Here is a 143,856-nt window from a genome sequence, read left to right as displayed (position 1 = left end):
GCAACACGTCAAGTTGAGAGGTGGTAGGGGGAGTTCAAACATTCAGATGGCAATTAGGAGATTAGCTGATCTCTCTGTTGCACAGAAAACCTGTTATAAAATAAACAATAGAAGAAATACAGATCATTCATTTTGCTTGATCAGGCGGCCAAACAGGACAGGTTCATTTAGAGAAGAAATGAATGGGGGAAAAATTCGCCCCTAACCCTGCCTGATCAAATAGTAGGTCGATAACATTTTGATTTCCATTTTAAAACTGGAGAGAAAAATAAGACTGGGACACCCTGGCTTCCAGCAGCTATCTGTCAGTATTTGAATTTAGTGAATTGATGAGATCGGCTCCTGCTCCCATGACCCACCAGGACAAGTCGAAGCTTGCGTTCCGATCTTACGTCAAAATGACGTAACAAATCAAGATGGCAGTCAAGTCGGTGAAAACAAACTCTGCGCTCATTGAAAAGCCTTGAACTTTGGGCCATTGTCATTTGATTTGTGCGGATTATTTTGATTTCAAAATGTCATCTGAATACAATAACTAATAAATCTGCCAGCAGAGGCTAAAGTGTAATTTTAACACACTTGAGAACACTCAAAAATTGCTCACAACAAAGCACTGCGGTCTTGGTTAGCTTTCATTCCGAACCGTCCAATCCCACTCTCTTAACTACTTTCTCCGACGTTCACAGTCCATACAGTAATTTTGGTGTAACCTGGTTTAAGTACTGTGCATCATGTTTTATTGTGAAAGACCTAGCCAGAAGTGCCCAAGTGGCTATGTGGTAGCTTGTGAGAAATGAAGAGAAGCAAAAAAAGACTCTATGGCTAATTGCTCTAAAACGTGTTGCTTGAATCCCTACACCCAATATTACGCCCAATATTTGTACAAGCTTTGTATGTTGTCACAGGCAAAAGAATTACAATACGGTGGGTTGTTTTCACAGACTAAGGCGCGTTGCATCGTGGGTATTACCAGAAATACCCGGATATTCGGAATTGGATGGATGGCTGTGCTTGGGGGAAGAGTGCTTTTTAGGCTGGGTTTACAGTACACTGCAGGTCCAAGTGCCCAATTCCAATTTTATACCTACGTTTACAGTGTAACTTTACATTAACGGTATATTTATTTATACATGTAGTCTGCATTTCAAGTTGCACATATCCGGAACATCTGCATTTACTCTGATAACCCATGAACCAACTCGCATGAAAAGATGCCTAAATTGCATACAAGTAACACTTCAAGTGTCAACACAAAGTAGACATAATATGGAAGTTAACATCCATCTTTCCCATCCATTATCCAAACCGCTTATCCTCAATAATACATTAATATGGTAATAAAAAATATTAGACGTTACATAATTTATTTGGCCTGGGATGACTCTTCCTCACATTAATTTAAATGAGGGTGCTCTCCGCATTCATTGGCTACCAGCTGCAGTTAATTTCCTTTTTAAAATCTTTGACACACTAATGCACCATAATTATTATGTGTCTATGCTTTCCCTGCAGTTTATATTTACAGTGGGTGCTTTTAAATATGTATTTTGTTAATATATGTGACCGATCTGTGTATTTTGATGACGACAAGCTGGCATTGACCGGCCATATCCGATCTGTGCATTTTCGCTGGACTTGCATCTGCAGACTACTCGGGGTTTTATTCACATTTGGAAGAGGTTTGATTCTGATCTGAAGATATCAGATTCCAACCCTTTTATTTCCTGCAAACTCTGCCATGAGACATATTCTAATTGTGCCACTTGAGAAAAAAAAACACACACAACTGTGTCACTTGGACCATACATTGTATGGTTTGTGTAATATGCACAGTTTGGGCCTTGTACTGTCTCTCGCTGTGACTGAAAATGACATCACAGTGTCTAAGAGCTCAGGTAACAACTAATCATGGCTGACCTATTTTCTGTGTTTGGTCATGTGACATTTGCAAGCTGAGCCTTTAGGCACTGTGATGTCATTTTCAGTGGACAGATAGTGGTAAAATGGATTTAGCTGTTTAATTCATTTTCCACAAACGTAACATTTATGAAAATACCGTGTTTAGACTAGTGGAGGTGCATATAACATATTGTGGGAAATAAATTGTTTGACTTGATGTCCACTTTAATGTTCTTGCATCCATTTTGTTTGTGATTTATGTTTATTGAATTGTTTTCTGAATCTTCAACAAAAGTTATTTATGTATATTTTACGTTATTTTGTGCATCACATTGTACATGTATATGTATTGCTTTTATTTTGCCTTGTTTGACTCTGCTGTAGCAAGGTCGGAAAAGAAAATTATTTCTTCTCAATAACCTTGCCTTTGTAAATAAAGGATGCATATGAAAAACAAATTAAAAATGAGTGTTGGTTAGTGACTGACTACTGCACGTTTCGCTTTATGTACACATTCAAAACAAAAATGGTCACTTACTGAGCCTCAGCTTGAGTCCGAGCCAGCTCCGCGGAGGCGACTTGTGCAGGACTGAATTCATGGTCCACTTGTTCGGAACCATGGAGGCATACGGTCCTTCCTTTTGGTGATCCTGTGGTGATTTGGTGGAGCCAACACCGATTCCCAGCAGGTTCGCGTGCCGCCGACTGTGTGCTCCGATGCTAATTGCTAATCACCCGTTTAAGTTTGGCTTAGCGGTCCGGTCAAACGCGCTCCCACATTGTCCTGCACACTGTGGCTGAAGCTCGGCTTGATTCGGGTTTCACATCACGCCAAGCGCGTGGAAGGCAAAATGTGACAAAAAGTGTTTGTTTTTCTTAAAGCTAGCCTACGTCTTCACGTCAACGACAATACGCGCATCCTAACCAGATGTCGTGGTTTAACATTTAAAAATTAAATGCTCCTCGGTGAAAACACCGTTCGTTGAACTCGGCGTGCAAGTTTGTTGTCCGCGGGGAAAATAGAAATCACTGACCTCGATGGTGTTTTACAGTAAGCGTAATTACTCCGAGAACTTTTAAACAAAGTGCTGCTCCTTTTTTTGCTTCGTGTCTCCCCCTCCAAACACTCGCCGACCGCCTTCCATTCATCCACTGGAGTTCTTTGCTCTGCAGTAGCAAGTAAGTTCCCCAAGGGGCGCCAATGCCCAGTTTAAGATAATGTATCATTCGTTGATACACAGAAGGGATAAATTCAGGTGTTAGACCAAGCTAAATAGAAATAAATACACACATACATACATACTTACATACATGCATGCATGCATATAATTTATTCCCTTGTGTCAAAGCACACTCCTAAAAATATACTTACAAAAATATCCTGAATACTACCAAATAAAATCAACACTACTGTGTGTTTGTGTGTTTCTTATTGCTTGTCAACATCAATAGTGAAAAAGTGATTGCAAAAAAAATGTGTGGCAAGTGGAAATTACATTGTTATGTCTAGTACTGTCATCTGGAGGACTGGAGTGGAACAGTAGAAATGTTCTTGAATTTTCACTGCATTATCTCAGTCTTTTTTCTCTTTTTATAATGACCTTCATACTAATTAGTAATGCATCCTATATATCTGAAAATATTAGGTTAGAGTTCATCAAGCATTCTCCATTTCACTCAATTACTACAAAATCTAAATGATGCTAGATTTCTTGATTCATAAACTATAGAATAAAATAGACAATAAATAGAAATAAAACAAATAGTACAAAAAGTAGACTAAAAGAATGACCTTCAGACTAGTATCTGTCATACATTATCACTGTCCAATATAAAAGCATGTACTGTATGTTTAAATGCATTTTTTTATTTGAAACATGAATGTTTGTTGGAAGATGAAAAAAAAAAGTTAAACAATAATATATAATATGCAGTATTCTACAAAGAGGTAGGACTTTTGTCAGGGACCATCTGCCTCTGAGAAACAAACGATCAGTAGTTTATATTGTGGTGTTGTTTTTACAAGCATATTATCTGGTATGGCTTAACGATATTAAAAACGTATTTGAAATGTATTTATGTTAACCATTTGCGACATTCACTTTCATTAACACTTTTATGACGCTGTAAGTCACATGGAGATACATTGCGTGGCATTTAGAAACCATCCAAAGAAACATTGGTGTAGCTCTTGACCAAATGCCAATGGGCAATAAAACTGAGAGTCAACTTGATGAGAATGAGTGCCAAAAGGCCACTTCTTTGCTGAAGCACACAACAGACATTGCTGTAGTTTTTCAGAACATTCGAGAAACCTGTTGGCATTGTCAAAGTGTTGTTAATGATCCAGGCCGAAGCTGATATTCTTTCCCTTCCCAAGGTCTCTCGGTACAAAGTGATTAAGATTTGAAATGTGTTTTAATAGCTTTGAAAACTAGTAGTTTATTGTATTCTTTGCTTACAATATGGGACATCATATTCAAACTATATATCAAAAGAGGCCAATTGACTCACTACACTCGCCAGGAGTTATTACAGGACCTGGGTGGGCTGTGCACACCCAGATTGAGAGACCCACCCAGTGAGATTCATGAAAAAGTATACACTTTTACATTTTTAATTATGAAATTATTTGTGTGTTTTTTAATTGAATATTAAGTATGGCATAATTGTGGTTGTCTAAGGAAGATCTGAACTTCATATTATTCGGGTTGTCATTTTATTTGAACGTATGATGCGTCGGGACAGGAGGATTGTGCGAAGTGAGAGAAATATTCAGGATTTCTCAGCATTAAATTTAGTCAGAATTCACTGTTCAGTTTTTTTTGCTGCTACTCCATCTCCTTCCGCAACAAGACATTTCTCCAACAATATATGCAGTCATTGCAGCTGAAAGAATTGATCTGTGAATCTTTCACAAGGTAAATACATGCGTAATACAAACTGAGAATTATAACATCTAGCTAATCCTTACTGTTCTTTTATTGACTCAAGTCATGCTGATTTTGGAGGAGCATCTCAGCAACCACAAGTGTACCCATTATACATTGCACATCCTTACTGTTGGTTGATTTTTGCATCATTTGCTCTTGCTGTTTGTTGTGTAGCCCTTTGCCATTCCACCTGGCAGTTTTACCTGAATGAAAGATGCACCAAAGTAAATTTGATGCTGTACTTGAACCATTTGAAGTATCGGCATAGTTTTGGTCTCTTTTTGAAGATAACACTTTGAATTCTTCTCCTTACCTGTCAGAATCTTTTTAAGTGCTACTGGCACTGAATTGAATACATAGAAGGCCACGGGTCGGCCTTCTTTTATGCATTCAAACTTCCATAATTCAGTGCCAGTAGCACTTAAAAAGATTCTGACAGTTGAGGAGAAAAATTCAAAGTTTTATCTTGCTGGACTTGAATCATCCCTTCAGGTAACCCAGATGACAGACTGAACTGAGACTGATTTGATGACCGAGTCGAGTGTATACAATATCATTCAAGGCTTTGCATTCATATTATATTATTCCATATCTTGAAATCATGTGAATATGTATCAATGTGAAAATGGGGATGCTTGTGGATTTTGTCATTACCAATTTTTATTAAAAAAAAAACATTTCTCCAATGTCTTAAAATTCAGTCTGTTACGTTTCTTGCATGCAATTTCTCCTGCGGTGGTGAACACACGCTCACATGGTACAGATGACGCCGGTGTACACAGGAACTCTTTAGCCAATAAAAAGAAGTTGCGGTCAGAGGTATGTTGATTTCGCCAGTATTCTAGTGGATCCTGATGTCGTCCAATATTCCCCTCTGAAATGTATCGTTGTACCTCTGAGATAGCGTTCTGCGGTTTCCCCACTTCGTCATCCAAGTGATGCCACAGGTTATCTAAAGAAAAATGAATGCATTTTAGTACATTAAAAACACATGATGAATAACATGCCAGATGTGGCTGCAGTGGGCTGTGATGATTGTCCAGGCTGGTCCTCGTTTGTGCGCCCGATGAAGCGCACACATTCAGACCGCAGTCTGGTTATGGCCTCAGTGCACCTGGAGGAACTACGGAACCCAAGTGATTTGAATTTGGGGTCTATAAGTGTTGCTAAGGTTAACACACTCAAGGACCTGAATCAGTTCATTGAACCCTTCACTCTCCACAATGCTGAGGGGCTGGCAGTACTTGAGAATGAAGTTCAGCAGTGCTTCATCAAGTAACTGCTTCCTGGAAGGTTAGTTGTTAAACATGAAGTGGAGAATAAATCAATAATTACTGATTCCCAAGTAATTATCAACAAAACAACTGTGAGAAAATATGAGAATGGCTGTATACCTGATCTTATCTTGGGTGTATCGGGAACTTCATTCTCGTGCTTGGCCCGATAGTGCCTCAGCATTGTGGAGGTGCTCTTGTTGGCGTATGACAGCTCAGAGTCACAAATGTGGAGTCACAGTTCGTGCGCACAAACCAGTTTTTTTTTTCCAAATGTAATGTCCTGGAATGTTTTGGCAAGTGCATCGTGTTGACCGACGCGCTTTCAAATTTTCTATGCGGAAAATGCACAAATTCTTTATGATTCAGCGATTAGATTTGTCTTTGGCACATCAGAGCATATTGAAAAAATGTTGATCATTCTTATTTAAGCAAAAGCAAATGTTTGCAAATGTCTTATTTTTGAAGAAGCAAAAAAAATAGGTGCTTTCATCAAAGGCTACATAGACCTAAGAATATTTACTGTTGAGCGGGTGAAAATTGAGGGATTTGGAACATTTTAAACCAAGTATGAAAATATAAATGATCATAAAAGCTTAATTTGATAGCCAATTAGTAGATTAATCTTTGAACCTACACTCTGATTTATTTTTTCTTTTATGACTCACATGGTTTGCAATTTGTACTTATCTTCTTTCTATACAAGGGTATTTTAAAAGCTGAACTAATTAAATTTGGACTTGACAGAATTGAACTTCTCTGACGAGATGTCTACGCAGCAATCACCTGCCTCCACTATATGCCGTGCTGCACCAACTGGAGGAAGATGATCTGAACCTGTCCAGCAGCGTCCACCTTTTCTGCTGTCAATGTCTTTGTTCCCCGCTTACAAGCCCAACAATGTTTTCAAAGATGGCTGGGACAATCATCCAATGAGCACTAAGTGAAATGGTACCAATATGTTCAATATGTTCTATGCAAGCCCACTAGTTTAAACAAGGCATTCTGATAAATATTGTGTTTGTGGAATAAGATTTAATCCACTCGTTGACTGAAAATTACATCGATGTTGCTCAGGACCAATCACGGCTGACCTGTTTACTGAAGCTGAGCCGTGATTGGTTGTTACCTGAGCCCCAAAGAGTTGTGATGTCATTTTCAGTCGACAGAAGTGACAAAATGGCCGCCTCCGGAGATGGCTAAAAAGGGGTGGGTTTTGCTGCTTAACTCATATTCCACAAATGCAATATTAATCAGAATGGCATGGTTCAACTAGTGAGCCTGCACAGAATATATTTTTGAGGAAAAAAAAACGTTTGGGTTGTTTGGGTCTATCACAAAATTCTGTATAATTTCTGTAATGGCCAGGCAATATTAAATTCCAGAAGCACATTGCTGAAGTGGGATGTTCCACTCTCACCACCGTCCACTTTCATATCGGGCATGGGTCATCTCCCATCCCACCCAAAACTTGAGCTGTTTAAGATGCTCTTGGTTGACTGAAAGTTTAAAAAAAAACAAATAAACACTGATGAAAAAAAAAAGTGCATGCAACACAGTAAGAAGTACTGTAACTATTTACATTACTCATATTTCCTATAATACAGTACATCTTTACATAGTGCACAATGAACTGTTTGTACTGACAAAATAAAATTGAGTAAACTCAAGACCAGTGTAGTGGTTATACTGTACTGCAAATTTTCCACAATGCAAATCATAATAATAACTGGTTTTATGTAGTTTTTGTAGAAATGATGTCTGCCAATAATGCAGGACTACAGGACTACATTCTCTGTTGGCATTTCCCCCTCAAGATTTTAGAACGTGACGGTTTTTTTTTTTTTCAATTTTAGGATAAGTGGTTTGGATAATGGATGTCTGTTTGTGGCATGGGCCCAATCATTTTTAATTTGCTCCCTTGAAACTCCAGGTGACGGGCCACTCTGCTCCTAGTTAAAAAAAACCCACCCCAGGTACAATTTTGTTTTCAAGATACAAAATTACTTCACGCTCCTTTAAATTGTTTTCTCTACGAATATTTTTTTCTTACCATTTCCTTGTTACAAGTACAAATTTCCTTAATACAAGTACAATTACTTTGGCACCAAATTTACCTCCATACACTACAGTCCGTTTCAGTTGGCCGCTGCTGTTTTGAAGCCAAACAAACTCAAACGCCGCTCTGACCGTTGCACCAACAAGAGCCACTTTCCTTCCCAGCAGCGTCCATGAACATTACGGCATGCACAGGTGTTGCGCATAGGTTCATTTAAGGGCACAGGAGAGCGAGGGCGGCGAGACGATGGTGATACGTTCACCGTCACTCGGAAAACTGAATGTCCCAATTAACCACCTGGTTACACAAGTAAAATTGTTCTAATAAACAGTACTTTATCGTCACACAAATAAATACAATGTATGCAGATTTTACACCATATCCGAAAGTAACGTGAATTCTCTAACCGATAGCGAAGGCAGTGGACTCTGAATGGCTTTAATGATCGTTTTATGTTTAACAGAACACGGAACATTATACTTATCGCAAAATTCCTCATACTGTAACATATTCCCAATACTGTCAAGGAAATGCAAAACCACCCAGAGTTCATATGAGCATGTTATGACTATATTTTAATACAATTGCATTGCGTTTGATGGGATTGTCGCCCCACCCTACATGGCCGCCAGGTCGGCACGTCAGTCCGCCGGACTACAGCTGTTATGTACGTCATTTCCGCCCCCAAAAGCAACTGCGTACTACAGTGAGCGAGACGTCCGTTGGAATGTGAGGTGACTACCATTTTGGCGCGCACCGCGCATTCGGTCTGCTTCAGCATCACTCTGTGGCTCAAACCTGGACACAAGGATCACCGCTCCAACAAATAAGCCGGTCCGAAGCCACAGCGTGACGTCAAGTATGATTTTTGTGGACATCAAGTGCTTTAACGCGCTGCTAAGTGGCTAACATTAGCTCTTTCAGAGCACCCGCTCGAGGAAGCTGTTACGGTTAGCTGCTCTTTCGTGTTTACATACATGGTTCACATTGACAGAAATTTGTCAATTTAACCGTGTGTTTAATAGGGATTGCATGACTTCATCCCGCCCAAAAAATGTTTATGGTTCACATTACTGTGTTGACAAGTTGACATCTACTGATTGCTGAGGATAGTTATTTCGGCAAAATTCACAGAAGTAGGGAATAATTTGCAGTAATCTGTGCTAATTGACAGTTTATACTGGGAATTCATGGACAACAGTTACGTCAACAGCAAGCTGTTTTTGCAAAAACTCAGTTGTTGCATTTTGCATTAAGGGGGTCCAAGCCTCGGCATCCTCACAGTCCTGCTCAGTCACAGTTTCTATTTTTCGATCTGGCTCATGTACAAGAATACAAGAGCATGGAAGTGTGCTGCGTGAGTTCTCGCCCGCTGTCGCACGATGTGTTTCCACCGAGAGGAAGAAAACCCTCTCGCTCGATGTGCTTATTGCTGGCACAGCCAGGTAACGTTTGTCAAACCTGGAAACCTGTTCTCGTTCTGCATGCTTTTCAAATAGTCATGGATCTCTTGTGCACGGTGGAATCGTTGCCTGCTGTCAAATTTGAAAGGACTATAGATTTGAAAGAAACGTTTTAATTAATTTACTGGTTCTCCCTCACTATCATCCACGTCCTCATATTAGATATCCTCACCTAAAATGTTTAAGTGTACCATGTGAGTAGCGACAAGTGGATATCAAGCTCTAAACATCATTGCGGAGTGATAAAGTTGACAAATTGACCCCACGTGTATAAAGATTGAGTAGAGAGAGTAATAAATGCAAACTACTAATGTAGACCAAACCTTCTGTCTTACTGATTTCTTTATGAAATTAGACAGACAAAAATACTTGGTAGGTTTTCTTTACCATCGTTGGATTACACATATACACAAATTCCCACAAGTGAATCGATGCTAAACTTGAACTATACAAATCTGATTTGCTGTTTCTGTGCTTAGCTTTTATACAGTATCTCATTCCCGCACACATACAGACTGATCGATGGAGCGTCTCAGACGCCCGCCCGCCAACGAGCAAGCCCCCCAACAAGATGGCACCGCACGTCACAACAGCGGGGACCAAGAGCGGCGCAATGAGGGGTCCAACTTAGCCTCGACGGATGGACGGGAAGGCAACGAAAGAGGCGTGAGGAGGGAAATAAGGAGCAAGTACAGAGACCTCATCGATTCAGTCCATCGTGAGTTAGTGACTTCAGAAGAGGTGGCTTGCTTTGTTTGTTTGTTTTTTTTTTGTTATGCGTGCACCTTTTTATTTCAGGAAATAGAGAAGATTTACTGAGTCCTACAAACAACAAACTTACAGAGGTTTTGGAAGAGGCAGACCAGCTTTTTGTAAATGGTACGTCTCATTTTTACTTTGCTTTTCATATCGTCGGAGCAGAACTTTTAAAGTACGCATAGTATTCTTTTTTTTTTTTTCACAATTTGAAAGTTTTCAGGCTTCTCTTTAATGCATTATGCTTGTGACATTCCTTTGTCCAAGTACGCCCGATGATTAAAAAAAAACCAAAAAAAAAAACACCCTATTTCTATCCATCAATCCAAAATCTGAACCGCTTAGCCTAGTCTGTCTGAAAGTAGCCCTGTTTGTCTCACACAATTGGGTGACTGCAAACACCGCGGCATGTTCTATTGGGCCAAAGGCAAAAGTCTGGCTTTTGTTACCGTGAAGACTGGATGCAGCAGCTGAGCATTTGACTAGAGTGGCTTAGATTTACATGAGCAGAGCCCTAAGTGGGGAGAGAAAAAGTTAGCACCCGTAAAGACAATATCAATATCCTACGCCGCCGACAACTCACCGAGCGAGTACTGTATGTTCCGCTTATCAGAAGCGAATGCTGGAAGCTAACGCTAATATTTGCGTTTGGCAAAACTCAATGCAGTTCTGCTTACCTTTTGGCTTTGACAGGATAGCAGGGTCGGTGCAGCCGTGGGGGTTGTGGGTGTTTTTGCATAATGCTTTTTCACAAATATTTTACAAGGTGGCACTTAAAAGTAACTCTGGATCTTCACCCTGCCTAGCTGATCATGGATGTGGGCGGAGAAAGTCAGTGTGGGAGCGGTTGTTTTTGAATGAATCCCTTTGTTATGTCACAGTAGGATGGAAGTGTAGTACATGCTTCCGGACATTTTTCACAAAAATGTTGCATGAATTTCAAACTGGGCCTGCTCGAAGTTATATCTAACCAATCAAAAGTGGCCTTTCAGTGTGAGCCTAGCAACAAGGATCTTTTGTTTACACTGCGAGGGATTGTACTACAGCTTCTTGCTGATCCATACTTGTAATGATGTAGATTTAATCATGCATGATCCCCCCCCAAAAAAAGTGCAATTTTTTGAGCATGTAGTAAGTGATCCTTAACATAGTGGGCAACACTGTAGCGTGTTGTGGAAATTTCGGTTCGTGTGAGATGAAGCAATAAAGTATCTGATTCAGACAAGTCTGCAAGATTATTTATCTAGCAACCAAGAGAGAAACAATGTGAACAGTGTGTGGGGAAACATAGGATCTCTCTTCCTCATCTCTTTTCTGCCTTGTTTTCACGTAAGAGACAGACGAGACTCCTCCCTGTTCAAAATACCAAGAAAAGCAAACAGATTATACGCAGACAACTGATGAGACAACCCAACTAAACTAAGCACCTTGCCATGTTGATACGAGGAAAGTTTTGCTGAACAACCTCCGGCATCTGCTTCAGTTTTACTGCATGCTGATAGTGGGGTAGTTTACTGAGATGGTTCATTTAATTGAAAGCCCTTTGGCTAGTCCTCGGCGAACACCTAAATCCCCGCAACGTCTACGAGAGGTTGCAGTTGTCATATCTGAAAGACAAGTGGTCGACGTTTTCCATTACACAATTGCCTCATTGCCAAAACATGAAATTGGTTGTATTTGAACATTTTTTCCATGACAACTGTCAAACCTCGCTTAGTCACGATTTATCATTTGATTATTTTGTGTGAATGACATCACAGTGCTACGGTTTTATCAGCAAATCGAAAATGCACAGTTGCCCTGAAGTGCAAAACACAACATGTTACTAAACACAAAAGCAAATGGAATAAAAATGAAAGTGTTGACGTGTATGGCTCGCAGCACTTAGCAAAAAATCGACCAAGCAGCATCTTGTCATTTGAATGTACTCATGGACCTTCGCTATTTGTGTCGACAGTTACTTGCGTATTTTTGTTGTTGCTGTCAGGGCTTGGTCCCTTCACTGTGCGAGCCGTTAAAAAGTCAATGTTTCCAAATTTTACTATTGAAGTGTACAAAGTCATTTCCAATCGAAATTGGTGGCGCAGAGAACCCTCTTACATCAATGTTGTCGTTTGACAGTGCGAGAGACGAGTGAAGCGGTGCTGGATTCCAAGTTCGTTGCTGTGGCCACTGACCTGAACGACGAGAAAGCCCGCCAGATGCGAGATGAGGACAGTGCTTTTGACCTCACTGCTTTTGCTGAGCACCTTGTAAGTGATTCCATTTTATATGAGAACAATATAGCAGGTTCACCTGGTCTGACTGCTGCTGTGAACTGCTGCACCGTTTTGTCATCTTCAATAACAAACAACAAGAAATTTGGTGCATCTGTGCCAACTACTATTACCTCCTCCTCATTCACCATTGAAGTCAAGAGTTGTATTGTCTTTAATGTGATCACATTTGACTGGTTAACTTTTGTTTACACCAAAAAAATTGTATGACAATGACTATGGCTACGTTTACATGGACACATTTATTCGGATTAAATGCCTGATCGGAATAAAACCGCTTCATGTACACACCTAATTCGGAATATTCTGATCCGATCAAGCCCATTCCGATCCAGATTTTATTCCGAATGAGAGAAGTAGGTTATGTCGATATCAATGCACATGAAAACACTTACTCCGACATTTCGGAACAAACCGTCTTTACTGCGCGTGTCTGTGACATCATTATAGGCGTTTCTGTTATTCTCGGAAGCTAGAAGCAGGGCGAGTGTGATATTGTTTGTTGTTTGATTCGATAAAGTTTGGAGGGAAAAAAAAACAGGAGCGCGAGCAAAAGATGTGGCGCGCGCAAGACTGAATTGGTACATTTGCAGCTCCACTAGGAAGTGTTAATTTCTACGTAACAGTGCAAATGGGAAAAATATCCGAAATAATGCTAATGTTTATAGTAGAGATGGACAGAGCAATGTTTTGTTTACACGGAAGTCGCTACGGCTTCTTCTACTACTACTTCAGGTATATTTGGTCAATCTGCACATTTTTAAATAATTTGTTCCGCTCGAAAGTGTGATGCATGAACACGTAAGTCCTATTTGGATTGTGTCCATGAAAGCTGTGCATTCTGATCGGATTAAAGAAATTTTTAACATAGCCTCTGTTAAACCCTAATTTAAAATGTGGTCTGGACCAGGGGTGGGCAATTCCAGCCCTTGAGGGCCAGTATCCTGCATGTTTTCTATGTCACCCTGGTGCAACCCACCTGATTCAAATGATCAGGATCCTTATCCAGCTTCTGCAGACCATGCTGATTATATGATCATTTGAATCAGGTGTGTTCCAGCAGGGAGAGGATACTGGCCCTCGAGGGCCGTAATTGCCCACCAATCACGGCTCGGATTCAGAATACAGGTCAGCCGTGATTGGTCATTGTGAACAGTTGTGATGTCATTTTCAGTCGAAAGAAGACAAAATGTGGCTAAAATGGCTAAAAACGAGTGCATTTTGCTGTTTAATTTATATTCCACAAACGCAAAATTAATCAAAATGCCATGTTCCTCATTATAATCTCATGGGTTTACACTGAAAAAAATAATGGTTGAATTTACTCAATTATATTTTGTCAGGTGGTTGCACAAAATAAAATAATCTGGAGCCAGATACATTTTTTAAGTAGATGTATAGTAATTCAAATGATACTTCGTGCAAACACGTTGGAAGACAAAAAAAATGGAGTAAATTCAACAGAAACGTTTTTCAGTGATACTGTGCATAATGGACTTCTCATATACTGACTCCGATTTTTTTTTTTTTTTTTTTATAATGACAGACATCAGAACGCTATGCCAAAACTTGCCTGTGCGAATTGAAGGAATGAGGAAGTGAAAAAGTGCGCGTGGCTCTCAAAGAGGGCGGAGACAGAGAGAAACTTGAGGATCATTGAGTTAAAACTGGTCCCGGCCAGGTTAGGTTCAGAGGGTCTGTTACTGCGGTAACTGACCGAGACCTTAAATTACCTCTCTCTCCGGCTAGAGTTACCTCTCTTTCTCTGGTTTGAGTTACCTCCCTTTTTGAAACGGAAAAGTCAGTTTCCCTCATTTGAGATTTAGCAGACTTAGTTTTCACTAAGCCTGCTTTGTGAAACGGACCCCAGGTACAAAAGGGATTATTTTTCCTCTTTCACGGTAGGCCCAAAAGAGAAAACGAGGTAAACAAACCATCATGACATTTCCTCCGTCCTACACTTTAAGTCAAAACTTTGAGTCATGAACAATGGGTTGATCCCTCCCATAAATTTTGACTCGTTAAATTAACCACATTTTAGTGGAAAGTCATTGATGCAGTGATCCGTACCCTGTACCCTGAGGTTGCTTTTATCCCTTTGACAGCTCACCTTCATGGGTCTCAACCGGTTGGAAAGTGGGGGGGAGGAGCAGAGCGGAGATCAAATCGACGGTTACCTGCCCAGCGACGCCTGGCATAGACTAGCCCGGAGAGCTGAGGACTGTTTTAGGACAGCGCCGGCCTTCCATTACATGTGCGTGTGCAGTCATTAATCACCTCACTGGATTCATTTATGGAAGAATTCACTGGTTAATTCAGGTTAACATAATACACGCCAGGAGTGTCCATACAAAATACACACTCTATAAACACGTTGTAACATAATTGAAGAAAAAAAAAAATGTGACCGCAGTATTGGGAAGTGTGGGGGTGTGTGTATATGTGTATATATATGTATTGATTTATTGTTATATTAGATTTATTTTTTATAATACTACATTTTTTAAAAATAATATATTAGATTTATTTTTATAATTACTATATTAGATTTGTTTTTAATAATATATTAGAGTTATTTTTTATATTATATTAGATTTATTTTTTATATTATATTAGATTTATTTTTTATAATATGTTAGATTTTTTTTTTTATAATATATTTATTTATTATATTATATAACATTTATAATGTAAAAAAATATTCAAAATATTGTTTGTTTGTTGCAGGTGTAAAATGTTTGCAAACCACTTGTTTAATGCATCTGTTGCACTCCACGTCACAAACCTCCGTTTCTCATCAGGTTGGGTTCCTTCCATGCTGAGCCACCCCCTCCAAAGCAAAAGATAGAGCGACAAAGGAAACCCCCCAGCAAGGAAGCAAAAAGGGTCATGCCCACTCAGGTGGCTATACCCATTTACAATTCCTACAGCACATACTTTACATTAGAAATTCTGTATCTCACCACATACCATGAACAAATATAGCATAGAATTAATTACCTCCTGCCAGCTAGTGGATGAGCATTCATTTGTTCTGTTCATCTCACATTGTGCATCAATCAGCTGAAAAAGATGGAAGAAGCCGAACAAGAAGCCACCGAGAAAGAGGTGGAGAGGATCCTCGCCTGCCTAAAGCGTTATCATCAAGATGACCGTGAGTTTATAGTTGACCGCCTTACTGCTGTGCCAAAATGACCATTTAACGCAGCTCTGCTTACGTCACAGCGTCGTCGCCGATACCGTATTACGAGTTTGTCGTTGACCCCGACTCCTTTTCGCGCACCATCGAGAACATGTTCCACACGTCCTTCCTAGTCAGGGTGAGTTTTCTTTGCTGGCAAGCATCCAAATGGATGCTGATCTGCACTCTTGTGACTCCATGGTTATCTTTTCAGGATGGTTTGGCACAAATATGTTTGGATCAAGACAAGTTGCCTTATATAGGTAAAGGACCTTGCATTGGTTTGTCACTTAACCCCCCTAACTAAAAAAAAAGAAAAAGAAAAAAGAAAAGGATCGTCCATCACAGTGCTAAGCTGTTTTTGTTGTTGTTGTTGTTGTTGTTGCTTCTTTCAGCTCCGGTGGAGGAAGTGGGGATGGAAATTGATGCTGGAGGATCAGACAACCGTAATGCATCTATTGTTTCAGTCAGTCCAAAGATCTGGAAGGTGAACATGTTGTTTTCAGATCGTTTCCTCTTAAAGGTCAGGGTGCAAACATTTTTCAGAGTCTGTTAAGATTCATATTGTCATTGGTAATAGGTTTTATAATACATACAAGTCACTTCCTGCAAGTTGTCAACCACAGATCGATTAGAAAATAGGTTTCACTTACTCGTTCCGAGTGTTTCCGAACCTACGTATCGTTATCAGGCTTCTGAAAAGCTTGCTGATGAGCTGATCATTTCAATCAGGTGTGTTGCAGCAGGGAGAGATGGAAAACATGCAGGATAGGTGCCCTTGAGGACCGGACTTGGTGACCCCTGCCATAGACTGTACAATTTCCATGCGCTACAAACAAAGCACATTCAATGGCGAGCGATGTTTTGGAATGAGAGGATTTTGAAACACACGAGCCGACAAGAGGGGGCGTTAATAGACCGTTCATGATTAGTAGTCACTGAATCCTCCGGCTACTGTGACGTCACAGCTCCAGAAAAAAAAAAGATTCAAATGGCAGATGACACATTCTGAATTGTATTTAGTGATTAAACTGCTGTCTACCAACGACCTAATCACATTTTAATGACAGTTATGCATTGTAAAAGGGGTTCTAGAGGGCTACAGAAAAGTTTTCAAATGTTTGCACCCGGACCTTTAAAAGGTTGCTGGTTAAACTCTGAAATGCAATTGAAATTTTTTTCCCTTTTTTCGAAATGGTAAATGGGCTGTCATGTAGAGCACTTTTCTACCTTCGGTACTCAAAAGCACTTCACACCGTACCTCATTTACCGACTGATGACGCAGCAACTGGGGGTTCAGTATCTTGCTCAAGGATACTTCGACAAGGTCACAATGGCCGGGAATTGAACCCACAACCTCTGGGTTTGGAGACGACCACTCTACCTACTGATCCATACCGCCTCCAAAAATGCCCAAAAAATGCAAACCAACAAGCAACCCGCTCTGAAAAATTAAAACTAAATTTTTAGAAAAAACTAGAAACGAAATAAAATAAATTCCCCAACTATAAAAACCTGTTCCCGACACACTTATAGTAAGATATGTACCATAATGTTATTTTTCCCTCTCATCTTCCCAGGAGCTCATCGATGCTTTTGACATCAGGGACGCCATGATTCCGCCTCTAAAGAACCAGTAATGGAACAAACATTGAGTTACCAGGGACTCAATCACTTTTGTTTTTCAATTTTTTTTTTAAATTGTCAAGTTATATTGGTAATGATATTGTTAGTTTTTATTTTAGTAATAAAGACAGAAAATGACGGTGGCTCAGTTCTCATTTGTTTTATAAAGATTTACTATTCTATATGCTGGAATTTTTGCCTAAATTACAAAATTGTTTTTAAACGTTCTTTTTTCCCTTATTTTTTTCTTTTTTGCAGTGGCCTGTATTTAAAATGTTTGGAAATCTATAAAAGAGTAAAATTTTATTATGTACACGCTATAATGATAACTACTACTCAGAAGTGGTTAGTCCGTCATTTGTCATCTGTCAGCCGCCTGGGTACCCGGGTGTCATCAGTCAATCTTTCAAGCCGAACCAAACTGTGATCGTCTGTCGGTCAGTCCGTCATGTTATTTTAACCGCGCTTCCGTCAGTAAACATCAGAGTTCCGCCAGTCGGTCAATCAATCGGGGGGGGGAAAAAAAAGTCCAGCAGATGAAAAATCCATCGATTATCTGAACCAATTTGATTAAAATGGGAGATGGAGTGCATCATGCTGCTCAAACAGCTTTGCACTCACATCTGACATTTCACAAAGCTTACTTATTTGCAAGGATGTTTTAAATTTTTAAGTTTGCTTACCTTAACCAGAATCCTGCGTCACGTTGTTGCCAAGGGTACGAAATAAAGTTGCCATTACAATAAATGGAATGGGTTTTTTTTCTTTCTTCAAATTCATCTTGTCTTTTAGTAGTTGGCAAACAACTTTTGGTGCATCACTGCCACCTTCTGAAATGGAGTGTGGGCTTGCAAAATACTGTTTCATAACCTCCTAACCCTGCTCTTTCCAAAAATAGAAACTTAATTCACAAGAACCTCTCTGTAAACACTCTCTGTATTCAAAGCTACTTTATTACCTTTTAGCTCATTAGGCTGCCTGACAAACTCATAATTCTCTCTTTAGTGCATACCACCACCTGCTGTACATATACAGTCAATGCAGTCTAAGCCACATTTCCGTCTCTCGTCAGCAAAACGGGCGTCAGTCAATGATGGACTGTAACGTCTGTTCGGACTTGACCATGTTAGCTATGATTACACCGACGGATAAAAATCCACTTCCGTCCGTGCTTAGTCTGTCATCCTTTTTTTTTTTTAAGTTTTCCATCTAACGTCAGCAAAACGTGCGTCCATCAGTGACAGACAGATGGACCGGTCCGTCGGTCAGACGAAATGCCCACCCCTACTACTACCAACGACAAATGCTGCCACAATGCTTGTCTTTGCAAAAAAAGTAAAAACTACTAATCTGAAGACATTTTCTCCTTTTAATATGACACCAGAACTCAGTTGCAGTTTTGGAATGGCAGCAGTACAAAACAACCAAACATGTTTTGAGAGATTTATCTCCTGAAGAGTCCATTTCAGACTATGTTGTGAGGAAAAAAAAAAAAAAGGCAGAACATCAGTGTGTTTGACTTGATCTCTGCAGGCCCTTAAAGAATCGCAGCTTTCCAGCACCGGTCAGGTCGAAGCTGTAGTCCGACGTGATGTAAGGCAGCTCTCCCTGGAAACCGCCCTGCCGCACAAATTTTCCATTAGCATGTAGTTGTAAAGAAATTTCAGGCAAATTGTCAACTTTCTGTGAATCTGGGCGACCAAGCTAATGTCCGACCTGCGCCGTCAGGATGCAGGAGGGCAACGACGTGGCTCCGAGAAGGAGACAGTTGACCTTGCGTAGGACGGCGGGATCTACCGGCGTCAGCACAAAGTAGAGGCCTCGCGCCATGTCGATCCCCCGCAGCACACCTGCAAAATGCTAAGTGAATGGCTTCGAAGACGAAAAATCAGGAGAGCAAAAACCCAAAACACAACAATTAAAAAAAAACAAAAAACTAAGTATAACTATAGTACAATTATGACAAAGTACAGATCTAATATTTTGTCACGGATAAAATGAATGTACGACGATGATGATGATGATGATATAATTTTACACTTATCATGTGAACCCAATGAATGAAAGGATTATTCCATACCCAGACCCACGCAGGGGCAGATGGGGGCTCGGGACAGCAGGACCGGGCCTCCTTTGCCGGTCACCTTCTCCGCCAGGCAGCAGAGTCCCACCAGGCCGGAGTTGACGGCATAGAACATGTCGCTGGGCGCCACTTCCGAATGGACCACACCCAAAGCCACGTCTGTGTGGGGCACCTGTGGGAGGCAAAATGACACCTATTACTTTATTCTGTTTATTTATTTATATAGTTCTTAAGAAGTGCAGTCCACATGTTTACATATCGTCACTGTCCTGTGAAAAACTGTCCAATTTTGGAATTTTTTTAAATGTTCACATTAATGCGATGTCTGTAACGTGGAAACACCATTCACAAAATAAAAAAAAAATGGACATAAGTATTTTTCACAGAACAGCGACGATATAATTATTTCACTAAAGGTGACATGTTGAAGTGATATCATCATGTGAAGCCACAGATTTGTTTGCATTATTGTTGTAATCTGACTTAAGTTAACACCACACTTGTTTCATAAAGTTTTAAAAGCCTGCAAGTCAAAATATTTTTAGTAAGTTAACATCTGTAATTGAAGTAGATAATTGAAGTTGTCTTTATTTTAGGGGAAGCCTAACCTGCAACACCAAAACATTTATCTGATATTAGGGATTTAAGGATTCATTCAAGACCTGATTCGATTTTCAGTTCCCGATTTTCGATACAATTTTTTTTTTTTTTTTTTTTTTTTTTTTTTTTTTAAATCGCTGCTATGCTTCATTACATCCATATCTGATATTGTTAATTGTAATACATATTAATTTATAAAAATACCTGTACATGGCAAAGGGACCTTGGAAAAATAATTACTGAAATGCAATTGCAATTTTTTAGGGTTGTATTTGCGTGGGGGCATCTGATTATATTTATTAAATTCAAAATACTTCAGCCATAGTGGCCACTTTATGCTTTAACCACATCTTCATTCAAGTCTAACATTTAATTTTAAAAATAAATAAATAAATAATATATAATTTCTTATTTAAAATAATAAATAAATAATAAATAATAAAAGGTTCTAATGAGGAACATGATGTTTTAGGGCTGGGAAAAAATATCGTATCCCGATGTATTGTGATACTTTTTATGCCAAAACCAAGTATCGATATATTGATGAAGTATCGATACTTTCAATACATTATGCTATGTTTTGCATGTTCTATAATGTGCTTTTGGAACATTTGATGTCCTTAAAGTTGAGCTTTGTGAATGGAGTTTTATTTGTTGCACTCCTGTGTATCAGGAACCGTTACTGGAACAGTTTATGCACTTTTCAATCGTGACACTTCAATAAATGTCAAATGGCTCTTAAGTTAGAACTTTGGAAACACACGCCTCAGTTTTTTTAAATATATATTAGTATCACAATACGTATCGGATATGCAACGAAAGTATCGGGATCCGAATCAGATTGGGACAAAAGCGTATCGTCCCAGCTCTACTATGTATTGTAAGTTCATCAAAATGTCATCAATAATAGAGCAGCTTGTTAAATAAAAAAAAAAATAAAAATAAAAAGTAAAAAAATAAAAAGTGTACCTGGTATGGTGTGAGGGAATTTAGAGGCCTAACGGGTCCGGGATCAGCCGACTGCAGCTGACTGAGATAGGCCAGCAGTGAAAGTTCTCGCAGCTCATTGCTGCGTTGGTGTTTCCTGTGCAACACAGCAAATGCACACGTGAGTCGCCGCCGACACGCCACGACGACAGTGAAAACGCAAATGCAAGAAAGACGGCCGCTTACGCCGTCCCTTGGCAGCCCGCGCCTTCGAAGTCGCACTGGACGCTCATGTGAACGTAGGTGAGGGGCGGGCTTTGTGTGCTCTCTGTGAACTCGTCCAGCGCCGTCTGAGCGGGCGGGTGCGTTTGGAAGCCATGGGCTGTCCTCATAAACTCGGGGGTGAGGGCGGGGCATTGAGCCGCGCTGTTGGTGTGAGCCAGTTGGATGACGTGCGAGACCGGGAAGAAGCGGAGCATGTCCACAAGCAACTGCAGTCCAAAACCTAGAGATTGCTCCCATCGAGAAAAACGCCAATTAGCATTAAATCGATTAAAAAAGAAATAAATGATTAAGAAAAAACATTTTCACTGACCTTTAACCCAACCCATGGTATTGATGACAACGGGCGTCTCTCTGCTTGGGGAGCGTCTACGCCACAAGGACTTGAGGCTTTCCAGGTAGCGGCTTAAATCAGACTCGCATGACGACTCGCCGTAGTAGACCATGTGGTCGGGGTCACGCTGATGTGTGAAAGGGGGGCCTGAGAATGGGTCATGCAGCAATTGCAACAAATAAGTGCCGGCATGGCTCGTCTACCTATTAAATTGTAAAATGAGCAACGTACAAGCAGGTTACAACTTGATACAGTGGATCCTCCAAAGTCAAACATAATCGGTTAGAAAAACGACATCATTTGCCTAATTGAAAGGCAGCACGGCTATCGATTGTTGTCGAGATGTGCCCTGTGATTGGCTGGCGACCAGTCCGGGGTGTGCTATGCCTATTGCCCAAAGTCAACCGGGATAGGCTCCGGTTTCTAAGAATTTGGCCTTTGGAACAGGCGGCTAACCACAGACAACAATAATTGCAATACGTAACCCTAAATATTTATGGCCGAACTCCAAATGTTTCAAGTTGTAAGGCGCTTGTGAATGAAGGTTCCACCGTAACACGATTCTAAGGAAGAAGCAATGAAACATACCCAGCAGAGGTTCTCTAACGGTCAACAAAGACAAGCAACCAGCCGGGGTGAACTCAGTTTGACCGAGGTCCGCTTCCAAATAGTCCACACTTGTAGTGCTACATACACACAGACGCACGCGGGCAGATTCAATTGACGGTCCAGCATCATTCAAGCATCTCAGCGTGGTGACAATGCCACTTACTGATTTAGCAGAGTATTGACCACCATGCGGATGTATGTGGACTTGCCAACGTTTTTGGCTCCGTAAACGAGGACAACAGCACAACCGTCCAAGTCCCCTGTGAGAGACAGAGACAGACAGCATTGCTGGACAATAACGTCAGACAGTTGTAGACAAGACACTCTTGAATTCACACGCTTTATCATCGGTTATTATTAACACTATTTTTTAAACGTTGTATAGACTTAAATTTGAGTGTTATAGAATTGTATATTATTTACTCAGTAGTTGTTAGTATGATTTGAAAAAATGAAATGACCATTTTCGCAGTTGCTCAATAATGCCGTTCAGGTCCATATTTGATTTATCGGGGACAATGTCTGAGGAAAAAGTGACTTGGCTACAAGCAGCACTGACTGCATAGCCATCAAGTGTGAAATTAAATGACCAAGAAAATCTTTTGTCATCTGTCCATTTCTGAAGATGTGTCTGTTAGTGAGCCATTTTGCACTTGTAATGTATGTATATAATAAAAGACACCACACATGGAGTTCCTTTGCCGATAAAGCAAAAGAATAATAAATGAATGCTAGAATATGTGGTTTTACCTCTGCAGGCACTGACCACCGTATCCAGGGACTCCCGGCAGCTGGGCGACACCTTCAGGCCCTCAATACTGCCGACCAGAGGAATCATCCCTAGACCGTTAAGAGGCGTGTCCAGGACGGCAGACATTAGTTCTCCCTGCAAACATGGGTTGGAGAAAAGTTTACAGTCAACACACAGTATTAAATCTGTTAAGACCGCACTTCGGTTTGATTTTTAGAGTTGAGCCTCTGCATTTTCGCAGTTTGGCATTTGGTGCAGATGAGACCTCTGCTTAATACGATATAGGCATCGAAACAGGAATGTGGGCAGATGTTGTCGGACGTCACATTAAAAGTAAGACATTCTTTTTAAGACGACAAATGATATATTTATTGCTAATTTTAGTCAATCATGGAATGAACATGAGAGTGAGGATCCACAGAAGGCGGCGGTTATGTAATTTCCTGCATATGTCGACCAGTTTGTATTGTGCAATGCTGTCGACGAAAGGTGTGGAAGGGAGTAAAAATGATCGATTGCAACTTAAGAAGTCTGCTCCCATTTATATTTGATGTGGCGTTGGATAAAGATTTGGGGAATGTCAGCTACTTTGTTTGGTAGCTGTCAACCATACTGACGTTTACGGAACTGGAGTGGGGTATGTTCTGTTCAAATATAGGGGGTCCTAAATTTACACGGACTTGCTGGGTTTTGCGGTTGTAAACGGCAGGCCGTTATCTGGTTTGCGTAGCGGTGTTATAATATGTCGTCACGCAGCGCAAGAATGCATGTTCAGTTGTCATAATTGGTTGTGTATGTATGTGTTTTTCACACATGTAACTTACCACAGCGTTAGAATAGTGTTTCTGAAGACTGCTATGCATTCTGACTTCCGAATTCCGGTTATGTTGCCGCCGTCGGAACGAAACTCTGCCGTAACCAGAGGACCCCCTGTATTCACATCCGAGTTTCTTTATGAAGAGCAACGCTTTTGGCTGAACTTTTCTTCTATGACAAATGCGTTCATCGTAATGATTGAATTCAAAACGTAGATCTCTGATCGTGCACATTCATGATTTGGTGGTGATTCAGAAATGTAAAACGTGTTCCTAGCAAATCACCTTCACAAAGAATTCCGCTATATTCCATGTAGGTCGCTTCTCTTTAACGCCAATCTAGGATGGAGGACCCTGCCACAGTTTGGCAGTTCCACCACATCTACACTCAAATGCTCCTGTTTTCATCCTTAATCCCTTCACCCTTCTTGCGGCTTCAATTCCAAGAGGAAATGCTGACAAAGCAAGCAGGGAGCCATGGAGCCATCTTACCACAGTGGGGTCAAACAGGCTACCGAGATTGGCGAAGCTTGATAGGAAGCGTGTCAAGGGGGTGTCCATGGGCTCCAGCAGGATGATGGAGGAGTTGGAAACAAGCTTTTTAAGCAGCTTCTTCTGTGACGCTGCAAAACAGGTGAGAGAAATATTTGCTGCACTGACACTCAGTAGAATCCAACAAGAGTGTTTCAATTATTTGTAGACATCCACAATCAGGAAAAGTTCAAATGTAGCTATTTACAAATGCCTGTATGATGGCATCAATTATAAACGGGAACAAACTGTTTCTTCTTCCAAATGTTTCCTTTGGGCGAGACTATTCCATGGATTATTGATTATTGACCTAACTGGCTTGTTGAAGCCAGCTCTGCTTTGTTGTAGAGTCATTGCACTGTTTTAATGAAGTGTGAAATGATACTAAATATTGGACATTTGCTATTCCCTTTACTGGCTCGGCTCCATCATCGTCGTACATTCATTTTACCCGTGACAACCTTCGCAACACAAGAGCGCCAATTGTCCAGATCATTTACCGGGTGGGAGGTAATTGCACAGGATGTCTGTAGCCGCACTTCTGTGGTCTCGGCTGTCATCGCAGCCCTCCGTGGCTCTGATGGTCAGCGGACAATGTGAGGCGGGAGAGAAGAGCGGATATGACTGCTGGCCCTCCTCAATGGTAAAGCCCATCACTTCCACGCGCCCATACAAGCAGGTCAAAAAACACTTCCCGCGGAAACACAGGCTCTGAAAAAAGGAGAAAGACAGGGTTTGAAATGGACTTGAGGTTCAAATTTCCAAAAGCGTACCTGTCCTTTCTGCATGACAAGCACTGCATGCTTCTTCTGGTCATCCCTCTCCGCGCACTGATGGAGAGACTTCCCATCCAGTCGACATGCACGCTTATCCTCGATGGCACCTTGCGTCTTTAGTCCATTCACTTTGACTGATTGGGAGTATTCCTTCCAGTCCTGAAACTCGTCAGAATCCAGGCCCATGTCACCATTAGTGAAGGACTTTGTCAGAGGAGCACTTTTCCCAGACACAGGCTTTGCCTTGTTCTTCAGTCTCTTCACAGCTGGCTTCTTCTTCATGGCCTCCTGGTGATCTTTGATCATCCCGACCACGACAGGACTGGAGTTGAGGTCAGAGGGGCCGATAGAAGGCCTGCACCTTTTACCCCTCACGTCCTTCCACTTCTGAGATGTGGCGCTGCCCTTCGAATGACTGACTCTCTTGGCCTTCATTATGCCAATGTTATGCGGACGAGTGGCTGGTGGTAAACACAAAGGCAACAATGAAGCATACAATTCTTTGAATGGAATGCAACTGAACAAACATCACAGATTCGCGTTTTCATAACAAAGACATGAGATCAATTTACCTTCAAACAGGAACCATAGGCGAAGTGGGCTCGCTAGCGTTACCTCGCTAACTCTGCATCGCCGCCTGCTGTTCTTCACCTGACGTAAAGGCAAACTGCAACTACGTCAAAAAGAAAACTCACGATTGTCGAGGTTGTTCAGAACTATCTGGTGACTACTAAACCCCTTCAAATCATTAATTACGAGTCGCCAGTTACCAAAGTTGTGGTTAGCCAGCTAGCTAACATGTGTACCAGGGAGCCACAACAGTCGACTGAATGTAGATGGCCAACAATGATTTTCCCGTGATGTTTGCCTCGTTCGTATCGTGGTGGGAATATGTCGAAACACAATTCAGATACAAGCGCTCGCTTTGTTCAAAATGATTTTTTTCGTTGCAATCGGAATACTGGTGTGCAACATGACCCCTGACCAATCGATTCCGGAATGCGGAGACCCGAAATTACGTCACATCCGCTTTGTTTGTAAGCGGCCTACAAGAAGCAAAACAAGGTAAACGAAGCTAGTTTTTTACTCGAAACACATCATAGGCTGTCTCCTACGCAACATCAACGGGAAAGGAATTTTGGCGAATTTTTTACAGTTCAACGTTAAAGTTTCATCATTCTTGTGGTAAGTCTTTAAACGCAACTGCCGCTTACCGGCCGAGCTAAGGGAGCGTCTGGAAAAATATGCTAGGACATAAACGTCGACGTGCTAAGGATTTGCACTTCACTGTCTCACTCAATTAAAAGTTGATATGCTACTTGTTATTTTTCACCATATATATTGTAATTTACTTAGTTTTAGATGTTTCTTTTTTTTTGCCTGAAAGTGGTCATACTTAGCCGTAGCGTATCCCAATGGTTACAAACTGAGCATTTGTCTACATTTACATCATTACGAGTCTTGCAATATTTGTTACATTCATTTGGATCTTTACCCCCTAAAATTAATGTTTATTGATTGTTTTAAATTCATTTATCTTGTTAAAAATAACTGTTTAATTATATATTTTTTTAGCAAAATACCAATTTGTGGAATAATTGTTTCATTCATTTAATATTGTTCATACTTTTTCATAAATAATACAATTCAAGTGAGCATTAATTAATATCATTTTTACACTTTTACATATCAGACTTACACACTTTAACTTTCATTGAAATGACATCTACAAATAACCTGGCATCTACAAATAACTTGGTCGGTTTGTTCATTTTAAAAGATAAAACCGGTCCTTAGGCCCAAAAGTTGGCCGATTCCTTTGAATGGCATTGACACAAAATGGAAACTGTCATAAGAACATTGAAGAGAGATGTCATGTTGATATCAAGACTCATTTTCACAGACAGTTTGAATGTGATCCAAATATATCAGTTTTGGCAACAATACACAAACAATTGTTGGGATGAAAAAAAAAATCAAAACATAAATATGCATCTATTGAACAAGCAAAAAGAGCAGAGAGACAGAAAATGTGCACTTTCTGATACATTCAATATGAATAAATATACAGTTAATTTCTATGCTATTAAAATGCCAAATGTGGGCATACATTTTTGTTCCAGTGGAGATGCGTGCTGCTGACCATGCACGGCGTGTCCTGTCCACCTTAAACCAACAGAGAGCAGCCGGGAGCTTCTGTGACGCTTTGTTGAAAGTGACTGACGGGGTGGTCTACACTGCCCATCGTAGTGTCCTTGCCTGCTTCAGTCAAGTCTTTCAGGGAGGCAACATGGCTGCTGCCTCACCCAGCGTGGAGTTGTACCTCCAAGAGTGCTCCAGCGAGGGCCTAGAGTTGCTGCTAGACTTTGTCTACACCGGGGAACTGAAGCTGGATGCGGGCATCCTGGACAAGGTGCAGACTGCAGCGTCCAGCTTGTGTATCCCTGAAGCGCTCGAAATGTGTCAGCGCTTCAGGGACAAGCCCGTAGACGCCGTCCCTCTTCTCAAGCGAGGACGAGGCAGACCAAGAAAGACAAAGGCTGAGGTCTTCGCCGTCTCAGGTGAAGACACAAAAAAACTGACAGTAACCAAAGAGCAGTCTGTCTTTGGGGGGGTCCAGGATGATGTGAAGCCCGCCGTCACCGCCACCACCCGCTCGGGCCGAATTGTCAGAGAGCCCAGACGGATGATAGCTGAAAAGGACGCCATCACTGCTGTCCCGGCCAGCGAGGGTGCTTCACTTTCTTTTTCAGACCGAGAATGTGCTGATGACGAGGATCAGAAGACCACTGAGCAGCAAATCGGTCAAACCAGGGTAAAAAAATAAAATAAAAAATGCATGCAACACCAAATGCATGAAAAATGTGATACAAACAAATGTTTATCATTAAATATGTCTGTAGGTTAAATGTTTTGGGTATTTCTATATTCTTATATATAATTGCTTCAGTTCAGGCATAATGATTCGGATCAGTGGAACAGATCACACGGCCACTTTTTGCTCAACAGAATTTGTGTGGACCAATTATTCAGAGAAAGGACAAGAAAAATGGTCGGTGTACATGCAAACACTCCAAAAAAGTGCTTGCTTATTCTTGTACATTTATGTCGTCGTTGACATATCTGTTTTAAATACAACACTGCCATATGCTGGCACTGTATAGGATGTTTTTGTGGCTCACCGATATCCTGACAAATACCGGTTACAAAAAAATAAACTGAACTAAGCAAAAATTTCTAAGAACTTAACTAAAACTGAGCATTTTCAAAAAATGATAAAAGATACAAAATTAATGAAAAATCCCAAACTGTTATAACCTAAATTTCAATGACGAGGAATAAAAGTCTTTCTTTTGTCCACTTGCAGATTAACGAACTGCCGGGCCACATGAATGATGCAGTGACGGTTGAGGATGAAAGCGATCATTTTGAGATGAGCGTCCACAACTCTGATGAAGAGTACGTCCCCACCCATGAGTCCAGTCCCGCTGAAGTGTCTGCGTCGAGAGCTCGACAACGCCGCTCCAGTTCCAGCAAGAGCGGTGATGGCAAAACGGCAGGGGGCGAATCCGAGAACTCTGTGCGCTGCCCTGTGTGTTACAACGTCTTCAAGAGCAAATATTATCTCAAAGTGCACAACAGGTATGCACTGGTTCCCAAATCGTCTCATGTGAGTGTTGAAAGCAATTCTTGTTTATTGCTCTTTTTGTGCTTTGAAGACGTCATACTGGAGAGAAACCATTTGGTTGCAATAAATGCGGGAAGCACTACTTCAGAAAAGAGAATCTTTTAATCCATGAGCTCAGGCACTGTGCTGCAACACAGGTGAGGACAACATCTGCTCTAATGGTGTAATCATTAACACGTTCACCATCCTTTATGCAGAGTCATCCACAAGCCCTCTGCAAAGGCTTGACAATACTAAACACATGCACCCATCATACAGTACTTACAGAAAGGTATGGATATTTGGCTTTTGGGTGAATTATCAGGATAAACCTAAAATTCACCTCAACATTTTAAGTTGAATTTAATTTGATTGAATTGAACCAGGAAATGCAATGGTGCATTCGCGGATCAAAGACCTGTTGTAGATGTCGCTTTTCAGTGCCAAGTTAGGGAGCAGCAAGATGCTAAAAAGCAATGAATCACTGGACATTTAAACATTTGCAGTCAAAAGTGTGCCATGTATTTTTCTGTTGAATTGGAGAATCGTATAACATTTCCGCCTCTCGCTCCAGACGTTCACGTGTCAGACGTGTTCGTCGTCATTTAAAGGGAAAGAAGAACTGCGTGCACACGTCGTCTCCCACGCGGAGCGGATGCCCTACAAGGTATGGCCAACAACAGATTGACATGGAATGGTGAAGCGAAAGCTCATCCTGGATTTTTATTCCTCAGTGCTCTCCGTGTGCTGAACTATTCATGTACAAGAAACACCTGATGTGCCACATGATGAAGGTCCATGGCTACCCCAAACCACACGCTGTGAGTTGGTCCATCACTGGTTGCTTCATAATAAATTGCATTCAAATGAAATACTTTGTGATACTTTAAAAAAAAAAAAAAGAGTGACAGTGAACCACTTCATAATTGCAGGGGATGGGGATCGAGCAAGGAATTGTTGCCCACCTATAAATGTTTGTTATTGCAAAGCACTTTTTTTTCTATTAGACAAGGCTATGACCAAAGGAAGCTCCTCCCTTCAATTCAAGAGACTGTAGTTGCTTAGCAACACAATGCCACCAGATTGCACCAAAACAATGGCGTATCGTGACAGGCATTCCATCTTTTCCCCTAGATGGCAGAACGTACATAATTTGCCTGTTAACCCACTTTTAGTGACTTTTCTTCAGGGGGTGTGTTATGAGTTTTTTTTCCGTATACAAAATAGGTGCCTTGGTTCAATAAAAGTTGGGAAACACTGCGATTAATGTACAGACCTCCGCCACGGCCAAGCAATCTTAATTTGGATCACCACCAAATTGCAACACCAGACACCTTCATAGCTTCTCACATCCTGCATACTGTTTGCTCTTCATTTTTAATCATTATGGATTACACACTGAAAAATTAAGGGGGGGGTAGAAAGAAGAAAATATGAATAAATTACAGTATTAAGTATCTGCCAATGTGACGACAGTGTGCCCAGTAATTGAGTATTTTTCAGTGTAGAAAAAGAACAAGATTTCTCTGTCAGTGTCCGCAGTGCCCGAAAACCTTCTGGACTCGCTACGAGCTGCGAGTGCACGAAGCCTCTAAGCACCGGGGGGAAAAGCCGTTTGTGTGCGAGGAGTGTGGCCATCGAGCCTCCAGCCGCAACGGCCTGCAGATGCACATCAAGGCTATCCACAGGTAAGGACTCACTTTTTTTCAATTTTTTCGGTTGATTGGACACGTACATTGGTAGGTGGCACACAAGGTGGTCCACTCTACAAAAAACAACAACAGCATAGCATTTTGTGCACTCAAACACATGGATAAAAGATGAGTAATCTGACCAATAAACGGATCTTTGTTCTTATTGTGTCTCTCTCACAGAAATGAGCGGCCCTTCCTTTGTAGCATCTGCGGCCACGCCTTCTCCCAGAAAAACAACCTCACCATGCACCTTCGCGTGCATAGCGGCGAAAGACCCTACCAGTGTCACCTGTGCGGCAAAACATTCCGCACGCAAGGTAACGGCTGTCCGACCGCGGCGGTCGCCGTCGTTGGCTTTGCGCCAATAACGCTTGCTTTACTTCAATGGCAGCGAGCCTGGAAAAACACCACCGGACGCACACGGGCGAGCGGCCCTTCCCCTGCGACGTGTGCGAGCAGCGCTTCACCGAGAAGGGCGCCCTCCTTCGCCACAAGGCCAGCAAGCACGAGGAGGGACGCCCCCACTGCTGCCACATATGTAGCAAGACCTTTAAAGGTAAGAACGCCGCTTGTGTCCTGAAAGATGAGCAAGTTTGACCTCCTCTGATGTTCTTCGCTAGCCAAAGAACAACTGCGGGTCCACCTGTGTCGCCATAAGGGGATGAGGAAATTCGAGTGTACCGACTGTGGCTACAAGTTCACCCGACAGGTATGCTACAGGATGTGGTTATCGGCAGGGTGGTAATGGGTCTATAGGCCGGTCCACTTCTTTTAAACGACCGTCCGTTTGGACGTTCTGGATGTGAATTCCCTCAAATTAAAGCTGAAAGTGTGCAGTGGGTGCACATCTTTTTTTTTTTCATTTCATATTGGTGGTGTTTAAAGCCAAAAAGGTAGGATTGTGTCCATGTCTCAATATTTATGGACCTGACTGTACCTTAAATAAAAATCATGCAACATAAGTCCTCAGAACACTTTGTTTTGGGCAACCACAAAAGGAAGCTCATGTCAACTTCGAAACATCCAACGCAAATGTAAGGACACACACTTGTCTTAAAGTCAACACAACATTCGCTAGCTTAAGATAGTGACTAGCTAGCAACACGTTTTTTGGCAGCAGTAGAATAAAACTGCATGTGTGCGTCAAGGGAATTTAGACAGGAAGAGGTAGAAAAAAAATGGAGACGGGTGAAGCGGAAAAATGTAACGTTGCGTTACTTCGGAATAATTATTGGTGACAGTTATTTTCTCTCAAAATCTAATTGTTGTGGTCTGTTTTAAATGGTTAAAAAATATAAAGACCGCTACGGTTAATAGCAAATGATGACCACATCTACAACAATAATACATTTGTTTAATACACTATACACTTTTAGGTTGTAAAACACAATTTCAGTTCTAAATGAAGTTTATACAGTTTTTTGTTTTCGGTCCCAGGCACACCTGCGTCGTCACGTTCAGATCCATAAGCGGACTGAGAACTACAACCCGCGACAGAGGAAACTGAGGAACGTGGTTGTGGATGAGCACGACGGAGGTCCGGGTGATTTTGACGCCACCAAACCAGCAGAGGCCTCGTCAGTCGCTACTGAAGCGGTTGACTCCGCGCCCGCCGACACGGAATCCACTTCTGTGGTCACAGTTGTGATCCAATAGAACGCTTCTTTGTGATGCAAACGCAACTTTGGACATGGAAGGGAATAGAATTGTGAGATGCTCGAATATGTGACACTGAAATCTTGGCAGGTGCCTCCTCATCAAAGTGCAGACTACAGATGCATAATGATCAACATTCCTGTAAATATTGGCTGCACCAAAGTATTTATGGTCTCATTGGAAGGATGAAATGAAACCTCCGGTATATACGGCAGATGGGCACGTCAGGAAATGTTGCCAGTCCATCATTCATCATTTGCCATCAGGCGAGCCCCTTGTCCTTTATTGTCAGTCGGTCATTTTTCAAGCCAAAGCAAAACTGCAGAACCCAAATTGTAATTGTCAGTCGTCACTACGTCATCGTTATTTTAAAGACACTTCCGTCATTGCTAAATTAACAGTTTGTCACAACTATTTTTGGACTGTCAGTAAATTTGACCAGATTGCCAGATTGTCATCATTATTTTAATCACGCTTCTCTCTCCTGCTCATGTCCCTGCTAAATCTTTAATGATGCGGTCAGACCAAACACAAGCTTTCTCTTTAGTGTTTGACAGCTGTTGTGCACCAGGGTGCCACACTAAGAGGGGAAACAAGAAAGGGCAAGCATACCTGTTAACCCCGGGTGTCCTGAGTCTTAAAATTGTAATTTGCTCATACATATCTGTATATAATCTTACACGTTATTTTCAAATGGCTGCTGTCACGTATTCGGAAATCAGCTTTAGCAGACGGAATCAAAGTCACGCGAGAACATCACGAGGAATGAGAAAGTCACGAGAGCAAGCAGATGACAGTTTGCAAATGGCAGTAGCAAAGAAGTACCAACTCCATTAAAAAAATATGGTGGAATTAAAAAAAAAAAAAGTAAACATGATCAAATTGACATTGGCCGTACAGATTTACGATGTACGGCGTACATGTTTGAAAAGGAAATTACGCCGAAAGCGTACAACTTGATAGGTGTGGGCGAGTACCCACTATCAAAAGAAGAACTAAGGCGTTCAATTGGCTTCCAGCTGTGGCTGTTAGGGCAATGTCAATTGTGCATTTCTTGTCTACAGGTTTGTCACGAGCTACATGGAAATTGTTCAGCTGCTTATCTGTTCAATTCTTCATTAAACACGTGTAACAAAACAGCAATTTCTTGCAGCCAGTCGGGAGTTGTAAGCGAGACGTTTTCACTCGACGTCAGTGTTCTACGGTTAAGGGTAAGGTTCAGCATTTTTTTGTGAAACGCCGTAGCTATAAACTACAACACATGGTAAAATCTGTATTGCACAAGCTTTTATAGGTCAAACATAAACAAATGAAAATATCTCAAAAACCTGATGTACTACGAAAAAAAATGTTTGTTTTTTTTAATCAGCGTCAAAACTATGTTTGGGGACACAAAGCCATCTCTGATTAAAATTTGATGTTGACCAGTGTAATTAATTAATGAACTATTCTCCCGGTGCTCCTGCTCCAGGGTGTGCATCACTTCCATGATGATTTAAATACCAAGGATGAATTTCATGTACATGCATGTAAAACAAATTCGTGGTAGTTTTTTTTCTTCTTACACATATAGACTATGTAGTCTTTAATCAACCTAACATACGTTTTGGAATGCATGAGAACTCCGAGCAAATGCACTCAAACGTGAGGCAAACATGATAACCACTACATTGCTTTTATTGTTTTGCATTTATCCTGTTTTTTAAAATTGTCTTTAATATGCCCAACAAAATTTAAAAAAATATGAACATTTCTTCTTTACATCATACTGAGCCTACGGCTGATTTTGCATCTTTACTTGCGTTCTGCTATGCGTAACAATGACTTTGCTTATTGTGGCGAGAAGGCGTAGACAACATGAGGCAATGAGAGAATGGATCTGTTCCACTTGTGTAACAGTTTTGAGATGCCAGAAACAAAAATTGAAGATATCTGTTAGCAAAGCAACTGAGGAGGTTCTGAATGATCAAAGGGTTGACTTGGAACTAGTCACAAAAAGGAGTCATGCCATATGACCGATGAAAAAAAAAAAAATCCCTTTCAACTATGCTTTTTTTTTTTGTGCAACCACAAGAGCAAACCCCTCATTAATCTCCACTAAAGGATAATCACCACTTTTACACCTGTAAACTGCTCAGCAATCTTAGTGGGCAACGCCCACCAACAGCATGCACCTTCTGTTGGATTCACCATGCAATTTAGATTTTTAATAATTTTATGATGTAATCACAAATGCAATTATTCGTCCATCCCTAGTCCTGGGTTGTCACTTCACAAGAAAATGACTGCATGCAGGTGATGTTTTTCCTCATGCATGTTCATAGATGGCAACAGTTTCAGGTCCAGTTACCAAACATCAGGTGACACATTCATGTTTCAGCATAGTGATGAGGTAAAGTCACAGTAAACGGACAGCGTGGGGATGGGCGGATCCAAAGTCAGCGGGCCACGTTCACGTCCTGGATGACATTGTTGTTCAGGTTGTGTATGGCTTGGTGACGCTGGTGCCGGTGCAGGTGGATGGCGTTGGCGTCCGGGACGCCGGCCGGCTCAAAGGCGTTCGACACCAGAGGCATGAACTGGCGGAATATGCTGACGCTGCCGTGCCAGAAGGTGGGCTGAGGCAGCCGGCCCGCGACGCTCCAAGTGCGAGTGGCCGGGTCGTACGCTTCCACTACGTCCGACAGCTCAAAAGTGTTGTCGTAACCGCCGGAAACAAACAGCTTGCCGCCCAGCGCCGCCACGCTGCCTCCGACGTGGACCTGAACGGAGAAAGATGTACAGGCACTGTTAAGTGAGAAAGAGCTTAAGCAGTAATAGAGGAGACTTGGGAAGAAACATTTTATGGTAGAAGTTCTTGAACTTTTTACACTAAGTACCAAAAAATACTTCAATCTCCAATTGCCACCTTAAAGACTTAAAGACAATGCAGTAACGTAGTAGACCTAAATGTTTGCAATGTAACATTATGCACTGTTTTAATATTGGGACTGCACCTAAATATAGGAAAACAAAATGTACCTAAGGATTTAATTAAAATGCAATGCATATAAAAGTCAAATTGTGTACTTAAATGTTTAAAAACAAACCAAGATTAGAGCAAATGTAATGAACTGAATTTGAAAGTTGAAAACAACTGAAATTTACATTTAAAAAATGTGCTTAAAAGTATGACATAGTTGCTGTATGGATAGCTCCAAGCTCTGTTCTATCATGCTCAATTGCCTTTTATGTTTTAAATGTTGTAAATTGTATTTAATTCATTATTTGTTTTCCCCACATACTACTAGTTAGTGCTCACGCATCAATAGTGGTACTTGTAGGACACTGAGAATCACTGGCTTACGATACAGTGATAAACCACACCCAACCGAGCGCCCTTAAACAAAGTACAAGTATTAATTCTAATTTTACTCGTAAAGGCAAAGCTTCATTCCCAAGTTGCCAAAGTACACTTGTCAATTAGTGTGCGGATCCTTTACACGTGGAACACGCAGTGGACACATCACCAAAAAGAAATAGTAACAACCAATTAAGAAGTATACAAACCTGGTTCATAGGACTAATCTTATCCCACTCGTTCTTTGGGGGGTTGTAAACGTCGACCTCCGCCGAGTCATCCCTAGAAGAAACGCATAAGTAAAATGTGGTCCGTCCAAACAAGTACTACTGCTGCAGTGCTATGAAAAAGCGGAAACAGTCAGTTTACACGAGGGCTGTCAGTCGATTAAAAATTTTAATCGCAATTAATTGCATGATTTCCACAGTGAACCCACGATTAATCACAAATCACACATTTTATATCTGTTCTAAATGTACAATAAAAAAGTTTTTCACACTCTTATTAACATAAAGGTGGCCAAATATGTTTAGCTCATACAAATATTATTGTATCTTTTAGTTAATTGACACAGTAATTCTTAAGTAATTCAACAAGTTATTTGTTGAAAAGAGTCAGATTTGTCAAGGTAACTATGCACACAATTTTTCTCCATTAGGTGGCATTAGCGTTTCACATTGAGCATTGGTGACACTAGAAACTTACTTTTTTTCTTTTCAAATCAAGAGTAAATTAATTACAACATGAAGCAACTAGTGGATTACATCTACTACCCAGTCACCATAAATTTCTTATTATTATTATCATTATATTTATTGTTGCAAAACTGTGTTATAGTGACACCTTTGTGATTAAGTGATAAAGAGCTACGCCTTCAATTTGTTGAGTTTAATACTGATGCGCAATGTTAGTGACGCGGCTTTCCAGAAAACAAGCCACAAATAAAACCACATGTTAGACGAGCTATCTTCTGGAGTTGCTGAAGAAAATATGCCTCACGTCTAAAGCGCAAATGACTTGGGAGTCAATCCAAGTGACAAGACTTGGCTCTTGGCTCTCAAAGGGGTCTGGGAGTGCCTGTGCAGATGACTTTGAGAGCTATCGCAACCTAGCTCGGTACTACTAAGAGGTGGTGGTGGTGGTGGTGGTGCTCCATAGTCCAAATGGCTCATCCATTGTAGTGTTTTCCCCTTCAAACACTGTGTATATATTGGCTGCAGTGCAGAGGTATCCGATGCGTTACAGGGCTTTTAAAATATAAGGGTATGCGTTCATCAGCGCTAATTAGTTGCATTAGTTAAAATTAGTTGCGTTGAAATGACTTTATGTTAACTCGTTATTTAACGCGCAAAATTTTGACACCCTTAGCATTCATGCACCTATCGTCGCTGTCCTGTGAAAAAGACTTATGTCCAGTTTTGGAAACTGTTTTAATTTTCACTTTAATGTGACGTCTGTAACGCGGATTCATGTAAAAATAAGAAAATGAAAAAAAAAAAAAAACGAAGATGTGCTTTTCACATGACAGCGACGATATACAGTAAAATGTGTTTTTCCCTCCATACCTCACAAAGAAAATGAGGCCATTGAGGGTCACTGTTTTAGGCGTGAAGGCCCACGGCGGCAGCTGTCCGCAGTTGACAATGGACCACCGTTTGCTGTCTGGGTCATAGCTCTGGACGGCCATGGTGTCTTCGTCTGCGAGACAGCCGATGGCGTACAGTCGCCCGTTGCACGTGGTGGTGGAGCAGTTGTCCATGGCGTGCAGCATCGGCGGCAAGGCCTCCCAGCAGTCCAGTGTGTGGTCGTAGCGCTCGGTGCTGTCCGAGGCCACCACGTACAGCTGACCTTTCAGCACGCATGAGCTGTGGTACTCGCGCGCTTTCAGCATGGGCGACACCTCCGTCCATTCGTTGACGCTGGACTTGTAGCGCCACACGCCGTCGTAGAGGCGGGAGCCGTCAGAGCCACCTGCCGGAGGACAAAAGAGTGGATGGCATGTGATTATGAAGCTGGAAATTTTGCTTTCAATGTTGACCAAATCAAACCTTACCACAGTTTGGCATTCAGAAATGATCCTTGATTAATGATTGGATATTTGCAATGAATTAACAATGAATTTCTAGTTATGTTGATTAACAGAAATGACAAGAATTCACCATTGACATTGCTAAACCCGACTGATATCGGTTTTTGGAGGCAGATATCGATTGCGTTATTTGGCAAAATAAAATCTCCTAGTTGATTTACTTTAAAACATTTTTTTGGGGTCCTTTGATGATTACAATAATAAATACATAAATGCTTTACCGAAAGTTACGTCTGTAAATACGGTTTTATGAATCCAGAATGACCGCCAGGGGGCGGTGCTTAAAGCTCTGAATATTCCCTAAGCACCGCCCCCTGGCGGTCAGTAGGGATGAAATAGAACAACGCTTTGTCCACTTTGTTTAACTTTTAAAAAAATATTCAACATTCGGCAGATTGTGTTACGATTTGTATCGGTGAGGCCCTAGTTACTGCAAAAGAAAATTACATTCAAAAAGAACCTTGACCTAAACATTAGTTACCTAACCGAAAACATTTAGAAGCAAAAGAAACAAGCTGAAAGAAAGCCAGAGAAGAAAGGCCGGAGGTGTCCTCACATTCAACTCAACCTGTGCAAGATTGATTTGAACATACGAAACACAAAAAGTGAAAGCAGTTGAGTCAAGTTGAATGCCGCAGATGAAAACAAACACTAGCAAGGTAGAAAGGTTATTGCCGCGCTAACTTGCCCAACCTGTGGAACCACGTAACACCATTCTGTTTCATAAGATTTATACATTGTTGGTGCTCTCTTCCCATTCATGCTTTGCTTTTTCTATGGGAACCTGTTTAGAGGCGAGCCTTTCCTGGTTGCTACGTTCGTTTTAAGTTCCTCAAGGTGCACAATCACCAAACGTCATTGTCTCATCTCCGTTTCTAATTCGCCATGAAATGGCTGGTACGCTCTTATCGTGTGTGGCTGTTATCTTAGTGAGTGCTTGGAGCAAGCCGACGCTGATAAAGTTACGAGTGTCCTGCACGCGCATTGCGAAAGCTTTAGAGGTTTTCTCAGAAGGGAACGCCGTGCCTGGTATTGATGAAGTCCTGGCAGCACAACATGTTCGGCTTTACGCTGATGTAATCATTTTGCAGTTTATTTAAAGCCAATGGAATTTTACGTGAACCATCGCTGTAGCTTGCCTTATGTTGCTTAAGCACCTCACTGTCGCCTTTCTTGCTTGGTTCAATTTCCTCTCCAATGACAAACGAGAGTAAAGTCTTCTTTATCCCGTTTTGCATGTCTAACACTCCAAAGGTTGTACAATTTGGAAAGCGACCACAATTTGCAGGTAAAATACGTTTCAAGCGTACCTGCAGCTCAGATTCTATTTTTGTTGTGTTTATTGATGTGCACCAAAGTCGTAGCAGTTCAGTACAATATGGTTAGAGCAAAGAGAAGTCAAAAATGAATAAAGATGAACGGAATGTACATGGGAAAGTTGGTTTTGTCTAGTCACCTCTGTACTACACACGGTTATCACACTCGATGCATTAGTCATATCAGGGTCAGTCTGCTTGTTCTTAAAAGGATTCATGATGGAGAAAGTTTGACCGAACAGGAAATGATTGCGTATTGGAACAGCTATTTAATATTTGCACAAATCTGAGGTCGACTAGCATCCCAGATCAAATTGTACTTGATTTCAGAGGTTCTACTGCGCTCAGATACCTAAATGTGGTATACCTTCGGTTTGGTTTAAATTGCATCATCTAGCAATATTTAGAAAAAGTGCTTCAAATACTCTGTCGATGGAAAACACTAACGTGGTGCACCAACACTTACCAGTGACATACATATCATTCCCGAGGGCAGCTATGCTGTAGCCCCCTCCGAGGTGGTCCGGGAACTCGGCCAGATAGCGCCACTGGCCCGTCTGCGGGTTGAAACAGTCGACGGTGACCAGCTCGTCACAGTCCTGGTCGCAACCTCCCACCACCACCAGGATCTCGGCCAGTCCGGTGGACGGCCGCGGTCGCATGCGGCGGCAGGGTCTGTCGTGGCGGTCATACTCGCTGGACTGGAAGCTGCGGGCCTCGTTCACCATGCGGAGGCAGGTGGGCGAAAGGTAGACAAGGGGGTCGCTCTCGACATGGGCCAAAAGGAAGAACCTCCTGACAAAAGGAAGTCGGACCTGCTGGAGGAGCTCTGGCCAGTAGTGAAGTCTCCGCTGGAGGTCTGCCTTTACCCAGCGCACTGCGATCTGATATACGGTTTCCTCTTTGTCCACGCACAGATCATCATCAGACACAAACTCAAGGAGGCGCTTCCAAGACAACCGTTCAAAGTCTGTCCCTTTAGCAAGATCCATTAAGTTTTTAAGGACAAAGCGGCGTGCGCTGGCCGCCAGCTCTCGGCAAGCGTAGGCCTCTGCAAAGTCTTGGATTTCTAAGCAGTTTGAAACATCCAGACGCTGTTCCAGGAAAGCGCAGCAGGCCTCTTTGACTGACGGGAACTGAAAGAGATCGGCCGTTTTCAGCAGAAGATCCACATTGTCCTGCGTGACGGTGACCCGCCCTGTGTAGCAGAAGTCCACCAGCAGTCCCAGAAGCTCGGCCGAAACCTCGTGTAAAACCACTCGGTCCATGATGCTCTCCCGTAGCGTACCGGCGAACATAGCTCGGAAGTAGGTGCTGGCGGCGGCCAACACCGTGCGGTGGCAGTGAAACTCGCGGCCCTCTGCGCACAAAGTCACATCGAAAAACTTGCGCTCCGCGCGGAGCTCATGGATTCCCCGAAGCAGGTTGAAGGCGTGGGCCGTGTCGAAAAACGGCAGGGTGGACGGTTGCGTCTGCAAGACGGGATTCTCCATCTCGTCTCAAACGGTTGCACTCTGGAAGACGTTTACTTCTACAAAGCAAAGCATGAAATCACATCAATTTGATTGCTGGACACGCAATGGCTCAAGTTGTAGTCAACGTTACACCGTGGTCATTTCAAGACACTCACCTGTCAACATAGTCTACATCTACAACTCATTTGTAGAGCCCACGAGCCCTTCACAGCAAGACTCAAGAGTCAGAACCCAACAGTCCAGAACATTCGCCAGCTTGGACTGATATGAATAGTTTCTTCCTATGAAAGACAGGCAGCTCACTTGTGTGCTGAGGCTATAAATACACCAGCAGAGTCCATTTCCCCTGAAAGGGGGGTGTGGATGAGGAGAACACCTAGCTTGTTGTGAAAACTGAAAATTAGCCCTCCTTGTGTCTGTGTTGTTTGTCTGCGTTAGTTTATACACACCGCACAGCCCAAATCAGCAACTTCCGGTTACATCAACGTCAATGAGCATGCGGTCATATTATTAATGATGGAATCACCCTGACAGCTGCAATGACATTTAATACACAAGGATGGTACGCATGGACGCTACTTACTATTTCAGTGCTTTTATGTTCCCATCTTTGTTTATTTTGATTTGGGCGTCTCTGTTGGTCTGCAGCTTAAATAGTTCAGGAGCTATCCACCATCTCGCAGGCAATATTCAGTCGCAGACCAATGCAAATGACTAAACATTTATGATTGAACATTTATGTATGGTTCATAATGCTTCGTTAAATGAAAACAGGTCGAGTATTAAGCCAAAACAAGAAATGTCACGTGGACGCTCGGAACAAGGGATGGGCAATTGACTATATTTGGGAAAATTGACTATTGGTAAAAAAAGTCACTGGTTCAATTCCAACAAAGTGATGGTCCCACCGCCACTGGCAACGGGTTGTGGTTTGACTTTTTGGGGACCACTGTTTATCAAATTTGAACCAGTCGGTAGTGCAGGCATTCAGCTTTAAAATAACTACTTGACTTTTAGACAGTCAGGATCAAACTTCTGATATTCTCTTCCAGGATCATCAATCTTTTTTTAAACACATTGCTGAAGAATCATTAATCACATATTCAAAGTCCTTGTTAACATTTGGAGATCATTTCCTCTTAAAATAAGAAGGGGATCTGCTTACACAGGTTTGCTTTAAGGTCATAATAAAGCCGCTGATCTCTGGCCAAGAGACTTAGCACACATTCCACTCTGGGCTTCAACAATACAGCCACACATGGAGCTCTGCGAAGATTAAAATGCTCTCCACAAGGGCGAACTATACCTCCATACAACCAAACCTACACTGCAACGTCTATTTCGTGGGACCTGTGTAAAAGAGGATAATATATTGATGAACTGGTGTGACCTAAACGCCAAATCCCTAAAATATAAAATGGCATTTGTGCAACACAATTGGCAAAATCTGAAACAAGAAATGTATGAATAATGAGCTACATACAGCCGGTAAGTTTCCCAGAGGTTCAGACAGAAATTCATATCCTCCGATTTGCTGGCGGCAAGGTGGGAAGTAGTGTATGAAGAACGTCCAACCATTGTAAGAACGTTGGGACATGTTGCTGAAATGATCTTTTGAGACACTAATACACCACGCTGAAGAAAACACATGTTCCTCTCCTGTACCTGAGAATAGCTCATGACAGGGTTTTTTTTCTGCTTTTTCAAGCTATGACACCAGTGTAACACCAGCAGTCAGAAAATTCAGACAGCTGTAAATAGAAATCCTGCCATCTGACACCAAATTTGATGGATGTCACAATCATGCAAATGCAGGACTTGATTTCACTTTTGGACAGTAAGGTACAGTGACTAACATCTCGGAGGTCATACGAGTTGGCATTTGATCCAATGCTTTGGGCCAGAATTCATCACTCACTTGTTAGTCATATTTCCGCATACGCTTATTTGATTTGTTATTCTCGTTTATTTATTCATTATTATTCTATATTCATTCAGACACATGCAGGCGGTGTATTATTTGGTGCTGATTAATATTCCGAATAATGAATGTCTACGTTCTACTGCGTATCCTAGTTCATTTTGCATTGACCGGTGAGTGTTTTGCCATCCAGGTAAAAGCAGTTTTCTTCCAAGAACTTCGGGAGAGTTGATAATTCCACAATATTAGAACGACTGCGCATTGATGAGTATGAGAAGGGCATAACCTGGAAGTCAGATGACCATCAACACGGGGACAAACAAAGGATGTCAGACGGGGTGGAACTAAGCTCCATGCTGCACTGGCGGTTGGCCACTCATGCAACAGCTGCAGTCAGTCGCTCCCCATCGGAGTGCGGCAACGTAATGCCTGAGCCTCCAGAGCTGAGCCTGACCAGGCCATAAAAAGCCACATGCACATTCAGCTCTTTACTTACTGAAAGCAGACCAACACAAGGTTGCTCAGTTCATGTGGAATTTTGTATTATAAATATCATCCATCCATTCATCCATTTTTTTTTATACTGCTAGTCCTCACGAGGCATGCTCAAACCTCCATTATCAAGATATGAACAAAAGTAACTGATGCTGCTTTTTGTGTTTCACGTTTTTATAAAAAACATCACTAATATGTGGCTTTGTGGCATCAAGGTTAAGGAAACTGATATTAAAACAAAAGTTTGATGGTTTGAAATGGGGTGTGTTACCAAGCCCGGCTAAATTATTACATAAACTCAACGCTTAATGGTTCCATTAACGGTCTTGGAGAAATTACTCTAATTGATTTTTCCAGAATACAAGAGCAGGTTGAAGGTTGTCCCCCTATAGTGTGATGGTATTTCCAGCCAGAGGGGAAAAAAACAACTTTTTGCTTGCAATGCTTGCTACTGGGGCAGTGTGGTAGTATAGGCCAAACAGAGAACCTTGTCCTCATTCTGGGCATACCACTGAAGTGGGTTCTGCATGGTGGACATTTGCAGTGTTGGCAAATAATCACAGAGCTTTTCATGTGCAGTGGGATAATTTCCCGCTGTCCTTCACTTTGATAGGGTGAGCCAAGAAGTAGGGATGCACCCATACCATTATGAGTAAATAAAAATAAAGCAAAAAGCCATGTCCACACGGAAACAAGTTTCATTGTACTTTGATAGCTTCTACATTTCTTCCACACAGAACCAGCGTATTAGAAGCCTGAATACAATAAGTTTTTTGAACCATGTATAAGTGTGAATAAATTGGAAAATGCCAACCTCTGAGACTATGATGTGATAGTCCAAGTTTTCACATCGCCAACAACAAAAACCCCCTGTGATACACGCCAATTTCGGCCTGGAATGGACTGGCCGTTTGGAAACCTCCCACAATTCCCAATGGCCACCACAGGCCTGCATTGAAACGGTATTCCGACATTTTACACAAAAAGTAAAAACGCAGAGATGTAACAACGGCCTGACTTCACCTTTCAAGCGAAAATGGTTTCATCTTGCTACCCTTGCCAGTTCCAAGATGAGGATTTGTAAAGAGTTTTTAAATCATTTGTATGATATCTAATATATTTCTATTTTGATCAAGAAAGAGGGTCATTCCAAAAGACTAACTTTTTTTTTTGCTTGTTTCAGGCATGCTGTTACATACCAAGGAGCTGTACTTCTTACATTCTTGACATTCCTCCTCGTGCAGCAGTTAAGACTTTCAGTTAAACAGTCAGTCGCCTTGCATCGTTCCTTCCCTTCAAGCCGTGCAACCATACATGTCCATCCCAATGAGCAAACTGTGGCTGGAGGCTCAAATTACTGTTGAAACACTTGTATGCCAAAACTTTCCCCCATAAAGCACAGAAATAAGAACAGACCGAAAACAGTACTAAAGCGGACTCTGACGCCTAAGCACAAAGTAGAGTTAATCCAAAAAGAACAAGAGCGACATCGATCTCTGCATTGTTGAGCATATTTATGATGAAACCGATGAAAGGGCTTGATCACAAATTCGGTGGTTGGCGAACAGCTATTCAACTTATTGCGTTAATTTGACCGACAGACTGTTTATGACGATATGGCGTTTGTGACGTGACATGGAAAAACACTAGATATTTTTAGTCACCATTAAAAGTTGAACGCTGTTAAACGGTGAGTGTCGCGTGAGTGCGAATGTAAAGACGTCATAATTCTATCCGACGCCCCCCCCATCAAACAAAAAAAAGGTTGCAGTCGTGCTTACACTTCGCCGTATGGAGATAGTGTCAACAACGACCTTAAAAGCCATCTTACCCGTGTTTGTCCTCGCCTCGCCCTCATAAATATTTATGAACCCGCGAATAAAAGCCTTCACAAATGGATCGGCGATGAAACTTTGATGTCGCAGATGTGTTCGGTCTCCTCCGGCGCCATGATAGTGTGAACTGTGAACTACCGCACGCTGCCTTCAAGTGATGCAGGAAAAAAGACTACTTCGATGGCCACGCAGGCAGTATATAGATAAAACTTTGATATTTACCGGGTTTTTTTCTTTCTCTTGCTTCTTTTCCACTCGGGGTCTGCTTTTATGATCTCAATAAATATATTTTTCTGGCCAAGAAATAGGACTATTCGCTTAGGCTGTTGCTTTGAAAAGTTGGAATAGCAGCACTCGAAAGGAACCAAAACACACCACTAACTAAAACTACGCTAGTAACATTTTTATTTCTTTGATTTTGCGTGATAATGAACATTACTTCATAATAACACTGTCGTATAATATAATCGACAGCACTCGAAAGGAACCAAAACACACCACTGACTAAAACTACGCTAGTAACATTTTTATTTCTTTGATTTTGCGTGACAATGAACATTACTTCATAATAACACTGTCGTATAATATAATCGACAGCACTCGAAAGGAACCAAAACACACCACTGACTAAAACTACGCTAGTAACATTTTTATTTCTTTGATTTTGCGTGACAATGAACATTACTTCATAATAAGTCGTATATCCTTTAACGAAGTCTGAATTTAGATATATAGTTCCTAAAAGTGGGAACTGTGATGTGGACGGCCGCGTGGCCTAATGGATAAGGCGTCTGACTTCGGATCAGAAGATTGAGGGTTCGAGTCCCTTCGTGGTCATCTTTTGTATCTGAACACCAGATTGTAGCGGCCGTGAAATACGCTGTATAAATAAAATTGTATCGTATTGTATTGTATTTCGCCCACACAACATAAAGGATAAAAACGTGTGGATTTGGCTGCTTAATCCATATCTAAAAACGCAATGCTGTGTTTAGACTAGTGGGGGCGCATGGAACACATTATTGTAAAGACATTTTTGACTTGATTTCCTCTTAAAAAGGGGGCATATCGTGGAAAATTGGCGTTTTGATTACTTCTTTACTAATTGGATTGGCAGGAGTCACCAACCTTTTTGAAAGTGAGAGCTAATTTTACTGATTAATGTGAAGGGCTACCAGTTTGATAAACACTTCTGAAACAACAAATTTGCCAGAATTACCTTTAATAATGTTATTAATGCTATTCTTAACAATTAATGTTGCTTGACTGTCATCTTGTGAAGATCTGATCATGTTAATGACATCTCAATTAGGAAACATAAATATTAAAATGCAACACTTGATTTCAATAAATCTTGGCCAATGCTTACACTCACTTCAACAACATTCCAAGAAAATCACAATGTCACACTGGTGAGCTATTTTTAGAACAGACTACTCGTGGTGTCTACCTAGTGCCTGCGGGCACCATGTTTTTTTTTTTTTTTTTTTTTTTTTTTTTTTTTACCACTGGTCTATGGGGTGCCTGCCCACACATCAAGTGTGAAATCAAACAACTAGTACCGGTAAATCTTTTGTTAGCTGTGTATTTCCAAAAAGGTGTGCTTGAGTAAGCCATGCAAAATTTCTGACCCACTGTTACATAATAACCTCCCCTATACCGAGTTCCTCTACCAGTGACTGGAAAGCTAGGCCGTGTGAAGATCAGTCATTTTATGTTGTCTATACACGGAAGCACTATCACGTTAAAGCCGAAAGACAAGCACCGCTACAGTGTTGGCACACTTTCTGCTTTTTCTACCATTTCATCAGACTCTGGTCTCTTTGAGAACATGTTGCTGCCTACCTAGTCGCAACACCCTGGCTTAGCTCATGTCGGCGGGTAGACATCAGACACCAGCCAAAGTACATTCATGCACATATCCTCTCAGCCACGGTGTAGGCTTTTTACCCAGCCCCCATAGGAAACATCCAAACACACTCAGCACAATGTAAATTGCAGGGTTCCAAGAGGATAACAGTGAGAGGAGAGATGAAAGTGTTGGAAATACAATGATGGCTTAAAATGCTATTCAACTGCTTTTTGTGCCATGGTGTCTTAGCCCTGAAGCCAATATAGAACGCCTACAGTAGTGTGTGATACAACCGGGGCCGTCCACTAATAGCAAACATCTGCAAATAATGAAAGATATACCGCTAGTAAGAATTTTGCATAAAAAAATGGAGTGTTGGACTGTTTGCACAGTGCCTTAATCTTCTCTACCTGTTGTAGATATTGTCAATATAGCATAGACATTTTTTCGCACAAAGAAGTGGATTTTGCATGTCTTGCTCAATTAATTCACCTTCAAATTGACAAGGTCATCCATGAGCCCCTCCTCGTGTTCTCGTGGTTACTTAGGGCCTCAAAGTGAAGGTAAGCCTGTTGTACCTTTTCCCTGTTTGGAAAGGGCACTTTCTCCCTTATTTCTATAGTATCCCTCATTTAACTGATAGCTGTATCAGTGATAAAAATGATGAGAAACAATAGTATTCAAATGTTATAATATATATATAAATATATGTTATTTCCAAATAAAAGTAATATATTTTTACAAAGTTGTTTTTACAAAGTCTTCAATCATTTATTTTACTGTAATGGTTTGTAATGAATAAATTACAATAAAAAGATAAGCATGGATGATTATATACAGATAGATAGAATTTTTTGTTCTTACGTAAATGCAATATATGCAACCTACTAATGGATAATACCATAAAACTATACTACACTATACTATACTATAATCTGTGATGTACCAATCTTGCAAGTCAGGATCTTGCCTTTTGAAGTTCTCACTTTTGTACTTCTGTGTATTCATATTTTGATCAGACATTTGATTTTAAAAATATACAGATGGGCCAGGTCCTTCATAGATTAGGTTAGGAAATATTCAAATTTGTATGTAAAATGTGAAATAACCTTAATATTTTCACAATTAATTAAATTGTAATGAAGCACTAATATTTTTATGCCTCCCGTAAATAGAAAAAGACGAAAAAGAAAACAAAAATGCCAGTAAAGTATTAACTGTAATTATCTTCACATGTAATCCTCTTTTGTTTACACACAAACATTCAATAGATAAATACTGAGATTCATAGAACGCCATACTAACCAAAACAACAGAAGCATAAAGAAAAGAGTATTTTCTTCTTTTAAGAAAACATGCAGAGAGTGAAATCCAGAATGGTTTCTGTCTAAACAAAAGTTGAAATTAATAAGTTGCTTTTCTTTTACAGTTTGTTTGTCAGACAGACAGATGAAGCATATATATATATGTTCATTCATCTTAAAGTAATTCATTGGAAAATTGATTTGACAACACGATAGTTACACTGAAGACGTGTGTATGTGTGCATTATTGTGATGCTCCGTTTGCGCAGTCACCATGTGAATTATTGATATGACAGACCGCAGCTTTCAATGTCAATACATCTCCCTGGATACGGAGATAGAACAAAACCCTGACCAAGATCAATAGATGGGGGGACAGAAGCGAGGTGGGAAAAGCGAGATGCCGCTGATGACAGGTGTGCTGATGAAGCCAAAAAAAGTTGCGGAATTCAGAACAAAACAATGGAAGAAATTGGCATCTGTTTCAAATGTTTGAAAGAAATATGTAATCACAAGCGACTTTCACACCCGCCATCTAATCCGGCATTTTTCTGACTTGCTGCCCCACGTATACTGGGCAGATGGGATTCTGAAGTTTAACACATGGGACTAACTTTACTTGCCCCTTTGTTTTGAGAGCCATAATGATAACCCTAACCCTTTAAAACATGATGCATTGTGTAATGTGCATCGTCAATAGATGCTAGAGTGTTTCAATGTTTACATACCTGTCACTTTTAAATTGGCAATATTTTCTTGTTACACATGTGTGGCAGGAGATAATGTTAAAATGTTAACTGAAACATCGCTGTCCAGTCAATACGTTGTTTATTATCGAGACCGTTAGATGCTATAACAGATTCTTTCTCTTTCCATGCTTCCCAATAGGGAGAAGTCATTTTAAAATATGAGTGGTCTCGGAACAAACAGTGTTCCCCTTAAAGCTTCTACTGGAGGCAAGCATGCACAGTCCTCTTCAGCTTGGCCACGTTTACTGTATATAGGGCAGCATAACAACCTACTTATGTGGCGTGGTGAAATAACACGAAAGGTCAAGATGTGCCTTGCCTAATTGAATTCCAAATATATTGTCGTGCAGGCTGACTTTTCCTCAAGGCGACAGCTTTCGAGAGGCTAGTAATCCCACGCTCCGGGCTCGCTGAGTGAGTGGGTGTATTATTTGTGCAATGGCTAAACATCAGTTTACGTCAAACAACATCAAGCAACATCTTTATTTTATTGTCTTTGTGTGCTTCCAAAAAAAATAGGGCATAGGCTTGGTTGGCAAAGCGCTGCATTGGAAAAGGGAAAAGACAATTTGTTGTATTAATTTATTTAGTAATTTGCATTCGTTGTTATTCATGCATTCAAATGGTGTCATTATTTATTATTTTTACATGCAGGGTTATTTATGAGCTACACAATACACTCGAGGGCAGCGTGTGCAGCTGTGCTTGGAGAGGTTGCTTCAGTGCAAGTCTTGTTTACCAATAACATGTTTAGCTACTTGGTGGAAACAATGCAATGAATAGAAATGAGGGCGGGTGTGGAGATTGGGTTGTCTATAACAAATCATTCACAGCTAAAAATAGCATACTGCGCATCCATTCAAAGTGAATGAAAAAGATTTTCTCAGTTGTTCACCTACATTATATGTCATAAAACGTAACATCCTTTCAATTAATAGGCTGCATACTTTAATAACCATAGGCCAAATATTTTGAAATCAGAGATGAGCACTTTACCCTTTTTTGCCGGTCTGTCCTCCGTCCGCGACCTGGGTAGTCTTCCGTCCTTATTCATAAAAATGATCATCCTCCGACCCCGTCTGTCCTCGCCCTTTTAAAGCGCTTCCGTCCTTACATTGCGTCGCAATGATGTGCACGCTTTGGCCACCTGGGAGCAGTACAATATAAACATGCGAATATCCAGTACATGGAGACGGTAACAACTTTGTGCTCTGTAAGCCGCAGTAATATTAGTTGTTCTTTCCTTGGATAAAGAATAAAAGTATTGTTCTATTATCTGTCTACATGTGTTACTCCACCATGTGTGTTCAAATGTCCATTGCTTAAAGGGTTATGACACGATGCTATTTGTTAGCCTGCCTATGGCATTTTGCATTGTTTGTAGCATTAGGTGACTTTTTAAAAGCAAAGTTATGTAGTTTTACAATGTGCAATTTTTTTTTTATTTGACAGTAAAATCCAACTGGAAGAGGCAAAAAAAGAGTTTGAAGCCTCTTTTTTTGAAGAATTGTTCAGTCCCTGCCAAACTGCTGCTTTTTGGGAAGTGAGTTGAATTCCTTGCCACCATACACACAGCACTTGTATCTCAAATTTTTGCTTGGTAGTCAAAGCAAAAAGAAAAAGTTGGCTGCACGGCTCGTATCTCAAAAAACACAAAGCCTGGTCACTTGTATCTCAAGGCGGCACTGTAATACTATCAATAAATAATACCTTCAATCAAAGTAATTAAAGTTTCTTTTTTAAGACGGCAAACAAGTTAAGACTGAGTCAAGCCGAGCTGAGTTGGGCACTCCATTTTGCCTCAGTGGCCTCAACACATGATCCATCAACAATCACTTCCCCACAGAAGTGTTTTAATGAATTGACTAATCATCCCTAATTTTGATACAACAGTGAAAAAATTTTCCTATCGCTCAGTGTTTTGCCCGTTTTTGGACTGCACAGGACTTGACACGAGGCAGTCACTTTGCCTCCAAACAAATTACGCTACGTTAGTCACGCTTGTCACACACTTGCGCGCGCTTGAAAGCCCAAGGTGGCTGGACAAAACTGACACAGTGTGACAAAATAAGACAACATAAAGGACCGTGTTAACTACTGGCTTGTGTTTTTCACCCTCACCGCACACGTCACACTCCGAATGTGGACCTAAAAATTCGTCTTAATTTCTACACTTTCTAAAAATCATTTTCTATAGTTTTCTGGCTTCATTCTCATCTACACTTTAAAAGTCTTTGAACGACAGTGTGAACTGTTCTTCCTTTACATTAAGCTTTTTTCTTATCTCAATCAGTCCTGAATCTGTTTGCGCAAAAATTAGACAGCTGGTCTCAAAAAACATAAGATTGGGGTGTGAGCTGAAGAGGCCATGAAATTTTGTCGAAGATCTAGATAAAGGCACAGTTTATTCTCATTTTTATCAGTAACAGTCCGCTAGCATTAGGGCCAAGTGGAGCAGTGACCCCCCCAGATCCAGCAAATTGACCTGTGGTGCAAAAAGACTTTCTGTGTGCGGGAGCTGACAGACACTTTGTAAGCAAGTCGCAGGCATATGATTAATTGTTGTTGACAGAGCTCTACTGAGTGACACATTTACATCTTAATGATTATAGCGCCATGTGCTGATTTGGCCAACGCTTGACAGTACTCATCTCATGACATACTCATTTAGACAAAATTGGCCCACATATCAGTGAGGTTGAAGCTTTTAAGTATGTTTCAGTCGTCCACACTGTTGAACAATGTGATAGCAAGAAAAACGAAATACTATTTACGGTAATAAAAGGTCAAGGTCATTGTTCTTGGGTTGTTGTTGTTGTTGTTTTTTTTCACTTTTCTCTTTTTTTTCTTTTTCTTTTTAAATAAGAAAAGCATTTGTTCTTCCCTTTATATTTAATGTTATGAAAGCCCAGATTATAAAATTACCTAGGTGTCTGGTATCATAAATGCCTCATTGGCTAAAAAAAAATGTCTGATGTTTCAAAGAAACAAGTCAGTATCAGAATCAGTAAAAAAAATTGACAGAGAAAGGCCAGCAGGGGGCGGGTGGCAATGCCTCACTTGCCTACGATGACCACACGTTCTTGCGATATACATACATTCCAAAATAAAAGTTTAAGTCTACAATGTAAGTGTGAAGATGTAATAAACTTGTTTTTTTAAAACACATATATGTCTGACACAGGTTTTAAACATCGTGGACTGGGTCAATATCATGCTTCACGAATAGAATTGATTTCCTGGAAGAAGATAATTTGAGACCTGTAACAGAAAGGGCTAAATAATGTCCTTTGACCTCAGCTAGCTATCTTGAGTCAGATATCACTCAAAGATCAACATGGCTCTTGCATTGGACAAGCTCAAAAGTTGAACGTGGATCAGTTAAAAGAAAATGCAACTAGTAGAGCGTGTTCAAGTAGTTGAGAAGAAAAGTTAAAGATAATATAAATAAATGCAAGAAAAAGACAAGTGAAAGGCCGCAGAATGCTGTGATGAATATAAAACATGACTTGAGCTTGCCACCTGTCAACACAATCTAACACTTACGAGAGATGTAGGAGCAAAGTGTGAGACAGAACTCTACACTGTTGACATTTAAAGCAACAGTATGGAATGATGTGCCTTTTACAAATCTGTGTTCAAATTAGATGGAGGCAACAATGGATTGTCATTTGGACTTTAGCAGTTTATAATCCTGGTCTAGCAGCCAAGACAACTCATGCTAATCTTACTGTACTGTTTCTTTCTGCCTCACAGTCAGGTGATCTGGGTGGTTTTGCATGTTCTCCCCTTGCTGCCATGGGGTTTTACTTGAACATCCCCCAAACATTATTCTTTAGTAGGTTGAAGACTCTAAATTGCAGTTAACAGTAGACTATGGATGAAGTTTTTTTCCCAACCTGATTTTCACTTATCTGTGAAAACAAATAAATATTTGGGAGGGAATACAGCACTAATGCCACTTTTAAATAAAATATGTATTTACTTATTTTTAAATCAAAGTTAAGTTGGACTTAACTAGTTAGCTTCTTTTTACATGAATGAGATGTGCTTATGTAACTCCAAATCCAATTAAGACTGCTTTACTTTTTATTCATTTTTACAAAGTTAAAAACGTGAAAATGTTACATCTCGTAAAATCCTGTGAGCAGTTGTGATGTAATTTTCAGTCGACAGAAGTGACAAAATGGCCTCGCCCTGAGATGGCTAAAAAGGGGTGGATTAACTCTTATTCCACAAACACAAGCTTTATCAGAATGCTTTGTTTCCACTAGTGGGCTTGCATAGAACATCCATCCAGCCATCCATTATCTATACCGCTTATCCTCACAAGGGTCGCGGGCGTGCTGGAGCCTATCCAGGCGGTCTTCGGGCAGTAGGCGGGGGACACCCTGAATTGGTTACCAGCCAATCGCAGGGCACACAGAGACAAACATCCGCACTCACAATCACACCTAGGGGCAATTTAGAGTGGCCAATCAACCTACCATGCATGTTTTTGGAATGTGGGAGGAAACCGGAGTACCCGGTGAAAACCCACGCAGGCACGGGGAGAACATGCAAACTCCAACCAGGGAAGCCGGAGCCGGGATCGAACCCACGACCTCTGAACGGTGAGGCGGACGTGCTAACCAGCCGCGCCTGCATAGAACATATTCTTGAAAAAAATATGTTTGGGTTGACTTCCTCTTAAGTCTAATTTGAATGTATAGCATGAGTTAGTAAAATGGAGGGATGGTGGCATTGGACAAACAGTAGATTTCTAACACTGCTTCCCAGACTTAAACTTCCTATTTGACAGAATATGCCAAAGAGATATGTAAAATATGCAAAAACGATTTGTGAGTGATGTTGGGCTGTGTGCACAGTTGACTTTGTTTTGCTGACTCCATCGCTTAGGCCTCGGTAGCATCCATGCCAATAATCCTGCCATCATTAAAGTAGTAGTCGGATGAAGATGATGAAGAAAAAGCGCGAAGTTTACTCTCTATCCTCATTTTCACGCCTGTCCCAGTGTGCACGCAGGAGGTGACGCTTGGACAGAAGAGTGGTTCGACTCCATTCTCCAACCAGACAGTAAATCCTGAGAGGGCTGCAGCCTTTCCCCTCAAGAGCCGATTTGCCGCCCCTACTCCCCAAAGGCGCTTAGATGTCTGTGGGCGTCCTGTCACAGTCGTTTGGCAGCGGTGTTATTAAGGAGGAGGACTGCTGAGAAGACGGTGGATTATTCCAGAAGTATGTCATCTCTTTGGTAGCCCACTGGGTGGCTACTTGAACAAACTAGTCGACCCCTGCACATTTTTTCATGTTTTCCATATTTTATTCCCATATTCCCCCCCTATTTTCCATGGAACACATATTGTACATTGAATGTTGAATGGGGGGGCTAAAAAAACTAATACACAATATAAAAAAATATATTTTTTAAAAATGGGGGGAGGATTTTTTTTAACATGCCATGATGCATATCTGAATTGGTAGGCATAATACACACAATTTAAAAAAGAAAAAGAAATCCTCCATGTCTGTGAAACTCAGTTGAAACGCTTGCCCGGGCAATAATGCTTATGCAGGCACATTTTTTCATCATACAATACTTACAATGAAAAAAGACTCCAGTTGAGTATTAGATGGAGATTGGGACTTGCTAATGCTGACATTCTTCTTGTGATGAGATCCAGGATGGTTTCCAGCAAATGTCAGCGCTATCCATCCAGTAGCTGTTTCTTCCAAGAGCACATGACTTTTCTCTTTGCGGGCGGTGACAGTGAAAAGCTAGACATTGTCCTAGGGGCACAGCTCAAGTTTTGCTGTAAATCTGATGTCAACTTGTGTTATTTCATTGTGGACAAAAACAGTAGATCAACTGTCCAACGGGCACGTTCCTCAAGGAGAGACAACTCTTCATTGCTGCATTCATCCATGAGAGACAATGGAAGATATATTTACTGTCATTGCAATACACGACTGGACAGTGAAACAGATTATGGTTTGCTGATCTGTGAATAGGATTAAAAATTATATGAATACACAACGAAAATATCATCAATGATTAATATTTCAACTTTATATCCATCACTATCAGCATCACTGTAATATCATTCATTGTTCAATATCTTTAAAATGGTGATGCTGTGGTACCATGTTGGCCTAGTGATTAGCATGTCTGCCTCAAAGATCTGAGGTTTGGGGTTTCAATTTCATCTCAGGACTTCCGGTGAGAAGTTTGCATGTTTTCCCCATGCTTGTAGGTCTTTCCTATGTTTAATGCGACTTCCTCATAGGTAGGCATTTTACTCAATTTTGCTGGACCGTCATTCATCATCCGTCATTTGTCTGTCCATTTTTCGTGACAAACTGATTTGTAATCGTCAGTCCGCCAGGAAAGTCTGTCAGTTAGTCCGTCAGAAGTCCGTTGGTCCATCAGTCGGTCAGAAAAACGTCAAAAAACGTCAGAAAAACGGGCGTCCACCAGTGATGAACTAATGGTCTGTCAGTGACAGATTGACGGACCATCACTGATGAACACGGTTAGTGACGATTACACTGACGGATGAAAACCCAATTCTTGTTATTCGTCAGCCCATCATTTTTAAAAGGTGTCCCGTCATTTGTCAATGGTCAGCAAAATGGGCGTCCGTCAGTGACGGGCTGGTCCGTCACTCTGATGGCATGCACACCTCTGAAAAGTAGTGTAGACAATGGATAGATTTGATCATTCTTAAAGCGGAAGTCAACGCAAACATATTTTTTCAAGAATATGTTTTATGCAAGCCCACTAGTTGAAACGGCATTCTGATAAATATTGCGTTTGTGGAATAAGTGTTTATCTACTCGTTTTTAGGCATCTCTGGGGGCGGCCATTTTGTCTTCTGTCGACTGAAAATGACATCACAACTACTCACAACGACCAATCACGGCTCAGTTCACAGAACAGGTCAGCTGTGATTGGTCGTTGTAAGCAGTTGTGATGTCATATTCAGTCGACAGAAGACAAAATGGCCGCCCCCTGAGATGGCTAAAAACGAGTGCCTTTTGCTACTTAATTTATATTCCACAAACGCAAAATTAATCAGAATGCTGTGTTTCAACTAGTGGGCCTGCTGGGAACATATTCTTGAAAAAAATATGCTTGGGTTGACTTCTGCTTTAAAGGAGATGTATCATGCTGAATCAAGTTTTTTTTTTTTAGCATTTTGCTATGTTAAAAAGCCCTTTCCTCACCAAAAACACCCCCAATGTGGTATTTTCCTCCATTCATCCATCTTCGAGCATTCCTGCTCTTTCCTCCTCTCACGCACACCCACTTTCTCCAGAAACTACAGTGGTTGGCCAAACGCGTATATTTTTGCACCGGAGTCGGGGTCTTTGTGGTGCTTCGTTCACTTCAAATTCATGGTCGGACTCCGGATCGAGAACGTAAGGCTCCACAAGCCGTTCTTCCATCGTCTTTTTACTGTTGACTGTTTGGTGGTCTGCTGGACCGGTCCGTCAGTCTGACGGAGTGCCCACCTCTGCCAAACACATGCACATTAGGTTAATGGTAGAACAAAATGGATGGATTGATGATGCTGTGACAAACACGCCAAAGGTGACAACTGAGTAGCTGATAACTTGGCATGTGAGAGTCTTCACGTAAAGATTAAAAACAGGTCATTCTTTTATCACTACTATTGACTTAGTGTCTCTTTAGTCAGAGTACAAAGTATGAGCAACTCGTACAGAGGTTTCACTCGTCTAAAACCTTAAATTCTGTTGGGATTATGTGCTGCCTTAAGAACTGTAACTATGAACAACATATGTCAAGTATGTGGATGCACTAATTTACAAAGTACAAATGAGTGAGCACACCTGTCCCTTCTCCGTACTTTAAGCATACGCGTGAATGTGTGTGTGTCTTTTTTCTTTTTCTGTACATCACATTTCCGTGGCACGATATGCCTTAAGAAATCAGGACAGCAGAACCAGTGACCTCTTTCATATCCACTCTAATAACAATCTTTCATGGGAGTGATTTTCACGTTTTTTACACTTTAAAGGACACTTGGATGATCTTAACATTGGCACTTATATAATAGGTTTGCATGTAAAAATGACATCAGTACTAAAATGCCCACCTCAAAAGACTTTGTAGTGATTTAAGGGCTTTTTTTGTGATTAGGTTTATGACAAATTGCCCCGCCCCTTTGTCAGTTCTGTTGTCTAAAACAAATGCAAATGCACATTACTACTCTTGTCCACTTCAATCTGTGAAAGTATAAAAGTGTTCTTCACAATAGTTTAGATTTATTGATATAAAACGTGATCTCATCATGATCACCTCCACAAAATCAAAAATACTGTGGCGATCGCTTCTCCACTTACACAAGCTGAAGCAGACAAGAGCAGGAATGTGCACACGAACCCCGACTGGTTATATTTCGGACATTTAGCGACGCTAAACTCGTGTCAGCTCTCGGGAGGCAGACAGCGACTGGCAGTGGGCAAGCAATCAGGCAAGCATGGACCTTTATCCCCGTCTTCCCTCCCCTCCCCAGCTAACAGTAGGATAACAGTACAGCTAATAGAAACAACTAGCTTCAGGCCGTTAAAACAAAAGGCGTTAGCACAACAACATTAGCTCCTTACTGTCCGCCCAGCCTGAGTCTTCATGTCGCGGGGTTGCCTCCCAAGCAGCCGCGTGCGTTGTCCGACACCGCTTGCAGCCGCCAGCTTTGGTGTGAGTGAAGCGGCGTGAGAGTGAGGTAAGACCTCATCGAACAAGCGTCAATGTTCAGCAAACAAAAAGTTCCAGCGAGGAGGCTGACTGCACAGCCGAGTGTATTGGAACGTACTGTTTCGGCTGTTACGTTCCATTGAACGGTGTGTTGTCGGTCGAAAAACTGTGGCCATTCCTCATCCAAATAAATGTGCACGTCCACTCATTCCCACTTCAGTCTCTGGAAATATCTTGACCGGTGTTAAATGCCTCGCCCGTCCTAACTGTGATCAGCAAAGAAGCAGTGTTTTTTTTTTCTCCTGCAAAGAAGCAGTGTGCGCTCACTTCCACATTTCCTCATTCTCATATAAATCAGCCATGGAGAGGTTAATCCTGTTGATATGTTGAAGTGGTCATTAGAAGAGATGTCCACATAAATTTTGGTGCCAATTGATTGCCGTTTTTGGACATTATAAGCAATGAAAGCACAATGATTTCCAATGGAGAATTTGGAATTGGTCCCTCACGTGACTCCGGCCGTACAAGGATAGAACGGTAGGGGGCGCGGCCATTCTCCACATTAACAAGGGGCGTTATTCATGGAGTCACTTATTTCCTAATTTCTCCCAAATTTATTGATAAAATAGAAAATGACAACTCTTTCCATTTTCCTGATACAAAAATATATAAAATGAACTTGTTGGTTAAAACATGGCCATCCCAGCCCAGCCGTCTCTTTAATGAACTCAATGCTCCCGGAAGACAATGTAGTCGAGAGTTACATTTTTGACCTTCATAAATTCATGTCTGCAGAAAAAAAAGTGAACGTGTACTAAAGTTGTACTTGTAGTTCATAATATTGTCTCTCTGTCATAAATTCCTTGTGTATTTTAACACATCTTAAAAAGCTCATTAATCTGTTTTAAATACATCCCAACACAAATGCAAATTTCCAGACGAAAAAATAATCAGAACAGCAGAGGGACAGCTCATGAACCAAAACATCGTGTTTGACACATGACATGGAGTCTGGATACTTTGTCTTACATGTACCATACAAATACATGTTTTTTGGCCCTGCTTTAATGATGCGCAATATTAGCATTAGCATAATCATGTACGGTAATTCGACATGTGACCTGCCAGTGACTAGATTCCATTGTTGCTTAGTGCAGTGTTGTATGTACTCAGCTTTTCATTCCTAGGACTCGACTACTTGATGTTTTACTACTTTAATATAATCCTGACAATTGCTTTGTTATTAATTTGCTCTTTGTGCTTGTATATATTTCCAGACTGTAGAATAACTGAGAACGGTCTAGTCTTACCTGAATGTATTTGTTTGGGTTACGGTTAGGTATTGTACTATTATGCTCACCTGAATTTTGGCACTCTAGGATTCATGCGTCATTGCCCAAAAATAAATAAATAAATAGATGTAGATGACAGATGTATGGCTCGATAGAGTGAAGGAAAATCCAAATTTAATGCAATGCTCTGCAAAAGAAACTCGGGCTCTCTTTTCGTGCTTAGTGAAAGTCAAGCAAATGGGTGGGGTTTTCTTTCTCTTGGTATTTTCGCAGACGAACGCAGTTAGAAACGTTTGCGACGTTGAAGGCGTGAAAACAGCTGACAAGCTTCCCGGCCAATGGAAGTGTCACTTCTCATTTCCTTTGAAGGTGGCTTGCTAGAAGCGCACAGTCTTTTAACATTGCGGAAGCAGAATTTGACTCGCTGGGCCCCATGCAAAAGACTGAAGTACGCAAAGTACATTTCTAAGGAACTGCGCGCAGAACTCCACGGGAGGAAGACGTAAAGTTAGCCAGGGCGATCATAGATAACCACTGTGAAGTCGACACTTGCCACTTGGAGACCGCTTTCCAACCCGATCGTTTGTGTCCGTGTGTGCCCCCCCCCCCCCGAATACCTGTACCGCTGCCAAGGATGGCAATTTTAAAAATAATTAAATAATTTTGAGATGATGATAATAATGTGTCACACTGTTGTCATATTTATGACTGGAATATGTGGACATACGCGGTGGCCCTTGGGAGCCAGCAAGGAAGCATGAGGAAGGATTAGCATAGCTTTGAGTGACCGAGCTTTTGTCCGACAACATCTGCAGCTCAAAGATTTGTCTCGCGCCACTTCGATTTGCACATCAAAACAACCTCTTGGTTGAAACGCTGCACCTGCTTCAAAATCCCTTAGCATCCTTGTTTATGTCTCTTCTCCAGGATGAATCCCAAATGGCAGCTGGAAAACGTCTCTTAAATGCGTTATTAGTTAGCGTGGCTATCCAGTTAAGCTCTCTCAGCAGTTGTCTTTATGATCTCATTAATTTGCCATTAGCATACGGAAGCTAGTTTCCCTTCAAGTGCTCGTGGAGCTGCAGACCTTTCAATTATTTAAAGCTGGCTGAGCACTTCTACGAGAGACTGTTTTCGTGTTCTTGCTAACCGCACCTCATGAATTATTAATCCAGATGATAAGAGGAGAGGCCTGTTGAATGTCAGCAGTTTAATCAATGTTTTAACCCAATTAACACTGAAACGAGACAAGAGTGATTGTGGCCCTTTTTCTTTATACTTGATGATTTCTGGGGGTATATACTGCTGAAATTTTTTTTTAAAATAACATTTTTGGCTCACATATTTCTTTCCATGGAAATTAAAGTATGGGGAATATCTTGTCAATGAATTTGCCAAAAGGAAGGAAAATACATGAATTATTTGTAAGTATAACAATTAAGTACACAGTACATTACAGTGGTAAATTGTCGGAGGTACCTCCTGGACACAGAAGTTAACACACGTAATGTATTTTTTTCTGCCAAGGCATTCTGACAGTTTATTGGTACCAAGTGTTTTTCAATCTGATACTTTTTAAGGGCTCTTAATTCCATAGGTATGTTAGCGTGTCACGACGTGGTCACGACAGCTATATTTCAGCACTCATAATACAATCACACACAAATGACAGAACAAATCTTCGTAAAATTGTTTATTTTATCTCTTCAGTATGTTTGCAATATTGTCAGATGTGAAATACGGTGATTAATTGTAAAGGGAAAAAATATTGACTCGCGTAGTGAGTAAGTGTTTGAATATTCTGCTGGACCTTTCTGAGAACCACTCCATTATTAAATTTGGGTATGTCACACAAAAAAATGTTACCCTAAAAACATTTTTCAGAAGGAGTACAAGTACAAATAATCAGATTCCAATGATTACTTTGGCAAAAATGTAATGAAAAAGCCCAAAAAACAATGTAGAAAACTCAATATTATTGTGAGCTGGGTTTGCCCACTGGCCGTTTGGCCCATTGCGTGCGTGACATCACTGGCCCAGCGTCGTCATCTTTAGACTCTGAAAATGGCGATAACAAGCTGTTGGTAAGTATTGGTCGCTCGTTTTTATTGGTCAATTAAAGAAGAAACTAAATGAATCAGAAGAAAAACCACAATGAGCACACTTCACAGCCGGCAAGTCAGAGACGTGGCTCGATTACGTCGGATCCGCCTTGTTCACGATTTCGCCCCGCCCGGAAAATTTTCAATGCGTAATGCTAAAGCAAAGGAATACTCGGTTAATGTGTATCAATTCGAGAAACCGTTCATTGCGACCTGGATATTTTATTGTTTAATACAACATATTAAAACTTTAAAAAATGGTGTCCCATACACTTTAATTAAGTGAAAACAACACAATCGCAACCATGTCAATTTGCTTCCCAAGATCCAGTTTACATGGGCCTACCGTATTCAGAACTAGATTAACTTTTGCCACCCTGCAAGGGCTCCTGTTCAGATCTACAAATTCAGGGAAATTGTGGCAACACTTAGACTAGCCAATAAAACTAAGAAACCCGCTCTGAAAACGAATTAAAACTAACTAGATTTAAAAAACAAAATTCAAAGCGAAATGAAAACTAACTATATTGGAAAAATTCAAAAGTATTATAACCCTGCAAATCTGCAGATAGGAAGACGAGTTGACTTTAATTGTCCACAGCTCAAATCGGGAGCTAGTTATTCGGAGAGCCAGTTGAACCGTAACACCGGCAGCCGCGGTCTATTTCCCGTAACTGATAATGCTTCCACATAGGTGATCTTATTAGGTTGTGGGGTTAGCTCATAGTTGTAGTTAGTTACAAGCTCAAATGAAGTCGGTATCCGCTGCAGCAGATGCATAGGAGTAATGGACTCCTTTGAAAGGCCTCAGCTGGAAACAATTTGTTATTTGCCTGCTAATTTGGTTGGCCCTCATGGAGTAGATGCAATCTTCAAGAACAGGAAGCGTGGCAGACCCTGGGCCCATCCTTTGAGGGAGACAGCAGGACGAGGAAAGACTAAGATAAGCTCTTAATGATCTATCCTGGAACAATAACCCCCACGCTTCCCTACAAAGGTAGACTGTGTCATCTTTTGGCCCTGCTTTAATTAAGTTAAAGACTGGAGTCAACCAGAAGCTGGTTAACCTCAACCTAATCCGATTTGATTCGATTTAATTTGTCCCTTGGTGTATTAAATTACTTTGGTTAAAGGTTATGTTTGGAACATAATTAGCAAAAAAAAAGGGCAGGAGAGTTCAAACACAGTTCACCAGAATGCAGTGACAAAGTCAAATCAATTATAAATCTACTATCCAACTTAGCTTTTTTGGGGGGGTTCTGCAATGAGTTGTCTTATGGTACATGAAGAAACAATTGAAGCAGAATTTTCAGAGAATACAGAACAGCTGCATCTATTGTAGCTTTCTATTGAAATAGTAATAATGTCCTTTCCACATGCAGGTATTGGAATAGGTCCCCGTATGTGCAGATGGCAGGAGATACAGATACAAGTGAATTACATTTTAAAATTGTATTGTAGTAGATTGCATTTGCTATCCAAAGCTTGACTCTACATTTTGGTTTTAGATTAAAAAACAAAAACAAAAGATGGATGCATGTTTTGGCGAGCACAGGGAAACACACAGTAAAAGTACAAAATCCTTTATAGGCCATACCCATTCATTTTTTACAGCGCTTTGCTCATCGGGATCCTGGCTGATCTGGAGCCTATCCCAACTTTTTACATCATGGACTGGTCGCCATTTAATCGCAAGGCACATTCACACCTATGATACATTTAAAGTAGTCAAAGAACGTAACATGCATGTTTTTGGACTATGGGAGTAAAATGGAATACCTGGAGAAAATCTAAGAAAGCGGGAAGCTAAAGAGCAGAGTGTGCCAGGTAGCACTGTTATAGGATCTATGTTTACTAAAGTCAGACCCATTCTCAGACCACAGACTCAAGGGGGGCACATGAAATGCATCGGGGGGCCCTATTATTATTATTAATGTCCTAGAGACAGTACTTACTTTGATGTCACCGTACCCTATATGCACAACTGCCGCTCCGAGTCAATAGTCTTGAATGGCGCCCGTTGCGACAACTGCTGGCAAGTATTACCAAAGACATTTACAGTACATATTCATAGACGCCATCAATAAGTACGTAGCAAAGTGAAATCATTTGAAAAGATGCATCGTTCACTTGCTCCTTGGAGATGCATCATCCAACCAGAACACATTGGATCAATCAAAAATGTATCGCTTCAAACGGGCCACCCGGTTCAGCGGTAATGTGCAGCACAAATAACAAGAAAAAAAAGGAAAAGAAAATGTCTCTTCATTTTAGCCGTCCAAAGGGTTTGTGGCTCCCGTGGTTTCTTGTATTAAACGCGTTAATTTGCCATTGTATGCCACTGTTTGCTAGCATTAAGCTAATGGACGCTAATGATCATGGCAGTGATGCTGTGTTGGAAGTGCTTTGAATGAACATAAGTGGTGACAAATAAACTGCTTGAAGAAAGAACACTTTGCATCTCATTTGGAGAACTGTTAGCTATGTGCCTAATTAAATGGGAAAACAAAAACTTCCAACCATAGGAAATGAAGCAACACAAAATAATATTGAAGTGAAAATATTGCTAGTTCCTACTCCGAGTAGAGTAGATCTAAATACTGTAACACAGTAGTTCTCAAACTTCTTTTGCAGCGCCCCCCTTTTGGAGATGAAATTATTTTTAGTTTTAACAATAGTTATTAGGTTTGTTGGTCCTTGAAGACATGTTCATTTTTTGTTGATTTCTACAACAACATATTGTCTCATTGTGAATGTAATGCCCTGAATGATCATCATCATCATCATCATCATCATAGGCTGTAAACACTTGGTGGCTTTGGTGAAAGGGGTGTGTAGAACCTCCCCATCACAGATGCTTTACCTCGGGGGAAGCATGCCCCATGAGACTTTGTGACCTGAGGGAGGCATTATGATCGTTGACTTGAGAAAAATAAGCCCAGTGGTCCTTATAGACGTCACACTTGCATCAAATGGGTCACCTCGTCAAAATCACACAAGTAGAGGCTTAAAACACAGCTGGAGTGGTTGTGGCGGCGTTGGGGTTGTTTGCATTTGTATTCGAGACATTTGACATGTGTTATATTGTGTTTTTTTTGTACACGTGTGAGGCAGTGAAGTCGTTGTGTCACCAGGGATAATGTGTTTCATTAAGTCAACAAATAAGGATTTGATTTGTCAACACACACAGAATATACACGTACACATATGAAAAGTATTGCACGCTTACTTTGGGATAAACTTGCGCAGGGTGTAGGACATACCAAAGTAAAATATTTTGTCACTGTACTTATGTACATTCTTCCAGTGTCTGTACTTAACATATCGTGACTTTCTGTCGACTGAAAATGACATCACAGTGGCTAAGGGCTCAGGTAACGACCATTCACGGCTCACCTGTTTTCTGGGTGAGCTCTTCGGCACTGTGGTGTCATTTTCTGACTTCTGTTTTTAGACTTGTGGGGGCGCATACAACATATTATTGTTAAGACAATTTTTGACTTTACTTAACCTTAAATACGCAACAGATTTGAAGAAACAAGATATTCCCCGCCGGTGTTATTAAATTGTCTGTTTTTTTTATTAGTCAGTTCACAACATTAGCATTTTTTTTCTTTTTGCCAAGTAATCAAAACAGGTATTGTATATACTTGACAGTAAAAATTCAAGTTCATTTCAGAGTCCTTTATTAAAGTAGAGGAGTTAAATCAGTTTTTCAGCTTTTACCAGTCTTTTCTTTACATATGTGTACAGTACATGTGAGTACTTTAAACATCTGTGCTTGAAAATAAACAAGCACACAGACACACGCACACCAGTTGCATTCATCTTCTGCATGGTAGACTGGGGTGTGTGCGCGTGTGTTTGAATGCTTGCGTGCGCGCGCACTCGTCGGTGCCCTCCGATGAGCGCACTCCACGGCTGACGATGCAGCTGGGAGCAGCATGAGTTCGAAGCGAGCGGAGTATGACATGGTGTGTCAGAGAGCCGTGACCCTCATCGTCGACCTCTGCCTGCACAACAGCACGCTGTTGGAGCAGGACACGTGTCAGGACTTCCTCTTCCTGTTGTCCAGCCACGGCGCCAAACACACGGCTCAAGGTAAGGAACAACTACATTCTGATGATGATGTGAAAGGCAGACCGTTGAATTTCATTGGGCTTGTTTTCCATCCTTTTCTCATCATGCCATTAAGATATGACTCCAGTGTGTTCTGCTTGGGTTCTGATTGTGCAGTGTCATTGTAGAAAACATGGTAGTGTGACTCCCTACTTTGCTAAAGCAAAGAAATGTTGCTCACTTTTGAAACTGTCACGTAAGTTTGTATGAAGTTTTTTGGACTAGTTCACGGGCAGCACAGTGAAGTAATGGCCATGAGAACTTGGGTTTGAATTGCGTTTGTATGTTCTCCTCGTGCTCGTGTTTGGTTTCTTTCTCTCTCATTCCAAAACATCCATCCATCCATCTGCGGTAGATGTCAAAGTCGGCTGCAGGTCACCTGTGACCATAATGATGACACGCACTATAAAGAATGACATTGAATGTCACCACGCTGCTGCTGGAACCATAAACCTGTGAAACGAGTTAGAATGTCGTTGTTAATATTCAGAAGAACCTCTAAAGTTGAACACAAGACCTCCAATGTTCTCAGTTTGCAAACAATTTGGGAAAATAACAGAAACAAGTTCCATTCAAAGTGTGAGCACATTTTTTAAAATGTATTTTCTATTTTTTTTATTAACAGCACTAACAATGTTTAAAGTCAATTTATGCATGGTCTGTGACATAGACGGAATGCCCTGCTCTGGTGATAACATGAATGCTGACACTGGAGTCTTTGGGCTTTGTGAATCACCTATGACTACCTTTACACATTATTTTTCTTCTCCTCTGACATTTGTCTCTGAACACTCCTTGTTGAGACTGCTCATTCTTTTGGAAAAAGTGTCACTATAAGACCACAAAAGCAAAACACGGCAAGAGTTTACCGCTTGACGCTTGCTAAAGGTTGGCCTCTTGAGGTACGCTGAAGTGATGACTGACTTCGGAAACCTTTTTTTTCCCCGAAAATCATGGTCAAATTTAAGACCTCAGGGGCATTGATGCGTTTTTTCCATTACAATCCTTATATTTATTATTCAGTTTTTTCTAAATTGCTGAGATAAAAGCAGCAACAACATAATGAAATAACTCGATTAGTAATCAAGATTTCGTATGAACAGGACAACAGTTTGACAGCTATTTTAACGCATATGCTTATTAAGAATAAAATAATGAGAGAAATCATTTAAGTGATTGGTCAGGTAACAATGTTAAAGCGTAAGTCAACGCAAACATTTTTTTTTTCAAGGATATGTTCTATGTAAGCCCACTAGTTGAAACAGGGCATTCTGATAAATATTGCATTTGTGGAATAAATCCACTCGTTTTTAGCCATCTCTGGGGGCGGCCATTTTGTCTTCTGTCGACTGAAAATGACATCACAACTGCTCATGACGACCAATCACGGCTCAGATTCAGAAAACAGGTCAGCCGTGATTGATCGTTGTGAGCAGTGGTGATGTCATTTGTCAGTGTCAGAAGACAAAATGGCCGCCCCCGGAGATGGCTAAAAACGAGTGCATTTTGCTGCTTAACTTATATTCCCCAAACGCAAAATTAATCAGAATGCAGAATGTTTCAACTAGTGGGCCTGCTGGGAACATATTCTTGAAAAAAATATGTTTGGGTTGACTTTCACTTAATGAACAAATAACTAATATGAAGATGTAAATGTAGTAATATTCAAGAAAAACATTTTCAAGTTGGTGGTCGTCTGATGTCCAAAAGTGTAACAGATGTTGCCTTTGTTGTTCAGGATGTGAAATTGGAAAATGATCTGCTGTCAGGTGCAACGCAAGATGCTTTACCGCTTCAGTGGGCTGCCTTTTGGTGCTGGCGCATGCCAATTGCCGCTCCTGGTTGTCTACGCTGTCATCCTGCATCATTCTCAGCGCAGGGTTTTATCATACGTCGCGGCAGTCCACTACACCAAGCTGCTGTTTCACATGATGTCTTCCTACTGATGTAAATGATTTCTGCCACATGGATCTTCAAGACGAGATACCTGCGGTGATGTTGTGGTGTAGTTTTTTTTGGTGACAGTAGACGCCGCCTCGTATATTTTATAACAGACTAAAACAAAGGACAACTAGTCGGCTAGTTTTTCATGCTGGTTCTTTTATTAAAAAAGAAAGAACATGATAGGAATGAGACATTTGGGAATTTTTTCCTCCAAATTTTGTGTAAAGGAAAAGCTCCAAAATATTGATTATAACTATAATATTGCAACTCCTATAGTACAATATCAATGCACAACAAGCCAGAGTACTTGTTTGCTCATTTTTCTTTTTCAGTTTGTCAGTTTTAACAAGTCAAGTGTTGACAACCTTGTATAATAGGTAATGTTCTGAGCAGATAATTGATAATAGAAATGTAATTTCACTTACACAAGTCTGGAAAAAAAAGCAGCTGGCATAATTAACAATTATGAATTATGCTGATGGCATTGTCAAATATATGCAGTGCTTAGATGACATCTTGAGCTTTCTTTGTTATTTACGGTTAAAAGCTGAGTCAAGTATAATGCAGGATGCTTGTAGCTTGAGACACACACCACGTAGGGATAGCTACTGTATGAGGAGATAGATTGACATTTTTGGAGCCAAATTCATCCGATAACTGTCATTGTGTCATATTACCTATTCAATTTTGTTCAATTCCCGGTGTTATGTACTAGGGGTGTAACGGTACGCTAAATCACGTTTCGGTTCGGTTCGTTTTTTTAGAAACTTCGGTTCGGTATATTTTCGGTACAAAAAAAATAATATAAAAAAATTTATATTTTTATTTTGAAAAGATGTCAAGTAAACTGTACTTAAAAAAATAAAAATAAATAAAAGCGAACCATTCGGGTGATATTCTAAGAAATTACACCAGAATAAAAATTACACTAACAATAAAGATCTCTTAATTTTGTGACACTGTAGACTGTGACACAGAAGACTTTCAACACTCTGCAGCAACAGCCTATCACACATCTAAGTATTCAAGTTAAAGCCAAGTTGTCATTACAGTACATATATACACTTTTTGTGATGAAAAAAATACGTACAATAACAGTTACAATTATTGCTAATTATATTAAAACTATTTCTATAATGGAAAAAAAAGGCAGTAACTATAAAAAGTCTTTATGAAATTGTATACACTTTTTGGGCATTGAAATCTTTGAATGTTCAACAGCATACTGTAACCAATTGGGTTATCTGTGTCGTGGTCGGATTTGTGTGTTGCTGAGTTGTGATGTTTCCGAGGTTCATGAATGCATCGTACGGAAAGCGAGTGGAGCAGCGGAGAAAGAAAAGCACGAGCAGTTATACTTGGATAAATAAGAACGTGATGATTAAACTACGTCTGGCGTGTTCCTGGAAGATGCTACAATATGATAAATCTTGCTATTTAAGTTTGACGTTTTTGCTCCCTCGTCTAAGAAACATTCACAATCGGATGAGGCCGTGCATGTTAGACGTGCTACCTGCCGCCCATCTCATGTAGCAATGTCGGCACACAACTTTGGGATTTCCACACGTACCTTTCCCCATCGGCGATTTTAACAGGACAGCCAGAATGTTCCCTAACAGGAGACTGCAGTGTACTGGGGACTTTCTGGCTCTTTTCTGGCTCTCACTGTTGTGCCGCCACTCTCCTCTCCCGCATGCAACAGTCAATAGCGCCCCTGCGTATGCTCGCCCTAAGTATAAGTGGACTGAACCGAACGCAAGTGGACCGAACATGTCATACCGAAACGTGTTAATACGCCCCCGTGTACCGTTACACCCCTATTATATACTGTAGATTAGCATGTATTTGTATAGCTGTATTATTGTTCAAGTTTTTATAAATATTGTGATAATACTTTACCATAACATGAGGAACCCTCCAATTCACACCTCTTTACCTAGGCCAAGGAAGTATCAAAAGTATAGTTTTAATTCAACTTTATGGAAGGCTTTGGTGGAGGTGTCTGCGCTGTAGTCACGACCTATTATTGCAGTTTCCATAGCTCATTGTGGTTCAGCTTGATTTTTCTGACTTGCTGAAGGAAAATGTTGGCCAACGCACATCTACATCTCATTTGGCGAAGGGTCACGTGGTTGGGAGCTGCCGATTAGTCTCATTACTGCGGGGCCTGAAGCCAACTTGAATGTCAAACCTCATTTGGCTCATCAGGCCCTCTTCAGTGTTGAAATCCTGTTTCTTTGCTTCATGTTCACGTCTCTGACATAGATTCATGTTGAACTGTCACGGCCAGTCCAGTCTAGTCCAGTTGTCGTTGATCTGTTCTGACCGCATTTTGATCAGCTATGTCATCATGAAGTAGTCAAGTGGTCTGATCTTATCATCATCTTCAGTCCAAAAACTGCACAGAATTCTACACAGAATCTTGAAAGGGGGAATTCTATGGAGAATTGACTTTATAATTGTTTCTATACAAATACCGTAGTTGGTTCTATGGAGTGCCTGCGCACCCATAAGGTGTACTGTGAACTTAAACAACCAAGGAAATCTTTTGTCACCTATTTCCAGAGAGTTGGCATTCCGGTCCAAGAACAAAATGGTTTGTCCGTCTGTCCGAGACAGACGCCCATTTTGGGGACGGAGGACCAGAAGTTTTTTTGAAAAAAAGGAAGGATTAAGCAAGGATGGATGTGGGTTTTCATCCATCCCTGTTATTGTCCCTAACCGGGTCAAGTACGGACTGACGTGTTGTGTTGGGTTCTTTTAAAAAGAAAGACCACTGTTCTTTTCAGCGATACCGCGGAGCCGCCTTTAACTACCTGCACAACACAGTAAAGTTTTTTTTTTTCTTTTTCATGTGCTTTCCCTGCAGTAGCAATGTATCCACAGGCATAGTCTGCCCACTAGTGGTTCAACACATGTAACACCATGGATTTCACCACAGGACACACATTTTATTGACGAGGAAGAAGGTGGATATCAATTTTGTTTTGTTAACATTTAGTACACAACTTATCCCTTTGCATGCAAAGTCTGTCCTTGTCTGGGACATCTCAAGAGGTTTAAAAATCTCTCCAAACCGTCATTCATGTTCATGCCAGGACAATGAATTAACATAAAACACTATGTACAAATGACACCGGAAAAGAGCCGAAAATTTCAGGTCTGATCAAAAGCCAGAGAAAAGAAATGTATCTTCAACCACGTTTTAAAATATTGTGTTATAACGCAAGCTTAAATATTCTTGTGATCCTGGCGTGCTCCATAGTCTGGTGACCGACAATGGATGTGTTGGCAGCTAAATGCTATATTGGTTAAACAGTTGTAAACAATTCAATCCACTCACAATACTCCCAGCCGCTGAGTGGATGTGAACAAGAAATTTGCAATAACAAAAGTTATTGAGCTTCAAATAATGTTCATGAATTATGAAACCTCTGCCGTTAGCATCTCTCCCACAGCATCGTGCACTGACATTTTTTTTTATTTTTTTTTTAAATAAAAAAAAGTTGCTAGAGTGGTTTGGTAAAGTCGCTAAATATTCCAACAAGTTGTTCACTTGGCAATAATGAATTGCCACTCGCTTTGCCACATGGCCTAACATTGACCCCGGTCGTTATGGCAGCTGAAGCGGTACTCAGCATGAGACAGAAAGATTGGTCCCAGTCTCAAAATTTGCTGAAGTAAGAACCCTGAATGAATTTAATTATCAGATTTGCGTAAACACAATTTCAACTCATCTTCAAATTCTCAGGGATCATACGTACATGCCAGGGCAAGAACAATATTGTTTTTGAATGTATGAAAATTGATCCAGAATGTTTGGGGTACCTGGAGTGGCGTTATAAACTCAGTCGCGCTGCCGTTTGGCTGTGTAGTGTGAATTACTCACGGGTCTACATTCACACTTAACACTCACGCGCGTATTGTCGCGTATTGTTTATAGAGACAACCACTTTCAGTATCACAGCTAACCTCTTCCCCGAGTTGCCCATTTGGGCTTAATTGACTACAATAAAATGACTAATTAGAGATTCTCAAACATTGCACACTCCCATCTCCATTTTTCCAGTGTGGTTGACAGGAAACAAGATATCTTATTTATTGACCAATTAGTTCAGTCCTTATTGTACTTCATCTGTCACATGACCTGCCCGAACACACCCACCTGCTGCTGCTTGCAAAAGCTAATCAACTACTAATCTGCAATATTGATATTTACACAAGAGAGCATCTGAAGTCTACAAATCCTTAAATCAAGCCTACAGAGCTCCTGAATGAGTGGGCGAAAAGGGTGGTGAGCACACGCACACACACACACACACACACCCACACACACAAACGCAGATAAAAAACACCCAACCTCATTAAAAATTCCACCTCCATTATCAGATGCGTGGACTTGAATTGAGCGGCCTTATTTTTGATCACATTTATTCCCCCCCTTGAGCTTTATTAGGCAGGACCTTGGTTGGAAGACGACATTTGCATCAGCCGTCATTCAGCATTGCACCTTCATAACATAACAAAACAAAGACACAAACAAACAAAATGAAATAGAGAGCAAGGATGTGATCTGGAGCATGCGCAATACTAGAGTCCTCCTGAGAGATCTGCTGTCTTGTAAAGCGGAGTCCTCAACAGCCATTATCGTCACGTCAATGCTTTTATTTTTTTTTCTTGTAGTCGGAACCGCTAACGGAAGCCCGTTTAAAATAATAGTCAGACCGGTCTATAGACGATTACTATTTGGTCCAGCCGGACAAAATGGCGGATAAACGGACGGCAGAAGGGTACCCCGGCTATAAGGTGGAAGGCGATAAACGGACTGCAATTTTTTTGTGAAATGCACAGCACTGAGAATTACAATAATAACTTTGATGCATACATTCCCTTCAAGTTAACAATAACTCAGGGGGGGTGTACATACTTTATACAGATTTGGTGGGAAATTAAGAGTCCACTACAATATCATCAGTTTCTTTGAATGAGCTTTTGGTAAGTACAATGTGAGTGTGTAAAATGAACATTGTTGTTTTATTCTATAAAGCATTGACAACATAAATCTCAAATTCCAAGCACAAATGTTATAATTTACAACATTTATTTTCAAATAAAAAGGCAAAGCTCTGGCGAACTCCATTACTTCAGCCATTACTGAATGTGCATTGAATTATTTTGAGGGGACATATATATATATAATATATATATATATATATATATATATATATATATATATATATATATATATATATATATATATATATATATAATGATTATGGCAAGGAGGCAGTGAGTGATGGAAATGTTTTAAATGTGAAAGAAGGCTGATTTGGGGATGGATTTGATCAGTAGGAGGGTTATTGTGGCCATAACCTCATCCAATCTGTTACATGCCCTTTGACACGCATGTACGATTGCGTCATTCACAGATGCTCAAAATTGGATCCGTGTCAGAGTCGGGAGAGGTCAGGCAGCTCTTGTGGGACCAGGAAGTAAGACAGTTTCTAGCCACATGGATTTGCTTCAGACATAAGTCCAACAGTGGTTTGAATACCAAAGAAGTACTAGTGGTAACACCATTACAAATGTTCATCTGTTGGTCTCTCCATGAGCACCTTTTGATTCACCTCACGCTTGTCTTTAACATTCAGACGTGACGCGCAGGATGTCCTGCAGATGCACATTTTAGGTTATCTCCTCCGTGAAGTCTCGAGGATAGGATCAGTCGCTATGAATAACTATGCTATGCCTAGCTCTGAATATAAAAAGGTTCACTCGACTGCACATAATGTATATCACATAAGTGGGTTCACTCCTTAATTTTTTGTCATATTGCCATAATTTCTGGACTATTAAGAGCACCTAAACATAAACCTCACCCGCTAAATTTTAGAGCATTTTTTTTCTCCTTTTTCATTTTTGAAAAATATATAATGCCGTAAAAATATTTTTCGCCTTCTGTGCCCATATACGGTATTATATGGATACGGTCCCTTGATTTGCCCGTATGCACGGTCAAAAAAAAAAAGTCTGTCTATCTATCCATCCATCTATCTATCTATCTATCTATCTATCTATCTATCTATCTATCTATCTATCTATCTATCTATCTATCTATCTATCTATCTATCTATCTATCTATCTAATAAACACAAAGTTTTGAAATCATTGAATAATTGTAGCAATCACGATTTCCACCAGCTCTACCAGGAATCAGTTTTTCTTTTTATGGGACAACATTGAAGAAATGTCACTTTGCGACAATACAGGTAAAGTCAGCATACAGCTTGTATAAGAGAGTAAATTTACTCACCCATTAATATATCGTAACATGCATCGTTAATGTCTAAACCACTGGCAATAAAAGTGAGTGCACCCCTAATGTGAAATGTCCAAGATGGGCCTAATTAGCTATTTTCTTCCCAAGTGCAAGGTGACTTGTTATTGTTACAAGATATCAGGTGTGAATGGCGACCAGGTGTGTTCCACTCAGAACACGACCTACCAAAGAGCTTAAGTGCACGTGGCCAAACATCATTCTCAGAGGTGCTCTTTTTAAAATGTATTTATGAGTGCCGCAGAGGTTGAAGGGGTGCAGGTTCAGCCTGTCGGTGCTCAGACCATATGCCACACATCCCAGAAGGAAGCCTATTCTAAAGATAACACGATGCGACATGGATTACTGGAACCATGTCTTGTGGTCTGATGAAATCAAGTGTGTGTGAGGAGTACAAAGACAAGTGCATTTTGCCTACATTCAAGCGTAGGAGTGTCATTGTCTTGGGCTGCGAGAGTGCTGCCGCCACTGGGGAACTACAGTTCAGAGAGGGAACCATGAGTGCCAATTAGTAATGTGACAAAATGAAGCAGAGCATGATCTCCTCCCTGTGGAAACTGTGCCTGTAGGGCAGTATTCCAACATGATAATGACCCGAAACACACCCCAAAGATAGCCGCTGCCTTACTAAATAAGTTGAGGGTAAAGGTGTTGAACTGGTCAACCATGTCTCCAGAGCTAAACACTATTTAGCATCTGCGGGGCATTCTCAAAGCATAAGACAAGGTCTCTCACATCAATCCAGCTCCGCAATGTCAGCATTGTTAGATTAGGACCCTTTGGCACAAATAAGAAGAAACGTTGTATCTCTTGCTTGGCCTTCCTTATCTATGGCACTCTTTGGCATACACTAGTTCAGGAGTAGGGAACTCCAGTTCCTCGAGAGCCATATCCCACCAGTTTTGGATCCCTCCCGACTATCCTGATCATTTGAGTCAGGTGTGTTGTAGTAGGGAGAGCTCCAAAACAGGCAGGATATGGCTCTCGAGGAGCCATAGTTCCCTATCACTGCACTAGTTGAATCCAGTTAAAACCGTGGGGTCACGCTTTGACATGTGGGCTAGGCAGATTCGAGCAAAGGGGAATATAGGTAAAGGAATCATGTCCAACGGGGGAGATCTTCTTCCTCATCTGACAGAAAAAGCTCCATGGCTGTCTCTCAATCTTTTTTGGCATCCATTAGTTCAACGGGAAATATATAGACCTTTGGGCATTATGGGACTGCTGCGCAGCTTTCTCTTGCTTTCGTATTATTACCTTATTCTCATTTAGTCCTCCGTTTTTCCTGCAAGAATCCAGCCCATACTGTTAAACACATCCACACAAATGAACCCAATTTTCACTGAAGGACATACTCCCTTTTGTTGCCAGTGGTTTAGAGATTTATGGCTGTGGGTTGAGTTATTTCAAGGGGACAGAAAATTTACACCACTATACAAGCTGCATAGTGACTACTTTGCATTGTAGAAAAGTGTCATTTCATCAGTGCTGTGCCATGAAAAGAAATAATAAAAACATGAGGGGTGTCGTCACTTCTCAAATACTGTTTTGTTTGTACATGTTCCCAAATAATGACTATATCCGTGTTATGGTTACCATTTTAGATCCAAACAAGAATTCTAGTGATTTCACATTCATGTATATTGTAAACTATTTTATGTAAGCATAAATATGACGATCTAAAAAGCTCAAAGTTTTAGTTCTTTTCCTAATCTTTGATGTTTTGCAACTGGAATGATGTAATGACCAAAGTGTGAGGAGAACAACACTGCATAAGCCAAGTCATCGCACTGAACCAATGGTCAGAACCATGCTTGTTTTTAATTGACTGAGGACTCTTCAGGCTTGAATTGTGCACAGCTGAAAGCAAATGACTAGTAAACACAACAGAGCGTGAGATGTCCTTTCCTGTACCAGTGTGCATCACCAGAGCAGAACAGTACAACGAGGAGCTGACCCGAGGAGCTAAGATTAAAAAACAAACAAACATTGGTCATTGTGATACTGCTGGTGGATGTGTAACTAGATAAGCCTTCTAATATGTATTTTCAATTTCATTTTCTTTCCCTATAATTTTTCTTCAAATAGTAGCCTCCAAATAAAAAAATGGATGGGTCGGCAAGGGCATCCAGCCTAAAAATCATACGCAGCAACTCTAATGGAGATCAGAGAGAGGAACGTTTATTATTGCTAATACAACAATGTAATGTGTGGCCCAAGACCTTTGCACAGCAGTCTACAGTATATTTAACTGGTTTAACTTGATTACCTGCCTTCGCTTCCTTTCTTTGGGGGGTCTGGGAGAAGTCACAAGGTGTAATTGCCTCAGCATTTTGACTCGAGTTACCAGATATGGTTCTTACTTATGACACAGTTATACAGATAATTGACTCTGCCCATCAAAGGACGGTTTATTTAAAGCATTTGCCTGTGGGGGCTTCATTAAAATGCTTCATTTCTGTACTGTGGACCTCCTCAGTCGTAACATTCATTTGAAAAGGCTTATTCCTGAATATACATGGACAAGTATACCTGCTATGCAGAAGAACAAAATCTTTGCAACAGTGTGTTTTCTTAATGAGCTGCTTGTTCATTAAACTGGAAAGGCTTTTATAGGTGAGCACGCCTCCGTCAAACTGACTCAATGATGTGGTGTAAAACATAACCGGCTTGATGTGAAGAAGTGAGTTGCTGACAGCTTGGGGATAATGAGGACGAAGTCTGTTGCCAAAAACGTTATTTAAGATAAGATAAGGAGGCCTTTATTGATCCCACAGTGGAGAAATTTTCAGCGTTACAGCAACAAAGATATAGGTCACACAGAGACGGCGGCATAATGTAGCCGTTAATGTATAACATTAACAGCAAACATTCAGAATCAAACCTATGTAAATATACGCAGTAACCATGTGTATATACACATGTATATACACACCAACATACATCTACATATAAAACATTCATTTTAGCCTGTACATAGTACAGAGGAAAAATACTCTAAGTAAGTGACAGTGCTGCAGTGCTGCAGTGAAATATAAGGAACAGTATTGAATAAAAATACAAATATAGTAGTGGGGAATGTTGAGTATTGCACAATATAAGCTCAGGTGCAGGTCTGCACGATTGCACTAATGTCCGCCAGTTTGTCGAGACTACCCAATGCTCTTGTTAAACTGTCTGACAGCAGCAGGCAAGAAGGAGCAGCGGAATCTCTCCTTTGTACAGCGAGGGTGTAACAGTTTGTCGCTGAAGGAGCTGTGGAGTGCTGTTAGAGTGCCCTGGAGGGGGTGGGCCGAGTTGTCCAGCATTGATGACAGTTTATAGCCATCATCTTCCTGTCCCCCACTGAGTCCACCGAGTCCAGGAAGCAGCCCAGGACACCCTCTTGACCGGTTTGTTAATTAGACAGTAGAATCACACAAAGTGAGCCATAATATGTCCGCAGACCACAGCTCCACTGGAACACACCGACTCTCACCAACTTCTCTCTCACTCTAGTACAACTTGAAAAGATGATGGTGTCCTCTGGTTCGCCGGCTCCATAAGGAGCTCATCAAAGACTAAAAGAAAAAGTACACAGCACTATGCTCAATGTGCTTTCAATTGAATAGCGCTTTTCTACCTAAATGGCACTCAGAGTACTTCACACACTGACTCCTCATTCACCTACTGATGACACAGCATCAGGAGCAACAGGGGAATCAGGATCTTGCTCAAGGATACTTCAACATGGTCACAAGGGCATTGAACTCACAACCTCTGGGTTTGGCCGCCTGACTTCTATGCAGGTGTGGTGTGGTGGGTTCATTTCCTACTGAGAGTATCAATGGGGGTCTTTCTCTACAGTATACTGTAGGTGCCCTGTTATTGACAGCCACCAGCTTCAGCTCCCGTCCGCGAACTTAATAAGTTGTATAAAAGAATGTATGGATAAACTAACCTTCATTTGCAATTTTATTATTATGGCTTGTTGTATCTGAAAAATCAATTTATCCATCATCGTTGGTAAACATTCACTGTTTGAATGGCATCTTTTATCTTCGAGTTGGACTCTCGAACCGCCACTTCTTGGTTCCCTTGAACATGAGGCGCCTATGGCGCTTCATCACTTTGGACCTTTACTATTTCCTGGAATCTTTGGCCGCTTCCAATAGTTTTCACTTGTCTTGCCATTAACAGTCCCCTGAGGAAACATGACCCATAAGATGCATGAACTGGAGCCAAGGGGCGGGGGGACAAATTGAATAAGGGCTTCATGACAAAAGACCGGAGGGCTGAACAAAGTTAGCGCTCGTGTAGATTTACAAGCTCAAGTTGGTCAACAGGGTGGCATGCAAGTGATCACGTTTCATTAAGACGTACAAAGACACAACTGCCCCCCGCCAGCCCTCCGCACGACTGGAAAACAAAAGTTGTTGGCTTGATGTGACATTTGGCCCTCTGACTGCCCAAAAATATGTCACCTGAGCTTACGAAAACTGATGGCTTGACCTTACATATTGTCTAGTAGAAAGGTGCTGCCTGACCCACTTCATCATCTTAAAAATTGTCCTCAAAGGCCCTTCTCACAAAATGTCAACAACTAACAAAATTAATGCTACCTATGCAGTTTCACTTCAAAACTTAAACGCCCCGCGGTTCTGTAATTCAAAATTAAACCAATATTTTCAGGAAATTCATTTATTCAGAATAATAGCAGTGTGTATTATAGGGTAATGTATTTTTACATATTAATAAAGCATAATGCTATTTTTAAAATGTTTGTACAGTTAGTAGTGTAGAATTAGTGTAGGTTGGTGATGGACTACCGTACGGTGCTATGAGAGGATAGAGTTGCTATTGTCCGAACTGCTATATGCTTTGTGATAAAAAGTTTAGTTATAAAAAAATAAACTGCCTCCATGAGATGGAGCTACAGTACTTGCATGATTTAGCATATAACAGTTTGGACATCCTTGGGCTGGTTTAAGAGTGTGTTTAGTGACAATGTTTCAAGTTCAATAGCCTTCAAATTATATGACATGAGGGGGCGGAAAATTATATGTGAGGTGGAAACATCCAGTTAAAAAAAACATATTACTTTTACTCTTAAAGTTCATTTCATTCAGTTCGTACTTTTTTTTTAACTTGAATAAATAATTGAATGATATATTTTCTTCTAAAAAACAATAGATTTTTACACAAGTAATTGTACTCAAGTACAGAATGTGACTTCCAAAACATTCCCAAAACATGCATGTTATGTTCATTAAAGACACTAAATTGCTCATAGATGCGAATGCGAGTGTAAATGGTTGTTTATATTAGGGTGCCTTGTGACGAGTCCGGTCCAAAGTCAGCTAGGATAGGCTCCACTTGAATGAACGAACTGTTTCGAAAAAATAAATGGACGGATGGGTTACTTCTTGGACAAATTGCTTAGCTCAATTTGCTGATCTATATATAAAAAAAAAATCAATTACAAAGAGATGCAGAAGCCATCTTTTTGAATAGCCAAAATAATAATGTCAACCTATCCCTAGTCCAACCTTACATCCATTAACTTCACCCCTTAAGTCTAATTTTATTTTATTTTTTTAAATGGCATCATACTGGACGATACAGTACTTGTTATTTTTTCAAACAACAAGTATGAATTATCACAATTTGCACACTCGGCCATGCAGGGAGCCTTGATACATTAATCAACGCAAGTCGCACACAATTTAATTTACATATCTCATTTATCCTTCCGATGCAAGATAAATATTCTGTTCTAGAGCAAATAAAAATTACTTAATCTAAATTAGTGCCCGGCAGATTTTTCTTGGTGAGGTTTTTCTCTATTCATTGCACCTCGTACCAACAATTTTCAAACTACAAAGTTCAACCACAAATGAAATAAGAATAATGAATCAATAAAATATGACATAATTTATCCCAATGTATAATCTGTCGCCATAATAAGTCCTTCATTCACTATACAGCATATACTCTTCACTTTGTGCTCCTTCTCATCAAACATCACAAATGAATGGACTCAAATGCATCATTAACACAACATCCAAATCAAAGTCCAAAGACAAAGTATTTTCTTTTTCTTTCTTATCTTGTCACTTTTTTCTGCTCTTTCCTTTTCCTTTCAGAAAAACTCAAAACTCAAATGAAAAAGGAAAATACACAAAGAGAGTTCACCCTTTCATGCTGGCTGAAATGAGGTCAAGTGAGTTGTGCTGATGGCGTACGTTTTGACAGGTTGATAACCAATTTCTTTTTTAAGGCATTGTCCTGAAAATGTTGCTTAAACTTTAAATGTAGGAGGGTGTTTGAACGTTAAGGTACCATTGTATTCAGTAATGTGCTTAAAACTAAATGTGATTTCACAAAAGTCTCAGTCGGATCTTCCTATCTGATATAAGTAATCCTGATATCAGCAGGATACGACACATATTGCATGGTTAGCAGAAATATAAAGTAAATCCTACATGAAAAGTGGTGTTAAACTCATTTTCACTGAGGGCCAGTGATATGTTATTGGCGGTTTCCAGAGATGGGCACTTTACCCTATTTTGTCGGTCCTTCCTCCATTCGCGAGCTGGGTACCCTTTTGACATCACCCCTCCGTGCTTATTCATAAAAATAACCGTCCTCCGTCCCCCTCCGTCCTCATCCTTTAAAACGGCTTCCGTCCTTACATTTTTGTACAGAAAGGAAAGGAATGAAAGAAATCCATTTAGCAAAAAACATGAAGTAGACACACTTGATTTGCTCTAGCGAACCACAAAAAAAATGGACTGGGGCAGACATTGCATTGAGTTTGACAACCTATGTAGTAATTGGTCAATCATTGATTTCAGAGTTGAGAGCCTTGGCGGAGGTATGCGCTCTGTCCATGCTTGTGTGGTTTAATGTCTGCTAACGCGTTAGCAGCCAAGAATGTTAGCAGGTATGAAATGTGTCAAGATCGTCAGGGGAGTGTTGCACTAATTTACATGTTATCGGCGGTGACCCTTGGGGGTCACATATGGAAATCACAATATGTAAATGATTTTCACATCCGGTAACTCATCCCCTGCGACATCATTGCTCGGTCTTTGACGAGCAAATTCCCAGCCAAGCGTGTAATTGCGAGCAGAGGTGGCTACGGCGGCAGTTCACGCAGCGGCCTGTGCCAGCAGAGTGGTAACGAATCACCTGTCATCGATGTCGGTGGCCGAGTGCAGGCGCTAATACTTTCGATCTGCCAGTTTGTAATGAAGACAAATAAGAGAAGCGTTGCTAAGTGATTAATCGAACTGTTCAAAGCATCATTACTTAACTCTAACACCCCCCCACACACACACACAGCACATCTGCACAATTCTCACATGCAGTACATTTAAATGGAGTTACTGTGTAAAGTCTAACAAAACCCAAACAAGTCTTGTTGTTTGAATGGCCCTGTTCACAGTTCAATCAGAAGCCATTCAATTTTGGTGAGGATCTGGTTTCATTTTTGCCATTCCTCTTGGCCTGTCTGCTTGTTCTCAAATAGCTCACAGTGTCATCAGCATTACATTGATATTTTGCATTGAAATCAGCATATTTAATAAATTCATGGATGATTCGGCCACCCCGTATTATTTAATGCGGAAGTCAACCCAAACGTATTTTTTTCAAGAATATGTTCTATGCAAGCCCGTTAGTTGAAACAAGGCATTCTGATTAATATTGCATTTGTGGAATAAGAGTTAATCCACTTGTTTTTAGCTATCTCTGGTGGCGGCCATTTTGTCACTTCTGACAACTGAAAATGACATCATAACTGCTCAGCGCTCAGGTAACGACCAATCACGGCTCACCTGTTTTCTGAAGCTGAGCTGTGATTGGTCGTTACCTGAGCCCTGAGCAGTTGTGGTGTCATTTTCATTCAACAGAGGTGACAAAATGACCGCCCCTGAGATGGCTAAAAAGTGGTGTATTTTGCTGCTTAACTCCATCCATTATCTGTACCGCTTCTCCTCACAAGGGTCGCGGGGCGTGCTGGAGCCTATCCCAGCTGTCTTTGGGCAGTAGGCGGGGGACACCCTGAACTGGTTGCCAGCCAATCGCAGGGCACACAGAGACAAACATCCGCACTCACAATCACACCTAGGGGCAATTTAGAGTATCCAATCAACTTACCATGCATGTTTTTGGAATGTGGGAGGAAACCGGAGTGCCCGGAGAAAACGCTGCTTAACTCATATTCCACAAATGCAATATTAATCAGAATGCAGTGTTTCAATTAGTGGGGAACATATTCTTAAAAAAAATATGGTTGGGTTGATTTCTACTTTAAGGTTGTTGTCACCTGATGGGAATTTTGCTAAAAAGTTTAGGGAAGGTTAAATTTTATTCACCTGCAAAGGTTGTAGTGCATTTTAGGTTCATCCTGAAATTTCGCCTGAAATCAAATAATGTGGCAGTACTGTACATTGAAAGAGACCCAACAGAGCTTCATAAGTGCAATTTGTCACACAGGTTGATTGCTGCACAAAATCATTCAAACTAATGTAGATTTTACTTACATGTGTATTGTCAGGCTAATAACATAACTGCCCAACTCATCGTTTTCTTTGTCCATTTTGAAGTCAGGTAAAATTGCCCAATTGCTATGGGAAGTCAAACATTGGACTGTGGAGTCCACTAATATCCTGTTACCATCACTGACCACAAATTACTAGCCTAGAATGCTCACGAGATTTTCATGAGTTTTTAAATGTCTTTGAATAGAAGAACCACCCATCCATATTCTGAGTTGCACCTCCTGTTCATTGATGCGGGTGAGCTGAAGTCTGTCCCAGGTGGACTACATCCTGGACTGATGCAAGATGCCTGAAAGTGTGTCTACCGTTACACTACTTACAACATGCCAGACCTTCAGTTGGTTTTATAGCTGGTAGTTACTGTGTTTCCCAGGGAACATTTTTTTTCTCAGTTTTAAGACCATAAAAAGAATGATAGCTCAAAAATGTGCTTAGAAATGTATAACGATCATGCATTCTGTCAAACGGAGTGCATTTTTGCTTGTGAATAAATATTTTTTTCCACTACGCAGTACTCTTCTCTTGAAGCCATTCAAAAGCAACTTGAACCCCAGGTCAGGTTCTCTTTATTTCCTGTGATGGAGATCTGTGTGGAATGACATAATAGATATATTAATCTTCCTTGATTGAAGCAGCCGTAGACATGACGACTTTCCCCAAAAAACGCTCTCCTGCACATTATTTCTCTGCTCAGCTGATTCGGGTCGCTGCTTCTCCATCTTTTCCAAGTTAGCTCCACGATCCGTGAAAGGATTTTAGGAGGTCTATATTAAATCTCCTCCGGTGAATACCTGAGTGGATTCTGATTTGTATTCTCGTGCAAGAAAACCTCGTAGAGCGCTGTTTCACAGCATGAGTCCACTTTCCCTCTGAACAGAACGTTGATATTTCTGCCTCAGGCCATCAGCTGCAAGCTGATTCGATAGGGCCTGAGAGCGCAGGAAGGTCCTGATGTGCCATTCATTAGAAAGATGAATGTTACTGTGTGACTCCCCAGAGAGGACTATTTCATTCTAGGTACACTCAAACTTATTGATTTCTCCACAGCTCTCCAAAAAGACTTAAAATGTCTTCAATAATAAATTTGAGAATGTAATAATATTGTTTCGTTGTACGAGGATGTAGTGCCTACTACTGCAAATATACTAAATATTGTATGACAAAGCAAGGCAAGGCAGCTTTATTTCATACACAAGGCAACTCAATGTGCTTCACACAAGCAAAGACAGAGCACCGAATAACAAACACAAAAGTTAACAAAATTCAGAAGCAAAGCAGAGAAAACACAAGTAGCTTACAATTTTTTTTTTTTTAAATGCACACCGACAACATTAAAACACATTAACGGAAATGTTTAAAAGTATTTACAAATAAAGAAAAAAGGTTTCTAAAATCAAAGAAAAAACAAACAAAAAAATATTTAGAAGACCTTCATCAAAGATGTGGGAAAACATCAAGGTTTTTAACCTGGATTTAAAGTGGAAATCAACCCAAACATATTTTTTTCAAGAATATCTTCCCAGCAGGCCCACTAGTTGAAACACGGCATTCTGATTAATACTGCATTTGTGCAATATGAGTTAAGCAGCCAAATCCACCCATTTTTTGCCATCTCAGGGGGCGGCCGTTTTGTCATTTCTGTCGACTGAAAATTACATCACAACCACCCAGGGCTCAGGGAACGACCAATCACAGCTCGCCTGTTTTCTAAAGCTGAGCCGTGATTGGCCGTTACCTGAGCCATGGGTGGTTGTGATGTCATTTTCAGTCGACAGAAGTGACAAAATGGCCGCTCCCTGAGATGGCTAAAAACGAGTGGATTAACTCTTATGTCACCTCTGTCGACTGAAAATGACATCACAACTGCTCAGGGATCAGGTAACGACCAATCACAGGTCAGCTTCAAAAAACAGGTCAGCCGCAATTGGTCGTTACCTGAGTAATTTTCAGTTGACAGAAGTGACAAAATGGCTGCCCCCAGAGATGGCTAAAATCTGGTTGATTAACTCTTATTCCACAAATGAAACATGTATCAGAATGCCTTGTTTCAACTAGTGGGCTTACATAGAACATATTCTTGAATAAAATATGTTTGTTTTGACTTCTGCATTAAAGTAGACCAATTTAGGTTACTTGAGCATGGGCAGTGACCGGCTGTAAGTAAAGGTTTGTACCTTAGTTGATAGCCGGGTAGCGTGTGTACTAGACTGTAAATTTTGTTCGGCTGTCTGCGGCAATGGCAAAGTGAGTTGGCACACACAAGTATACTGCAAGTGCCTTGTTTAATATCTGTTTGTTGTTGCACCACAGCAGTGTTTTACGTGATGTTAATTACCACCTATCTCGCACATGCACACTCACGCACACACCCCGGCACACACTTGAAGTGTAAAACCGCAGTATACAGTGTATTTTCTTCTTTCATGTGGTTATTTGTGTTTGTTTTTTAAAAGAAAAAAAACTCTTAACCCCTCTGGATGCTTGCTTTGAATTCATGACAGGCATCATGTTTTGTTTTATTCAACTGTTATTTTTAATGCATATCAAAAAGGAAATTACATATTATTTCAGATATGTTCATTTTTGTTGTTTGGAATAAAAAGGACATTCTGGTGTGTTAATAAATACTTAAATTTGACTGATTGAAAAAAATATTTGAAGCCCTTTAGGCTATATTACTGTATATATATATATATATATACTGTATTTTAGAAATGCTGCTGTATAAGACTCAGAATCAGCCTTTTCTGCGCTACATATCACACAGTTGTTATTCACAAGTTTTGTGACGACAAATAACAATAAAGTATATTGTGTTTACATATTAAAGGCGTATAATGCATTTCTATTTTACCATTGAAAACATTTCCTCATCTTAACAACACGGGGAAAAATATAGTTCCATAATTAGAGACATAGCTTCAAAGCATATTTCTTGTCATAGTGAAATTAGCATGTTTTAAGGGTGGATCTGTCTCATGCAATCAACAAGCCCTCATCCCTAGCCGGTTCAACTCCCAGAAGTCACTACTGGCGAATTTAACATTAACATCCAGCGTTTCCGTTTTCTGGACTTCAGCGCGAGTTGTAGCCTCTGGCAAGTAACTTGAAAATGAATAGCTGGACACATGCACTGGCGACAGTAAGCCACCCTCTGAGGCTGCTCGCTTTCATGGCCTGTCCCGGCAGCATCTTGCCTTCTTGGTTCATTGAAGACTTTTTATTTCTCTTGTCGAGACCCCGGAGGGAATGATCTAGCCTGCCTGCTGCTTAATCACTGCTAATCCTTTCAAGACAGAAAGCCATGGTTGCTCAGGTTACTCTTCCAGAAGGATTAGCTTCGGTTATTTATCCATCCGGAGAGGTTAATTATGGTGGCCGGCTCCCGCCTGCTTGGAACCTTCTTGTTTGTGCACTTGAAAAATCTCTGCTTTGAGGGCTCCGTAGCTCAAACACTTGTCTTTACCCACACAATTGTGTCAAGCTTATTCTCCAAAAAATGAAAGCTGATTTTATCCCTTCTAGAGTTGAAAGCGTTGTCAACATCCAGTACAACTTGTAAGTAACATGATGACATTTGTAATGGTCATGCAGGTATAAAATTAAGTTAACCACTTTATAATAAAACAACACACACGATCACACACACATAAACAAATTGCGGAGTCAAGGTCAAGCTCTGAAATCTTCGACTTCAAAATCTTTTGACTTCCCAAGTTCGACTATATGTTGAACGGGTACATTTGTTTTTAAATTTTGATTTTTTTGTTAATGTCCTTTCCACGTTGGAATCACAAAAGAACTTATGATATTTTGCCAATGATAACCATAGTACCACAATGTATTGGATAAAATCATATGAGAGGGAACCAGTCCCCTTCGCATTGAACATACAATAAAATAATGAATTAAATTATTCAATACAAAGTAACATTTTCTCTGATATTTCCATAATAGTCATAAAAGTTGATGTTTCCAATTGAGCTATTTTTCAGTGTGGAAACAAAACAAATAGACATTGATGGAAAGTTACCTCTCGGACTTGGTCTGGTATCAATGAAATGTCATAAATCTCTTTTGCACAAGGATCCCATAAAATTGCATCAGAGCTCTACCAGAAGATTTGGCATTAAACTTCCATTTGCTGCTTTTTAAACAGAACCCAGCGAAGCGTGATATTGCACACAGCGGCGCGCCAACCTGCAATCAGATACATGCACGTGTAAAATTCAAGGACAATTGCTTTCAACTCAATGAAAATAAGTTATGGTCGAGTGAAAAACCTTGTCCCACTGCCCTGGAATTTCCTTTTACAATGACAGTTTCCCAACTTTCTTACAGCTATAATAGAACCTCCGTAGATCAAACATTGGCAAGATGACTTGAAAGGGCACACCAATCACAGGGCAGGAATTGATTGCCCTGCCCTGTAGTTGACTAGGCTCCAGTTTAGGGTGTACCGCACCCCTCAGCTGAGATAGGTCACCCGTGACTCTGAAAAATGAATAGTGGTAGAAAATGAAGATTTCGCCCTGCATGCAGCACTCATGCTTCCTTAACTTATCTGAAAGATGAGCTAATATATACTGTACCTTTGCACTGAGGGCGTTTTCTTTTACACGCCCCCCCGACGCACCTGACAATTTGGTGACTGAAAATAGACCAGAATTTAGACCAGCTGGTAGCAGGTCTAAGTTGTGGTGCAGGTGTTGTAATGTCGTTTTAGTGGATCCGATCCAGGCGCAGGCAGACAGATTCTGCCCTCCGCTGATGTGTGGTGGGTGTTATCATACTTCATTCATGTGAATGACAACAACGTATATCAAACAATCTCACTCAATCAACACATAATTATCATAATTTTAAATACATTTTTAAAAGCACCCCCCTGACTGTGGCAAAGGTATGTGTGAGTGAGTGTGTGTTGGGAGGATCTTCCAAGTGCCCACTTCACAGTGGCCAACTTAACATCATCCTTGGAGGAGAGGAGAGATATTCTTGCAGTTCCTTATAAACGCACTTTCGCATGCCGATCTCCTGTCCGGACTCCAGCGAGTTCGTTATGCTTCCACCGTGTAGTACATCTCCTGCACTGAATTTAAAGGGATATAGAGGAACCACTTCCATTGGGTGGGGACCAAGTCAGCTGTGTTCACTCCCGCAACACGGGAGATGCCCCTTTCTACCTGCACCCATCTATGAAAATACCAAAAGAAAGAAAACTCCACCCATGTGCGCAGTTTGATCAACACTTGGCTTATTAAATCAAAGTAATGGTGCCTGGCTCTTGTCTTCACTGTGTTGTGGATCTATGCCTGGAGGAGGTCAATCTGTGATGGACATTTCTGGCAATGACAACAATTGTTAAAAACATGGCATGGTAAAAAATGTTTTCATTGGTTGTTAAGCTGCGCCGCGTTGGCAACCGCCATTATATTAAACAGTCAAAATGGTAATAAAGTGGACTTACAAGGTCTGTCATCAGACAGAGACACCACAAAGGAGAGTTCTCCGTCTCACATCATCCAGGGAAAAAGCCTTGATTGTGTTTGCGCTCTATCGAAGATGGTTTAATCTGATGGGACTCTGCTTATATATCTAATCGCCGTGGCAGTGCTTGTGAGACAGCACCCCAAGGCCAACATTTTTACAAAGTCACTGTCTGCTGCTTGCCTTCGCCGTTGCTTATGCAAGGGGAATAAGGAAAGAAAGCGTACAAACATGCTTTCACGCTTCAACTGGACTTCACAATGGCAAACGATGTAGCTCGGTCCCTTAATGGGAGATGACAAAGCTGAAAGCAGAGCAGCTCTTATCATGTCAACGCCCATTAAGAGTAGGGGATTCCAGAAGTTTTCTATGTTAAAGGGAGGACGGCAATATCAGATGTAATATCACAGTTGACTTCACCTGCAGCTTGTGAAACTCTCACCGTATCCACCTATGGCATCACTATTCTGCATGTCCAAATTGTTTGGAGAAAAGAATGTTGTTCACATTATTGAAGTGCCTCATTACTCACAAAATTCAACCGTAACACCTGAGTGGTGCTCTTTGCAGTTGTAATATGGATGTTAATTGAATAAATAAATGAGAGTTAAACAAATCAATAAAACTCCCAAGAATGGCCATGCTTTTGTTTGTGTGTGCGTCTTTTTGTTAGATATCAGTATGCTGTTGTTATATATCAGGCTAGATTCTGGTTGGCGTAAAATAATGGAATCATACCATTTTCCTCTCTGGGGTGTTGGCGGGTGGTTCCATTCTCCAAAATGGCAAATTCAGGAATTCAATTCACAAAACTGAAAAATCAAGGGTGTCGTATGTTGGATTTTGTCTGTTTTAGCAAGACACTTTCTGGTTCAGTGATACTGACATAAGATGGGGCCGCGGGAATACATAATATTAAGTATATGCAATGTTTGTTGTAATTTCAAATGTGCTACAAGAAAAAACAAGAAAATAAGCACAATAATAGACAATACTTGCAAAAAAAGGAAATGAAAAATAAATCAAAGTTTAATTTTACATAGGTAATAACATTGTTGACCGTTGCATTGTTTGATACTCAGTGCATGTGTTACAACAAGCTTTTTGATTCTTGGAGAGTGGCCAAGGTAAAAAAAATAAAATAATAAAAAATACTGTCCAGTGCAAACAATATGGATGAGCGTATTGTTACACAGAGGCCATCATGCCAATTCTGAACAGCACCGCCCCTTTTTCCCCCTTCTTAAACAGAGAATAAAACATTTATAATCCACATCTAAAACAGCTAGAATCCATAACATGAAAAGAGTAACTCCAATTTAAAGGCTTTAGGGTCCAAAAATGGAATAGTCAAGATGTGAAAGCTGTGATGGAGCCGTTTTCCTCCAGGCGTCGGAGGCACACTACGACCCTCATTATTTGTGGCCACTCGGGGAACTCCTTCCACTCCTTCTTATCTCATGCAAGTCCATATCTTGCATCCCGCTGTGGCAAAGACTTCAGTCTGTCTCTGTGTTTCCAAACGTGGAGGACTCAAGCCGAAATGGGGGGGGGGGTGATGATTCCCATGCCTTTCATAGAGTGAGTGCACTGGGATGGATTCCAGACGAGGGTGACCAGGTGTCCAGATTACCCCGGACTAGAGTGACCAGATCCAAACTCACCAGATGTGGGGCAGGGAGTATGCTTGTGCGGGACAATGTGGGACGCAGCTGACGCTCGCAACGGACATCAAAAATGCATATGACACAGCTTGTCAACTGTTCAGTAACATATAATATAATACACAGCAACAATGGCTAATGGGTGGGCCTGGAAAAATCAGGGTGGGCCTGAATATTTCTCTCACTGAGCACAATCCTCCCATCCCGACACATCGTATATTCAAATAAAATGACAAACTGAACAATATGAAGTTCAGATCCTCCTTAGACAACCACAATTATGCCATTCTTGATATTCAATACAATAAAAAACACAACGAAACACAAATTCAAAAATAATTTCATAATAATTTACAAAAAATTCAAAAGTGTATATTTTTCATGACACTCACTGGGTGGGCAGTCTGTCAATCTGGGTGGGCCTGTGCACACCCAAGCCCACCCATAGCTCCGCCCTTGCAATATGAGCTCACAGTAAAGGCTGAAATTAGTCAGTCTCATCGTATCTTGAGGTAGATGCACTTTAACAATAGTCACACGCAATAAAACCTTGTCAAATCTCAAGTCAACATGTAGAGCATGAAGTGCAGAAACAATTTACTACAGTAACAAAGACAATCCAAACAAAGACAGGCTACTACAACTACTGCAATTCAAATTATTTTCAAATTAAACAGCCACAGCATAAAATGAAAATAAAACAAGAAGTATATCAAAAATAGTCGGGAGATAACGATACTATAACTACAATCAATTCAATTGTAAACAAACGTGTCCACCATAGCAGCACTATGCACTTCCAGAAGGAAGGAAAGCACTGACGAAACACTTTAGGTTATATCCATCACAACTCAAGTCTTTCAGTTTTCTCCATAACAGCAACAGCAGCCACAAAGTTCACAGAAAGCTTTATCCGACTTGTCTTTCACTGGCTTCACCCACGGACAATGAGTTCCCAGTCCTTGTTGTCACTGCATTTCATTTTCTTTGCAGTCTTCTTACTTTCCTTAGAGTCCTCCATTTTCCTTAATTCATCACAAATGTATGAAACGCGTCGCTAAAATGCTTGTTTTTGCTAGGCGTATCTTTATGAACAACTATTGCCTGCATGTGCGCCCGGCTGTTTGATTGACAGCATACCCCCCCTGCCTCTCACAGTCTCGCACGCAGACAGTCACACCAGTCCGAACACCATACACACACACAGCCCGAGACCCGCCCCCATAATAGCCTCCACTGTGTGTTGTCTGCTCTCAGCACACAGGGCGTTTAATAAAAAACAAGATTTTAGACGCACGTTTGAAAATTGGTGCCTGCCGATCAGACATGCGGGACAGCGAGTCAATTTGCGGGAGGCATCAAAAATCATTAAAATGCAGGACAGTCCTGCGCAAATCGGGACATATAGTCACCCTACCCCGGACACAAACCTAACTATAGCATCGTTCAGGATTTGAAGTTAGTCAGGGATTATATGGTCTCAAAAGGCTTTTTTTCTTTTCAAAATAAAGAAACGTCACTGAAACAGAAGTATGTAAATGTATCATATAAATAACAGGGTTCCTTTGCTGAAAGTCCTGCCCTGCTGTCATCCCAACTTCCTGCTCATGGTGTGACTGTGTCGTGATTGGACAGCATTTCAGGTGCTTTTTCACTGGATGTTGTCTCATGTCAATCATAAGAGCAGCACCACAAATCTCGTCAAGGTGTATTCCTGCCCAAAGTCTGTCAAAAAGAGAGCGTGTTTCTTCAAATTTTGCAATTAAAGTTAATAACTATTTACTTGATACAGCATTTATTGTCCAAAAAATATAGTTATTTGTTGACAAATGTTGAATAGCACTATCCTTACAGTGTTGCCTTGAGATACGAGTGACAGAGACTGACGAGTTTTTGAGATATGATCTGTCGTCGGCCAATTTTTTTTGCTTTGATTTGCGAGCGCAAATTGTATTTGGCAAATAGTGAGCAATTAATCAAAAAAGAGGCTTCAAACGGTTTAATGCCACTCACATTGGAAGTTTACTGTCAAACTAAATGTAAGATATGCTAACGGTTAGCATCGATAGCTGCATTTTTAACCCAATGGATATTTGAACACAATAGTTGGTGCAAGACATGTACGCAGACAGTATAACAATATTCACAGGAATATATTCTTCATCCTGCTATGGATCTACAAAATGAATTATATTACAGAATCTTAGTGGGTCACTTACAGTAGTAGAAGTGCTATTTTTCTTTGTTTGCGTCAGCATGACTGCATTATATTGCCTCTTGGTGGTTAAGATGGGCACACCAGAAAGAACAGCACAATGGATGGAAGTTGAAGTGCAAACATTACGTAAAACTGTTTCTTTACGTTCTTTTTGATTGTTTTTTTTATTACTCTGTTTTTGTAGAGCACAATATTATAGAGTGCTGTTTTTCCTTATTAAACACAACCATTTATTTTCTGAGGGCAAGCTGGAACAAATTCATGCCATTTCCATTCATTTCAATGGGGAAAGATACACTTGTTTTGAGTTACAAACTCAATTGAGCTTCATTCCCAAGGCACCACTGCGCAACTGTTATTTTATGAGACTTTTTACATTTTAATCACATTTTTTAAAATTCATAATTATCGTTTTATTTATGTCAGTAGTGACAAGTTAATTAAGAAACTAGGCACAATTGAGATTACAGTTTCACCCCCTCCCCATTATAGTATGATTTATAAAGTTTACTTTACTAATTTCCCCTCTGAGGATCAATAAAATATAGATTTTATTTCTCATTTACACACAAATAACAGCAATCACTATCTAGATCTCACTTCCCATCAGCAGCTCACGCTCCCTTGTGAGGCTCTCTTTGCCGGGGATAGCAGCAAGTCTTGGCGGCTGCTTGATAAATGATTCAGCCGGCACTATGTGGAAAACATGATATACAAGCTAACTCAGAATCTGGCAGGATAAACGGGGCTCCAGAGACTAACACCGCGAGCTTGGAGAAGAACTCATAGACCTCGCTACAAGACGCATGTAAACAAACCAAAGGTATTTGGGCAACGTATGAAAACACATGCCGACACTTGATGCTAAATAGCTACTAGCTACTGTAGTAGCCCACTTAAATGGAGTACGCCAAACTTGTTATAGCGCTTTCATGACACTTACGGTCTGCATAAATAGCCAACATACTGTATATACAGATCTGGAATCCATTAAGAGACCACTGTAAGACTAAGCAGTTAAACAAAGGAAAAATAAGAAGACTTCAAAACAAAGGAGATGATTGAGGAAGATCTCAGCCCTACAGTGCCCCATTACTCCCACAGACTCCTCCATCACCATCATGGACTACATCCAAATACCAAAACTTACTCAAGCCCGCCGCTGCGCAGATTTAGACTGTGTCTCACGCCAGGCTTGTGTTTGATATTAAATTATAGCCCCATATTTTCTATGAAGAGTCAACAAAGGTTTATCACTGCGAACGTTCGTTCGTACGTTCCAGACTCATCTGCAATAGCTGAGGTCATAGTGTGACATGGGGATCTTTTGTTGATGTGACAAAAATGAATACAACTAACACTTGTTAAGAAAGTGACTTTTAGGTAACAGTATTCACATTTATAAGTTGAACCTGACGAGGCCTTGTCAGACCCAGATGTGGCCTTGAATTCCTCTTTCACACCTCGTGTCTGACTTTGAAATGCTAATAATACCACCTGCTACTCACCAGAGAATCTTGACAGTCGCAGCTCGTACGCGATGTGTTCATCGTGCACTCGTCAGCACTTGAGCTGCTCCTCCGCCCGTCAATCCAATTGCTGTCAGCCGACCGATTGCTTTAAAGGTTATTGTTGGACATGTTTGCATTGACGACATCATTATGTGATGAGATTAGATTTAGGATGGATTACGTATATGTTGTATCACCCAGTTCATATTTCATCTATTTCATTTTTAAAGTGGTCCTTTTTTGAGACCGCTGTGTTGATGTTAACTGAACATGGGGAAATAGCATGTACCTATCCCCAAGACACAGGCAAACAACTATGCATTGGCAACAACCCCAACAGAGCAATGTCCAAAAATAGTATCACAACTACCAAACTCAACCAAAAAGGTTTAGCTCATTTTAAACAGGATCAAGTATGCTATTTATTTGTCCTAGATATCTGAGTGTCTGGGTGTAAGATTCTGAAAGCTGGAAAAAATCAGGAAAGAAAAAGCCTCTTGAGTCTGCACCCATTGTCAAAGGGGGGTACATGCATTGAATCCAATGAATAGTTCATCAATGTGACGATGATATATATATTTTTTCTACGCAAGAGTCAATATCTGATCTTCTTCTTTGAGTATGCATCATGAGGTTGTGGATTGTCAACTGCTCTTACTGCATTGTGTCACGTCAGACGGGACATTGGTTGACAATTTTAAAACATGACATATTCTTTTTTTTTAATTCATTAATCCTTACGGTATACCTGCAACACATGATCTTATTATTGTACATGTTTGAAAGGCCAATTACAACTGCTTTTTCAAGTTAGAATATTGTATTTAATTAACTGATTTTGTTTTGAACATGGCGGCACGGTGGTCGACTGGTTAGCACGTCCGCCTCACAGTTCAGAGGTCGTGGGTTCGATCCCGGCTCCGGCCTCCCTGTGTGGAGTTTGCATGTTCTCCCCGTGCCTGCGTGGGTTTTCTCCGGGCACTCCGGTTTCCTCCCACATTCCAAAAACATGCATGGTAAGTTGATTGGATACTCTAAATTGCCCCTAGGTGTGATTGTGAGTGCGGATGTTTGTCTCTGTGTGCCCTGCGATTGGCTGGCAACCAGTTCAGGGTGTCCCCCGCCTACTGCCCAAAGACAGCTGGGATAGGCTCCAGCACGCCCTGCGACCCTTGTCAGGAGAAGCGGTACAGATAATGGATGGATGGATGTTTTGAACATTTACAATATGTTATATGGGCTTCTAAGAAAATCGAGATTATTGGACAAAATTATGGTCAGTATAGTTTTAAAGACATATTTAAGACGCCACTCCTGGGACTGTATGCTATTTTTGAGTTTGCTGCATCGTTTTTTTTTTTTTACCCCTTTAAAAAAAACTCATGAGATCAGCCATGTTGTGATGCTAAAGCAGTGCTCTGCTATTAAAGCACACAGGCTATCAGTGTAAAAATCACAAAATGCACCTGAAATGATGCATGAGACCTAGTGCCATGGTGACTTCTAATAAATCAAAGCAAAAATAAAGTTTGTATATACAGTGCAATCTAAAAAAAAAATCATTACTTTACAATCTCAAACATCATTTCCCATCCATCCATTTCTTACGCTTGGTCACTGGGCAGCAAACTGGGCAGAGAAGCACAGACTTCCCTTTCCCTGGGCAGCTTGTCCAGCTCTGCTGGAGGCGTTCCCAGGCAAGCAAACAGACATAATTGTGTCGTCAGCATGTCCTAAGGTGGGACATGTACAAAACATCTCACCAGGGCGGCGTCCAGGAGGCATCCAAAGCAGTTGACCAACTCACCTCATCTGCATCCTCTCTCTGCTGAGGAGCAGTGGATCGGAACTCCTCCCAGATGGCCCAGCTTCTTTGATTGAATTTTACAGTATTTTAACCAACATTATATAATAGCATAATATGTGTTAAATGTTGCCCACTCGGCATCCATTGCAGCCTGATCCTCCTGGGAGGGGGATTCCCCCTCTGTGGTCCCTTCTCAAGGTTTCTCTTTTTTTTTTTAGTTTTTCCTTGCCCGCCTGGGGATTAAGATCAGGGCATGTCGTGAACAATTTGTCCACTGGGCATGTGAAGCCCTTTGAGACTTTCCTGTGATTAAGGGATATATAAATAAATTTGACTTGACTTTTAAGTAAAGAATTGGTTCCAGGCTGTTGTCATCATATAACCTCGGTTAACTGTGCTGGTAACATTTTAACAATCTTAAAGAGAATTAAACCATTATCTAATATACAATAAAATAAAGTAAAATTACTCAGATCGGGTTGTGCTTTATAAGACATAAAAGTTTCTTGAATAGTTCTTGACGTGGTATTTCAATGTGTCCCTATAGGATGATTTTTATTTTGTCTTGTTTTTTACTCTTTTGATCCACAACTGAAGAAAGAAATAAACCACTGAATTAAAATGAATGCAGTTGGTGTCAAAAAAACTGCTTCTCACCTCCTATCGAACACACTATCTGGATCGCCTTGTTGAATGCTCGCCAGTGGCACCCCCAAACCTCAAAAAAACCCCAAAATGTTCCGACATTTCAAAAGCAATTAACTTGTGTTTATTTAGTCGCTCCTGCAGTGGAAGGGGGCGGTCACATGTGGTCTCGTCTTCCACAGGCTGCTGAGGAAGTGATGCTAATCTAGATAGAGGGAAGACTGGGAGGAGAGGGGCAGGCATAGGGAAAAGGGTGGGGGGGGGAATCACCCCTCCTACCCCCTCTCTCTCTCTGTCTCTCTCTCTCTTCCTCGCAAAGATGATTGTGCTGCAATATGTCGCATGACCGCCGCCAGGACTGCAGATGAGTCTCATGGTTAATAATCATAATGATAGTGCATCGCCGTTTACATTGCACAACAAAGCAATATTTCTATTTTATTTTTGAAAACAACAACGCTGTTGATAAAAAGGCTACTTTTGATCCCCTTCTAGTCAGGTTTCATTCAACGTCGACCATGAAACAACTCTTTGGATGTGTGGGACCATTCAACCACCTGCTTTGATATTCATGAGGAAGACCCTGCCCCGCCAAGCACCCACCCACACCATTGATATTCATGCAGCTCAAACTTAGGCAGCTTTGCTGCATTGCCACTCGCTTTTTTTCCTCTCCCCAACACTGCATGCTCAGTCTCAATGGTCTGATCTGAGCAGCCAAAGCAACCCCCCCTTCTCCCCCCCGACCCCCCGCTCCTCAACCCCCTTTTACACCGCAGCATCCCGCTGCCATAGAAACCAAAATGAGCATCCCGGGTGGTGCATGCAAGGCTCTCAGTATGTGCGCTCAGGAGAGGGAGTACATCGACAAAAGATAGAGCTAGCAGTGAGATGGTGTTATTGGTTGGGGGGAGGTGAGGAGAGGCAGAGGGAGAAGTGAGCGGGTGAGGTTATCCAGAAAGGAAAAGTGACTTTCACGGGTGAGTACGGCATGAGGCTTTATTGAGTGTCTTTCTTTTGTCTTCTTTGTTCTTTGAGTGATTGTGGGTTTGCTCCTCTGAAATAGGTTGCAGGAGTTGTGTTGTCTCATCTTGCGGGTTCAGCATTGTAGTTTCCTGAGCATTTTACTTTTGGACGAAAAAGAAACTAGCTTCCTTGTTTTGCACGTCACAAATTCATTGCTGAGCCGCCGTGTTAATATTTGTTAAGGCTTCCTATCTCACTTGCCTCCGCTCCTTCTAAAACCGTCTCTTTGTCGTCCTCCAGCTTTTATCAGTCATTAAACTCATGTTAAAGCCTGAGGTGAAGACACCTGCTCTGCTGCATAGCGCAAAAAACAGTCAAGTCAGGCTTTTGAATTCCGTGTGAGTGTCTTTTCTGTCACTTTCCAGCCCTCCTCTTGCTCGTGCTCTTCCTCGGCGTTCCCTCTCCCGACACTTTGATGAAGGGCCAGAACCGTGGGGCTAATAGGAGGGAGATCAGGCTGAGCTGGAGGGAAAAGTGTAATTGTGACAGCAGTTGGCACCTTTGAGACGCTTGTTGTTCGATAATGAGCCAAGCTGTGAAGACAGAAGGCAAAAAAAAAAAAAAAGAAGGGACCGTGCAACCTGTTAATGTCCCTCGTGCTTATTCACTCACACCCTTTCCTTTTCCCACCCCCTCTACAAGCAACAGCAGCCACCAAGAAGTGCAGCTTGGTTCATTTTAGATTTTTTTTTTTCATTACCCTTGTCAAAAGTTGTTGAAGGGAACGAAAAAATGTAATAGAATATCACTATTCACTACCTTTTGGCAACTTGCTATGAGTATCGCAAAGCAACATTTAAAAAAAAAAATGTAACATGCAAAAATCAAAATCAAATCAAAATGCTTGTTTTTGGATAGGATTTTCAAAAGCTGACCTACAACAACACTGAATTATGCATGCCAGGCCAGTAGTTGGCGATGTCACCATACATGTGCACACCAAAAGTGTGTCCCCATGGTTTAGGTTGTGATTTATGGAAGTCATGTGACTCTGTTAGACACAGTAGTGCTGCGGTAAATGTACACTTTGGTGGAGAAGTGTTTCAAACAAACTATGGTCCACCATTGTTGGTTGTGAAGTGCTTGTGCATGTTTTGCCTTAACATTCAAGATACATTCACATCTCATCTGTTATTTACTGCTGACTGCTACCTTGGCTAAAATGGCAAGACCCTTTTGCCAACCAATAAACTGTGGCCACATTAAATCAATATTTTTCCAGCAATGATATAGTGACTAATGAGCTTTATGTGACTACCTTCACAAAGGCCAAACGTTCTTCATAATTTTAGGGGTTTTCTTCCCATTTCACCTCAACATTTAATTGTAACAGTGGCAATTCTGTGTCAACCAGTCAATGGACAGTAGAGAATTCAGTTCCCCCCTACATAAACAAACCATACTGTACTTTAACACTGTGACCTCCACCTTCTGCTGGAGTACCAAGCGTAGTGGTCATAGCCAAAGGACAGTCTCTTTCCAAGTAGGAAGAAAACAAAACTAAGATTGTTCTGTGGTTGTAAAACAAAGCCACGTGTCAAGAAGAAAGCTGTACTCCATTGTTGTCCTTTGTTTACTGTCTTCTTCTTTGTTGTGTCCACGTTAGCATGGATAGTATTTAGCCTCCCAAACCACAGTGAGAACTTAACTGGACTGAATTTAAACAAACCCATCCTTTCGTATCTGGCCCCAGTGGCCGTCCCTGGCTTGCTGTGTATGTGTTTGTGCTTTGTGAGTGCGACTGTGTAGAGTTCTAGGCTTGGAAATAGCATATGACTGCGCACATGTGCATCAGTGTTGACATGATGGCGTGCAAGGAGGATGGCCGCGGGAGTCGCAGGCTTTCTTTGTGTGTGGATACAGGGTGCCTCTCGTGTGACACCTTTCATGACTTTTTGTTTAAATGTCACTCACTGAGGCTGCACTGTAAAATGTGCCCGCTTACATGCTGACAATAGCACATAGCTCTGTGATAATCATGGGAAAACGTGAGGCCGAGATTGGTGCGATAATGCCGAGCCCGCCTCCTCCCAACTTCCTCCGGGCACCGTTTGTTTCAATACGATACAAAATTGGAGTGAATTCTCAGAGCCCCTTGGTCCCGATCAATACAGCATGAGAGGAAACAATATTGGCCATGTAAACGAGGGGAGGTGCTATATTGAGAATGATCTCACTTGTTACAAGAAGATCATGTTTAATAGATTAAATAAACCCAGTGTAAATAGTGGGCTCGCGACCCTTGTGAGGATAAGCGGTATAGGTAATGGATGGATGTATGAATAGTGGGCTCCTCAGTGGCAAGACCCAACAACACATCAGAAATTGTTGCTGAGAGAAAGTCCTTAATCTGACACTTCAAAGCCTTTATTCAGCGAAGGCTCAGGCACTGCTACTGACTGCAACCTGCACATTTCATCTATAAAGAGATCAAAACAGCCAGAGGCTATTCCATCTCGGGTGTTTTTGTCCAGTGTACAGAAACCTATAATTTTAGTATTCCTAAAACAGTCAAGCCACAAGTTGATACTTTTCTGTGCTGGAGTTTCCATGCAAGACAGAAAAGTGTTTTCAGGAAGTTTGTGACAGTGTTTGAGTGAAAGCAACGGAACATCCAGTAAGTATACAAGAGAACCTGCGTGATTATTTGTTTTTTTAATTAATCCGTTCCTAGTTAAAGCGGAAGTCAACCTAAACACATTTTTTTTTCAAGAATATGTTCCTAGCAGGCCCACTAGTTGAAACACGGCAGTCTGATTAATTTTGCGTTTGTGGAATATAATTTAAGCAGCAAAATGCACTCGTTCTTAGCCATCTCTGGGGGCGGCCATCTTCTGTCAACTAAAAATAACATCAGAACTGCTCACAACGACCAATCACGGCTGACCTGTTTTCTGAATCTGAGCCGTGATTGGTCGTTGTGAGCAGTTGTGATGTCATGTTCAGTCGACAGAAGACCAAATGGCCGTCCCCGGAGATGGCTAAAAACGAGTGGATTAACACTTATTCCACAAACGTAATATTTATCAGAAGTGATGCTATCATTATGCTTTTATCAAAGGCGGAACTGCTTGCAAGATTTGAACATAGCCTCACTTAACTAATCCTCACTTCTTCTTCCTCAGTATCTGTACCATTTCTTCCTTTGTTGTTTCTTTGCTTTACTTCTATTTGTTAATCTGGTCTTTTTTTTTTCCTGAAGCCTACACTGACAGAAGTCGGGGTGCGCCCACTATGAATGCTTTGCGCTGAGTGTGCCTGAGTGTGTACGTCAAATGATTGACACCTCATCAGTCAAAATTTGACAGACCGGCAAACTTTTGTAAAATGCCCACCTCTGGTATACTTTGTGAAGCATTGGATGTAAAATAGTTTATTCTATTTGTATGTTTATTAGATAGTGTAGTGGGAACTTACTTTAGCTTTGTCATATGTCAACAGGGCATGAACTTCTCGACCTCTCGAGCCTTTTGGCGATGAGCCTCACATAAGCCAACAAAGACAATAACAAAGAACGACACCATTGTAATTGAACAAGAAGGTTTTACGCTTTAATTTTACTTCAGTCACTTTTTTATAACAATTATGAAGACGTTGCAAAAATGACAAACAGAATAAGCTAGAGGAAGCACACACGCTCAGTCGGAAAAATTGTTGCTCCATGCCCTACTAGTTTTCCTTTTCTTTTTTTTTTTCTTTTTCTTTACGTCACACTTTTTTTTACCACACTTTTTGGCAGCTACCTTCACTTTACAGCAGCCTAGAAGTAGGACAACCCAATGGAGCCTGGATACTTAAATACTCTGAATAAATGTACATTAAGTACAAATAATAACAAAATAAAATGTCAAATATAGACCAAACAGACTGTTTAAGTCAACTAAAATTATAATAATGGAGCACAAATAAACGTGAACTGTCATACTACATTTCTCATGGTTCTCAGACATGAAAGCAGGAAGTATGTCTTGTGTCCGGTATGACGAAAATATGTACATCTGCTTGCGATTTGATGCAGAGAATGACATCCTTTCTTCACCCTTCTTTGCGCATCGGATTATAAAAATGTTTGCTTTATAGTATGAAAAATGCGGTAAATTATGTTGTCAATGATGTTAAGGTTAACATGCTTTAATGCTTCGCATTGTGTAAATGATTTATATAATAATAATAATAATAGTAATAATACAAATACAAATTCTGTGCCATAGTGTATCACCAACCTACACTGACACAGTATTAAAGTCCTAATTACAGTAAATAGAGTATTTGTGCAAAAACATGACAACATATACTTATGCCGCTGTGCAAGCTAGTTGACTAGGTGCCATTTGTAACTTGAAAATGTAATTGTGTGAACGCTGAAGAGCATCAGGTTATTCATTCTTATAAGGCACACTGCAAATCTGCCATTATTTGCATCATGTCCACTCAAGTGTTTGATATGACATGCCGTGATGCATTTCATTTTCTTTGGCATTTCAACTCGGCGACCTCATCTCTCGCCATTCAATTAAATTCATTTACCATTTTGAACTTGTAGAATTATATCACACTTACTTGACCGCAGGGTCAATTATTGATCGATACGTGTTGGATAAAGATGAGGAAGAAGTGCAATCAGGTCCGGCTAGTGGCAGTTTAATAATCCAAGTAATAAGGACTGAGGACCCTGCTGGTCATATTTCTTTTACAACTGTATGTTGAGGCTGTGAGCATCTGAACGCACACGGCCCAATTGTCAGCCCACGCGTGATCTAACAGGGTCACAGTGATGGATGCATCATTTCTTCATTCTGACTTGTTGTTTCCCGCCATCGTTGATAGCCTCAGGGGCCGTAGGTCGGGTCAAAGCTCGGAGAAATTTGATGTGCTGGCTTTTTTTTTTCTTTTTTAAGTTCAAGCAAGACTGTGTTCTGTTGTAAAAGTGGAATCAATGGCGAAGACAAATGTCTACTTGAAGGATAATTACAAACATTGCTCTCTTAACCCTCCTGTTTGTTTCTTAGCTACACTAACAATGTGCATGGGTCAGTGTGACCTGCAGATGGGATGTTTATTCACCAAAAATGATTAAAACCAAATGCTCTCATTAGATCTGCAGGTGAGCTGGAGCATATCCCAGCTGAGCTTGAACCCTGGACTTGTTGCCAGCTGATCGCTGTGCACATTATAACAAACAACCGCTCACGCTCACATTTACAGCATTTACACCTAGGGACGATTGAGAGTCTTAAATTCCCCCAGCATGCATGGTTTTGGAACCTGCAAAGAAGCAGCATAAGAACCTTCAAATTCCACACGGGAAGGCCGCAGCTACCCGAACCTCAGAACTACGAGGCAGACATAACCACTACACCCACCATGCCATCTTGTTTTAAAATAGTCTTTGAATAAAAATCCCACGAACCAGTTCTCTGAGCTAATGCAAGACGTTAAGTAGATAAAGTGCCTCCTCGCTCAATCAGCATCACTCTTATGCCCGCAATCCATTCGACAGGCTTACTAGCAGTTGTATTAATTCGTCACAATAATGCGACACATCAAGCCTGCGGAGCGGGCGGGTGTAGCTCATGTTTGTAATGGATGTAGCAAATCCATTTCAAATCCCCGGTGATGAAAATTAGTTCGACTGAAAACGAGTGGGAGCCATTTTGCCTTTTTTGTTGTTGTTGTTGTTCTTCGCGGAGCCTGATGGTTGCCTGTTGGTTTTTATTGCGATGCTGCCGCAAATGAAAGCACCCATGCAGCGAGCACAGGCCACATCAATAAAGTCCATCTTTATTATTATTGGATGGCATCATACAGTGCTGCTCTGACACTATTAGTCCGAGCTGTTTATAAATGGATTGTAATACTGTTAGTCATTCCGATCGTAAACCTTGAACAAACTGCAATGAGTCATTATATAAAACCGTCAGCAAATGGTGAGCTTACATTTATTCCTGTCCTGTGGCGCTTTGCTAGTTTCAATGGTTTTAGATTATTAGTACATAATGATGTGTCCTACACTGGAGAACAATACTGTGGTACTTCGTTTCACAAGAATAGAATAGAATGGAATAGAATAGAACAGGCAGCACGGTGGGCGACTGGTTAGCACGTCCGCCTCACAGTTCAGAGGTCGTGGGTTCGATCCCGACTCCGGCCTCCCTGTGTGGAGTTTGCATGTTCTCCCCGTGCCTGCGTGGGTTTTCTCCGGGTACTCCGGTTTCCTCCCACATTCCAAAAACATGCATGGTAAGTTGATTGGACACTCTAAATTGCCCCTATAGATGTGATTGTGAGTGTGGATGTTTGTCTCTGTGTGCCCTGCGATTGGCTGGCAACCAATTCGGGGTGTCCCCCGCCTAATGCCCGAAGACAGCTGGGATAGGCTCCAGCATGCCCCGCGACCCTTGTGAGGATAAGCGGTATAGATAATGGATGGATGGATGTCAGATCTGAGGGCTTTTGAACAACCTTTTTGTCTATAGTCTATAGCATGTATGACAGATTGAAACTGTTGATTAATACGTTTATTTCCCCAGAAGCACCCCCCCGCCCATCACTGCGTAAATAAATATGCATGACAGCCTTGTCAAGGATTGTCTGGCATGAACAAATCTGAATTTCGACCTCACAGACGGATCATAGTTCGTCTCAGTTGTCAATAAATCTGGTACATTTCAAATTGCTACACTTGATATTACACAAGGTCAAAACAATACATTTTTCCCTCATGTGGGCGATTGTGTTTTTATTGCATTTCAACAGCGACTGCCAAGATCTGTTGACACTTTAGTAAATTAATATGACATGATGGGGGAGAGACTTGGAAGTGATCCAATGAGCATTTGAATTGTGCTCTCGCACAAGAATACCATTTTCACAAGTCACACTTTAATCATTTTTTTTTTCAACTCATATCTTGGAAACAATTTTTTTTTTTTTTCCAAATGAAAATCATTATTATCACCCGCACTAAAAAAAACTATAAACTCATGTTTCTCATTGGACAGTGAGAATATTGTATAATTTGGGGGGAAAACTTTGTACATGAAAAGTTGTACTGCGTTAATTCATTACGATTGCACGTTGTACATTGTACTTTGTTTGTTTTGTTCATTTTTTTACTCACTTCTAGTTACCGGTAAGTATGATATTGGACAGTAAGTCCACTTCAGTATTATTCAATATGCTTTATTTCCTTTTTCATCCAATCAACATTGTTGTTATTGTGACTTTTCCAAACTTGTGATTGGCTAAATGGTCTTTAGTTTTTCTTTGGTTATAGAGCCACCCGTTTGTTTGGCATGCAAATAAGAGGGAGGGCCCTATTTTGGTAGACTGGCACCCGCTCAGCGTAAAAACAGCCATAACTTCATTGCCGCGCCAGAGCAATATATTACAAGAATATAGAAATATAGTATAAGACATGCCGGGTTGCGTTACGTCACAAGGAAGGCAAGGGCAATGTGTGTGCATTTGTTGTTTTTGATGGTCGATTGTCAACTGTAAATTTCTGGAAATGCTATGCAAGATTTGACGCGTGCATGTGCAGGCTTACTTGAGTGATACGAAAACTCTAAAGCCTTATTTGCGGGTGTGCCATCAATATGACAGACTGCGCGGCGAATACTACACTCATACAGTATTTACTGTACAGTACATGTATACAAGCGCTTTGAATGGCATGAGGTTAAAAGTGATGAGAAGTAGGACATTGGCCAATTTATTAGCAAATACTCGTTTGAAGTTATTTCCGTTAAAGCAAGCACGGCTGCAGGATTTTATTAAAGGGGAGCTTGACCGATACTTAGAACGGCTTATAAAACAATTCATAAATATATTTCAGAATATCAAATACGTTTTGGAGGAGATTAACTGGGATTACACAAATTTCTCATACGGCTATCGCACCCCAGGTTCCGATATAGCGTCATCCCTGTGTTAAAGTTATGATTAGTGTTTAGGTAAATGACCGTGGTTTCAATATGTTGTGCATCTTAGGTCTGAGGAGGTTCTAAATTTGTTTGCACAAGTACAAAGATATTGATGAATCACATGTTTTTGCATATGCACTCTTGGCTCCCAAATTTGTTTGCACACGCGGTTCGTGACTGAGGCCCAGTGTAAGCATGTCTCTATGCTATATGTGCTGTGTGACTGACTGGTGACCAGTCCAGGGTGCAGTCTGTCTTTCGCCCAAAGTTAGCTGGCATAGGCTTCAACTCCATGACCTCGAACAGGGTAAGGGGTAGCCTATTTTAGAAAGTGGGTGGATGGATGTTCCATGGTCATTGGTCAATCCTTCCATTTTAACACTTCACTGTGATACAATCTTACATAGAAGTTAAACACTCTTAATAGTAAAACAAAAAAAACAGCCCTGCTTAACTTTATCTACTTACTGCTTTGATGGTGACTTAATTTTTTTAGTTCACTACATAACTACATGTTAATATTATGGTTAGATTATTCTTCTCTTCTTCTCGTAACAGCCCAATGTTTTTGAAGGGAAAAGTGTAGCAACAAAAGGCTGAAAAAGTAAAACAATAAATTATTCAAATTAAGAACACATTTTGGGCTAGAAGAGTCATAGCTCATTGCGTAAACTTCTATCACACAAGCGATTCGGGATGTTACGTCTTTAAATTGTTTTCCATTCCAGATGCGTAGCAAATTTTGAATGTGTAGATCAAAATGTGCGCTTGCACCAAACATCATTGCGCATTGCATTTGCGGATGGCTGCAGCACCACACTAGCGCACAGACAAGCATGGTAGCAATTTTTAAAAAATCGAATTGAATCAAACATCGGTAATTGAAAATCAAATCAAATCGGGGCTTGAGTGAATCGTTACATCCCTACAACAAATATAATTCTGGTACATGATGTATGGGACAAAAAAATACCTGAGAATCCACTAAGTAAAGATGACAATTCCAGCAGTTGAGACAATATGCAACTAAGTAAACTGAAATGTTCTGCATGCTGACAATAAGTCCAATACAGTAACAAACATTGTCAGTTTCAACTCATTTGAGTTGTACCGATGTTTGAGCAATCACCAGTGGAGGCACTGAACCAGCCTGGCATGCCCCATTTAAATATTACAATGTTATTTCAATATTTACTCCGTGCAAGCACAGGCAGGCTGCAAGCCTTGGGATAGAGATAACAGCTTGCGGTCAACAAGCAGGTTCATTGTTCCATTTCCCATATGGCTCAATTGGCCAATGGAAATCCACAACCAAGCAGGTGCGAAATGACCTTTGACCTGATGGAGAACATGATCGTACAAAAAAAAAACATCTTTCCCTTCCGACTTTGTTTTTTTTAATTTATTTATTTATGATTTTTTTTACTTTTGTAGTGGGAAAAGGTTGAATCAATTCACACTTGAAGGGGATAACAGCTTCTGCGTGTTAAGTGTACAGACACAAAAGTCAATTTCAATCATACCATACTCTGGGGTACATCATTTTTGGAAGGTACACTAATTAAATCATTAAATCGCTACAATCTAGTGAGCTAGTAGCTTTCTAAATATTCAATGTAGGACAAAGCACTGAAATGTAGAAATTCGCACATGAGCATCGTTTACCTCAACGCCTGAGTGTCAAAAGCATTTTTCCTCTTCACACATTCGACTTATCCACCTCCTCTCAAGTGCTTAGAGCTTTAGGATTTGGGGATGTGGGGGGTGGAATTATGGGATTTTGTGAAAAAGACACCACGGAATAAGCACTTCAAAATTGACTGAGGTGCCCACATCAAGATTAGTGGGAATTATTGCCGCCCTCGGGGATAAAAGACAGGAAGACAAGCTTCCCGTGCATGTTGACGAAACGGCTTTTAAAAATTAACGTTGCAATCCACAAATCCCATTTTGTGGTGAATTCTGCTGTGTTGGACATTTCCAGTATGTCAATCCTCAACAAGCACAGAAGTGTCTTTTTATATCAACTCCTTTTCGCAATTAAAACACACAATACATGCATTTCAGGGAGCATGAGATGGGATTGCGTTGACAAATAGTTTGGGACAAGCTCGGGAGTGAAAATGTAAACAATGGTAGCCATGTCTCTACGCTGTGTTTATTGAATGTTTGAATTCATCTTGTCACAGTGACACATCGCAGATACATAACACGTCAATCACACGCCCCTTCACTGATGACATTTGTCACCCTCACAAATATGAGATGCCTGAATTTGTGAGAAGAGTGGTTCTTGTCAGACCTTGTGCCATTTGTTGTGTAATGTGCCCTGAGAAGACCTCTGCTTCGTGTTGGGCGGTCTATGAATCAAATGGAATTTAACTGAATTGAAATAATCAAAACACATTGCGCGTGAATGACATCACAGCATATCTTCTGAGCTATCTCACTGTACGCAAAGTGTTTTAGGCTGGTTTTGTTTCATAACCGATAAGCAGGCTTTGCTACTCAGTGTGATTGAAAAAAAAAAAGTTCTAACATTGAGCATGACATTTGAACGCCGCCTTCTTGTGTGTAGTTTTCAAGTTCTGTCCGTGCTTGCGTGAGCTTTCTCCTCCTTTCATCCTCCTGCTTCCTTCCCCATTTCCCAAAACATGCACGGTGTAGTTTGTCCAAAGACCTTAATGTGTGTGTGAATGGCTGTTTGTTTGTATGTGCCATGCGACTGGCTGGAACAATGGATGGATTCTATCATTCTTGACAGTTATACAAGTGTAAAAAAATGAGTGAGCATGAGTTAACTTTTAATTGGAGAATGTAAAACCAATAAAAGTCTTCAATTTAATGACAAAGCCCTGCACACAAGTAGACTGGATATGTTGAGTCTAACCGCGTGGAAATGTCTCGAGCTAATCAGTGAATTGGTTTTGTTTAAGGCGTCAATAGAATTACACAATTTACACTAAAGTAGACCCTTTTGAACATCTGAACTTGGTGTGTGTTTGTGTGTGTGTGTGTGTGTGTGCGTGTATTACCTACAGGTATTTAATGCCCTCTGGTAAAGGTATTAAACCTTCCTATTCTCGCTTCATTACATGTCTGTCAGGCTTCTTCAAAGGGTGAATAGTAAGTTAGTAACCTTATTTTAGTTTAATTGTTGTAATACACAACAGCTCCCTTTACTTACATTATTTGCAGAGCTGGGCATTTTACCAAAAATGTGTACTATCCGCCTTTATGTCCGGACGAAAAAAAATAGTAATCGCCCATAGGCCGGTCCACCTATGATTTGAATCGGGCTTCCGTTAGCGTTTCCGACTACCAAGTTCGACAAACTATACCACTCGCACCACCCCCAAACATTGGGCGATAATTAAAACAAAAGATTGACTCACTGCCTCACCAGGGCCGGTCTCAATACGTCTCCTTTTAGCACCTTCCAGGACCTTTTTCCCAGACGTTACAAACGTATTTTATTGATTATATTGAATTGATTCTTTTTTAATTTGGATTTGTATGTTTTTATTATTATTTAATTAAGTTGGCCATAAAACAAAACAAACAAACAAACAAACAAACAAAACAAAGACATTTTAAAGGGTGCTCAAGTGTTATTTGGAATTAAAAATACTATTTAGATCCCTTTTACCTCCTTTACTGTCTCAGGACTACAATTTACACAACAATTGCATGTCTCTGTATTTTGTGTGTGGATTATTTGAAAGTTCATGGCGGGACAGAAAATATCCTCGGTTTCTGGAATGACCCTGGCCTTGCGTATTACAGGTTCGTGTCACAGAATTTCAGTCAAACACAAAGTAAAAAAATTGACACGTCTTTAACTAGATTGTTATCATAAACGTTTCCCCCGTGTTCTCCAACCAGTACAATGTTGTTGTGTTTTTGTATTTTGATTTTTTTTTTAAGTTGGTGAGCAGGTTTCTTACAGATGACCTGGTTGCCATAGAAACACTGTTTGATTTGAGGAGAATACCCTGGGCTACCTATTTGCCGTCTTACTCCAATTGTGAGCAGACATGTTGCACCCTCGTAAACACGTGTCAATAAAAAAAAAAATTCACATAAAAAGATGAAAAGTCCACTTAAGTGCGCAATGCGTCATTGTAATGCGGTGGTGGTGGTCTACAGCCTTTGTGCAAGTCATCCGGGCTAAAACACCTTTTGAACATCGCAGCTCACTTGCCTGCCCTTTGCTGCAGAGCCAGCAGCCACCTGAAGGAGCGTTGCGGCCTGATTGATTTCGCTTCGGCAGTATTGATTGCCAGGAGTGTTTCTCAGCATGAAGGAACCCCTAAAAGAGCCCGGTTGATCGACTGCGGGCCGGCGGTCGTCCACTTCTGCAGAGGTGCGGGTGTAATCATTAATGGTGCAGCTAAAAAAGCTGGAGGTCGCCCCATTCTCACGCTGTCAGGGAAGCTAGAGTCCGGCGGGAATAATACGCTTTGCTTCATTAGCCGTGCGTCTGAGGAGGAAGGCCAACGGCTTTTTTATTATCGCTTCCCGTTCGGTTTACAGGCATGCCTGTCCATGTCTTACTGCTGCAGGATTATTTGCACTCTGTTCTTTCTTTGCAGGCACCAAAGTGATTAGCTCCTTTTCAGCTTGCGTGTTTCTATTTCTGTAGCCATTATGGGAAACGCTCCTTTCGCTTCCACGCCTGATTGACGAATGTGCAGAGGTGTGGTGGCGCAATCGTTCCCTCATTAACCTTTTCGCGCTGAACCAGACAGAGTGCACAGACTGACAAGGAAAGTTTACCAGCTGAAGAGTTCATTGAAATATGTAACACCCTTCTACCCAGAGTTGCTCTTAGAATTAAGTCGACGTTGGTAGACGGAAGCTCTTCAGGCGATTACTATTTGGTCCGGCCTGACAGAAAGGCAAAGTAAAATGCCCAGCTCTGCTTCTACCTTTAATCACGAGACCAACACTCATGAAAAATTTTATGTTTTCATGTCATCTGCGAAAAAAAAAAAAAGGACGTTCTTATTTTGTGTCTTTAGACAGTTTGACATTATGAAAAGTAGAGAACACTGTATTAGTGTATGCATGCCTGAGTCATTTTGTAAAGAAACACTATGATCTTAATTTCATCAAAATGAATGTGCAACCCTGATTACGGTACAATACTTGTTTCAGTTCATACCCATTCCATTACCACAACCTTTTTTTTCAAACTTCTTGAAAGTTTTGTTTGGCAATTCATACAGAACTGTAGAATATCCTTAATATCCTTGGTACTACTAACTTGGGACCATGACTCAGAGGGACATTGACTTCCTAAAGTACTTTCTAGCAGAGCAGGCGAGTTTCATGTCATCTGTCTTTGAGGACAGTGACGCCCTTGCTTGGACACAAATTGGCTTACATCCCAAAAAGGAAAAGCTCAATCGTGATTTTATTTTTAATTAAATGTAATATCTGTAAACAATCTGACAATATTAATATTTGGTAGGAGGTTCACAAATGTCTTGGACAGGAAGGACTGTCACCTAAAACATCATGAGAGCAAAACAAACTCCTACCCATGATTCTTGACGATAGAATTTTGGATACAAATGACATTCTTTCAAATCCATTCTGTCAGAGTCATGTTTTCAGATGTGGCATTGATGTTGGCTCATTTTTACATTGTACCAAGGTGGGCCTTTCTGGCATGACATCTGCTCCACCTTAACCAGGATCACAGGAGTCACTGTTCTACTGGACCCTGAATTGTGCTTATTGGGGAATTGAACCTTTATTCGTGATTTTTTTTTTTTTTTAACAACACACAAGTCACATTTTTAGAGGTTGCTTTACGTATGGCAAAAAATTCCTCACAGTGAGGTGAAAATCTGATAAAAAAAAACCCAAAAAACATATTGTCTCAGAAAGCAGTATGCCACATTTTGGAAAGTTTGGCAGCCATATTTAGACCGTATCATGATACCAAACTCTGACTGTATTTTATTTTCATTCATTATTCCTTGCATAGAGCGGCACAGTGGTCGACTAGTTAGCACGCCGGCCTCACAGTGCAGAGGTCGTGGGTTCGAATCCGGCCCCGGCCTTCCTGTGTGGCGTTTACGTGTTCTCCCCGTGCCTGCGTGGGTTTTCTCCGGGTACTCCGGTTTCCTCCCACATTCCAAAAACATGCATGGTAGATTAATTGGACACTCTGAATTGCCCCTAAGTGTGATTGTGAGTGTGATTGTTTGTCTCTGTGTGCCCTGCGATTGGCTGGCAACCAATTCAAGGTGTCCCCCGCCTACTGCCCGAAGTCAGCTGGCATAGGCTCCGGCGCTCCCCGCGACCCTTGTGAGGAGAAGCGGCTTGGATAATGGATGGATGGATTCCTTGCATATACAATGTAGGATCAGCTTCAGTTTGAGTGGAGCTTGTGTGAAATTTCACACGACGTATTGGAGCTGTTGTGGACGGATAAGACCTGAGTTCCCCAAGAGTAGAAATCTTTGTGCAAGGATGGGCTCATCTTAAGACTGCCATTCAATTAAGTTTGGAACTTGAAAGCAATCCGTTTCAGTTCACGTGGCGTCGCAGTTTGTTGCATGAAGATCTATTAGGCTGTGATTGTCATTCCATGCTTTTGACTGCTGGACTCCCTGCATCTACTCAAAGGATGCTGATCGTCCACTCTTGTTTTCGTCAATTGTGTGAGTTTAAACGTTAAGTACCCTAACAAATGTAGATTATGGAGATGTAAGCCAAAAGCAAGCATCGTGCTTTCCTCTATTAATAAAACCGAAAAACAATCTGGAATGAACTTATTCTTGCCTGCAGGTTCCAGCGGCTTCTATTTGTCTTCAGCGGGGGAAGATTTAGCTCAGTAAACATTCTAGAAAAAAATAAAAAAGCTAATTCAATGTGCCCTAAAGCGGCTTCCTGCTATGTGTGCGCTATTACATGGAGACTAAAGTCTTCTGAGAGCAGCACTCAGCTATGGTAGATAAATTAGAGTCAACGCAGTGCGTGGAAAAGAACACTGCTGCAAAATGTGGGGAATTGAATTCAGGCTTGGGCGAATGTTCCAGGTATCAGATGCTGGAATATGATTATGTGGAATCAAGAAACAGGGTGGTTTGCCTGTTCTCCCTCGGGCTCCGCGCATCTTGCTTGTCAGCGTCCTCGGCCGCCGTCCAAGTCTTTGTGTGTGACTCCAAGCGCATTCAAGCTAAACCGCCGTGACCAGGTGCCTTCTTCTGTTGGCCATTTTGACACCTCATCGCTCATCCCAGGAGCCTTCTTGGATTAGCATTTAAATAGATTATATTCAAACCTGTAATTTGTCAGACTATTATCATATTTTCCTCTCCATCATTTTGTGCTGCTCCAATCATTGTTTTTCTTTCAATGTCAATGTGTCATTGATTTAAAAAAAAAAAAAAAAAACTGGGATATAATTCTGCACTGTATATATCGCCACCATTAGTGTCTGTTTTGTATGTGGTAAGTATGAATATATATTTTCATGTATTACTATCTGAGTATATTTTTTTGCTCATTATCAATACTGTATTTATTTGCTTGCATGTTTTTTTGCGTGTGTGTGGGTACTCCTGATTCCTCCCACATTCCCAAAATATGCATGTTGCGTTTATTGAAAACTATAAATTGTCAGACTATAGATGTTAATATGCATGAGAATGATTTCATATGTGCTGCACACTTTTAGGAAGATCTAGTTGTGATTTTTCTGGCAGATATAACAAAAAAGAAAAGAAAGATACAGTAGATCTCCAAATTCATTACTGCGCCGTGTGTGACTGAATGACGTCATCGCTAGACAAGACCCATTTCTTTTGGGCAGAAAGGTAGTGGGTGTGGCTTGCCAGACACACTGCGCTCCCGGCCACAAAGGTCCACAAGATGAAATCATTGAATGATTCTGATTTCTTTTCTTTAGTTGGACAAGTTCAGTGGGGGCGGCACTGTGGTAGCACGTCCGCCTCACAGTGCAGAGGTCATGGGTTCAAATCCGGGCCCGGCCTTCCTGTGTGGAGGTTGCATGTTCTCCCTGTGCCTGCATGGGCTTTCGCCGGGTTCAGGGTGTCCCCCGCCCACTGCCCGAAGACAGCTGGGATAGGCTCCGGCATGGCCGCGGACCCTTATTAGGATAAGCGGATTGGATAACGAATGGAACTTCGGCCGTAGTTTGCCCATCCCTGCCTTAGCTGGTTAGCAAAGTTAGCAAATATGGTTCCTTACACAAAAGAGGGCAAGGAGAACTTCATATTTTGCTGAATGAAGTCTCTGGATGCGAATTGCAGTGTTATATGGAGCCAATGAGCTCTGTGCAAAAATATTGACCTAATACGGTGTCTCTTTTTGTCCTCTCACCCTCGTCATTGCCATCTGCTTGCCCATATTGTGTTCCCGGACCCCACGGCTCGCCGGCAGACGCTACTTTTGGCCTCCTGCTCGGTGTGTTTGTGCTCTGTGGCTTGGTTCTGTTGGGCCTCCTAGCGTTTGGCTCCTGGAAGCGGTGCGGTCCGCCTCGGCGGAGCAAAGCCAGCTTCCTCGCTCCGTCCCCCAGCCCGGAGCACCACCCGCTGCAGTTGCCTCGCCCGCTGCCATTGCCGTCGTCCCCAGGTCCCCAGCAGCAGCAGCCGGCGGTTACCATGGCAACAGAGAAAGTGAAGGACCCTGTGGGCCCGATGGGCTTCCTGGAGGCTGCGGTGAAGATAAGCCATACATCTCCTGACATCCCGACTGATGTTCAACTCTCCATGAGGGAGCATTTCCTGCGCCGCACACAACGCATGCAGAGGCAAACAACTGAGCCGGCTTCCTCCACCCGGTTAGTTATGACGCGTGTGTGTGCATAGTTAATATGCGTGTGCCAGACTCACTGTATGTTTTCATATCAAGCAATATTGTGATGAACGAGTATATAGAAACTAAAACCCTGTGCTTGTTTATGTTTGTAGCCTACACTGTGACTTTGTTTGTACTTACACGTGTTTTCAAATAACGATGTTGTACACGCTAACTATGGGGAGAAAAATCAAATACAGTCAAATATACTTCACTGTGTCATGTATGTGGCATGCCACATGCAGGTGCATTAAAGGCAGATGTGAGTGGATGTGAGAATCTGTATAAAAAAAATCGGCTGTTCAAACTAAGAAAAACTAATGTGAAACTTTTTCAACAAAATAAAAACTCATACAAAAAACAGCAAAGGTGACGTAAAAAGAAAATAACCGCCCAAACTATTACAGACACGTACAGAGAATCATCTGACGCGATGAACTCATATTTTACATTTCTTTCTTGAAAGTTGTAGGCTCTTGGTCTTATCTGTCATTATTTGACATTTTACCCTTTCCAAGCGGGCACACACTAAAGACGTTCGTCTTTTTTTCTTTTTTTTTTTTTTTTTAAATATTTGCATGCATTCACTATAATGAGTGGTTTGACATGTAAAGAGGCACAGGCATATGCACCTAATTAAAACAAAAAATCTAAAATAATGACATCCAGAGAAACTGAGCTATAAAGGCTATACGTAATTCAACCCTAAATTGCGGAGCCCTGGTGATTCGCTTTATCGCGAGGAAAATAATTTCTTATTTGATGCTGCATGTTATTTGAACTTATTCAGATAATAAACTTAGATTATTTTAAGACAAAAGTGGATTGTTTGTTGTGTGTTATGTAACAAGTAAGCGACCTCGAAGGCATTCGCATCTTCTTGCAGGTTGAAGCTAATTACATGCGACGACTTCATTGGGATCCTTCCACTGAGGGGACAAAATGCTGTGCACGATTGCATGTTTTCAGCATGTCGAGCGACTGCCGGCTCATCATCAAGCGGGCATCCTTTAAATCCTTTGTCCTTGAATTAAAACAGGAGTGCGCTCCCCCGGGGCATCAACTCAATGACTCATCAGGCATTCTGCAATGATTTGTGCATGGAGCACTACAAGGGGCATGCTATCAGTGTCATTTTGTCATCGCTGATTAGCTGTGAGCAGCATCTGTTCAACTTTGACTTCATCAACGGGAAATGGTTACGTTTAAACATTAATTCACGGTATCATTTCGTCCTAAGATGAAGAAAACCCTTTTGCTGGAGGACACAACAAATCAATGAATGAATCAATCAGAAGTTGTATTAAAGCCCTTCTTTGTCCCTGAATTTTCATTTTGAAACCCTAACCCTAGTTTCAAACCCTACTTGGAAACCTGAACTCTAATTTTAAACCCTACTTAGAAACCTTAACCCTTGTTTAAAACCAAACTTTCAAACTCTAACTCTAGTTTAAAACCTTACTTATAAACCCTAACCCTAAACCATACTTTGAAACCCTAACCCTAGTTTCAAACCCTACTTGGAAACCTTAACTCTAATTTGAAATCCTACTTAACTCTAACTCTAGTTTAAAACCCTACTTAGAAGCTCTGAAATTTGAAACCTTAACTCAAGATTTAAACACTACTTTGAAACCCTAACTGTAGTTTAAGATTATACTTTGAAACCCGAACTCTAGTTTAAAACCCTACTTAGAACCTCTAACTCTAGTTTAAAACCTTACTTAGAAACCCTAACACTAGTTTAAAACACTATTTTGAAACCCTAACCTCTAAAACCCTACTTTCAAACTCTAACCCTAGTTTAAAACACTATTTAGGAACCCTAACTCTAGTTTAAAACCCTACTTTGAAACCCTAACTGTAGTTTAAAACCCTACTTTGAAACCCTAACTCTAGTTTAAAACCTAACTTAGAAACCCTAACTGTAGTTTAAGTAAGTAGGGCTGTTCGATTTTGCCTAATAAGAAAATCCCGATTATTTTCTCTCAAACCCGATTTTACGATTACGATTTCTTTGTAAAATAAAAAATAATGAAAAATGAAGTATTTTGAATGTCTTTTATTTAAACTTGATTTTTCTTTCTTTGAACTCAAAATGCCAGTCAATTTAACTTAATACACACAAAACAATCCATTGGGATCAACAGCATTTTACCTACACAATATATTTCAGATCTGTTCTTAGTCAAACCAATAATGAAAGAAAGTGCATATACCATCTGAAACGAAATCATCAACATGAGAGAAGGTAGACAGTCAAGTCTGTAAACCAAACAGTCTGTCAGCAAGTCATTTTGCCAACCAGCTAGTGACTAGCCTTTCACCTTTCTCCCTGGTCTTACTTAAACATAAATCAAAGATTAGTGCAAAACTGTCACTCAATAATCCAATGCACTGTCAAGATTAAGTACGGATGCATAGTCCGATTGGACCAGAGGTCCGTTGTAGAGGAGAAAAAAAAGGGACGCCTTTCAGACGTTGAGTTACTTGCTCACGGGTTGTGTTGTACATGCGGGGGGGACACTACACTACAGATCTATTTTTACCCGATTTATTAACTAAACGCTCACTTGCCTGATCAAATAGCTTAATCGGCGGTAGCCATGGATGTTGTCATTGTTTTGGACTGCGCACTCGCAGGAGGAAGCGGAAATGCAGAGGAAACTACGGTGGCTTAGATACACCAAAAATAAAAAAAATCGAACGTGCCGATTTGAACTTTTTTAACATCGTTTTATCCCAAAAATTCGGTGACGGTTCAAAATCGCTTAATCGAGCAGCCCTACAAGTAAGCAAACTTGTAGAGATAGAACCTGTTATTCAACCTTTTTTTTTTTCTTTGACTTTTTAGCGTTTGTCAATATGCAATTAGTAAACCCTCAATAAGGCTATCATTATTGTAAAGTGGCACAAGAAGTTTGGGAAATTGAAAAAAACTTAAGCAGAGAAACCCTTTGCTTTCTCATCAAATCTTCAATCAAGTCTTTTCCCATTCATTTATAAATTACCAACACTTGTTCCCATGATTCCTGTGTCTCTTGTCCTGCAGGCACAATTCCTTCAAAAGGCACCTTCCCCGGCAGATGCAGGTAGGCAGTCTCGACCTGGGGAACGACTACGTGTTGGACAAAGAGGAAAAATCCACGAGCATTGGCCGTATTCAGCCCGAGCTCTACCAGCAGAAAACGTGTGACTCCGAGGACTCTTCCAAGAACAGCAGCGGCAAAAACTGCGGCAGGATTAACTTCTCTCTCAAGTATGACTACGACAACGAGGCCCTGCTTGTCAACATCATCAGGGCGGTCGACCTTCCCGCCAAGGACTTGTGCGGCACGTCCGACCCTTACGTCAAGATCTACCTGCTGCCCGACCGCAAGAAGTTCCAGACGCGCGTCCATCGGAAGACCCTCAACCCCACCTTCAGCGAAAGCTTCCACTTCCCCGTGCCTTACGACGAGCTGGCGACCAGGAAGCTCCACATGAGCGTTTTCGACTTTGACAGGTTTTCACGACACGACATGATTGGCGAGGTGGTGATGGACAACCTGTTTGAGACGTCAGACCTATCCCGGGAAACAAATATATGGAGAGATATCGACTATGCCACTAGCGTAAGAATATACAATGTCTTCTTTTGACGCATTGTTTGAGGTCTCTTTGTGTGGTTTCATGTGTTAGTTTCTAGAGTTTTAGTTTCTATTCAGACCATATGCGGCGTGAGCCTTTCTGTCAATGCAGTTGGCGCGGATGCAAGCGGGGCCAAGTTAGAAATATTGAACTTTTGTCACACATCCATTTGATTGGCGGCAGCTAATCAGCTTCAGGAACGTCGTGTATGGGTGGTTTTTGAGTTGAGATTCTACATCAGTGGAGGAAAAGATTATCATCGTGGTCTGTAGTCACCTGGAGCGCTACAACAAAACAAAAAAAACAAAAAAAACAGCTAGCCAAACCTTGAAAACAAATAAATGACAACTTCTTGACCTCATAGGGCAGCACTTTACACTTTGATCCATCCCTTTTCTATAGCACTTGCCCTCATTAGCGTCACGGGTGGTCTGGGGGAGACCCTAGACTGGTCAGCAGTCAATCTAAAATCAATCACATGAGTTAGACCAAGTTGGTCCTCAATTGTATGTTTTTGTAAACTCCACATGGGAAAGCCTGTGATTCAAACCCAGAACCTCTAAATTGGGATTCAGTGATGCCACTACTCTGCCGTGATGTCGTACCGTTGACTTGATACTGTTTAATCCGTTTCATAATAACATTTAAGAATAAACATAAACGTCTTATGGCTTGTTTGGGTAAAAAGCTGAAAGTCTCCCAGTTGTCAAAAGGGTATGACACATTAAACAGTGCAACTTCTGCCGTGGCCCAGCAGTGTCACTTTATGCTTTTACAACACTTGACGGCTGTGCTCTCGCATCACAGCTCGACTTTCACACCTTTCAAAGTGAATTGAGTGTGCGATGACGTGCACCTGCTTTTGGCTCGCTTGCACTTTCCCAGAGAAAGGGCATCTCTCCATTTTATTTTCTTGACTGAAAAATGAGTTAAAAACGGTCTTGGTACGGTGATTCATTTGCGATGCTGAAAACTGGTCACAAGTTTGTGTTCGGAGTAGAACGATTATAGACCACGATGTTTTTGTTTCTCCTTTGTTTACAACACTCTATCTCTATCAAAGTGTACATTTACTACACAGCCATTTAATATTACCTCTATGTTTAAAGGACACATTTACAATTAACCTGAAAGCGAACTCTTAAAGAATCAGTTCTAGCAAAGAACATTTGATTGAGTCGGTGTCATTCAAAATCATTACTTCCACACCATAGCAAGCTAACAAGATGGCTGAGAATTTTTTTTATCATAGCTACCATCCATAGTGATGGTTGCATGAAATAAAAATCTCACATATACTACTCTTGCCCAACACATTCATGTGAAGAATTAAACGATTCTCGTGTCATTCTAGATGTCTAGATATGATTTGAACGAATGGACCATCGATCGTAATATGCAAAATGGCGTCGGCCGTCGGTGACAACTGATCTCCCTGATTAGCTGTCAGCTAGCAAATCAGCGATTGAGGTAGAAGTCACTATGAGGTGAAATCAAATCAACGGATAATGAAATAGTAACAGCGAAACATTGCTTTTTACTTTGACTTGATCCTGCTTGTATTATGAGCATGTTGCACCTTTTTTCATGAAATCCTGACTGTGGATGGTATAATAAAAAATGACTCGCGGTGAGGGGTGTGCTGGTTCGCTGCACGCGGCCGTCTTGCGGCAATAATTAATCATCGACGTTGGTGGGTGATACGTGTGGGTGTCTTGCACGGAAAACTAACCGTCGAGGTGGGGTCGGGCGCTTGGGGGGTTTGGCGTGTGGCCATCATCCGTTGATAAGTTGTCATTGACGGGCTGTCATGCGCTGAAACGTAGTTGGTGACGGGGTGTGGCCGCCTCCTCGTTGACGAGGAGTGGGATGACTGCCGGCGGCCGTGATGGCCAGGATTGGCCCGGAAATACACCGGCCGTTTGGGGAAAATCAAATATATTCCCGACATTCCCAATGGCCACCCCGCCTCTGTTCCCCGATATCTCACAGCTGCCGTGTACACTCTTCAAAAGCTACACATATGTGTTTAATTTACATACAATGCCCACCTTGGCATAACTGTTTATAATGTTGAATGTTGAGATGGAGATGGAACGAGACACACACACACACACACACACACAGAACCCTGCTCCAAAGCTGCCCGGTGTCTATGTTTTATACTTAGAAAGCCTTGACAGAACATAATGAACATAAGGGACCCGGAGGATTGTACTTCCGTGGTAAACTGCAGGTGGAACAGTAGTGCGCCTTTGGGCCTCTGAGACTCAGCAGCCGCTTCTGCTCATGGCCTGTCATAGATACCACGATAGACTGGGAGAAAACTAAGGTAAATGGGGCGACCGTGGCCACCGGGGCATCGTGTAAATGTGACCTTAGACAGCAAAAATCGTTACTATTGGCCAATAACTAATACAGAACATCTTCCACCAACTTCTTCAAGACAATGAATCAACAATTCTACTTAATCTACCGATTTTGCAACGGGCAATTTAGCAATTATCTGAATTCTGTAGTTTGATTATCATGCACAGCAAGACCTGTTCTAGGATACATGATAAGTACCGTTCATCACATGCCAGGGTCAGAGAAAGGAAACCAAAACCTGCTTCTCAAACGATTGGTTAGGCCTTAAATCATGCTGTTTTTTTCTTGTGGTTGGAGACATTTTCACCTGCTCAATTGTGTGTGTTTGTGCTATGCTCAGGAGAGTGTTGACCTTGGGGAGATCATGTTTTCACTCTGTTACCTGCCCACTGCTGGAAGACTCACACTGACTGTTATCAAGTGCAGGAACCTCAAGGCCATGGACATCACTGGATACTCAGGCATGTGTGTGTGTGTGTGTGAGTGTGTGTGGGTGGGTGTGGTAGTGTGTTTACTGTTGTCTCAGATCATAAACACACAAGTGGCACGCAAGCCGTCTCTGTTTATTACAAGCAATTATTCACAGGGAAGGCGTATAATATCAAGCTATTGTCAGAATGTTGCTGCAGAGCTTGATTTTTTTTTTTTTTTTAATAAGCACCTGCTATCCAGTGTTTCCCTGCAGAACGGACACTATGTGTGAAATATGACATTTATTCCGCTTTAAGTGTCACAGTTCAGCAGTAATTGGGATTTATTGTGACATTTTGTCCTTGTGATGTCTAATGACATTCAACCTGAGTTACAATTTGAATCCCAAAAGTTTTACGCTTTTACTGTTATTTTAATCTGGGTTTCATACATTATGTACATAGAGTAGACTGTGGTTAGATTACTGTATTTCTTCATATAGGGTTTTACTTACTCGATTGCAAATACTACCAGGTGTCTGCAGGCGTTATGTAATGTTAGTTTCCCCCATGACTTCTTTCCCCTTTGTCATCCTTCTCCAATCCAGATCCTTACGTCAAAGTCTCGCTAATATGTGACGGGCGACGTCTGAAGAAGAAGAAGACCAGCATCAAAAAGAACACGCTGAATCCAACCTACAATGAGGCCATCATCTTTGACATCCCGCCCGACAGCATGGACCACGTCAGCCTGCACATCTCTGTCATGGATTACGATTTGTACGTAAGAAAAGTCGGCCGCACGCGCAACGATTTGGAATTTCATGGTTTTTAAAATGGAAAGAACCCCGCACAGAATGAGGTTGAAAATCACCACATAAATTCTTAATTCAAATGAGCAACACAGTACAGAACACCTATAATGATGCCTGTCGTGACTGAACTGTGAGAGGTACCATGGTTCCACGGGGACTCTAGACTGACTAAAAGAATATTAGTGGAAAAAGAAATAAAAGAAGCTAGGCTAACTGTTAAAATGTTGGGTAACTACAAACTCTGCTCCTTGACATTTTTATTGTGGCAAATTATGACTTGGGAGCAGCTGCTCTTAAACGGCCGTGAAGAAAAAATATTACACCACCCTTGTTTCTGTAGTTTCTTGTTCATTTTAAATGCCTAGTACAACTAAAGGTACATTTGTTTGGACACATTTAATAATGACAACGAAAACCGCTCATAAGAGTTTAATTTAAGAGCTGATATATAGCTACTTCAATGGTTTCTTGATAATTACCAAAATCACTGAAGTTCTTATATCAATAGCTATGGCATCGTCCTGCCAAAAATGGCGCTTTTAGGAATTCCATGGTTTCTTTTATGTCTGTTAATCTCATGATACATGTTTAGTGGTATCAGGCATGAAAAGAATAAGAATGTGAAGAAAACAATAAGAATTTGAAGAAAACAAGTTCATCTAATAACTTTTTTCCCAAGACTATTACCATCATTATCCAGCTTCAAGTGTTGAAAATAAAAACAATAAATACAACTTTAACTACATTAAACTTTCAATAAACTTGGCAGTTTGAACCAGCATTCCTGCCAGGTTACATTTTTGTGCTGTAATGTGTCAGGAAGGCTACCTCTAAAATGAAATTGACATTAAAAGGCCACGGGTTCGCCTTGCTAACATCACAAAATACAGAAAACAGGTAAGCTTTGACGTTTGCGAGCGGATCCCTTCAGCACTATGATGTCAATTTCAGTTAATAACAGCCGGTGGCCGTCGAGGACAAAATGGCAGCCTCCTGAAATGGATCAAAAACAGGTGGACTTTTCTGCTTAATTCTTATTCCACAAATGCAATATTAATATCAGAATTCGTGGACGCTAACATTAGCAGCCAACTAGCCAAATATCTTACCGAGATTGATGACTGTCCCTTTTCATTAGAAATGGAATCAGCCAAATCATGCTTCCTTTATAGATGCTTGTGCATAATGCTTCTGGCACGACAGGCAAATTCTGTCATTCAACTTTTTCACTTCATTCTTTTGTCGTATTTTTAGTCAATGCCCAAAAACCTTTGAGTTCCATTGCCGCCGGATAGCCATGAACCTTTTCCCGGTTGACTGCTGACCCAGATTACCGCTACTGCACATGTGCATGAAGGATAGAAAGTCAGCTATAGCGTAGAAGGTTCAGAGGCTGTTTGAGGAAAAAAAAAACAAAGCTTACAAAAAATAAATGTCTACCGTACATCGATTATTTAATTAAATGTCGTGGATTTTCATCATCGATCTAATCATGACTAGGTGCCTAATCTTAGCAGCCCTAATATGAGTAGACCGCTTTTGATGGTCCTGAAAAAAAAAAAATTATTGCAGAAGAATTGAAACCATATTTTGCATAATATAGTGTATCATTTTGAATTTGTCATTTTAATGTGACTCTACCCCTTTGACATTATTGGTCATGGGTTTTTTCTGCACAGGCGACATGGAATTTTTGTAAAAGTCAGTTCTTTGGAAAAAGATAATGAAATTATCTCTCTCGACAGTTTGATTCGTGGGGGCGCGCTTTCCCTCAGGGAGAGCGTTTGGAGGTGGTGGTGAAGCCACAAGACTCCGTGGGAGACTTTTTGGGGAAAAAAATGAAGAAAAACAAGCTCACTTCTTTGTTAACAAAGGCAAAAGGGATGCGTTTTCGTATTATTTTGGTGGGGTTCTTTTCAAATTTGATGTCAGCTCACCTTTGTCAACTAACAGGGCTCCCCATTTCTGATATTTGTTGATTATGTGACGCTCCTCCAGTGTGTGATTACAATCATCAGAACCATGAATGAGTTGACCTTTTACGTTAAGTGACATTGCGCACGCCTGCACCCCGCAGGGTCGGTCACAACGAGATTATCGGTGTAATGCGAGTGGGATGCAACGCAGAGGGACTGGGAAGGGACCACTGGAACGAGATGTTGGCTTACCCTCGCAAGCCCATCGCACACTGGCACCCCCTGATGGAATCCAAGAAATCTGAGAAGGAGGTGAGTGAGGGGGCAAAAAAGACATTTGAGTGGATCACGTGCGTTTCCACTGAGCAATTACAGAAAAATGCGTGAAAAAAGTATCAAACAGGCTAAATAAATTAAATGAAATCTAGCGTATGAAGAGAATGACACATTTCATTTACTGCCAACATTCTCAATTACTTTCGGTAATCAGATGTCACATTTGTTTGTATCAGCAGTTGGTTTTCTGTAACTGAAATACAAATTGACATTGTGAAATGAAATCCATTATTCTATGTTGACATTTTTCTCAATCTAATTCATTTTATACATGTAAAACATGCAGGCCCTCAGCGAAAGAAGCGCTACAAGAACTGTGAGATAAGACTCACATATTCCTGAATTGTACTGACTTAATCAATGGCAATATAAATAGTAATTAAGGGTGTAATGGTACACAAAATAATGTTTGATAATAAATACGTTTTTTTTTTTGTAAAGAGAATTTTCATATCTGCTGTAAATTCAGAATTGCAAAATAATCTTTCTCTTAATGTATTTGGGATGATTTCGAGATCCTACAGTAACATTTGCATTGTGCTGAATATTCATACAAGTCTTTTATTGTTATTTCTAAAATCACACAAGACTCACTCTTTGTGTGTGTGTGTGTGTGTCACAGTGGAAGGCAAGGGCCGCCAGCTTTGACAGCCAGGGCTCCTGCCCTTCCCCTCGACCCCCAGCGACACCCTGAGCAACGACACCTGCGACCCTCGCGACCCCCTGCAACCCAGATGGCAGGCAGTGGGAGGTTCTTCCTGCCTCCTGCCGCTCCACTTCCTGTCTGTCTGATTATCGAGGAGAAACCCTGCTGTCGTTCCTGCTCTGTCTGTCCCCTCCGTCCCCCTCCCCACCCCCGAACTCCACCCTCTGCCAACGTGGTCCGAGACAACTGATCTGGAAGCACATCAGATCAGGCCGTATTTTTGGGTGTTATAACTGCTCAACCTGCCGAGGCAGGTTTTTCAATGCCCTTACTCCTCGGTTGGATGTGTGTAGACTCAAACTAAGAGAAAGTCGCGGTGATCACAGGACGATTCTCAAAGCGAAACGGGATGTCTAAGGAGACGCGTGCCGCTTTTCAAAACGTTCTGGTGCTGCAGTAATTTATATTGAAACACGACTGAGCTGAAGCTTCGTTAAGGTGTTGAAGTTGAGTTTCCAGCTGTAGCATCATGTGATGTAATGCTATTTTTTTTTTTCCACTTCTGGCTAAATTACGAACAAGCAGTCAACAGGATGATGAACGCTGTAAAAAGTATTTCATTAAAGCTAGAAAACATGGAAATGACAACAATTCATATTTGCTATTTGCTCAAATGGTGGCGCAGTCCCTGAGTAGATGACCTAATTAGACAAGTAAAGGCCTCCCCCAAAGAGAGGCCTCCCTTTACACATTTGAAGACAAGAAAACCACTTTGGGCTCGATCTTCGTAGACAGGCGGCGGCGTGAAAATGGGTGCATCTTCATTTTCGTACTGGGGCAAGTCTTGTTTACTATGTATGGGAATTTGTCAGACCGTGTTGCGCCTTGAGGGCATTTTGACGTATTCCAGTGCATTCTCTCGGCACAGTTGGTGACTAAAAGTAAACTAGATCTTTGACTAGCTAAAAGCGGGTCTTAGATGTGGCGCAGGTGGTGTCATGTGATTTTGGTGGATTTGATCAAGCGCAAGCAGACACATTCTAGTGTGCACAGTTACACTGCGTTTTGCACTAGGCTTGCGCTGGGCATGAAAACTTGAAATAACCGATTGAAGCCTAAAGATCCGGGCTCAACAGCTCCCCAAAACCTAAGGTCGTCTTTGGAATTACCCTCGAAAACCTCAAGTTTTCCCCAGAAATGAAACACCTCTAGTGGTAGAAACACGGTTATGCGCTCCCGGCCTTAATGGGTTAAGCAGCACTTAAACATTTGAGGACTTATCACATTTTGTAATGTGTTACACTACGCGGATGCAACAGTGATTCGCATTCGATTCTGGGAGCAACATGACTTATTTGTTCCACCAAGTCTGCCTGGTTTCTTGATGTTTCACTGCACTTCTCCATGATGGTAATTTTATTTAGTTTAAAACCTGTTTCACTTGATGAATATACTATACCATCACCCTATTGGTATATATGAATTGAAAATGTGTTTATAAAATTTGAAGTCCATCTGGAGTTGAGTAAATAAATGTCACTGGCCACTATTTGTGTAAATTTAGCGATATTTGTTGTCTCTTCTTGTTTGGGAGGAAGTGTATGTATAATTTTGTGCATATATTTGTGAACAGACCGTTTTTTTTTTCGTGATTGTTTGGCTTCTTTCAACCCAGAAAAGATGTGAAGCTAGATGTAGCCTAGCAGGTGGTGACAATTAGAGAAAAAAAACACTCTCTCGATGTTTATTGTGTCATGAAACATTGCGTTGGTTCTCTTGTGGAAAATGTTATAATTTGTCACCCAGATGCTGATGTGGTTCAATTGTATCCCCTTTTTTAATTTGTTGGACCTGTTGTCTTTCAAATAACATGAACTTTAATGATGAAAATCGTTTTGTTGTGTTTTATTTTGTAGATGAAGAAGTAAATATTTTGAAAGAAGAAACTCCCCTTTCAGTGTGTGTGAGTGCAAAAAAAATGTTACTGTCGGGTCATAAAATTTGTGTCATACACAAATTATTTTATCTAGGTTATGATTCAAAAGCAGAAATGTGTAACAATTTACCAACGCTAGCTCCCAAATCAATAGGAGGCAACGGGATTACGTCATTCTCCAAAAAAGAAATCATTTAAAGTTTTTGTTGTTATCTGAAAAACACCTCTTTGCGATTTGAATAATATTGAAACTGTGGGGTGGAGGGGGTCATACTATTTGAATAATTCTGACTCGTCTTTGGACAATGACAAATACTAGCAATGAACATGGAAATACAAACTTGCGTAGCATTCTTCATATACTGAAAACAGCACAGCAGTAGCAAAACATGACTTCCATTGAGTCAACACTTTTTTTTTAAAATTAATGCAGTTTGTTTTTTTTAGTTTATAAAACATTTTGTAAATACCATTCTTTTGTGTATCATTTCTTTTGTAATCATGATGGTCACATTAGGTGGTTTGTTTCCATGTGGGAAAGCATTTGTAGAAATTGTTGAAGAAATCGCTAGCACTCAAATTGGAAGAGTATTGGACATTTCCACTTGCGACCAAACGGAGGTTGTGTTTAAAACATGTTTTTACTGTGCCCTAGTGGGAGAAAAAAAACAAACAAAAAAACAAAATGAAAACAATTATATTCACGATGTATAAATAACAAACGAATCTTGAAATGGATGATGGCTGTGTGTGTCACATCCAGTAGTGACCAATAAGATTGTTTCCTCATAATGCAACGCCAGGGTTATGTTTAAGAAAAAAAAAGGGTTTATGTTTGTTGTCCAACTATAAAATTGTAAAAGCAGTTTGGAAGCCTATTGGATGAACTTGTGGCAAAACCAGTGGAGGACAATCAGACAATCTCAGTTGGGTTTAAGGAATTGCTTTTATTGCCTCCATCTGGCCCCAAAAATCACTACAGACATGAAAAAAAAGTTTTGAAAATGTAAGATGATTGGGAAAAGATTACATGCATCACATTCAGTGGTATAACAAGTCAGATCTTTTAATAAAAACATTCAACATGTTTGGGTTCAAAACTGGTTTATGTTCAACTTCTGCCCCATGTGGCCCAAAAAACAGAATCTAAAAAAAACATTTTCTTCAATGTTGAGGTAAACGTCTTCCAAGATGGATGACACAGCACCGCTGGCCTCACAGTGTACGTGTCATATGTCGCAGTTTTTTTCGGGGGGGGCTTTAGAGCTTCAGGATATGTACAGATGTTTTCTCCAGGATCTGTTTAATACATTTACTCTTGTTTTTGGTGTGTTGACGAGGTGGGGTCGGTCCGGTCGGGTCGGCATTAACGAGCAGTGGCTTTTTGTCTCATTGGCCCTCGTTGTTTGTGCTCGACGTCACCCCTCATGGTGTCATTGACACCTTCAAATTTGACCTCAGTCACTTTTACAGTATTGGCCCAGTTCCTCCCTCCACTTCTTGAATTCCTCATGTAGTTTCAGGAGATTTCCCCATGGTACAGTAGAAATGCCTGCCACAACGTATCACGTATCCTCCAAATGCTTTCTTTTTTATGTTTTTTTTATTTTTATTATTATTGTCTTGTTCATCGTTTAGTCATGTAGTGTGGTGGATCAGCATGCCTTTTTAATGATAGAATAGTCGAGCCATACAACAGGAAAGAAACAAGAACAACAATAAAAATGATACCTGCACAACAACTAGGGATGCATTGATACCACTTTTTTCAAACAGAGCATGAATATAAGTACTTGGTTTGACTACTAAAAACAATATAAGATTTTGGATTTTGAAATTTGAAATGGATTTCTGAAGAAGAAAAAAAAAACGAGTGTGTGATGTTCTAAACACAATACTCTAGTTGAATTTGAATTTGATTCTATTAAATAAAAAAAAATAAAAATAAATAAGAAACGATGTCTATTGAAAGTTAGGATCCTTTTTTGGGGGGGGGCTCACCCTGAATAAGACCAATAATATTACATAGCAGTTGGATTTTATCAGTATGTGATGGGAAGGCAGGGCTACACAATGTAGAAAATAGGACAGGACGTGGCAGTGCAGGGCAAGGACAGGACAGGGGCAGTGCTACCAGTATGTTGTTGGAGTGGCTGTGCAGTGCCCAGTCACCCCTGTAAAGACTTTGTATGCAAATGACACAAACAATATTGGAAGATAAAGTAAAGGGCTGTTCGTGGCAGTTAGAGAGTGGCCCTACACCAAGCAACTAAATCCCACAGGCGCGCGTCAAGGGAGACATTAAATCAACACCGCCACACATGTACTTTAGTTATCAGAGGTATCCTCCAATCGTTTAATATACTATGCACAGGATGTCATTAAAACATGTTCAAACTGTCAGATTTCCATAATTAGGTGAGCTCCAATATAAAAATTCGGAACCGTCTATTGAATACGGAAGCGTGGAACTGCCAATGTAGCGTAAACATTTTTGACTGGTAAAAATGTTCGAACGTACTTGTAGGCTAAATGCTAAAATCTTTTGTCATAATGCAATGGGGTAGTGACTTAGTAAGAAGTAAACAAAAAAAATCAATCTCAATTTATGTCTGCAGTGCATAATTTCCATTCTGCATTTTTTTCCCCCCATAATGCCACGGTGACATAATAAATCATAAAAATTATGAATGAACAATGTTTACTTATTTATTTTTTTAACCAATTGGCACAATGTAGTCCAAATGCTAAAAAATATATTATATATGTTACTTGCGCATCCACAAGGCAATATGCCGCAGCATCATGGGAAAAAATTGTAAAGTTAGCCTCCAAGTTTGTTCAAACAAATTTAAATACATTCAAACGATACGTTCAAACGTATTATGCAGTCAAAAATGTTCACTCCACATCCGCTTCTGTAATTGAATGCTGACAATCAATGAGGAAAATGCCATAATTTCATTTTTTTTAAAAAGCAAGAGAAACCATGCTGACATGTCATGTTGTAGTTACTACATTGTGATCAAAATAAAACTGGAACACAATCCATTCCGTGACCCTGGTTGACCTCCAAGTTATTCTAATTTCAAAACAACAGTTCCCACAAGAAATCATGTAACTAGAAGGTGAAAACTTTCGCCATTCTAAAACCTTTATTAGCTGCACAGGCATTTTCACATTTCCAACTGTCAAGTATAATAATAAAATAACCACTGGACCATAACACTAGAATCAGGTATAACTACTCACCATTTGAAGGCAACAGGAAAGTGTGTGCGGTGGTACGCGTTTGCACAAGTTTTGTGTTTATGTCAGTATGTTCTGTTTAAGCAATTGTATGGTAAAAGTTGCAGATTCTTGGTCAAAATAGTGTGGGTATTTTAAGAGTGCATTATATTTGTGTTTAGCTGATCCTCAGTGACACTCTTGTGAAAGGCGACACTCACAAGAAAAAAGAACACAAACAAGACATGGGTGTGGATTACGGGGGGTGACAGAGTTTAGCATTCATCTCATTCTAATTTTGTTGAGGTTGTGGATTCTGTGCATCTTTTGGACCTTCATTTCCTTGAAATTTTAGTTCAAATTCTGATTATTTCAACCACTGAACTGTTTCCTGTACTTATCTGTTGTTTTGAACCCCCCTGCACTTTTAGGCAGACACACGTTTGTGGCCATGTGTGGTCGTTTCGTTTTTTAATTGTTCATCTTTTAGCGTCGCTGCCTTTCTCCAAATAATTTCTTTGAGTTTGAACAATAACACGGAATTTTTTAATCGGTGTTTTGTATAATAGTGACAAGTGAGAAAATATATTGATGACTCGAACACTTCCTGTAAGTATCAGGATTTTGTTATAGACTTACCAGTAAAATAATTGGCATTATATTGTTCCCCACTTGTCACTGTCAAACCTCTTCAATGTTTTCCTTCCAGGGGGTGTGATGTGTGTTCAGTTCTGTGACATAATCTGCCTCTTGATTAAACAATTTATGCAAAGTGGGCTGTTGTTTGTTTTCGCCGGATAATGGTGGCGGCCTAACAAGCCAGAGCACTTACCCACGACAGTAGATGAGACAATCAAATGCACACTGACTCACACTGCAGGGACGCTCAACAACATCTCATTAAACCATTCCTTTGTTGTGGTACATTACAGTAACCTTAAAACTTTTTAAACTAACAAGAAGACAAGATGACACGTCGGAGCGCTGAAACTGTACATAACAGTTTAACATGTGTAATATGTTTGAAATACAGTCATTATATGTTATTTTATATATGTATATTTTACGCATTTAACTACATTAATTAGCGATGGGCGAGTACCGATACAAGGTAATGAGTACTCTTGAAGGCTGACAATACTTATAGCGCCCTCTTGTGGCCGTTCTAGTAGAACGAAGTAAATGGCATGCATGGCTGAGAGAATGTTTTTCTTGAACTGCTTCCTGAGAGAATGTTTTTCGTCAACTGCTTCCATGTCAATCCTCTTTGCCCTTTAAGATGCAATTTCTATATAAGGTTTATATTAATGCTTAGAGTGCATTATTAGTCTGCTGCTACTAATGTTACACATGAATTTGCTAATTCAATTTCAGCCAAGCAACAGAATATTCAGTTAATTAGCCATGCACCTCCTCAATGTAAAAAATATTAACTATGTCTGAATTTTCACGACATCTAGTATTTAATGAACGTACAGGTTGAAATTCAAATTACCGCCGGTGTTAAGTTTTTGAAGCAATTTACCTCACTTAGCATTTTCTTTTTGACTGACACTTCACACATTCAAACAAGAGAAGAAGGCCAAAATAATCATTGGAACCATTTTCCGGTTTTACCAATCACTCTCAGATGACATGGAAGGGTCTGTTTTACTGAGGGTTCCATTGGAGAAAGCTGTCTTATGCCACCCAGGAAAGATGTGTGACGTCATGCTCAAAAGGTCTATAAAAACATCTACAGTATCTAAATGATGTGTTTGTATCTTTTGTATATCATCTGAAAAACAATGTGTCTTCCTTGTTTTTTTTCGGGGGATACAAATAAGGACAACAGCAGCCAAATGCTGTCAATTTAAAATGTGTATTTTGGAAATGTAACAACAACAAACAACAAACTTGGCACTTGTAAACGCTTTAGACAACTGAAGAGTTCAATAAACCTAACGTACTGCACATCTTTTTGTCAATACGGACAACAACCCAAAGCCTCCGACGATAATCAAAGTGTTTGTAACCATCGAAGACGAGTTTTGTGTTTCCATTTTTTTCTAACTTACAGAACATGTTTTTATTTGACAAAAAAAAAAAAAAAAAAAGATTTGTTTTGGCTGTCAAACCAGCAATTTCCTTTTCGTTGTCAGTCTGTAGAGGATTTGGTATCCATCGTCCCAGCTGTAGATTTGTTTCTCCTCTGCGTTGTACTTTAGACTGGCATGTGCTCCATACCGTCGAGGGAAATAAAAGAGAGGTGCCTCCTCACTCACCGTCTTGCCATTGACATCAAAAACACACTGGACCCGGGAGCGACTGGCCTGCCGAGTGTTGTAAACAACGTAGACGATGCCACAGGCAATGAAGGCCGCCTCTGAGTTCTCCCTCGGGCAGCGGGTGTCCCAGATTTGTTCGATATCCAGCGAGACGGGATCCATTTTTGCAAGGTTGATGTTGGGTTCGGTCTCACCGCTGGCATAAAGAAGCCAGAGGCCTTGGTCGTCCGCTGCGAGATCTGCTACCGTCTCAGGGTTGAGGCTGTAAACAGCAGCTCGGCTCTCCACGGGGAGAATGGCTACATCCATGAGCTCGCCACCGAGGATGTCATATCTGACCACATTCGTGTCTTCCCCCTGCTGGATGTAATACAGATAACCGTTGTAAACAGCGACGCCATTGCCCCTCCAGTTGGACGGCAGCCTGATCGGCCGACCGAGGGCTGACCGTGAAGAACCCTGAAGAAACTCCCTGACAGACTCAAACTGGTAGATGGTGTCCCCCGCTGTCCCGTTAAACACGTAGACCTTGGATGACCGGGGGTCTCGGAGCCACACACCCTTAGAACCGCCCACTCGCTTCAGGATCTTCACTGACCGGATGGCAGAGATGATTTCCACGCAGTCTACGGAGACACAAAACGCAAAAATTTGGTGGCAATGTGGGCTGCATGCTTGTGCGAGTCCATTTTAGTTGTGCAGTGTCTCATATTCACAGTTCCGCATACGTAAATATGCTTATTTGTGGATATTTATTGGAAACCTATCCTCCGTTATTCGCTGAAAAGGTCAGCACTATTTTTGTGCTCAGGCCGTGTCTAATTTAAAAACATTGCTTCGTCACTATCTGGTGGCATATATCGATGATGAATAGAATTCTGATCTGTTAGCTTACATTGCAATCAGACTTGCACATATCCCATTTGAGTCTCATTTTTATTCACATATGATCAAGGCCTGGTTCCAGTCTGACGATATCCCATTCCATCTTTTCTTTTTTTTTAGGGTTGGAGTTTACACTGCCATGATGCATTCAGTAACCCAGTTGGGCCACAAATGTCCTTCTTACCTGATCTAGTGCTGTGGCAGAATTTCCCACTTTGCTCTGCACACACCTTAGCGCATTAACCAACCCCTCGCTTCCTTTCAGATTTGTCAAATAGTCTTCATGCCGAGCCAGGAGAAGAGGCCACAAGAACACTAAGGTCTAGCTGAAGTTCAAGTTATTTGTGCTAAAGAAGCCTAATCTAACACTAGCTTGTAGCAAGTATACTGTTATGCTAGTAGGCCATGTATGAAAATAAATCACCAATAGTGCCAAGACCTCTGTGTTGTGTTGTGTTTTGGGATACTTTGCCCCTTGTTATTGTGGACTTTTGTTGATTTGATCATCACTACCTTGTTTTGTTCTTTTGAAAAATAAATACATTTTGTTTTTGAATACATCCTGCCTCCCAGCTACCCTGTAATTGGGTCCTCTACTCTGCCTAACCGTGACATACCGTATGTCTCAACAATAGTTCAACAATGGTTAAAAAAAAAAAGAAGAAAAAAACCACTTCTGAAAGTTTGAGAACCTAACTATAATTCCCTCACGGAGTCAGCAACTATATGCAGTAAAGTCTCATTTAAAGCCTTGAAGGAAGCACATACCCATGAGAGGAACATAAAAGGGGCATGGGATAAAAGATGCTCCTCAGACATGACCTGGAGACAAATCAGCATCAAGCTCTCCAACAAAAAGTAGCCTATTTCCTTACAAGGAAATTCAGTTCATCTTGGGGTCACCTTACAACGGACACAACGTATCTAATGAGCGCTGCATTGCTGTTTGTGTCTGGGAGAAAGAGCAAAGCCTAATTTTAAACTGCATGACTGTGCACAGGCATCATAATTGTGCCGGATTTTTTGTGTGCGTGCGTGATTTGCTTTCTAGAGACATTGAGGAAATTGTTCATTTTGCCAAAGTGCACCCAAAGGAGTTTCACGATCAGACATCATCATTTGGAGCCAGTTAAAACATATTTGATATTTCATTTTGTCTTCTAGTGAAATGAATACTGATGTGATTCAATAAATCAAAACATTTTCACTCCGTGTATTAGCCCTGTAAATGACTCCACTGAGTCTTGGAATCAGAAGTCATAAACATAAACGTTCACGATTAGTCAAATTTCAGATGATATTTTCCCCTCGAAATTACCACTGGAAACTGACTCATTGCAGACCTTTTAAAATAGAGTTTGCAGTCTCCACATACACATTGGCTTTGAGGAACCAAACTTACACATGAACTGTACATATGTACAACACAGACAATTTACTCTTCAACAAACACAACATACTATATGTATTTTAATGAACTTTTAAAATAAAATATTTTAATAAATAGAACACATTGCCCATAATCATTGGTTTATCAATGTTTGTAGGATAATATATGTGCAGTGATAATTTGGGATGTGAATTATAATATTATCCATCCATCGATTTCCTACAACACATATTTCAAAGAACGTGGTAGGATTTGTGTTGCCCATGGGCCATTATTCATCCATCCAAGCTTTAGAGTCTCTGATGAGCATAACATTCATTAAACAATTTGAAGACATCAATTACACTGGTCAACGCATTTTTACTATTTTTTTCATCAAAGATGTAAGTAGATTTTTCCCTCATGAAATTTTGCTGCGCTAATTCCAAATTTGTCATAGTTTTTTTTTCTCTAGCACATCAGTTTTTAATAATAATAATAATAAATACAATAATAATAATACCAATAATAATAATAATAATGGTAACATATGTAATATAGTAATATATTTAGTAACATTACTGATAGGTCATAATCCAATAGTACATCCATAAAGCCATCTCTGATTAAAATTTGCTGTTGACCTGTGTTATTCTTGAACAAGTCCAACATTGTACATGCTTTTGTAAACAGTCAAGACAATTTTGAGTCCACAAGGGCTGTATCTCACCAGTCACTCTGGAGGGCAGCTCCTCCCAGTCCTCTTCTTCCTCTTCTCGGCTCTCCTCCTGGCTCCACACTCCCTGCTCCACCACCCGGTCCGCCTGCTTCCCACAAGCCCGTGGGGACGTCTGGCTTTCCACAAGGTCCATATCTTGCTCAACCCGGTTCAAACGGGCCGCTTCTGCCTCTATATCTGTGGAGAGCGTGCCGTGTGCCTGCTTCAGACCCTCCAAGGTTTTCTTGGACTGTTTGTGTAAATCCTGAAGTTCCATGTGGTATTGACGTGACTGGTCTTGCCACAAGTGCATGTGGTCCTAAAAAACAAGGACATGCAGATGCCTTTTACCCAGGTGCTTATGCAGATTATTCAGAACGCTGCCGCTCGAGTTCTTACTTGAACAAAGCGATCGGAACATATTACTCCAGTCTTTTTACACTGACTCCCAGTCAGCGGTCGAACATATTTTTAAATTACGATACCGGTCTATAAAGTCACTGTGTGGCTTGGATCCTGAATACACTCGAAGGAAATGCTCATAGAATATAAACCTAGTCAGGTTTTGAGTTCAGCACTCCGCCAGGTCAATTAGTGGAGCCCAAAGTTTAAAGCAAACATGGTGCATCAGCATTTAGCTGTTTTGATGCAAACAAATCAGATAATCGGCCAACAGAACTCAAGTTAGCCTCAAGTGTAAATGCTTTTAAATCCATGTTCAAAACTATGCTTTTTTTCCCATACCAGTGATTAAGGACTTTTATAGCATTTCTATGATCAGTTTTTCCAATATCATGTTCTTGTGCTGCACGTCCATCCATCCATCCATCCATCCATCCATTATCGACACTCCTTATCATCACAAAGGTCGCGGGCGTGCTGGAGCCTATCCCAACTGTGCAGTAGACCGCACTCACAATCACACCTATTGGCAATTTAGAGTGTCCAATCAACTTACGAGTTCACGGAGAAAACCCACGCAGGTACGGGGAGAACATGCAAACTCCACACAGGGAGGCCGGAGCCGAACCCACGACCTCTGAACTGTGAGGCGGACGTGCTAACCAGTCGACCAACGTTACGCTGCACGTTTTTTTCGTAAATTTAGTTAACTACTTTTTATTTCGGTACATTACTTTTAAATATCTTACATGTGTCCGTTTTTTAAATGTCTTCAATTCTTTATTCTTTAAATGTTTTTTGTAACTATGTGAAACACATTGAGTTACTTTGTGTATAAAATGTGCCATATAAAGAAAGCGGCCTTGCCTTGCCTTGCCAGGCTGATAATTTCCGTGTTCAATCAGAAAGCCAAAGAAGGTAATTCTCAAAAGGACTCAATAACTACAAAATCAAACAAAAAGTAGTAAGAACAAATCAGGGCATGACATTGTGATGTCATATAAGGATTTTTAAAATTCATTATTTATTAGCTTTCCTCCAGCGACCGTTCTTGCAGTGTTCAGGTATAATGTTCACACAACTCAACACATCTCAACCCATTCATCAGATGAAGGCCAAAGCAAGCAGGATTCATACAGCTGTTTTTTTTTTGTTTTTTTTAATTTCATGCTGATAACAGTTTCAAGATTGTCAATTACGCTTTGCTGCCGCCGTGATGTGTGGTTATGGAAAAAAATCAGTCTCTCGGAAAGGCGTAACCAAAAGTAAAACGACACCTTCAACTGAATGATTTCACTCGATGAGAGGACGTCTCCATGAGGAAAGCAAACGTAATAAAGTATCCTCTTATTAGTCATTAGCCCATCTGCTCCCTCAGCTGCAATGTTTGGATAATCAAAAGATGCTTTTGGATGAGACCCAGGAGGACAAGTAGTTGGTGTTCATGTCTAGTGTACGAGAGTGTTGTTTCTTTTCTGACATTGGCAGCTACTGGCCTGGCAAGTTTATTATTGTTATCACTTATTTTTGCTTGACTGTGTGAACATTTAGACAACTTTTCATGAGTGCAATGGAGACACTGTTTCTATTTGATTGAAATGCCGTTGTGTACAACATAATAATAACGTTATAGGCGGAGGAAGGAAGCAAACATGATGTCGCATGCATTTGATGATAAGCCACTGGAAATGTTTACCTCAATAGCCAACAATCTGTTCTCCAGATAGTCCATCAGGGCCTGATAGTAGAACTGAGCTCCACACAGCATCCAGGTTGCGGAAAGTAACAGGATGAACACGAGCTTCATCGTCCTCTGATCGCTACTGTGTGACGAGCTTCACTTTTCAGGTTTCAGAACTTCCTCACATGCACTGAAGGTCCACCAAGCAAGTACTGGGGGGGGGGGGGGTATAGGGGTTAAGACGCAGGGTGACTTTCCACTTCCTTTTGCACTCTCTCTCTCTGCTGGAATGTTTTCTCTCAGGGAGGAGCCTGATGGAGGAGGCCTGCTCGCTACCTCCCAGAGTCAACTGGGACACTGTTTGTGCATGCACAAACATTATTCACCTCTATGCAGTCATTCTTCATCTATTCTTGAACTTGAAATAGTCAAAATTATTGAATCTTTAATTTCCAGGTACCTGTATTTACATTTGAATCTGGCACACAACAGAGAATTTCGTAGTCGAAACACACCTTTTTAGGCGAGAAAACATTTTGGATTTAAATTGAATTAAAGTGCGTGAGACTTGATTTTAGGTTGCAACTTCCAATTGTTTGCAATAACTGCATCAAGCTTATGACCAATTGCCTTTGCATTCTTTTTTCTTGACTTTTGTGTTCTTCTGTTTTGATGATTGTTTCAGTCAGTTGTAATCTTGTTTTTGGCTGTAAAATATATGCTCTATGACACGAGTGTCAAACTCAAGGCCCGGGGGCTGGCTCCGGCCCGCAATAGTATTTTATGTGGCCCGCAAAAGCAAATCATGTGACTTTGTTTCCTGAAAATTTTCTTCACTTTTAACAACACTGAGATATAATATATTGCAAGATTATCTCGGCTGGCCAAGCGGATGAAGCTTCGGCGGTTGCTGAGGCAAAAACACGGTTGTGGGAGGAGTTTGGCAAGGCCATGGAAAATGACTTCCGGATGGCTTCGAGGACATTCTGGTCTACCATCCGGCATCTCAGGAGAGGAAAGCAGTGCACCATTAACACTGTGTATAGTGGAGATGGGGTGCTGCTGACCTCGACTCGGGACATCGTGGGTCGGTGGGGAGAATACTTCGAAGACCTCCTCAATTCCACCGACACACGTTCCACTGAGGAAACAGAGCCTGGAGACTCCGAGGTGGGCTCTCCTATCTCCGTGGTTGAAGTAACCGAGGTAGTTAAAAAGCTCCTCGGTGGCAAAGCCCCGGGGGGTGGATGAGATCCGTCCGGAGTTCCTAAAGGCTCTGGATGTTGTGGGGCTGTCATGGTTGACACGCCTCTACAACATCACGTGGACATCTGGGACAGTGCCTCTGTTTTGGCAGACTGGGGTGGTGGGCCCCCTTTTAAAGAAGGGGGACCGGAGGGTGTGTTCCAATTACAGAGGAATCACACTCCTCAGCCTTCCTGATAAGGTCTGTTCAGGGGTGCTGGAGATCGAGGGTCTGTCGGGAGGTCGAATCTCGGTTTCAGGAGTTTGGAAATCAGCACCTCCAAACCTGAGACCAAGATCCTCAGTCGGAAAAGTGAGGAGTGCCCTCTCCAGGTCGGGGATGAGATTCTGCCCCAAGTGGAGGAGTTCAAGTATCTTGGTGTCCTAATTGTGCATTTAAAAGCTCTTGTTGTTTTAACTTGACCATGTTTTACTGTAAGTCTACTTTTAACACTCTAACAGTATGTACAATTAAATGAGCTGGTTCATTTAAAAAAACCAAAAATGCTTCCAGAGGAATTCATTAAAGTCCCTGACGACGTCAGTTTGTTCCCTTGGTTTCTCATCATGTACTGTATAAAGCCACATTAGCCCACTTAGTTTGATGACTCCTTTTTTACTGCGGGGCTCAACCCCTATTAGTTAGTTCTATGACCCACAGAGAGAGACCGAGTGTTGTCATAGCAACAAAAGAACCTTTCAGACAAACTTGCCATCAACAGTTTGATTTATCGTGGTGCTCGTATGGCAGCAGAGGGCGCTAAGAAGCCAGGTGCCTGGAGGAAAATCAATACTGTGATAACAAATGGCCTTCAGAAACGTACACCTGTTGTGTAAATTATAGTTTTCCTGAAACAAATCTAACTTGCTATAACAAAAGTGATGATTAAACATTTTTTCAAACCACAAATCCCTCTCTTGAGCATGCCCATAAAATGGCTTTTTTCCAGTCCCCCATGCCCATTGATGACGAACTTTCATATCAAATGTAACAGAATATATTATTTGAAATAAGCTTTTTTTTTGGTATGAGTTTGTTTACATGTCTTCTTTGTAACTGTTCAAATATTTGTTGATCACAGACATGTTTCAAATATTTGAAAATATGCTTTGAAGTGTTTTCTCTGAACATGCACACAACCCTGTTACAAAAAACGTTTTATCCATCTAACAGAAGAGGGGAGAAAAGGTGAGCTCCATGACTCAGCAGTAATTGCATCATCAAGCTAATTGCTTGGTTCCCAAACGCTAACCCTAAGGTAAGTTCTCTCTTCTGTTTTTCAAATCACTAGCATAAATAGCCCATTTTTGGGCCAAATGATTGGATTTTAGTAACTTCAATCTCCTACCTTTGCTGCTTCGCCCTTCTTTATTTCCTCTGCCCAACAGAAGACTTGTTAATCCAAAATCACTAACTGCCTTTGTCATCTCCTTGATCACAGGTAAAGCATAAGCTCAGTATGTTTAAACTTAGCTTCAGAAAAAAGGTCAGCCACGATTGGTCGTTCCCTGAGCCCTGAGCAGTGGTGATGTCATTTTCAGTTCACAGAAGTGACAAAATGGCCGCCCCCGGAGATGGCTAAAAACGGGTGGATTAACTCTTATTCCACAAACGCAATATTTATCAGAATGCCTTGTTTCAACTAGTGGGCCTCCATAGAACATATTCTTGAAAAAAATATGTTTGGGTTACCTTTTTTTCTTTAAGTAAGATCCCATTCTTAATCCATAGTGTTTAACATGATACTGATCCACCCTTTTGCAGCTATAACATCTTTACCCCCTCTGGCAAGACTTTCCACAACTTTTAGAAGTGTGTTCATGTTTCATGCACATTTGCGAAGTCACACACTGCTCTCAGTGTCCGCTCTAATTCATCCCAAAAGTGCTTTACCACGTTGAGTTCAAGACTCCGTGAAGGCCACTCAAGTTCATCCACACCAAACGCTCACATCCATGTATTTATGGACATTGCTTTGTGAACTGTTGAAACAAGCCATCCTCAAACTGTTCCCAGAGGCGGGTGCGTGAAATTGGCCAAAAATATTGGCCCCTTAGTGCCAGTGAAAAGAACTCTGAATGCTATAGCATAGCAAGAGATTTTATTTAGTCCGCATTGCCAGAGGGCCACGATTTCCAGTCCAAAAATGTAAAAATGGCTGCTAGTTGTTGGAGAGATGCTAGTCCGCTTGCTGGCCACTGTCGAGGTGCCCTTGAGCAAGGCACCACCCCCACGGCTCAAGCCACCGTTCGTGCCCCTCTGTCAGTTGAATCTCTATTTATTTACATGTCGGTGTGATCTGGCTCACAGTGTGGTGTGCAACACAAAATACACAGCAGTGTGAGGCGAATTACCCCTTGGGATTATAATGACTACTTAAAAATATGAATTAAGTAACTTAAAATGGGTAGACAGTGGACGATCAGTCCATCCTTCTGTGCCTCATGACAAAAGCAAATTCAACGTATTATAAAACTAAATAACAGATGCAAAACTTTACTTGTTTCAAACTGGGTGACACAGAGGGGCAGCGAGGTTTTGCCCATCTGATTTGCAAACATTTTGAGTCTGTTCTCAGTGATAAATCATTGGAAAACTCAACGTCTTGACTGATGGCTGTGGCTATCAAAATTGGTCTAATGTTACAAACACGTACAAAGAGTAGATCTGGCCAGGAAGCACAAAAAAAAACCTAAAGAAAACTTGGTTGGGTGTAGACAAGTAAGACAACTTGGTTGTACTGTAATTAGGAAGGAAAAATAAAACGTGGCTTATGTTATATCTTTATTTAAATGTAAGAGAAAAAAATGCACAAGCCATTACTTATTCTGGCTCAGTCACTTTTATTTATATACATATATATCAATGCATCATTTTCCCCCAAACATGTTCACTCCTCAAGCACCATTGTGCTTGCTAAAAAGTTAAGTTATTGTTTTCCCCAAAATGTTCAAATATAGACCATTAAGACCAAGGCGCCAATTTCGCTAATTAAAATCTCACAGAACACTACCAAACAACAGTGTCACAAAAAGTGTGGTTACAGATGTAATGATGAACTCGGCTCAATCTTCTCACTAATTTACTTCGTCAGTGTTAAATACAGGTGGATACACAGGTTAATTTTTAACCTCTGCCATGTATTGCATTTAGTTGTTCTGCCGGTCACTAAGCAATGCTGGCATGGATAAATGAACCAATATGTATTTGTAATGAATAACTTAATCAATTTCCTGTGACACTCCTGATAATCTCTCACCACACTGTTGTGCTGCGGCATCCTCTGCATTAGAATGATGCCTTGCACATTGTTTCACAGCCACCAGATGGGAGCATCATACCAGGGTGTCTATGTGTGTGTATCTTTCCTCTGATAAAAGGTTTTGGGGAATTTATCAAGAAAATTGTCAAACTTGCCTATTATTCCCTCCGTCCGTTTTCTTGAGACTAGTGATTCTCAAAGTGTGGCAGAGAGGCTCGCTTTCGTGGTATGCAAAATAATCACTGTATTTAATGTTCAAATTCTGCATATAGTGATAGTACAGTTAAAACTTTTTAAAAATCCATTACAGTACATTTGTTAAGTACAGTTCAGTAAATACAATGCACTTACATGTAATCTTTATTTGATTTCAAATGCTCATTAAGTTCGCTTTGCTTCATGAACCAGTTGTTGGTTTTAAAAAAGGGGTTTAAGAAATGGCAAGTCAGTGTGGTTTCAGGCCAATGTTGAACAGAGAGTGCCATCAAGAGGACTTCAAAAAAATACAACAACTGGTTCATGAAGCAAATTTGAAGCTTCATTTTACAATCACTAGTAGTCACTTTTGAAGGATCAAACTGGGGAGCAAACCTACATCATTGGCTTTGTGGAAGACATTTTCTCAGACGTGCAGTATGTTGTATAGAATATTTGGTTGGATTGTCTTCGGGTAATTTTGCAGAAACATGATGGCTAGCCTGGTATTCAACATTAACTCTAGTTTAGGCAGTGCTCATGCTAGCTTCCGTTTGCCCAGCTGGAAAACAATTGAAGTCAAAGACAAGGCTAAAAAGACAACCGTTTCCATTGTAAAACCTGTTTTGTTAGGCCTAACTTAAACTATCCAGTGTCCTAAGTTCTATTTATGACAAAATAGTCACTTACTAGCACATGCTTACATAGTCAATACATTTCTGCTTATCATGTTGGTTGTCCAAACCACCTCCGACTCTTCTGAATTACTGTACTTTGTACCCATTTCCTCAGTGATCAAGTTAACTATGTTACATCAAATTTTTCTCCATGTCTATATTTGAATCACTTTACCTCTGTTGGCTTTCCCGTTCTGGCATCTTCATTTTTTGACTGACATGTCACAGACTTAAACTTCAGTGTTAGAGAGCTAAAATCATCATTCAAGCCATTTGCATTTACCGTGCTACCTTAATCGCTTTGTCTTAGTCAAATGACATGGAGTGGTTTGTTACTTGTGGTGCCATTGAACTTTTGCCACCCGCAAATATGTCTGAAGTGTAATGTAATGAAATAAGGCACTCATAAATGTGGACTGAGAAAGTAAACATAACTCCTGATGGAATAAAAAACATTTTAAATGTGGGCTATTCATACAAGGAAATGAAAAAAACTGCCCATGTGGGGAAAATACTGTTTAAAAACAAATATACTAACACTCACTGTGATGTCATACAAAGAAGGGGTGGGGGGAAAAAAGGTTACCCAAAAAAAGCTACAAGCCTGCTTGTTCATCACTTTGTGGGTGGAAGAAGGTCATCAAAGCTGCAGCTCAGTGCCAGCTCACATGAGCATTCAGACCGAGAGAACATGAAGATCATAAAGCTTTTTGGCCCTCCAAAATGGTTTTAATACGCCCAAGGCGCCAAGTCACTTGACCTGCACGAGCCCTGCTGCTCGGAGGCTTTCTGCTTGACTGAGCAGACTTTTTGGCCCATGTCAGTCCAGGTGGTAGTCAAGACCTGTCGAGCCAATCTCGTGTCTCCAATACTCCACCAGCCTTTCAATCAAAAATATTCTATGCGCCACATGTTTTTCCACCTGCTTATTTTCTTTGTGCCTCTACAAGAAATCACAGTGAGGGCCTTTGCAAAGAACAACTATTACTGCAGCTTAGCTGCAACGGGCTTAGTGTTTCATCATCAAACCTACGTGTTGTGTTGTGTGGATCAATACTGAAATATTGGTACCTCCGATACCATACCGTAATGCTTTGGAATCGATTCCCACATCAAAATATTGATACTTCACTCAATGGAGCGATATTTTTTGTATATCATTGATAGGAACACAGAAAGTAACATGACTATCTTGTTGAAATGATACTCTACTTTTTCTTCCACTTGGGGAGGTGCGTAGTTACTCAGTCTCAGTCTGACTCTGTACAATGGCATTTTGGCAGCGCATAAGAAGGAGTCATGTGTGGAGCTATTTCAGCTCCAAACAGCCAAGGTGCGGTTTGTGATGTTTGTGAAAAAATTGTAAGGAGTTGTTGTAACACAACTGACCTTGTAAAAGACCTCAGGTTCATCCGCAACACAGCACACATTTGGTAGCCAATGCACACAAACCGGAAGGAACATCAAAATGCTGAATGACTAAAAGCAGAATGTTGCAAACTTTAATTCTTTACATTCTGTTTTTGCTGTATGTTTTTATATAGTAAAATGCTATTTTTCTTATTAAAAAGACATTACAAAAATTGATTTGCATCTGAAAATTAAAATATATTAAACGACATATATGAAATGACATTTTTGTTTTTCATATAGTTAGGAAGTGTGCTGATCAATGTTGGCCTGTTCCATCATGTAAATCGCCCAATGCCCACCTATGGTTTTAAACGTACCCCAAATCTCACCCCTTCAAGGAAGTCCGGTTCACCAGTGTTAGTTCAACATGATGCAATGGCTCCCTTGTTTGATTTATTTGAGTTTTTATAGGAGACACATGATAATTACAGAGGGTGGCATGCGTTCATACTTTCACTCATCCAGACATGGAGCAAGCCGCTAAACATGTCATCACTTTGTTAAAGAAATATGCAGAGTTTACATTGTGAGCCAGTGTTTAGTGCCAATCAACGCTGAGGCACAAAGCCAACATGACGAGCTCAGGCGATTAATGCAAGTGGAACGACGGCGACGTGAGATGCGTGGCGACAACACGTTTTGGAAAGGGTCTCACAGGTGGGCCCCCTGCGTTTACATATTTATGTTCACTTCGTAGTTTGGCAGGCATCACGCTGCAGGCATGTCTCTGCAGTGAGTCATGCTGTGAGACGAGCGCAGTGCCAAGTGGGGGTGGGGCATCGGCCCGAGCGCCGCTACGCTCTGCGTGACGCAGTGAGCGTGATGCGACATGTTTGCTGCGATCAAGCACATGGCCGATGGTCCTGTCTAATTAGTGCTGCTTTGTGAGATAATGGTATGCACGAGGATACCCCCCCCCCCCCAACCACCACCGCCAAGTTTTCTGTACAATATACTTAATACTGAAACATCTCAAGTGTGAGAGGGAGGGGGTACAATTCCGCCACCCTAAAAATGACATGCACTATAGAAATGGATGGATGATTAATTATTTTATTTACAATACAATACAATACAATAATATTTTATCTTTACAGTACAGCGCATTTCACAACAGCTACCGGTATATTTATTTTATTATTTTGTTATTATACGCATGCTTGACTCCAACACTATTCCCATAGTCCATACCATAGTCCTAGCCAACACAACTAATCCTAGCCAAAACGTAAACTCTTAAACCTAATCCTAACTCTGATGCCAAAACCCTAACCCCCAGAGCCGCCGAAATCCAACCGCTCAACCTAATCCTAATATGTATCCCTAAATGCTAAATTTAACTTCATCCATTCGTCATTCCAACCATTTTCCACCACAAATCCTTTTCAGGGTCACCAATTTGAACCAAGATTGTTCCGTGCCCCGAACCCACCAAACTATTTCCTAATATTGCTCTCATTTTAGAGATTTAATCCAGCGTCAGACTTTTTAAGATATGTTTTTGTGTCAGCACTTGATCAGTTGTAACACATTTAAGATGTTCCTCACTGCTAATCAGTGTTGACACTCTCTGGTGGTTCATTTGGATTTTTGTGAGAACATGAAACAGCGCCCAGAGAACATCAGAGCAGTTTTTCTTAAAGAAGATGAGTTATTGAATGGATACAGCGCCAGGCTATTGGCACGATCAGTCCACTTTTCTCTCC

The 143,856-nt window shown here is 40.9% G+C and overlaps 7 protein-coding genes, 1 long non-coding RNA gene and 1 other non-coding gene across 20 annotated transcripts in view; 4 read left to right on the top strand and 5 right to left on the bottom strand.

Annotated features, from left to right (window-relative positions):
- Window positions 1-3,074, bottom strand: part of plekhg5b (pleckstrin homology domain containing, family G (with RhoGef domain) member 5b) — a 65,623-nt gene extending 62,549 nt beyond the window's left edge. The window contains exon 1 of the mRNA XM_086025656.1: window positions 2,438-3,074. Coding sequence (XP_085881782.1) covers window positions 2,438-2,519 — 82 coding nt within the window. The 5' untranslated portion in view covers window positions 2,520-3,074. The remainder of the gene's footprint in view (window positions 1-2,437) is intronic.
- Window positions 3,075-5,473: 2,399 nt separating this feature from the next.
- On the bottom strand, window positions 5,474-8,373 carry LOC147153199 (uncharacterized). The gene is made up of 2 exons (XR_015088497.1): window positions 8,224-8,373; window positions 5,474-5,784 (listed from the first exon to the last, which is right to left on the bottom strand). It is a non-coding gene; the product is annotated as an uncharacterized LOC147153199 (long non-coding RNA).
- Window positions 8,374-8,789: 416 nt separating this feature from the next.
- Window positions 8,790-17,605, top strand: nsmce4a (NSE4A component of SMC5/6 complex). Of its 4 annotated transcripts, none has more exons than XM_086025639.1 (11): window positions 8,790-8,899; window positions 10,143-10,346; window positions 10,427-10,507; window positions 12,506-12,636; window positions 14,766-14,914; window positions 15,462-15,561; window positions 15,724-15,814; window positions 15,886-15,980; window positions 16,056-16,104; window positions 16,237-16,328; window positions 17,422-17,605. In XM_086025639.1, exons 2-11 carry the CDS (start codon window positions 10,151-10,153, stop codon window positions 17,479-17,481), a joined length of 1,044 nt encoding a protein of 347 aa, XP_085881765.1. In that variant the 5' UTR covers window positions 8,790-8,899; window positions 10,143-10,150; the 3' UTR covers window positions 17,482-17,605. The 4 variants fall into 4 exon arrangements, with proteins under 4 accessions (XP_085881765.1, XP_085881744.1, XP_085881754.1 ...); XM_086025618.1 differs by having other exon boundaries at window positions 8,858-9,024; XM_086025628.1 differs by having other exon boundaries at window positions 8,858-9,115.
- A 1,213-nt stretch (window positions 17,606-18,818) lies between these two features.
- On the bottom strand, window positions 18,819-26,204 carry nol9 (nucleolar protein 9). 3 transcript variants are annotated; one of them, XM_086025540.1, is made up of 14 exons: window positions 25,946-26,203; window positions 25,748-25,848; window positions 25,173-25,636; window positions 24,900-25,110; window positions 24,361-24,491; window positions 23,053-23,188; window positions 22,466-22,562; window positions 22,282-22,379; window positions 21,673-21,840; window positions 21,324-21,582; window positions 21,120-21,234; window positions 19,548-19,722; window positions 19,184-19,317; window positions 18,819-19,087 (listed from the first exon to the last, which is right to left on the bottom strand). In XM_086025540.1, exons 3-14 carry the CDS (start codon window positions 25,608-25,610, stop codon window positions 18,974-18,976), a joined length of 2,076 nt encoding a protein of 691 aa, XP_085881666.1. In that variant the 5' UTR covers window positions 25,611-25,636; window positions 25,748-25,848; window positions 25,946-26,203; the 3' UTR covers window positions 18,819-18,973. The 3 variants fall into 3 exon arrangements, with proteins under 3 accessions (XP_085881666.1, XP_085881674.1, XP_085881659.1); XM_086025548.1 differs by having other exon boundaries at window positions 19,184-19,339; window positions 25,748-26,204; XM_086025533.1 differs by having other exon boundaries at window positions 25,748-26,203.
- Window positions 26,022-33,616, top strand: zbtb48 (zinc finger and BTB domain containing 48). Of its 3 annotated transcripts, none has more exons than XM_086025569.1 (11): window positions 26,022-26,240; window positions 27,299-27,990; window positions 28,543-28,817; window positions 28,895-29,000; window positions 29,417-29,509; window positions 29,577-29,663; window positions 30,376-30,530; window positions 30,717-30,853; window positions 30,928-31,092; window positions 31,157-31,245; window positions 31,974-33,616. In XM_086025569.1, the coding sequence occupies exons 2-11, from the start codon at window positions 27,304-27,306 to the stop codon at window positions 32,190-32,192; spliced, it is 2,013 nt and encodes a 670-aa protein (XP_085881695.1). In that variant the 5' UTR covers window positions 26,022-26,240; window positions 27,299-27,303; the 3' UTR covers window positions 32,193-33,616. The 3 variants fall into 3 exon arrangements, with proteins under 3 accessions (XP_085881695.1, XP_085881704.1, XP_085881685.1); XM_086025578.1 differs by having other exon boundaries at window positions 26,024-26,360; window positions 27,355-27,990; XM_086025559.1 differs by having other exon boundaries at window positions 26,025-26,360.
- Window positions 33,617-33,848: 232 nt separating this feature from the next.
- On the bottom strand, window positions 33,849-44,828 carry klhl21 (kelch-like family member 21). Of its 4 annotated transcripts, none has more exons than XM_086025593.1 (6): window positions 44,660-44,828; window positions 40,568-40,693; window positions 39,404-40,468; window positions 37,098-37,503; window positions 35,742-35,814; window positions 33,849-34,954 (listed from the first exon to the last, which is right to left on the bottom strand). In XM_086025593.1, exons 3-6 carry the CDS (start codon window positions 40,428-40,430, stop codon window positions 34,631-34,633), a joined length of 1,830 nt encoding a protein of 609 aa, XP_085881719.1. In that variant the 5' UTR covers window positions 40,431-40,468; window positions 40,568-40,693; window positions 44,660-44,828; the 3' UTR covers window positions 33,849-34,630. The 4 variants fall into 4 exon arrangements, with proteins under 4 accessions (XP_085881719.1, XP_085881723.1, XP_085881713.1 ...); XM_086025597.1 differs by lacking the exon at window positions 44,660-44,828 and adding an exon at window positions 44,028-44,610; XM_086025587.1 differs by lacking the exon at window positions 40,568-40,693.
- A 599-nt stretch (window positions 44,829-45,427) lies between these two features.
- trnar-ucg (transfer RNA arginine (anticodon UCG)) lies at window positions 45,428-45,500 on the top strand. Its single transcript has one exon. It is a non-coding gene; the product is annotated as a tRNA-Arg (tRNA).
- A 19,122-nt stretch (window positions 45,501-64,622) lies between these two features.
- On the top strand, window positions 64,623-128,807 carry syt6a (synaptotagmin VIa). Its single transcript, XM_086025508.1, has 7 exons — window positions 64,623-64,779; window positions 112,332-112,731; window positions 115,801-116,362; window positions 119,089-119,209; window positions 119,767-119,938; window positions 122,051-122,201; window positions 122,848-128,807. Exons 1-7 carry the CDS (start codon window positions 64,623-64,625, stop codon window positions 122,917-122,919), a joined length of 1,635 nt encoding a protein of 544 aa, XP_085881634.1. The 3' UTR covers window positions 122,920-128,807.
- On the bottom strand, window positions 125,885-138,053 carry olfml3a (olfactomedin-like 3a). Of its 2 annotated transcripts, XM_086025517.1 has the most exons (4): window positions 137,952-137,971; window positions 135,373-135,569; window positions 133,287-133,593; window positions 125,885-130,928 (listed from the first exon to the last, which is right to left on the bottom strand). In XM_086025517.1, the coding sequence occupies exons 2-4, from the start codon at window positions 135,481-135,483 to the stop codon at window positions 130,147-130,149; spliced, it is 1,200 nt and encodes a 399-aa protein (XP_085881643.1). In that variant the 5' UTR covers window positions 135,484-135,569; window positions 137,952-137,971; the 3' UTR covers window positions 125,885-130,146. The 2 variants fall into 2 exon arrangements, with proteins under 2 accessions (XP_085881643.1, XP_085881650.1); XM_086025524.1 differs by lacking the exon at window positions 135,373-135,569 and having other exon boundaries at window positions 137,952-138,053.
- Window positions 138,054-143,856: the final 5,803 nt, after the last annotated feature.

The sequence above is a fragment of the Filicampus tigris genome, chromosome 1 (assembly GCF_054856515.1).
Source record: "Filicampus tigris isolate MCC_2025a chromosome 1, RoL_Ftig_1.0, whole genome shotgun sequence".
Classification (NCBI taxonomy): Eukaryota; Metazoa; Chordata; class Actinopteri; order Syngnathiformes; family Syngnathidae; genus Filicampus; species Filicampus tigris.
Note: the sequence above shows the minus strand (reverse complement) of the source record. Positions and strands in the feature narration are given on the sequence as shown.

What these genes read in the sequence shown, in the direction of transcription:
- klhl21 (XM_086025593.1), bottom strand. Translation starts at nt 40,430, where the DNA reads ATGGAGAATCCCGTCTTGCAGACGCAACCGTCCACCCTGCCGTTTTTC. An exon ending in GGCCTCATTTTCTTTGTGAG is followed by an intron (nt 35,815 to 37,097) that starts GTATGGAGGGAA and finishes CGTTTCTTCTAG; the next exon opens with GGATGACTCGGCGGAGGTCG. An exon ending in AGATTAGTCCTATGAACCAG is followed by an intron (nt 34,955 to 35,741) that starts GTTTGTATACTT and finishes TTCTCCGTTCAG; the next exon opens with GTCCACGTCGGAGGCAGCGT.
- zbtb48 (XM_086025569.1), top strand. Translation starts at nt 27,304, where the DNA reads ATGCGTGCTGCTGACCATGCACGGCGTGTCCTGTCCACCTTAAACCAA. An exon ending in AGCAAATCGGTCAAACCAGG is followed by an intron (nt 27,991 to 28,542) that starts GTAAAAAAATAA and finishes GTCCACTTGCAG; the next exon opens with ATTAACGAACTGCCGGGCCA. An exon ending in GCTACCCCAAACCACACGCT is followed by an intron (nt 29,664 to 30,375) that starts GTGAGTTGGTCC and finishes TTTCTCTGTCAG; the next exon opens with TGTCCGCAGTGCCCGAAAAC.
- nsmce4a (XM_086025639.1), top strand. Translation starts at nt 10,151, where the DNA reads ATGGAGCGTCTCAGACGCCCGCCCGCCAACGAGCAAGCCCCCCAACAA. An exon ending in AAAGGGTCATGCCCACTCAG is followed by an intron (nt 15,562 to 15,723) that starts GTGGCTATACCC and finishes TGCATCAATCAG; the next exon opens with CTGAAAAAGATGGAAGAAGC. An exon ending in TCAGTCCAAAGATCTGGAAG is followed by an intron (nt 16,329 to 17,421) that starts GTGAACATGTTG and finishes TCATCTTCCCAG; the next exon opens with GAGCTCATCGATGCTTTTGA.
- olfml3a (XM_086025517.1), bottom strand. Translation starts at nt 135,483, where the DNA reads ATGAAGCTCGTGTTCATCCTGTTACTTTCCGCAACCTGGATGCTGTGT. An exon ending in ACAGATTGTTGGCTATTGAG is followed by an intron (nt 133,594 to 135,372) that starts GTAAACATTTCC and finishes CTTGTTTTTTAG; the next exon opens with GACCACATGCACTTGTGGCA. An exon ending in GCTGCCCTCCAGAGTGACTG is followed by an intron (nt 130,929 to 133,286) that starts GTGAGATACAGC and finishes GTGTCTCCGTAG; the next exon opens with ACTGCGTGGAAATCATCTCT.
- nol9 (XM_086025533.1), bottom strand. Translation starts at nt 25,610, where the DNA reads ATGAAGGCCAAGAGAGTCAGTCATTCGAAGGGCAGCGCCACATCTCAG. An exon ending in ATTCCCTCACACCATACCAG is followed by an intron (nt 19,723 to 21,119) that starts GTACACTTTTTA and finishes TGCCTCCCACAG; the next exon opens with GTGCCCCACACAGACGTGGC. An exon ending in CCTGCATCCTGACGGCGCAG is followed by an intron (nt 19,088 to 19,183) that starts GTCGGACATTAG and finishes TTTGTGCGGCAG; the next exon opens with GGCGGTTTCCAGGGAGAGCT.
- syt6a (XM_086025508.1), top strand. Translation starts at nt 64,623, where the DNA reads ATGAGTTCGAAGCGAGCGGAGTATGACATGGTGTGTCAGAGAGCCGTG. An exon ending in GGACATCACTGGATACTCAG is followed by an intron (nt 119,210 to 119,766) that starts GCATGTGTGTGT and finishes TCTCCAATCCAG; the next exon opens with ATCCTTACGTCAAAGTCTCG. An exon ending in TCTGTCATGGATTACGATTT is followed by an intron (nt 119,939 to 122,050) that starts GTACGTAAGAAA and finishes TGCACCCCGCAG; the next exon opens with GGTCGGTCACAACGAGATTA.